The following is a 144,179-nucleotide window of genomic DNA, read 5'->3' on the forward strand; positions in this document are numbered from 1 at the left end:
GCCATAGCACAGAATAAGGGAAGGTTTTAGGACTTGGGGGCACTCTCTAAGGATATAGGCCTTAACCTGCAAGGACCCCAAGGAATGAAGCAAACCCATTGCTAAGGCAGCTCCTGGAAGCTTGGAAAAGAGGGATGGCCCACACAGAGTGATGCTGAAATGCCTATATTACTGTGGCAGCTGGGAGAAGGGATTAAAGGCTCAGGGAAGTGAACATGCTGGATCAGATACATTATGTGAGTCTGGAAGATCCACTAAATGGTCATGTTCCATGGGAAGTCCCAGAGGACGGACACAGCCTCCACCAAAGCCAGCAGGAGTCTGCTGGTGAGGGAAGCACCGGCATCACTAAGAGACTTGGTGGTGGCTTCCCTCTGCAGGCCAGCTAGTAGGAGAGGGGACCATAGAACTTGGCTAGCTGATACCAGAGGAGAAGATGAGCCCCTGAAACGATAGAGACCAAGTGGCAGCACTCTACTGCCTGAAGCCAAGAGGGCCATAATCTTCATAATGACCAGCAGATCAGAGTGTCAGCCAAAGGGGCCTGATCCATAGAGAGTTAAGGAAATGATTCATAGAGCATGACATTACAGGGCAAAGTAGATGAGCAGCTGACAGGGGAAACTGCTTACTATGTATAATTTAAAAAGAGCAAACATTGGTTGATGAAGAGCCTGAAGGCAGTTGCCCCCTGCCCCAGCCAAATTCTTGATCACTTGGCTCAGTTTGTGGCTCAGAGTCAGTGTCCTAATTTGGATCCTGTAGACTAAAAAGGTAACCAGGTCCCCAAAGCGAAGGACCCTGCGACACCATGACAAGTATGTATGGTAATGATTCTCCCACTCTTTTCCCCAAAGACCTGTGGCCATTTACTCCAGGGGAAAAAGAGAGAAGGAGAATGCCTACACACTTTGAGGACTGTTGGACAGGGTTTTGAGTTAACACTGATACCCAAAGACCTTGATAGAGTGGGAACACATAGGGCCCAGGTAATGAAAGGGGTTCTGGCCAATTCATGTTGATAGTGGATCCACAGGGGCTACAGACCCACCTAGAAGTCATTTTCCAAATCCCAATATATAATTGGGATTGATATACTTGGTCCATTGGGTCATTTGTCTTCTCTGTAAGAGCTATCACAGCAAGGAAAGAAATGGATTTTCCTCACTCCATCTAAGGTAGGAAATATAAGAGTACTACGTCTGGGGTCAGATGAGGATGGGAAAGAGCAAGGGCAGTGAACCCTATCATACCTCCATTTAGCTGGCCAGATGGATCCTGAAGAATGTTGAGTATCACAAGCTCTACCAAGAAACAGCCTCAATTTACGGCTGGTAACATAGTATTTTTCTGGAGCGGATTAACATGGCTTCAGGTACATGGTATATGGCCATTCATTTGGCAAATACATTTTTCCCCCTGTCTGGATGAGGAACAAGGATCAGAAATAGTTCACATTCAAATGGAACAGATAGCAACATACATTTATGGTATTGCCCCAGGGCTGAGATATGGACCATTTGGATCCTACAGAACATCACCTTCATTTGTTACCTGGATAACGTCAAGCTGACTGGGCATGATAAGCAAAAGGTGGCTAGCAGCTTCCAGGCCTTAGGAAGACACATGTACTCCAAAAGATGGTAAACAAATCCTTCAAAGATTCAGGGCTAATACCTCAGTAAAATTTTTAGAAGCCAGGTAGTCAGGGGCAGGCTGGGACTTCCCCTCCAATGTAAAAGACCAATTACTGCATTTTGCAACCTCTCTACAAATAAATTCTTCCTTCTTTGTTGTTTTCTTTGGGTTCTGGAGGCCACACCTTCTATACCTAGGAAAACAGCTCCCCTATTCTTAGTGTTATGGAATTCAGCCACCTTTGACTTGGGCTGAGAACAAAAGAACTTTATCATAGCTTTAGGATGAAAGGGAGGGACCAGTGGTTCCTTCTCACAGGAGTAGACCTCTACTGTGGGTATCAGTAGCCTTTCCTGCCCACAGGGCCTCAGCCAGTACTATTAATAAGAGGCTTACAGACACGTACATTGACATGTGGGTCATAATTCAGTTGACCCTTTGTTGGAAGTGTCAGTGGTCTAAAATGTGGGGTTTACTACAAACCCTAGTGGGAGAATCACAACACAGGTACCAGGAGTTTTAGGTCAAGGTCATGCCATCTGCAGCAGAGAATAACCACACCTCCAGAAAACCAGCTCCTGGTGGCCCTATGATGGAACAGTTGGCCAAGATACAAGTGACCATGTGTCCAGAGCTCCAGAGCTCCCATCATGACCTGGGTCCTATTGGACCCATCAAGTTATGGACCCAGAAGCAACCTATCATAAGTTGGAAATGGCATATCTGGGACTGGCAATGGCAAGCTGCCTGCCCAGGTAGTTCAGACTCCATGTCACATTGCCATGGTTTCACCAGCACCCCCTGAACCCAAATTGCACATATGGCTACATGTGGGGTGGGGGGTGCGTACAATAAGCTGGAAGAAGAGGAAAAAGCTAAGCTTGACGTGTGAATGACTCAGCTTGGTGTGTGTATATAAGCCTAAAGCAGATATTGGCTAATACAGCCTCACTCAGGGGTAGCTTCGAAATACAATGATAAGGGGACATCTTTCCAACATGTGAAACTTTAGGCAATATATTTTGTCATGTACCTCGTGTCAAAGGAGAAGTGTCCTGAGGTTAGAACATGTACAAACTTGCAGGCAGTAATGAATCACATAGCCAGCTGGACAATGACCTGGAAGAAAAAAAAGCTTGGAAAATCAGCAACAAGGAGGCCTGGAGTAGAGACGCATGGAGAGACAGATGGGAATGTACACCACATTTGAAGATCTTCGTATCATATGTTAACATCCACACAAAAAAGGATCCACTATGGAAGAGGGACTAAACAACCAAGTAGACAAAAAGACTTTGCCAATTGTTGCCAGTGTTGGGACAATGAGTACATCTATGAAGGGGCCACAATAGCAGGGATGGAAGTTATGAATAGGCCCAGTAGCATGAACTCCCATTTAGCAAGCCTGACCTAGCTTCCATTGCCTGTGTACATTCAATCTGCTACCAACAAGAGACTAAATCTAAGCCCCCAGTGTGTCACTGCTCCTTGGAGAGACCAACCAGCTGCTTGGAGGCAAAATGGCTACATTGGAGGGACCAGTGGTTCCTTCTCACAGGAGTAGACCTATACTGTGGGTATTGGTAGCCTTTCCTGCCCACAGGGCCTCAGCAAGTACCATTAATAAGAGGCATACAAAATGCCTGACCCATAGGCCTGGAATCTCATGCAAAATAACATCTGACTAGGGAAGCTACCTTACAAAAAGGAGATGTGGGAGTGGGCCATGACTATAGGATCCACTGGCCGGAGCACAAATACCATGACACCAAAGATGCCAGCCTGACCAAGCACTGAAATGAATGGCTGAAGGATCCAGGTAAGCACCACCTTGGAGATAACCTGAGAGGATGGGATAAGGGTGCTACCCTCCAGGATACTGCATATGCATTGGGTCAAGACCTGTGTAAGATGCAATGGCCCCAGTAGGAAGAATACATGGATCTAGGAACCAGTGTGTGGAAGCAGAGGTGGCCGCAGTTGCCATTACTCCCAATGATCACTGAGAGACTTTGTGCTGCCCAACCCCTCATCTCTGGGTTGTGCAGCTTGACATCCTTGTCCCCAAGAGGGCATGCTCTCACCAGGGAACACAGGGAGAGTCCCACTGAACCATAAACTATGGCTGTGACATTGCCTGGGCACTTGGGCTCTGTGTTCAGGGAGTAGCAGGAAAGAAGATGAGCTATCATCCTGTTAGGAGTCATGGACTCGGATGATCGGAGGAGGTGGGGCTGCGATTACATGACGGATTCAAGGGATAATGTGTGGGGAAGTCAGGGGACCCATTTTGGTGGCTCTTGGTACTCCCTTGCCCAACTGTGACTTCGATGGGCAAGGGTAGCACCCCAAGTCTGAGCAGCATATGGTTATGAGGGTCTAATGGTTTAGGAATCAGGGCTTGGGAGAAACCAGTAGGTAAATGCTGAGACCAGCACTTGTGATCGCTAAGATGCTAAGATGGACAGTGGACATGGGAGACAGTGCATACCAGTTGTGACCTGGAAATCAACTGCCATGACAAGAGCTACAGTTCATTCCCTAACCTCCCTCTTCCCAGGTTCCCCTCAGGAAGAGGGGGCCACTGGAGCCTGAGAGGAGCTGTTCTCCTTGTAGAGAACTGGATCTACAAATTGCACAGGGTGGTCCATGGTAGATTCGAAGGTGAGCTGCCCAGATCCACCTTCACAGAAGGAATACTTTCCTGCTACAAGGAGTGTGGTTAGCTGACATGTTCCAGCTGCTGGCTCCTCCAGTATGTATATCAGTGTTCAACCTGAGGTTATGTTCTTATTGTGTTCCCCACTGGTTGGCTGAGAAAAGCGTGGGTCAAAGGCCCCAAGCAGAACTCCTCTTTGTTCCAGGGAAATTTACTGGACTGGCAGGCTATCAGGTCTACAGCCTGCTCTGCGGCCCCTCCCACCCAATCCTCCTTCCCTCCACTTTGTTTTCACAGGGGTTATTCCCAGTAAGCCTTTTGAACATCTGCTCTGAGTGTCTGCTTCCCAGATAACTGAATCTGGGACACTGATGTCTTGAATGACTTTACAAGCCCTCTACAACTTTGTTCTGCTTTGTTGTGTAATCTGCCTCAGAGGTTCCGGATGTATCTACCACTTGTTTCTACCACTTTGCCACTGATTCAGTGATGTTCGACCTCCTAGATCTAGTTCAATAAGGTGATGGCATTAAGGCTGTACTTATATTCTCCCTGAAAAATGGTAGTTATCCATAGCAGAATCCTTGAAATGGATGATGTAGAGGAAGCAGTTATGCTCCTGAAGATTTCTCCTAACAGTAAAGACATTCAGAATGAAGTGATTCTGAAGAGCATCACATCTGTATGTTTCCTTCTCTCACTGCCTCCACAATCCTCATTCTTGGACAGCTAGATTAACTTTTTTAAAAAAAATTCTTTTTGCCTTTATTTTATTTTGAGAGACAGAACAGAGAGTGAGCAGGGGAGGGGCAGAGAGAGAGGGAGACACAGAATCTGAAGCAGGCTCTAGACTCTGAGCTGTCAGCACAGAGCCCGATGTAGGGCTTGACAACCACGGACATTGAGATCATGACCTGAGCTGAAGTTGAACACTTAACTGACTGAGCCACCCAGGTGCCCCTAGATTAACTTGTATAAGATGGGATATTCATGTAGTCTGTTGGGTTTTCATTTTTTTATTAAAAATTTTTTAGAATTGAAATAGGGTTAACATACAATATTAATTTCAGGTATGCAACACTGTGAGTCATCTCATATATATTACAAAATTCTCACCATGATAAGCATATTACAATATTCTTGATAATAGTCCCTATGCTGTATTTTTAATCCCTGTGACTTATTTATAATTGAAAGTGTGGGGGCACCTGGGTGGCTCAGTTGGTTGAGTGTCTTACTCCTGATCTTGGCTCAGGTCATGAGCTCACAGTTTGTGAGATCAAGCCCCATACCGGGCTCTGCTCTGTCAGCATGTATGTCTGCTTGGGATTCTCTCTCCTCTCTCTCTGCCCCGCCCCCTGCTCATGCACGCTTTCTGCTCTCAAAATAAACAAACACTTAAAAAAAAACGAAAGTCTGCACCTCTTAATCACCTTCACCCATTTCATCCACTCCCTCCCCTTTGGCAAACATCAGTTTGTTCTCTGTATTTATGAGTCTTTTGGTTGTTGTTTAGATTGCACTTAATATAAGTGAAGTCATATCATATTTGTCTTTCTCTGCCTTATTCCACTTAGCTTAATACCCTCTAAGTCAGGACACGTTGTCACAAATGGCAAGTGTCCCCTTTTTATGGTTCAGTAATAGTCCACTTATGTACACATGCCTTTATTCATTCATCTATCAATGGGCATGGAGGTTGCTGCCCTATATTGGCTATGCTGCAGTAAACATAGGGGTACATATACCTTTTCGAATTAATGTTTTAGTTTTCTTTGGGTAAATACCCAGAAGTGGAATTACTGGATCCTATGGTACTTCTATATTTAGTTTTCTGAGGGACTTCCATAACATTTTCCGTAGTAGCTGCATCGCGTTACAGTCCCACCAACAGTGCCCAGGAGGGTTCCCTTTTTTTCACATACTCATCCCTGTTTGTTATTTCTTGTATTTTTGATACAAGCCATTCGGCAGTTTTATTCCTTAAAAGCAAAAATTTTAAAAACCTGATGTAAAACTTACTTCTAAATTTTTTATAGGTATTAGTATCATGGCAAACTGAAAGCATCAGTTCAAATTGTAGCAAATGATAGCAAATGTAGCAAAATCAGTTCAAAATTCCACAAATGATGTGGAACCTGTTTTTTTTTTTAAAGAATTAATATCAGTTGTCTTTTAAGTTACATTTCTTTTTATGCTGGTCTTACTCATTCTAGACACTAAGCTTGAACTAAGCTGAGAAATATGGCTGAATTATGAGAAAAATGGCATTGGCTCTTTGAAAACCATATTGAGCGATACTTATTAATGTTTACTAACTAATCAGGAAGACTACCTAGACCTAAGATCTAGTCAGAGATGTTCATCTTTGAAATTTAAATAAGGACTCAAAGATATTTTCTGAAAGCCACTTTAGTACTGTATCTAGCCAAGGAGTTTGGAATAGCTAATTCTAAGGAGACCAGTAGCACCCCAAAAAGCTCACAATTGGCCTTAATCTAACATCCTTGCCAGCGCATTAGCAATAAAGCTGGAAAAAGGGTAGGGGGCGGACACACTATATTCCTTATTCACCAAGTAGTACCGAGTAGTTCCTTTAGAAAAATTTGGTAAGCAGCAGCTCTGATCAAAGCTTCCTATAGACAACAAGCAAAGGGTTTTAGGACTATTAATCCATCACTTTTCAAGAGCACTTAGCTGAAACAAATGCTCATGCATTGTTAAGGATAAATAATCCATATACCGTCTCCTGCAGAGGTGGAATCTCACCAGTGATTAAACATTAGATTCCAGAGGAAAGATGACTCATAAGATAGCCGACGTGCATGGCAAATGCAAGCCTGTAATGTGTCGAACTCAAGTGCCTAGCTCTGCAGACCTGATGGGGAAGAACCCCATCTTAGTTGCACAAATCAGTAATCATGTATCAAGAACAAGATCAGTAAAGTCTTTGACTTTGCAGGAATGTGACACACGATAAAAACAGGAGGGGAAGTTATTTTTATGTATCTCTAATGGAGAGCAATTTGGCAATATCTACCCAAATTACAAACACTTTGACCTTTTGATCCAGCAATCCTTCTTCTAAAAATGTGTTCTACAGATTTATTTCAAATATGTGAAAGAACATATGCTGTTTACTGCAGCAGACTGAAAACAGTAAATACAAGAGAGGGGAAGGGAGGAAAAATGTTTATCAATAAGGTATGAGTCAAACAATGATAAATTATGTCTGTATAAATATTATATATCAAACTGAAAACAAAGGACAAGGTGATTTCCTGGACTGCTATAGAGATCTGAGATCTCCAAGACACATTTAAAGTGAAAAAAGGCAAGGTGCATGATAGTGTGTAATATGCTAACTTGCTGTATAAAAGAACAAAAAGTATATTCTTATTTGCTATTATTTGTGTAAATTCTGGAAAGACAGTAGAAACTGATAAACGATGAAGTACAGGGGGTTATACAGCGGGATTTTCCACTGTATACCATCTTGACATCGTTTGGTTTTTGAACCATGTGAATGTTTTCTATTCAGGAAATAAACTTAAATGGTTTTTGAAAAGACTTTTGTAAACAAATTGAAATCTGAACCAAAGAAGAGTTTCACACAGCCAAAGAGACTCATAATGTCCTATTTATATTCTCCACTAGTGGAGGTAGGCTTACATCTGCCCTCAAATATATCAGGTCTCTCAGAAAACATGTTTTTCTCTTTAGTATGTATTTTTTAATGTCTGCCTCATCATATTCTCCCTTAACACCTTAATTGTGTTACTTACAGTGACTAGGAATTATTCAAGCATGGAGAATCTGTGTTAAGACTTGACAAACTGAAATTGCAGTGTAATTTCTTTGGTAGATCTAGATCTTGCAGGCCGTGATAGACAGACCTGCTCCTCAATTTTGCAAGCAATGTTTATATTCTTCACAAGGCTCTCACCTAAAATTTTAAAGAGGAACAATAGCAGTGACAGCGTCATCCTTTCCTGCAGTGAAACCTTTGAAATGGGCTGCATTCAACTATAAAACTTCTCTTCCTCTACAAATACCCATTTTGGGTTCACTTAAACACTGATAACTCTTTGATGAAAGTCTGAGATTGAACTCAGTGACCTCTTCTCACCTTTGTTTACTGAAAACAAAGTTCTGAGGCTCTAGAATGTTCTCCGGTTGAAAGCCAAATTATCTGGTTTCTTGCATCATTATTATTGGTTCATTTGTTCTTGTCAACAGCACCCATCACAAGTGTCCAAGTGGCATTTCAGAGGAGCAGGGAAGACAATAGATACACATCCACTGCAGTCCCACAATTCTGGAAATGGCATGAGGACAAATTCCAATTTGGATTTAGAGTTGTCAGCCACAGCAGTGATTTTGTTATAGAGCAAATCAATTTAGCAAATGGATATTGAGAAGCATATTGTTTTAATGAAACATAAAGACTAACAGTAAAGAGGTGTGTGTGTGTGTGTGTGTGTGTTGGGGTGGGAGGAGGGTTACAGAGAACTTCAGCAGCAAGTACTAATAGTTGTCAAATGCATGGATTCCACAGCCAAATTCCCCAGGGCTTGAATCTGAGCTCTGCTGCCATTTGCCAACGGTGTGACTTGGCAAGTTACTTAACTTATCTGTGCACCAATCACTTCGCTAGTTAAGACGATGGAGATGGCAACAGGGCTGAACTCGTAGGGATGCCATCAAGGCCAGATGTGTTTAACACGGGTGGTGCATCTAGAATGGACTCCGGTTGGCATAAATGCTCATTAATGGTGTTTAGAAGAAACATGAGATACAAACACTTTAAGCCTGGACCCCTGGCGATGATTCATACAACCAGCAACTCTATCCAGGTGTGGCTCTGCTTCCTTCTGGGTTAGAAGTTTGTTACTCACCCTTAATATCCAGGCCTTCCAACAGAGTGCAAGCAAATGATGCAGGTGCCTAAACCCCATTGAAGAAAAGCATAAAACAAAACATTCAACAGCTATCAACAGCTACTAGCAAGTCTTGTTTTACCTATTTAAAGAACAGTTTCCTTTTTTTAATTGGCTCTGTTAGGATCAATTATTGTTTAGGTCACTGTTTCAGCGACCTAATAAAGAAATAAAAAGTCGATGCCACTGAGGGGGCTAGCACCAGGTGGGGGGTTAGCACAGGAGCCCCCTATGTGTATTATATTCACATATATATGTAGGCAAATGCATGTATTTGAGCATTTTAAGAGATCCAAAATTGCTAAAGATTTCCAGTGTTATTCTCCAACTTTTGAAGGAATCAGAAATTCATCATATTTTAAGGAGATACAATATGGTATGTTCATGGATTAGCTCAGTTCCTAAATCTTGGTTACATTAAAAGGTTAAAAATCGATGAAATGACCTACATAGATTTTCAAAGTTATCTGGCCAAATTTGAGCTCTGAACTTCTAACTTGGAGACCACAGGTAACTAACTTCCTTTCCAGAGGAGAACTGGAACGAGAAACATGACTTCAAAGGTTAACCTTCTTGTTTTACATGCATCTAACTGGTAACTGGTAGGAGTCACACTATCTTTCAGTCCAATGGGTACTGGATGCCTTGAAATGTCTCCTTGGCCAGTATACTCAGAGATGCTCACAACAAAAACTGCCTAAATAGCATTTAGCATAGAAGGTAAAATTATATTCTTTGAAATTTGAGTAAGAGGTAGAAATATTTAAACCAATCATGATACTCACACGCTTCTGGAGCACTGAAAGAGGAGTTAATGGGATTCTGTCTTCTCAATACAGAAATACAGTACAGTTCTTGGACCTTCTTTTTTGACATAGGTTAACTCATTACAGCTTACCCAGAAATTAGTGATAAGTGAGTAGGGTTCAAGTGTCCAAACCTCTCATTCTTACAGAAAATTATTTTCTAAAGGGAAAGAGTGTCACTTGAAAAAAAAAATGTCATACACTTTTAGTGCATCAAAATGAGGTTTTCATTCTTAGAGGATGCCAAATATCTCCAAGGGAGGTCTTTATCATTTACGGATAAAGAGGGAATATCAAGAACACGTAAGAAGTATAAACATTTGCTAACACAAAAGCAGTAACATGCTTCCTATGAATCTCTGTTTTGCAGTTTCCATTTACAACTGGCAAAATTCCAATGAAATCTGTCAAAAGGGTCCAATTCTTCCCAGGTTCGGCCAGTTCCCCAGAGGACTCAACAGCAGCCGTGATGTCAATGTTTAGCTAGATAAAAATAAACCCGTATCTTGACCCCAGAACTCCAGAAAAAATCAGAACACAAAGAGAAAGTAGACTTGGAAATTTTAATTTTTTTTAAAGATTCTCTCTCTATATATATATGTATTAATAAAAAGTGCAAAGAATAGACCTTCATGTTTAAATTATATTCTAAAATAAAATATATATTTCCATCAGCTGCAGGAGACAACTGGCGAGTGAGGAGGCAGAAGGAGCCCAGTCCCCCTCCATCACTATGATGGACATGTTATATTATGGAAGCACCTATGAAAAAGAGAATGTTCACAACATATCTGGTAACACAGATAGCTTCTGGGGGTACTCGAAAGCGGTTTGTTTGTGTCTCCAATCTAACATGAAATGAAGGAAAAAAATCAAATTCATAAACAGCAATGACAGAGCTTAGAACGGTCTATTATCTGGTATTCCTGTTTTCTGCGCCCTCGAGCCTAGCACTTCGCATGGAGCCAAGTCACACTCACACGTGCACTGGAAAAAGCTATCACCAGGCGAGCCTCGAATGGGGATCAGTTCCTTGTGCAACAGACGGAAACATCTGGTGACGTTTCACTTTGTTAAGTGAAGCAAATTTTGAAATGGGGCATGGTGACACTCGGCTCTGTTACACACAGCTCATGTTTTGGGCTTACTTTCACCAGGAGGTCTAAAGAAACAAGGCGTTGTAGGGTTTCTGTTGCTTTCTTATGTATTTATGGGTGTGGTGGCCATGGGTTGCAGAAACAATAGAAATTTTAATAATAAAAAAAAGACAGAGGACTCTGAACTTTTTTTCTCCTTTAAAGCAATCTGGGATAGTTCAACAATTCAATTAAAAAAAACCCCTGATTTCTGTTGTGGCTTCAGCAGCTACATGTGGGCATGGAGGATCCCTTGGTTTTGATCTGGCTTTCTTCTCTCCCTCCTTTCCCTCTTCAAAGCTGAAAAGGAGCTCCAGTTTAGAACAGATATGTCCTACACTCTGGGCCTGCAGCAACATATCTGTAATACTGGCTCTGACGGCATTTTTGCCTCATAAATGCCAGTAACATGCTCTCACTGCATGTGGATGAAGTCAATATTAAAATACATAAGCTGCAGCAGTCAATTATGCATAACTTTTAGACTCAAAGGTCCATGGTCTCTTGTCTCCTTCTTTCTGGCCTGTTATAAAAATAATTTTGGTTATAAGGGTCTACGCAGCACCAATTGTATTTCAAAAGCAGCATCTTTACTCAGCCACCCAAATAAATCTATAAGTACACATGCTCAAATAGCTTTTCTCTTTTACTTCTGTTCTGTGGCTCGAAAAGACCTAGTAATTGCATTAGAATTCGTCTCAATCAAAAATTATTCAGCAATTATTAAAACCATCAATTACAATGCCCTAAAAATACCCACATCCACTGCATTAGATGAGAAGTTCCCCTGACATGCAACTGTATAATTGGGGAATTATGCCTGCAGTTGACGGACGCTGTGTTCTGTCATAGCAGAAGGAACAGGTTTCTAATAGTAAAAAAGCATTTCATAAAACTTTGTCATATATAAAATATCTTATTATTGTGACCATTCCACTTATGATTAAAGCATAACGTGTTTGCTCTGCCTCCTGCTGTGGGACAGTCAGGGGTCATACAACCTCAAAAAATAAGAGTCCTCTGTCTCCCAGGCTGATGAGAGCAATGGGCTCCATTACACCATTTCTCTTTCAAAGTCGCCAGCACGCATGCGCACATACACAAAGCACCCACAGCTTTTATCTTCGTGACACTGTTGCCACACTTTTTTCCCACTTCCAAAAATCTGTCAGGGAAAATGTGATTGCAAAATAATTATTCCTGTCTATACCCAGGCCGGATCTCCATTGCTCATTCTTCTGACGTTGAAAGATAGAGTCTCCAGCAGGAGAATGGGCTTCATTCATCTTTCTCAAACCCTTTGGCTTCCACCTTTAGCGTTACAGTGAACATAGACTTGACTCAGTAGGCCTGGGTCAAAGGCTTTACAGATACTGAACCTGAAGTGCATTAAGAGAATAAACACTTGCTGTTATGGCATAGGAAAAAATGTAAAAGTAGCAATAATAATCACAACTCTGCAGATGTGAAGGATTTTATAAAAGCCATCTAAATATTTTCTTAAGAAATTAAATAATTTGTAGGAGTGGTGGAATCCTACAACAAAGGTCAAAAGTCAAATGCAATCAGATAATGATTACATTCTTTGACAAAGAATGTACCTTCTCTCGATCATGTGCATCTCCTGCCCTTAGTTCTGCTGACTCTTCTTCAAGTCTCCCATGTGTAAACATGGGGGACCGAGAAAGACCCACACTAAAGAAAGGGAGTGCACTGATTAACAAAGGACTACAGGAACACACACCAAGATTTCAGAGCAGATGTGGAGCCAGCTTTTAGAGAAAAGTGCTTTAAATAGCTTCTGCAAAAAATATGACTTGGAGGCAATTCTGGAGTTTTGACACGTAGACTTTACTCAGAGATTAGGCAGAGTTGTTCTTCGGTAGGGGCGACTAAATTGAAATGTAAGACAAAAAGACTTGTTTGATTATGACATCACAAAATCCCAGGGAAGAACTGGGACTCAAAACTCCCTTTGATTAAAATTTCTCACTTCTAGCGCAAAGTGCAAGAGCAAGGGCTTCAAATGACGGTACAGGGAGGAAAGTCACAACGCTCTTTCTCCTGTACCACTTGACTTTTCTCCTACGATACTCCGGACCGTCTGTGAGCAGATTCTCAACTCTCCTGGCACGTATATCCATTACTTTTCTGGATCCTTCCTAAAGTCAGGCCTCTGGTCCCAATAGTTTAAGGTAATGAAAAAGATAGCTAGATATGAGGAAATACATTCGATAAGCAGAAATAAAAGAACACGGGAATGTGACACATTCATACTACGGACGTGAGGGTTGATATAATGTGTGCGAAAACGGACGTGGGCACTGTTACTACAGAGGCCAGGCTGCCCTGCCCGTGCGGCCAAACAGCAGGTTGTCCTGGAGTTTCCACTCTCTGCCTGCTCCTCCTCCCGATCCAAACAGTTATAGGTGCTGAGTACCTGAGATCAGAATCAGGTTGAAAGATGCTTAAAACATGAAATTATTTCAGACGGGAGAAATGAAGAAAAAACCCGCCCCCACTGAGAAATGAGAAGTTACAGATGGACAGAATGAAGCTGCTGGGTAAACACAGGCCAACACTAGTCAGAACGAAGAACTGAACCACAACAGGAAAGGAGGGAGAACGGGGGGTGAGGGGGAGGGGAAGAAGGGCTGGCCCTTCCTGGAAAGATCTCTGCTCCTGATCTAAATACTCAAGTCACCCTCCTGTGTCCTGTGGGGGACACACCGCTCACGCGCTCTTCACAAGCATCCCGAGACGGTCAGGGCGACCAAGCGCAGACACGTCCCAGGGAGCCCAGTACGGAGGCGAGGCTTCCCCAAGGTCATCTTTCACGAGGGAGGGCGCGTGGACTGGAGGTGTGGCCAATTCTGCTGGCTGAGCTGAAGAAATCTGCGGTTAGAAAATACCAAAAACGGCCCCCTACCCATCCTAGGGGGAACAAAATATACAAAACCCCCCTGAAACAGAAACAGAACAAAACGGAAACGACCTTCTCCCTCCTAAAGAAAACCACATCAGAAACAAATGCCCTGCAAGAAGTCCTTATGTATGTGTTTTGACAAGGCTGGTAGAGGTTACTTTGTTTTGGATTCCACAAAAATTTTATCTCCATCCCTAATGCCAAAAGAATGCAGTGCGCGAGAGCTGTACTTCATTTCCTCTGGGCCGAAGGGTGCTTCGTGGTCAAAGTAGTAGAGAAGCATGTTGCTCGTGGGTAACTGCACTAGAGTCTTCAATTGTTTCTTTAGTTCTGCCACTGTTTGGTCCAAACGAATGCTCATTTCTTCCACCTGATCATTAAAGTGGACTTCGACTTTTGCGCTGCTCTGGGGTCTTAAGTCCACTTCTGCCAAAGGCTCCAACTTCCCATACTTTGTAATCAGTTCATGATACCTAGAAGGATTAAAAAGAAAAAAAGCATCAGCTTATGCCACCAGCATATCGACTACAGAGTTTTTCAGAACTACAAGCAAACGACACTGCTACCACCCTATTCTAATCTTCTCTCCATCTCGCTACCTGGCAAATTATTTGTGTAACCAGTGATCAGATAGCTGCCCTTTTGAGGCCACAGTAAAACCACATCCCTGTGGATAAAAGCACTTGTCCTAAAGATGGTCACCATGCCTGCTGTTAATCACTATATAAGAGTAGGCTTAGAGAGGAAAGGAGAACCGAGAAAAGTCGACACTACCAGAATTTCAGAGAGATGTCTAATCACTCTGTAGAAGTTGCTTTCTTGGATGTCATCATCTAAGCACACGCTCCTTGGTGACGGGAAGAGGGAAGCACATGAGCTTCTCACCGCAGGGAAGGCAACTTATAAGCAACAACAACAACAAAAACCTAGTTGTATGTGAACTATTAATCCAGCTTTTTCAGTGATGCCTTGTTTGAATGTTCCAGCCTGGTCTCATTGGCTGCAATACAAGGAATTCATGGAAGACTCCAGAATACATTCTTGTGAAAAAAGTGGCAAATGAGGAATATAGGTTCCTTGATCAAGGCAGGCATAAAGAGCAAAAGACACTATGAGGAAGGTGAGTTACACAGGTGAGAGTAGGGCCGACACAAAGTCAAGTTTCTCATGGGGTAGATCCTGTCTCTACTGCCAGCCTTGGGGGATCTGGGTCTGATTTTACTGAGGAAGGCTGAGCAGTTCCTACAAACCAGAGAAGGAGAAAACTGTGGAAAAAACTTGATCTCAGCTTTATTATAATGAAGACACATTGATGTTAACTCAGGATCCGGGTACAATGGTCATGTAAAATCATTCCCCCACATCCCCATTCCTACTTCTGGCTTTAACTCAATTACATCAGTGTTATAAGGTTGATAGGAATATTAAAGACACAGACGTCTGTGGTTAGGGATGGAGGTACTCATTTTCATCAAAGGGAAAAACAGGTTATGGTAAAATACTACTGGCTTTGGAGTCAGAGTCCTGACTCCATCTCATAATTAGTTACGTGACTTGTCAACTCAACCCCTTTGGATCTCAGTTTCTGCATTAAAATCCCATGTTCTGAGATTAAAAAGTCTGCTCTTCCTATCTTGTAAAAGTCAAGGGAATTAAATAAAATAATAGATGAGTAAGTACTTTGTAAAACTAAGTTTATATACCAACAGAAAATGTCAACATTACCTTCCTATTCTGGAATTTACAGTATTAAAGAACACATACCCTTTAGAAAATAAATCATTGAGATCTATTTAGAACTTCTTAGAAAAGATAGTAGTATGATGATATAGATTATAGAATCTTCTTCTCCCAGAACTTGTGTCAAAAACGGTATCTTTTAAAAAGCGTTAAGAATACCACCAGCAACAACTAGCACAAGAAGGAGTAACCTTATCATGATAGCCTTTTAGAAAGGAACCATGTGGTTCTGCTAGCGAAGATTCCACCCCAACCCCCCGGAGTTTTTATGGAGAAAGAAGATAAAGACCAAACCCCGAGGGCACTAACACTTCCCAATTTACAGAGAATTGGGCTGGTGGAATAAGGAGCTGGCAGGAGAAAGTCTGAAGAAGCGCCATGGGGCGAGAAGCCACTACAGCCCACTGCCCAGAGGCCAAGACCTCAGCAAAGGAAAACAGACCAAAACAAAACAAGTGCAAACAAACAAAAGGCAAAACTACCAGGGCCTGAAATTCTCTAAGGCTCCAAACTGGAAAAGTGCAATGATTCAAACTCTACCCCCATCTCCTCATCTATGTCTTCAAACAAGAGAAACTGGGCTATGATAATTTAACAAAATCTCAGAAAAGACAGCAGAACCCAAGAGGCCAGATAAAAGCTAACCCAGCTCGAGATGCTTTCCCTTCAGACCACGGAAGAGTAGGATCGTTATGCCTCAGCTCTCACTCTCAAACTCTGCCCAGGAGGGACAGAGGAAACAGTGGTGAAGGGTCAAGGAGAGTTTACTTATACAGTGTCTCAGTAGAGACACAGTCTGGAGAGAGGCGCCCACTTTCAAGCCAAAGCGAGAAGACACAAAATGGCAACGAAGCACATCCCACAGCAAAAGGAAGAAAAGAAAGAAACACAAAGTAAGGAAAAGGCAGAGGCAGAACTCAATCTGAAAGAAAACATAATCGAAGGAAAGTGGCCTGGGACTTAATACATCCATGAATAGGATAAAACAAGAGCTCAAAGACAAATGCCAACAGAATGAGATGAAAAAAAAAAAAAACCCTGCAGAGCCAATGACACAAATGGAGGAGCAAAACACCAACGCTCACCAAATAAATCAATCAATCAGAAAGCAGGACCAGGAATATTACACCTGGCCAAGTTTTGCGCAGAAATACATTTAAAAGGCAATTATTCTGGGTGCCTGGGTGGCTCAGTGGGTTAAGCATCCAACTCTTAATTTCGGCTCAGGTCATGATCTCACGGTTGGTGAGTTCAAGTCTCATGTTGGGCTCTGTTCTGACAGCAAGGAGTCTGCTTGGGATTCTTTCTCTGTCCCTCCCCTGCTCGCTCACGCGTGCTCTCTCTCTCTCTCTCTCTCTCTCTCTCTCTCTCTCTCTCTCTCTCCTTCAAAAATAAATAACATTAAAAAAAAAAGAGTCAATTATTCCGTAACAAGAAGAACTTAGGGAATAGGGCACCCATGAGTCCTTCTGAAAAAGAAAAACACGGCTCAACAATGAGATTGAAGAGCTACTGGTAACCTCTAAATCTACTTAAATATTAAAACTAAAACTTAAAAATGATAATTATATAATCTTAGCCTTATTTATACTCGACACTATGGCCAACTGAATTAATCTCAACCATAAACATATTTGTACACAAAACTATGACCCACAGCCAGAAACTAGCCTACTTGCTACAACTGGCCAAGACTATCTACAAATGACCTATAAATGACCTATAATTAGGACACTCTAAGGCCCTACAATTGCCTCAAAATCAACATATCCAGAAATAATTCATTGCCACCCTCCATCCATCTTTCTTTTGGTCTTTCTTATGTCAGCAAATGGCACCAGAAACTATCTACCCACCCAGCCAGTAACCGGACAGCCACCCTGATTCCTTTCTATCCCTCCTCCCACCTCTCCCATTCCATCAGTTGCCACAATCTACCAATTCTATTCCTAAACGTTTCATGAAACTATCTGCATCTCTCTTGCCCACTTGCCTTGCAGATTCGAGCCACTATCCTTAATAACCTGGGTTGCTAGAGTTTTTCGTGGATGAGCTTCCTCAGTATCTGCATCAACCTCCTCTGGAATGCCTTCCTCCTGGCCTGCCAAGACTGGAAAGCTGCAAACTACATTTCCCACACTTCTTTGCAGATGCACTTCAGTTTCTACCAGTTACATTCAACAGTCCTGGGGAGAGACATAATAGATCTAGCAGACAGTGTGGGAACAGTTTGGGCACAGGCTCCCTAATTACCAACACCGCATTTCCGGGGTCGACGTCAGCAGTTTGCTGACCCCAGACCAGCTAAGGTGCCGTGATCCACCACCAAGGACAGCAGCTTCTTGAGCTCCATATCGGACTCTGCCAGAGGCTGCAGTGCCACTGGGGGGCCAGTCTGCGGCACCTTCTAAAGGTAATCCTAGGGACACAGCCATTTCAAAAATGTTTGTAAGCCCCTTTTCCCCTGCATTAAGTCCCTTTCTTCTGAACATAGCTAGCATGATTTCTTTTATCTGCAGAACCGAAATCCCAACTGACACTCCTTCAAATGGTTTCCCATAACGGACTCTTGTCTACATTACAGCCACAGTGATTGCTACAAAACACAAATGTGACCACATCACTCCTCAGCTGAAAATCACATAAAGCCCTTAAGAAAAAAGCCTGAACTCTTTATGACTGTGGAAGGCACAATTTTGGTCCCCACGATCTTCGTCCCCTGATGCTTCTCTCAAGATTATATTATGTCACGTGGCACTGTTGACCTTCAGACAGATTCACTCACTGAGCCTAATCTAATCATATGGGCTGTTAAAAACAGCGGAGTTTCTCAAGGCAGCAGGAAAGGAGGAAATCAAGAGATTCCAAGCATGAGAGAGCCAGATAGATCACTGCTGGCTTGAAGATGAAGGTGGCCATGGGGGAGGCAGGAGAAGGAGCAGAATTCTGCCACCGTCCTGAATGAGCCAGAAAGGGGATTCTTCTCCAGAGCTTCTGGTAATAAACACAGCCCTGCCAACCCCTTGGTTTTGGCCTTGCAAGACCCTAAGGAGAGAACCCGGTCAGGCCACACTGTGCCCACACCTCTGACGCACAGAAACTGTGATGTAACACACAGATATTGTTTTAAGGTACTAAGTTTACGGTAAATTGTTACAGCAGCAGTGGAAAACTGAGTGACTATAAAAAGCCCTTCATTAATTGGTTGCTACATAACTTTCCAAACTTATTTTGTACCATCAACATTACCACTTCTGCACCTGCCTTCCCACTGGTTTAAACCTTAAAATTAATGTTTATTTATTAATTTGCAGGTAAAGTCAACAGGCTTTTGCATGTGGATGGAAGTTTTGATATGGGCCCTAACAAATATTCACTCTTTATTCTATAAAAATGATAGAAAGTATCAGAGTTGTGAATCAGTACACACCCTAAATATGCTCCTAAAAAGGTTAACACAGATAAAAGGTATGATTTTAAGAGAGTATGTTTAATCCCCATTTTCTTATTTTGGATTATCTTTAAGCAGGACAAATCAGTAAATAAAAAAAAAAAATCATGATTTTACAAAATGCCCAGATCCCAGTTTCTTCCCGGTCTTCCAGTTCAGGTATTTATTTACTATTCAACAGTCCATCCAAACTGAGCAATAGCTGTGGACTCGGTATTATCTGAACTTTTCTCAGCACTGGTCCCAAAGCTACAGTCTTAAGAGGTAAATGGTTTCTGATGACTAAGTGGTCTTCAAAACAAATAATCTCAATATTTACTAATATTTCCAGTCAATCAGTACTTTATAAGTCTCGCTTCTGAAGTGGGCAAAATGCCACAAACCCACCTTGAGAAATACTAACAAGGGTGTATTGGAATAATCAAATGCTAAAATGGAATATATACCATATTTCTTTTCAGAAGTTCTTTTTAAAAAATGTTTATTTATTTTGCGAAAGAGAGGAAGAGAGATGGCAGGGGAGGGGCAGAGAGAGAGGGAGAGAGAGCGAATCCCACGCAGGCCCCAGGCAGTCCGTGGAGAGCCCAACGCAGGGCTTCATCCTAAAACATGTGAGATCACGACCTGAGCCGAAACCAAGTGTCAAGACGCTTAACCGACGGAGCCGCCCAGGAGCCCCTGGAATCTTTACTTTAAATAAGGCTATCTTACTCTAAAATAAATCCCTAATACATACATCTCTTTAAGGAAATGTGACAAATAAAACATGAAAAATCTCTATGGTTTGCTTGGTTGAACCAAATCACTTAGTAACTAGAAGAAAAACATTAATTTTGTTTACTTTGTTTCCCAAGGCATTACAAAGGACTCAAAATAAATTCCAAACATGTGACTGCTGGCATTTAATCTCTCTTGCTATCCTATGCTTTCTCTCATTTTGATATGGTATCATAATCATGGCATATGAAAGAAATCTCAATTCTACAACTGGGCTTTCACACATCACTAAAACAGTTTTCTCAAGGTCACTGATACTCTATTTATTAAACACACAACCATCACACATTAGATACAGAAAGGACCTTAGAGATCATCTATTATGTATATTACAGATACAGTAATTGGGGCCAGTTTGTTATCTCAAAGCCTAATAGCTCTGATGGAAAGGTAGAAGGTACACTCAGGTCTTGTTCTCAGACCATCATTCTGTCTTAATTCTCATCATTTTTATCGTTTGCTAGAGTAATGAATACTATTCTGGAAATTCTCTTCTTTCCATATTTCAAATGCCCCCTTTCAATCTCTTTTTAGAGGTTCTCATTGCTCTTCTGGCCATTTACACTTGGGCAGTTCTCAAGATTCCTTCCTGGAATCTCTTTATGATCTTCCATCACAGATCTCATTCTCTTACTTAGCATGAGCCATGGGTGTTTTCTCACTAGTCTTCTTTAAGCTTCTGTATTTTACCTACCTCTAGGAATATTTTTTCTCACCTTTCACACATAGCAGAGTACTTGAACTGAACTTAGTATTTTCAGACCGTTTTTCATCAAGGCTTAAGTCAGAGAATTTGTTTCAAGTCATTATTTCTTAAACTCAAGTGCTGTAAAATTACCTGGTGAATGGATAAGCAGAGTGTGGCCTATCCATACAATTGAATACGATACAGCAGTTAAAAGAATCATTATGATCTACATTTATCAACATAATTAGGACTTTGATCAAAATGACTCCATAAAGTCACATTTTAATATACTTCTGCTCCAAACACAGAGATTTAAAATGGATAAAATATGAAAGGTTGAATTCCAAGAAGGCATCCTGGCGTCAGAAATAATAGACATTTCTATGGACCAGACACAGAAAAGAAATACAAAGCACACAAGTAAACCACAGGACAACTGGACTCCAAACCCAAAGCAAGTGGTGGAGGTCAGGAGCTAAAGTGCTGTTAGTGAAAGAAGATGAAAAGTACTCTATGGGAGAGAGAGAGGAACTCAAGCCAGGTTTATTGCAGAAGCAGGGGCAGAGTTGGAGGGATGCAAGCCTGGACAGAGAAGAATGCAAAAAACTGCTGCAGATCCAATGCTCTTTAGAGCAAAGGGTCTAGATAAAAGAATAAAAACGACAGCTCTAGTGCCAGAAGTTGAATCAAATCACCTGCTGCCTAAGTGACTAGACATGTACTAACTATGATTACTGTGAGACAAGAGTCTGGGAAGCTAGTTAGAAAGAACTGCAAAACGATTAGCTAGGGAGAGGTGAACTTGAACAGGAAGACATAACAATCCTCTGTGTGTATGTACCTAATGATACAACTTCAAGATAATGAAGCAAAAACAGATATAAGTGAAGGTACAAGTAAACAAATCCACAATTACAGCTGGAGACTACAACACTCCTTTCTCAATAATTGATAGAATAAACAGAATATTAAAAACATAAAAGATACAAATATTACTAAAAACTTGATCTGACATTTATAAAGCATACTTCCCCAACAACATTAGAATACACATTTTTTTCTAGTACATATGTAGTACTGACCAAAACAGACCATATATATTTTAGGCCGAAAATATCTCTCAATTGGTTTAAAAGAATCAGAATAAAGTATATTATCTTACTGCAATGAAATTAAACTAGAAATCATAAACAGAAAGACAGTTGAAAAATCCCCACGTATTTGCGTATTTGGAAAATACATAACACATATGTAAATAACCTATTGGGTTAAAAAGAAGTCACAAGAGATTTTAGAAAATATGACTTAAATGAAAATAAAAATACAACATATAAAAAATGTATAGAATGGAGCTAACAGTGCTTAGAAGAAAATTTATATAGTTAAATGTTTATAAGAGGAAGAAGGAAGGTCTCAAATCAATGACATAAACTTTTACCTTAAGAAGCTAAAAAAGATGATCAAATTAAACCCAAAGCTAGAAGAAAGGAACTATTATAAAGATATTAGCAGAAATCAGTAAAGTAGAATGCAGAAAAACAAAATAATAAAACCAATAAAACCCAAATCTGGATCTTAAGGTGAGCAAATTTGATAAACCAGTAGCCAAACGGATCAGGAAGAGAAGATACCAGTATCAGGATTGAACACAGGGACATCACTACAGACCCTACAGACATTAAAGGTTTATAATAAGTGAATATTATAAACAGATTTATGCCCATAAATTCAATAACTAAAATGAAATGGATTAATTTCTTCAAAGATACAAATTACCAAAGCTCATTCAAGAAGGAATAACCTGAATCAAGTTATATCTCTTAAATAAATTTAATCAGTTTAAACTTCCAGTAAAGAACACCAGGCACAGATAACTTCACTGAAAAAAATCTACAAAATATTTAAGAAAGAAATAATATTAATGGTACACAAACTGTTTTAGAAAAGAAGAGAGGAAACTCACAAATTCATTTTATTAGGCAAGTGCTATCCCAATATTAAATGAGACAAAGAGATTACAAGAAAAGACAATTACAAATCAATATCCCTCATGAACAGATGAAAAAAATCATCAACAAAATATTAGCAAATGAAATCCACCAACATATAAAGGAGATACTACATTATAACCAAGTGAGATTTATCCTGAAAATTTAAAGCTGGTTAAACATTTAAAAAAACTAGACGATATAAGTCATTATATTGATATGCTGAGAAAAACTATAAATTTTTCAACAGATGCAGAAAAAGAAAAAGAAAAGAAAAATTGAAAAAGAAAAGCTTTTTTAAATTATATAGATTGGGAAAGCAAACATACACGGTCCTTCACAGACAACATGATTGTCTATAATAAATCTATAATAAGTCTATAATAAAAGAACTACTAGAATTAATAGATTTAGCAGGGTTGTAGAATACAAAGTCAATATACAAAAATCACATGTATTTCTACATCTACCAATGAATAACTGAAAACTGAACATAGAAATGTACTATTTTTAACAGGACTAAAACATGAAATCCTTATGTACAAATAGAACAAAATATGAGCAGGATCAAATGTGGAAAAATATAAAACACCAGTTTCTGAAAGGAATCAAATAAGACATAAATACAAGGAGAAATATACTGGTTCATGAACAGGAAGACTCAGTATTATTGAGATGTTCATCCTACTCAAATTGTCCTACAAGATTCCACATAACCACAATCAAAATCCCAGAAGAATTTTTTTCTAGAATTCAACAAGCTTATCCTAATATTTATATAAAAAAGCACAGGAACTAACATAGCCAAAATAACTTTAAAAAGAAGATCAAAGTTGGAGGACCAACACAACCTGAATTTCAAGACTTAATATAAAGTGACAGGAATTAAGACAATGTGATACTAGCAAAAAAAGTAGACACATAGATTAATGGAGAAGAACAGAGAATCCAGAAGTCTACCTATATGGTTAACTGATTTTCAACAAAACTATAAAATCAATTCAATAGAGAAGGGATAGTTGTCTAGAAAACATACATGAAAATCTCTGTGATCCTCAGTTAGTCAAAGATTTCTTAGCTATCACACCAAAAGCATGATCGATAAAGGGAAAAAAGAACAGTGAGTTGAAGGTCTTTAAATTTTTATTTATTGCTTTTGAAACAAAGTGTTAGAAGAATGCAACGACGGGCACCTGGGTGGCTCAGTCAGTTAAGCATCTGCCTTCAGCTCAGTTCATGATCTCGCGGTTTGTGAGTTCAAGCCCCACATTGGGCTCTGTGCTAGAGCCTGCTTTGGATTCTGTGTCTCCCTCTCTTTCTGCTCCTCCCTGATTCATGCTCGCTCGCTCTCTCTCTCTCTCTCTCTCTCTCTCTCTCTCTCTTTCAAAAATAAATAACCATTAAAAATTTTTTTAAAAAATGCAATGACAAGCCAGACTGAGAGAAAAAAATGTACCAAACACACATGTGGTATGGGATATATATCTGGTATATATAAAGAACTCTCAAAACCAGTAACAAGAAAACAAATAACCTACTACAAAAATGGGCAAAAGATTTTAACAGACACTTTACCAAAGAAGGTACTGGGATGGCAAAGAAGCTCCTGAGAATATGCTCAACATTATTGGTCATTAGGTAAATGAAAATTAAAACTGTAATGAGTTATCACTATACATCTATTAAAATGGCTAAAATTAAAGAAACAAAAGAAAACAAAAAGAGAACAAAAACAAAACAAAACTAAGAAACTGAAAATACGGAGTGGTGATGAGGATGTGGAGCGACAGGAACTCTCACATGTTGATAGTGGGAAAGCAGAATGGCGCACCACTTTAGAAAACAGCTTAGCAAGTGAAACATACACTTTCCATGTGACTCAGCAATTCTATTTCTGGGTATTTATGCAAGACAAATGAGAAGTGCATTCACACAGAAACCTGTAGCTATTTATCAGGTTTCTTAAAAAACTGCCCAAAAAAAAAAGGAAACAAACGCTCCAAATGTACTTCAGCTGACGAATGGCTAACTAAACTGTGTTACATCTATATAAAAGAACACTACTGAGCAGTAAAAAGGATCTCACTAGTGATATACACAGGATAGATGAATATCAAATGCATCGTGCTAAGCAAAAGAAAGGAGACTCAAACGGCTGCCTGCATCTCTTTTCAGAAAAGGATAGAACTACTAGACAGAAAATGAGCAAGAATAGGGATTTGCACAAAACAATCAGCAGTATCCAACTGACATATACAAAATTCTACACCCAACAATAGTAGAATACACATTTTTGAAGTACATGAAATAATCACCAAGATAGGCCATAAAATTAACTTTAACAAATTTAAAAGGATTGATATTACCTAGTGTATGTTCTCGGACCATAAGAGAACCAAAGTAGCAATCAGTAACAGAAAGGTAACAATTTAGGAAAAGTCCTAAGTACTTGGAAATTAAACTTCTAAATAATCTATAGGTCAAAGAGGAAGTCTCAAATAATTTTCTAAAAACAAAGAGCTGGATGAAAATTAAAATTTATGTGGGATGCCAGTAGTGCTGAGAGTGAAATTTCGAGGACTAAATGTCTATTAGGAAAGATCTCAATAATAACCTACATTCCTTCCTAAGCAAAAGGAGGGAAATAATAAAGACAGCAGAAATCAAAATATAATTTTTTAAAAAAGGAAAACACTGAAAACTATAAAACACTGCTGAAATAAAGACAAGTGAAAAAATATTCCATGTTGACAGATTAAAATATTTAATATTATTAAGAAGTTATACTAATCAAAGTAATATACAGATTCAATGCAATCTCTATTAAAATTCTGGTAGAATTTCTGAAGAAAAAGAAAAAAACTCATCCTCAAATTCATATGGAATATCAAAGGACCCTGAAAAGCCAAAATAATTTTGAAAAGGAAGAATGAACTTGGAGTTCTCACACTGCCTTACTTCAAAACATTACAAAGCTACAGTAATCAAAACAGTTTGCTACTGGCATAAAGACAGACATATAGACCAATGCAAGAGAATAAACAGGCCAGAAATAAAACAACATGTCTGTGGCCAAATGATCTTCAATAAAGGTGTCATGACTACTCAACGCAGAAAGAACAGTGCTGGGAAAATTGAATATCCACATGCAAAAAAGTGAAAGTGGACCCTCATCTTAACTGTATATACAAATTAAGTCAAAATGCATTAAAGAGCTAAATGTACAACCCAAAACTATAAAACTGCTAAAAGAAAACAGAGGGGAAAAGCTTTATTGACATTGGTTTTGGCAACAATTTCTTGAATATTATACCAAAAGCATAGGCAACAAAAGCAAAAATAGACAAATGGGATTACATCAAAATTAAAAACTTTTGTGATTCAAAGGATACAATGAGCAAAGACTAATTTGCATAATTGGAGAAATTATTTGCAAATCATATATCTGATAAGGGGTTAATATCCAAAATATGTAAAGAATTCCTTCAGCTCAATAACGCAAAAGTTTTAAAAACTGATTTAAAAATAGGAAAGGACCTGAACAGAGATTTTTCCAAAGATGGCATACAAATGGCCAACAAGCATATGAAAAGATATTCAACATCACTAGTAATTAAAGACACACAAATCAAAACAACAGTGAAATACCACCTCACACTCATCAGGATGGCTACTTCAAAAAAAAAAAAAAAACCCAAACTACACACATATACACAAAATAATAAGTGCTGGTTGGTGGAGAAGTTGGAACCGTTGTGCACTGTTGGTGTGACTGTAAAATGATAAAATGATACCATCACTATGGAAATAATCATTATGGTGGTTCTTCAAAAATTAAAAAGAGATTTACCACAGGATCTAGCTATCCCACTTCTGGGATTCAAAGAGTTAAAAAGCTGGGTCTTGAAGAGAAATCGGCACATCCATGTTCACAGCAGCATTATTCATACTACCCTGAGGTGGAAGCAACCCAAATGTCTACTGATGGATGAATGGTTAAATAAAATATGTATATACATAAATAATACTATACAGCCTTAAAAAAAAAAAAGGAAATCCTGCCACATGCTACAGTGCAGATGAACCTTGAGGACATTATGCTAAGTGAAATCAGTCACAAAAAACATACTATATGATTTCATTTATAGAAGGTATCTAGAATAGTCAAATTCATAGAGACAGAAAGTAGAATAATAATTGAAGGTGACTGCAAGGGGTTAGGAGTGGGTAATGAGAAGGTGATGTTTAATGAGTATGAAGTTTCAGTTATATAAGATGAAAAATGTTCATGTGCTGTGCAACAATAGAAGTTTATTTAACACAACCAAACTGTGCACTTTAAAGTGGTTAAGGTAGTAAATTTTATGTTATGTACATTTTACCATAATTTAAAAACAGTTAAGATGGGAAATTTTGTTATATTTTACTACAATGAAAATTTAAATAAAAATTTAAATGACAAAAAAACGTAACACCGATTGTTCACAACTTTTCCAGAAAACAGAAGAGAAGGGGACACTTACCAACTCATTTTATGAAGCCAGTGTTACCCTCATACCAGAAGCACATAAAATAGATTTTTTAAAAAAGAATACTACATACTGATATCTCTCATGACCTTAAACACAAAAATCCTCAACAAAATATTAGCAAACCAGATGCAACACTGTACAAAAAGAAACATACACTATGATAAAGAGGAATTTATTCTAGGTATCTAATGCCAATTCAACATTTGAAAATCAATCAAGATAGCTCCCATATCAATAAGCTGACCAAGAGAAATCAGATTAATTGACACAGAAAAAGCATTTGAAAAGAACTGATATCCATTTATGCCAAAAACTTTCAGCATGTTAGAAATAGAGGGGAACGACTTCAACTTGGTAAAGAGCATCTGTGAGAAGCCCACAGCTAACATTACACGCAGTGGTGAAGACTGAGTGCTTCTCCCTAAGACGGGATCACAGCAAGGATGCCTACTCTTACCACTCGTATGCAACCCAGTACTGGGAGTTCTAGCCACTGCAATAAGGCAAGAAAAAGAAAAAGGTCACACAGACTGGAAAGGCATAAATAAAATTTTTATATTTGCAAATGACATGAAATACTCAGGTGTAAATCTAACAAAAGATCCATGAAGCCTGTATGTGGAAAATTATAAAATGCTGATGGAAGAAATTATAAAGGCCTCAATAAATGAAGAGACATACTGTGTTCATGCATTGGAAGATCCAATATAGTAAACATGTCAATCTTTCCCAAACTGATCTACAGGTTTCATAAAATTCCTATCAAAATCTCAGCAAGATTTTTTGTAGACAGAGAAGCTTAGTCTAAAATTTATATAGAAAGGCAAAGGTCCTACAATAACTAAAATATTCTTGAAGAATAAAGTGGGAAGAATCATTCTACATGATATGAAAGCTTATTATATAGCTACAAGACAGTGTAGTCCTTGTGAAATAATAGACACATAAATCAGTGGAACAGAACAGAAAACCCAGATATATATCCACACAAATATACTCTCCTGAGTTTAAAAAAATTAATATTTTTAATGTTTATTTATTTTTGAAGAAGAGAGAGACAGAGCTTGAGCAGGGGAGGGTCAGAGAGAGAGGGAGACCCAGAATCTGAAGCAGGCTCCAGGCTCCAAACTGTCAGCAAAGAGCCCAGTGTGGGGCTCATACTCACAAGCTGTGAGATCATGACTTGAGCTGAAGTTGGATGCCCAACCGACTGAGACACCCAGGTGCCCCCCGGATTTTTTTTTTAAAGTTGCAAAACAATGCCATGGGGCAAGCAGCCTTTTCAACAAATGGTGCTGGAAAACTGGATGACAACAACAACAACAACAACAAATGAGCCTCAGCTTACACTTCCCACCTTGCACAAGAATTAACTCAAAATGGATTATAGATTCAAATGTACAAAGTCAAACTATAAAACTTTTAGGAAAAAACAAGAAAATCTTCAATATCTATGCCTAGGCAGAGTACAATCATAAAAGGAAAAATTGGCAAATTGGATCTCATCAAAATTAAAAATTTTTGTGCTATAAAAGCTCACAGGAAAAAAAATAGAAAGACAAGCTACATACTAATAGAAAAATACTGCAAACCACATACCCAATGAAGAAGTAGTATCTCGAGTAATAAAGAGCTCTCAAACTCAACAGTAAGGAAAGAAACAATCCAATCAGACAGTGGGCAAAGCCCACAGAGATACGTCACTGGAGGCTTTAAGATGGCAAATAAGCACTGAGATCCATAGTGATCAACGGATTCCAGGAATTAAGCCATCAGCCATCACGAGACATTATGTACCTACGAAAATGGCTAAAAAAAAAAAAAAAGTGACAACATCAAATGCTAGCAAGAAAATGCTGCAGAGAAACTTGATCACCCGTTTATTGCTGGTGGGAATGTAAAATGACACAGTCATTCTAGAAAACAGTATAGTAGTTTCTTATAAAAATAAATATGCAATTAGCCTACTGCTCAGCAACTGCACTCCTGGGCATTTATCCCAGAGGAACGAAAAGTTACATTCATAAAAACACCTATACAAGGGGCGCCTGGGTGGCTCAGTCGGTTAAGTGTCTGACTTCGGCTCAGGTCATGATTTCGCGGTTCATGAGTTCGAAGCCCCGTGGCAAGCTCTGTGCTGAGCTGTGAGCCTGGGGCCTGCTTCGGATTCTGGGTCTCCCTCCCTCACTCTCTCTCTCTCTCTCTCTCTCTCTCTCTCTCTCTGCCCCTCCCATGCTCACACTCTGTCTCTCTCTCTCTTCCAAAAATAAAATAAACATTAAAAAAAACACCTATACAAGAATATTCATATATTATGTTATTTGTAATAACCTTGAACTGGAATCAATCTAGAAGTTCTTCAACAAATGAAGGGTTAAATAAACTTTGGTACATATATAGCATACACAGAAGGGGCTCCTGGGTGGCACAGTTGGTTAAGTGTCTGACTCTCGGTTTTGGCTCAGGTCATAATCTCACGATTTGCAAGACTGAGCTCTGAGACGGTCTGCACTGACAGCGCAGAGCCTGCTGGGATTCTCTATCTCCCCCTTTCTCTGTTCCTCCCCAACTCGCACACACACTCTCTCTCTCAAAATAAGTACCCTTAAAAAAAAGAGATTAGTAAAAATAGATGGATAGGTGATGCTTTGATTGAGTAGGTGTTAATTTAAAAGGGAAAAAAGAGTACTACATAGCAATAAAAAGGGCACAGACTACTGACACATGGAATAATTTAGATGAATTTCCAGGGAATTAAGCTAAGTGGGAAAAAAAACCAATCCCAAAGATTATATACTGTGTGGTTCTATTTATGTAACATTTTTGAGAGGGCAAAATTTTATAAATGAAGATAAGATTAGTGGTTGCTAAGGGACAGAGATGGGAGTGGGAGCTGGCAGGGGGCAGAGTGTGGTTATAAAAAGGCAATGTGAGAGGTCATTGGTGATGGAACTCTTCATCTTGACAATGACAATGGACACATAAACTTACATATGCAATAAAATACAGAGAAGTAAAATACACACACACACACACACACACACACACACACACGTAGAAGTAAAACTGGAGAAATCTGAACGAGATCAGTGAAGTGTATCAGTGCGAACACCCTGGCTGTGACACTACTACAGTTCTACACTTTACTGTTGGGAGTAAATAGGTAAAGGTATGTGGGATGTAGCTGTACTTTTTTTTTTTCCCTGAAGGTTTATTCATTTTTGAGAGAGAGAAATAGAACATAAGCTGGGGAAGGGCAGAGAGAGAGGGAGATGCAAAATCTGAAACAGGCTAAATGCTCTGAGCTGGCAGCACAAAGCCTGCCATGGGGCCTGAAATCAGGGGCTGTGAGATCATGACTTGAGTGGGAGTTGGACGCTTACCTGGCTGAGCCACCCAGGTGTCCCTACCCTATTTTTTACAAGTGCATGGAAATCTACAATTATCTCAATAAAAATTTCAATTGAAAGAAAAGGCTACATACTATATGATTTCATTTATGAGACATTTGGGAAAAGTGAAAAATATACAGTCAGAAAACACATCAGTGGATGCCAGAGGTTGGAGTCAGGGAAAGAGTTTTATGGGTGACAGAACTATATATTCTGATTGTGTTGGTAGTTACATAATTGTAGTTTTGCTAAAACTCAGAAATGTATACTTAAAAACAGTAAAACTCACTGTCAATTATACCTCAGTAAACTGGACTTTAAACAAAGGATACTGCTAAAAAAAATAATCATTTAGCAGGACCAATTAAAAAAAAGAGAGAGAGAAAAGCAGAAATAAATAGTATTCAGAATGAAAAGGGAGATGACTATTGACATGGCATTTTTCTTTGATTACAAAAGATCAACTTATATAAAGGGGGTGCATAATATATATTTTTTTATTTACGGACAAATATATAACAAGGGCATTGGAGAATGTTATTGAAGATCTGCTGTTAAGTAAAAAAAAGCAAGACTATGTACAGAAACTACACACTAAATAGCAATGGTAACTGTAACAAGAAAACAGTGTTGGTAGTCGCGTCGGGACCACATACCTGAATAGCTGCTAAGGATAAAAGTGGGAGAGGGGCACCTGGGGGCTCAGCTGGTTAAGTGCCTGACTCTTGATTTTGGCTCAGGTCATGATCTCACGCTTCGTGAAGGTTAATCCCATTTTGGGCTCTGGGCCAACAGTGTGGAGCCTGCTTGGGATTCTCTCTCTCCCTCTCTTCGCTCCCCTGGCACCTCCCCAACCCCTCCTCCCCACCCCCGTTCATGCACTCTCTCTCAAAATAAATAAATAAACTTTTTTTTTAAAAAGTAGGAAGAAGACTTGGTTTATGGTCTATACCATTTCAGAAATTTTTGGTTGCCTTCCATGTGGAAGTATTCCCTAGTCCAAATGAGAATTACATAGGATAAAATCATTTAAAAACACAAACACCTACTCCCAAATCATAAGAATATTATGAATGACTATAAAAAGTTAAAACTAAGTGAAAAAGTTACTTTAATAGAAAAATATAAAATGACCAAGCCAATTCACTTTATGAAGCTAATAATATAACCTTAAATAACAAAACCAGAAAAGAATAGTAGAAAAGAAAATTATAAACCAATATGAAATATTTTAATTATGACAATAGATGGAAACATCCCAAATAACATCATAAAATTTAATTCTGCAGTGTTGTAAAGGAACACTTAATATTTTACAACCTGGCTGAATATTCCAGGAATGCAAAGATGGTTCACCATCTGAAAAATGTATCACTAAAATTCGGATTACCATATCAAAACAACATGTTCACCTCAATACAGGAAGAACACTCTGTTAAGATATCAATACTTGTTCACATTAAAAGAAACTCTTAGAAAAACAGAGGCAGTAACTACCTCGACCTGATATGAAAAACAACTATGAAAAACCGACAGCAAAAGTCATATTCCATATCAAAATACTTCACACTGCAACTCTGGAAGTAGTCCCTTTAAAGTGAGAAAATAAAGATGCCCTCTTTTACTGAAAATACCATACTGGAGGACTGTCTGCACAGAAACCCAAAAGGCAGTAAAGATTAACAATGTTATACAGCAGCAAGGCTGAAGACAGGCCCGGCACGCACGAATACACAGCTTTCTTCAACACCAACAATAAGCAATTAGAAAGCGGTGAGAGAACAAAAGTGATTTCATTTAAAATAGCAACAAAATGCATAAGATGCCTAGAAACAAAACTGAACTATGCACGAGGCCTTTGAGAGAGAATTAGAAATGCTGCTGAAGGCTGTAGAAGATGCTCTGAATTAAACGGGAAGATCTCCTATGTTCACAGATAAGAAGACAAAATAGCATCAAGCTGTCAATTCTCCCAAATTAGTCAGTGAACTCCCAGCAAACGGAATCCAAACTACAGCAGGATTTTTGTGGTTCGTGACAAGTCAACCCTAAAATTCATTAGCGACATGGGACTATAATCTGAAAGGTAATCTGAAAAACAATCAGGTGTAGAGACTTGCCCTGCCTGGAGACTCAGACTTAGCAATGTGGTTTCGTGATTTTGTAAGTACAGGAAGGGACACACACCCCTGGGGAACAGACCAGGCCGGAGGCAGGGCCCCACGTGCATATAAAAACCAAGATCTATGACAGAGGTGGCATGAAAGATCAGTGGTGAAGACCAACTTTCCACATGGGGGAAAACCCAAACCCTCAGATCTCTACTTGGTACCATCCACCAAAATAGATTCCAGGTGGATCAAAGACACACATGTGAAAACACAGTGAGAAAAAAAGCCAGGAGATTATCTTAGGTGATCTTTGGGAAAGAAAAGAGTTTGTTAAGGAAGATGGAGTAAGAATAAACCACAGAGTGAAAGACAGACATGTTCAATAGTAAGCTTTTGAAATTTCTTTCCAACAAAGTACAAAGTGAAACGATCAGACTGAAAAGCAATAGACTGAGAGGAGAAACTGAGGGCATATTAACAAAGAGTTATAAAATCCCACTTTATACATTAATGGATGTATACAATATAGTAAGTAGATACCAGGGATACACATCAAATTCTTGCCAGGGGTTACTGCTTGGCATAACAGGACTGAGAACGGGCAGAAAAGTACTCTAGTTTCATCTGTGATACTATTACTTTTAATTAAAAAAGTAAACTTGTAGCAAATAATAAAATATTAGTAATCACCAGTGCTGAATAATGTGAACATGAGTATTTATTTTATTGCTCTCAGTATTTTTTTAATCCTAAAAAGCAAACAGAAACAAAAAAAGATAAAACTGGCCCCTGTCCTGGCCAAAACAAAAGTTGAGAAACCAAAGACCATTTCCCTCAAGACCATGATGGGGACGGGCTGATTCTTAATCGCTCTTTCCTTTGCAGGTGTATGCAAATTCTCATATAGAACTCCAATCAAGATTAGGAAGGCAGCCTATCTTCTCCCAGGCTGGGAAAGTGGCAAGAAGTCAAAATAAAGTCCAAGGTAATCGGAATGACAAAGGCTGTAAGCAACAGGGAAAGCTAACATTTCAAGGGCTCTCCGAAGTGCCTGGAGGAGAAAGCCCCTTTTGTTTCTCGTCAGACTGGCCGCTGAAAGTGAGGAGTGCTGTGTCACAGCCCTTGTCAGAGGATGATGGAGCCTGGCAAGATGGAGAACCCCAGGAGACTCCTGTCCAGTGTAGGAATGTTCCTTCACAACAGCAGGTGCTCTGTCTGGAAGGGATATGAGGTAACAGACGCAGAACACTAGGATTTCTCCAGCATCCCCCACAAAGTCAGCCTTCATTGCGGTGCCGTCTGAATACAAGCTGCCCCACTGCTCTCACAATAATGTGAAGATACAATCAGCTGCACTTAGAAAAGCCATTAGAGTCCTAAGGAGGAAAAAAACATACTCTCCTTCTTTCAAAAGGCATACCGCTAATGACAAGCCAATAAGCATTTGAGGAATGCCTAATATAATCCTTGACATCATAAATAAGGATTTCCCAGGGCACAGTTTAGGGACTCCTTAGGACAAACAGAAAGTGATGTATCGAAGGAGAGAAAAGTAAAGCAAAGCCTTTAAAGAAAACCTATTTCTGACTTTGCCGCTGTCTCTGACAACGGTGTTTCTTCCTGGCAAACAATCGTTCACTGGAGCTATGCCTCTTCTAACTCTTTATGAAAAACAAAACTTAAATTCTGGAAAAAAAAAAAAAGACACCCCAAATCAGTGAATTTACTTCCTCCCCACTATCATCAGAAACAAAAAAGAAATATCTTCAACACATAGTGTTGAGAAGACTGGACAGCATGCAAAAGAATGAAAGCAGACCACTTTCTTACAGCATACACAAAAATAAATTCAAAATGGATGAAAGACCTACATGTGAGACCTGAAACCATAAAAATCCTTGAAGAGAGCACAGGCAGTTATGTCTCTAACATCAGCTACGGATAGGTCCCCTGAGGCAAGGGAAACAAAAGCAAAAATAAACTACCGGGACTACATTAAAACAAAAAGCTTCTGTACAGTGAAGGAAACAGTCAACAAATCTAAAATGCAACCTATTGAGTAGTAGAAGATATTTGCAAAGGACATATCCGACAAAAGGTTAGTTCCAAAATATATAAAGAACTCATAAAATGCATCATGCCAAAAGCAAATAACATAGTAAAAATGGGCAGAAGGCATGAACAGATATTTCTCCAAAGAAGACACCCAGATGCTCAACAGACACATGAAAAGATGCTCGTCACTTGTTATCAGGGAAATACAAATCAAAACTACTAGGAGGTAACACTTCACACCTGTCAGAATGGCTAACTCAAAACCAGAAGAAAAAACAACAGGTTTTGGCAAGGATCTGGAGGGAAAAGGTACCCTTTTGCACCGCTGGTGGGAATGCAAACTGGTGCAGCTACTCTGGAAAACATATGGAGGGTCCTCAAAAAGTTAAAAATAGAACTGCCCTATGATGCAGCAACCACACTACTGGTATTTACCCAAAGAATACAAAAATACTGATCAAAAATACTGATCAAAGGGAAACATACATCCTAAGTTTACAGCAGCATTATTTACAATAGTTAAGATAGGGAAGCAGCCTAAATGTCCACTGACTAATGAATGGATAAAAAAAGATGTGGTGTATATATGCAAGGGAATATTATTCCGCCATAAAAAAGAATGAAATCTTGCTAATTGCAACAACATAGATGGAGCTAAAGAGTATAATGCTAAGGGAAATAAGTCCATCAGAGAAAGACAAATACCATATGATTTCATTCAAATTGTGGAATTTACGAAACAAAACAAAGGAGCAAAGGGAAAAAAGAGAGGTACAAACCAATAAACAGAATCTCACCTATAGAGAACAAACTGATGGTCACCAGAGGGAAGGGGTGGGGAGGGGTGACACAGGTGACAGGGATTAAGGAGGGCACTTGTGTGATGAGCACCAGGTGATTAAAAATAAACCCCTCCCCAAAGAAACAGATGAACCGTAAAAGACACATGATATATTGGCTTCTTTTCTTTTTATTTTTTAAATTTACATCCAAGTTTGTTAGAATATTGTGCAATAATGGTTTCAGGAGTAGATTCCTGTGATTCATCCCCTATGTATAACACCCAGTGCTCATCCCAACAAGTGTCCTCCCTAATGCCCCCACCCATTAAGCCCATCCCCCCACCCACAAGTCCTCCAGCACCCCTCAGTGTGTTCTCGGTATTTAAGAGTTTCTTACCTTTCGTTCCCCTCCTTGTTTTTATGTTATTTTTGCTTCCCTTCCCTTATGTTCACATGATATGTTGGTTTCTAAAAGAAAAGTTACCTGAGTTTTCTTTTTGCCTCTCTTTAAAACTTAACAGAGGAAGACTGGTATTAGTTCAGTACTAAATAAGCAATTTAAATTCACTCGGAGGAAATTGAGATAAAGCAAACAACCTAAAGGAAAAACTGATAAATAGAGGCAATGTGGACAGACATTTGATAAATGGCGAGGCAAAAATGATAGTACACTTTAACTTGTACAGATTCATAAACGTGGAGGTTTCTTTCTCTCTAAAAATGATATTCTTATACCCCTAGATAAATCAGGGCTCTACATGTCAGAAAACAAGTAGAACTTCGCCATGTGTTTTCACAAGACTGTGTCAAAGTCTACGATGAAGTTCAGTCCTAACGTGTCCCTGCATAAGGACGTAAGCCACCCCCAATGCACATCTGCTTTACCAAAGTATCAGTTATCAATTAGTTCTCGCTCAGCTTCTCCCTCTAAATACAGACCAACATCTGCCCCAGGAACTTCCTCCACGTGAAAGGCCTCCATGATTTCCCACTGCACACAAGAAGTCCCAGTGTCCTAGCACACCACACCGAGGTCTTCTAGGGCCTGCCCTGCCTCCTACCTTCCTGCCAGGCACTGTCTGCCACTACTTCCCACTAAGTCATTTCAACCTACTGTCCCTTCGGTCTGGAACATTCTCCCCTCCCCTCCCCAGGTTGACTCACTGTCTCGGAAGCACCGCCTCTTCCGGCAGAGCACAGCAGCCCTCTTCCTGAGCACGTGCGGGGACTGGGTGGCTTTACTCAGCAGCTGCGCTTTTGTCAGGCACCGCCCTAGGCTTTGAGGGCAGGGCCAAGTACAAAGCCCAAGCCCTGCCTTTGCGGAGCTTACGGTACGGTGTGGGGAGGGCAGGGGTGTATAAGAAATGCAAGTTAGGTGGTGCGAAGTAAGAAAAGTAAAAGTAGGTTAAGAGAATTGTAGGACACAGAGTTGCACTATTTGAGATCGGCAGGTCAGGGAGGAGGCCCTGATAAGGCAATCCCGAAGAGAGAGCGAGCCATGAGCCATGCGGTTAACCTGGCACATTGCAAAGAGGAAAACAAAGTACAAAAGCCTGAGGTGGCAGTGTGCTTGACCTGTTTCAGGAACGGCAGAGGTTTGTTTGTTTTTTAAACTTGAGTCTGATAAACTGGCTCCCATGTGGAGAGTAAGGGCAAGGACAGATTGAGGGGGACCATACTGGAGGTACTATAATAATACAGGTAAGACACGATGGAAGCCTGAACTAAAATGAATGGTGAGAAATAGCCAGATTGTCTACTTATTTTTGGAAGTGGTACTGAAAGAAAAAACCCAATGGACTAGATGTGGCGTATGGGAGAAGGAAATAAGGATGACTCTGAGGTTTCGACCCTAGCAACTGGAAAAATGAGCAATGGAAAACTTGCACAGGAGCCGATGTGGCGGTAGAGGAGGGGCCGGGGAAAGGCAAGGGCGGGTATCAGAAGTTTGGTTTGGGACACAGTTGGTTTAAACATCCAGGTGGAGATGTCAAGTAAGCATTTGAGAATACTAGGCTGGAACTCAGGGGCAGATCAGAGCTGGAGGTGCAAATTTGGGAGTTACTAGAACAGAGAAGGCATGTAAAGCTGCAGGACAGGATAAAAGTACCTAAGGATGAGTACAAAAGAGAAGAGGTCCAAGGACCAAATCCTACAGCATCTTTATTTTTAGAGGTTGGGAACATGAAGCGGAGCCAGAAAAGGAGACACGTCTCTAGCTTAGCCCAGATGGCAAGCTTCTTGAGAGCAGACACTACTTTTTTTTGTCTCTGCCTCCTGCTTCTGGCCCGGTGCCTCTTGGTGCACAGTACATTCAGTAAATAAATTAAACTAACTGTGCTTTGAAACCCAGCTAGAATCCAGGGTTACTTCCTCGAAGTTCCTCTGGTAAAATCTGAGAGCCCAATAAATGAAACATAACCAGCCCAGTGAGGACATTTTTTCAAGCACCTGCAATGTACGCTGCACTGATTTTGCAATAGCACACCACGGCTACACAAGGTGCGAGGAGACAAGGCACAGATGAAGGCTTTAAAAGAAAGAGTCCATTGATTGGAAAAGCAAACACTATGATGTTTAGGCCAAGAATCAGGAACAGAGATTTTCTGCCTTCTATTATTTCACAAAGTAAATTAACATGCAACATATAAGCGATTGATCGTTTTTTTGTTAGTCCACTGCGACCATGAACATCGACAGTAGAGGCTAGCCTTCCAGCTCCACCTATCAGAAGAAAACCATAAAAAGGGTAATTGAGCACCTGTAAGAAATTATACAACTCTTAATTAAGTGTATCTCCCTTTTGTCCTCTAAACATTTTATTCTGTTCATCATAAAAAATTGAAATCGTTCAGATAACTGAAGCTTGTGTTTTAGTCTGAGGTAGAAATACAGAATATGTAAATTTCTGGATCATCTTTAAAGTCTTCTGTTGCTAAAACGACTAATCTGGAAACAGATGTGTGTGAGTAATACAACTGACTCACAAAATAACTTTGCAACCATAAAGAACATTCAACTGATCATAATGGCTTTTTATTCATGCCCTCGAAAGACATACTGCCTAACTTTTCTTATGTCTAAGTTGAGTAGAATATTACATGTTTAATGGAAAGAGAAGGAAAAGCTTGGGGAACCTGACAACTGGAAAAGGATGTTGGGTAAATGGATACCTCCATCCTGCCTGGAAACTAAAGTTCCAATGTGATTCTGTATGAAATAGTAAATTATCCAGAGTCAAATTTTCACCTTTTACTACCATACACATTGTGCTATTCACTGTTCATTGGTATTTTAGAGAGAGATTACGCATATAATATGGAAGACAATTAAAAAGATGATGTGTATAGTAAACACTTTGTTTATAGATCAGTATTCTTAATTCATAGTAAATTTTAATAGATTCCTCTATGCTTATCCACCATTCCATCTTGGTATCAGGACGGTGCTCACTTCGGCACCACATATACTAAAATTGATAACAGGATGAATGATACTATAGTTCTTTTTTAATTGTCTAACCCAGTTCCTAGCACATTACAATGGCTCAAAAAATATTTGCTGAGTAAACAGGTCATTCTATCAGAGGATTTATTAACAAACAAACAAAAACTATTAGGGAATAGGTACTATAGTGGATATATGTCAACTTTGGCTGTCCAGCATCTAAATGCCCTTCTGATTTGAGGAAGACCCAAGATAGATCAGAAGAAAGAACTACTTTCCACTACAGGAGTTAAAGAGGAGTAAATACTCTCTTCTTCCCTGAAAGCCAAAACACAGAAAGGTAACGAACTTACAAGGTCTAACAGAGATTATTCACAGCAGTTACAGAAGAATCAAGAATTCAAGGGCATGACTGTCAACAGGGGGGGGGGGTTGGAAATGAAGTCTTTCGGCATGTGGATGACTAACCAGTGACCAGAGTCTGTAGAGAGAGATACAGAAATCTTGGCTGTGCCTGGCTTTCCATCAATCCTGCCTAAGCCTGATTTTCTAATCCTCTTGTCAATTCTGTGAGCTACACAGTATTCACTATTCTTTTACTAAATTCATACCCTACTGAAGTTGGGCCACAGTTGATTTCTGTTGTGTGCACTCAGAAACTGGCACCAGGGAGATTACCAGCAAGAGCCCCGCAGGTAATTATAGGCAATTTGAAACTGGTTTGTGGCCTAGCAGGGCCCAGTGAACGTCATCTTAGCATTCATGGAAGGGATTCGGCAAAGGTCTTGACATGGTGTAGTGAAGTAATGGATGACCACTTGTGGCCCCATGGAAAGCTCTAGGTGATTCAGAGAATGCTGCCAAGAATAAAACAGTGTGCAGGGAAGGACGAACTCAAGACTGTGAGGTAGAGCGTCTGCTATTCTAACCTGAATCAAGAGAATATTAAGGTTGGATCCCTATGAACTAGGCTCAAAGCAGACTGAAACCCAGGTACTTTTAAGAAAAGTGTCTTTTCTCTCTTACAACAATAAAGCTGAGGCAGCTATTAAAAACAAAATCACAGAATTTGATGCTCCAGGTTGCTGACTCACAGGCCAGTTAAATTCGTATCCATCTTGGGATTGTTCTATGAAAGCTGAAGCATGGACTGGAAAAAGAGTGGGGTTGGGGAGGAGAATGAACTGGGGCGGAGGGATACAGGAAGAGGCTTGGGAACACCCTGAATCCCTAAGCCTCACGCAGGCCCCCTGGCGAGCAGGTCTATTGAGGCTGTTCCTCTCCTGCTTGAGAAGGCACGAAAATCCCCCCTGCCTACGGGTACTGCCTTACAAGAGTGAACAAATTCCTGTTTGCCTCCTCCTTCCACACATTACACTCCGCTCCGCAACCACCCTGTGCTCTGTGGGGCTAATTACAAAGACATCAAAGGAATTACAAGAATTTGGTCATTTACGTGGACAAAATATAGGAAATAAGTACAGGAATAGATTCTGAGTGTGCTGACCCAGGAGGGAGAAGCAATTTTAGATCTAGCTGATTTTGTTGAGTACAGTCTAGCTCATTTTCTAAGTATAGTACCAGAGGTCCTGAGTTCAAAAAAATGAGCGTTAGTGGCCAGAAGTGGTTCTAAATTTTTGTCTAGAGGGCTGGTTAGAAATTGAACTCATGGGGATCTATGCTAAAGAAAGCTGAGATGCCACAAATTTGGGGGATAATGTGGAAGAAGACAATAAAACACTTCAGGACACAGGAGTGCTGGAAACGCCCATGTTACCCCTTCACCCATTCTCCATCTTTGAACCAAAGGACCTAGAAGACACTTCCTTTTCCAAGGCCTTGAAAAAGACCTTAGTGAGTAGAACACTCACACCTGTGAAAGATATTTTATAGTCCAGGAAGACACTGAAATCAGTTTGCCCATTTAGATTTCAAGAAGAATGCAAGAGACTAAGCAGTGACATTTAGCCACTAATGAGTGGGAAAGCTGGCATAATTACATAAACAGAGAGCAAGGCCAGAGTGGTGACTACAATAGCTTGAATCTTTTACGGTAGCTAATTGGTTACAGTCTTCAGGATTAGAATAAACAGGCTATCAGATCTCAGGGAGAAAGAAATGTGTTTTCATTTGCACAAGCACTACATTAGGACAGGTAAGAATTTTTTTATATGCAGAAGATATCCGCATTGATGCTGCATAGTCAAAATGGCACACTATAATAGATGTTCTTTTTGCTGAATTGTTCCTGTTTGGGGAAAAGTCCCAAGATCAGGCAAAGCAGGATTCTATCTCTTGCTGCAGAAGCCAAAGTGGAACAGATAATCCCTCTTCCTATCTCTCTGAAAACAAAATGTGAGCACATACCCTAAACACAGCCAATCAATTGGTCAGACACACAGGCAAAGGTCAGTGAGAGAGTATTTCCAGCAGTCTGTGCACAGCTGCAAGTGTCCGGTGGCCAAGTCCGGCACTGTGGTGGCTAGAGAGGACGGTGCCAGCAGAGGCACGTGAGGCCAACCAGGTGACATCTTGTCTGCTCTTGCCGCCCCTAGCCTCCTGTCTACCCCTGGTTCCTCTGCTCACCTAACAATTCTCACAGTTCCTCAATACCCTTCTGATACATTCCTCTCACAATTGAAGATGATTTCCACAACCCAAATTCAAGAACACGGACTAGTGCAGAGGCATAAGTGCACTTTAGGAAAATGATACCATCAGGACAGAAAACAACATACTCCCTGCATGTGTACTACTTCCTGTAGCAGGCTGGAAATTCAATAAGCCATAATGATAGGCATACACTCAAAGCCCAAATGTTTGCTTCTCTTGTTAATAAGCTAAAGCAAATCGAGTGAAACTATAGACAGTAGGTCATGTTTTACCAAAATAAATTCATGCTGCTTAACCTACTGTTTCTAGGTTGTATTAAAAGGCATGGTAATATTTATTCTCCCTATTTGGCTGTCCTTAGCTAATTGTAAAAGGCAATCTTCAAAATTCTTAATTTGTCTAATATTTTTTAAATGTTTATGCTCTAAAGTACTACTAACAAACCCACAAAACCTTTTTATACAGTACCAGGTAAGTTTCATAGACTGTCAGCCCCTGGGGAAAATTAGATATATTTAGTAAGGATGAATTAGAATCACAGAAATTTGTAACCAGAAGGATCAACTGACTTGACTCCCATTCAGTCCTAAGTTGCATCCTGCTTGTCTAATGTGACTTCGTGTTATTTGTTAAAGTCACTAAGGAATGGATCTGACATTTTTGGTTAGTGGTTCTAGTTGCCAACACCTAGAAACCAGTTTGGGAGGTGGTATTTTTTTTTTTTTTTGTATATTTACCTGTGTCATACCTGCTACAATTCCCTTTACATTGACAGAGCATTAAACGCAGCTCCCTCCCACCCCTCATGCACTGTGGTGGGAATGTAAATTGGTGTAGCCATTGTGGGAAACAGATTTAAGACTCGAACTACCATCTGATCCAGTTTTCCACGTTTGGGTATTTGTCCAGGAATACAAAAAACATTAATTACAAAAGATATGTGCACCTCTATGTTTATTACAGCATTATTTACAACAGCCAAAATATGGAAGCAACTTAAGTGTCCATCGATAGATGAGTGGATACAGATGTGGTGTGCATGTGCACATGCGCGCACATATGCACACAGAGAGAAATATTACTCAGCCATGAAAAAGGATGAGATTTTTGCCATTTGTGACAATGTGGATGTACCTAGAGGATATTAAACTAAATGAAATAAATAAGATAGAGGAAAACAAATGCCATACGACTTCACTTACAAGTGGAATCTAAAAGCCAAAATAATCAATCAAAGCAAAAAGCAGAATCAGACCTATAAATACAGAGAACAAACTGATGGTTGCCAGAAGGAGGGGGTGGGGAATGGGCAAAATGGGTGAAGGGGCGTGGGGGACACAGGCTCCCCGCGATGGCATGCATGAGAGGCACAGCACACAGATGACGGGTGGGACTGTAATGCTGCTGGACGGTGGCAGATGGCGGACACGCTTCAGTAAGTGCAGCACAATGTACGAACCTGTTGGATCTCTTTGCTGCGCACTTGAGACTAATGTGTGCCAACCATACTCAAATTTTTATTTTTTAATTTTTGTTTAATAAGCAAACCTAAAAAAAGGTAGTTCCTCCCCAAATGATGTATATTAACTCTTCATATACTTAAAGGTAATTACTAATTCAGCCCTCAGCATTAATCTTAACACTCAGCAATCCTAATTCCTTCCATCTTTCCTTAAGAGTCTGTTTCCTAGTCCTTTTCTCATATTCTCTAAACCTAATGCATATTTGCCAAATCTTCCAAACTGCAGAACCTAGTATATCCTGAAAGCAGACCAATGTGAAAGAAGAGGCAAGTTTTTGGGTGGGTGAAGATGTGCCCCTGGAGAAGAGGATCAAACAGGAATCAATGACATGGAGTATGGGGTGGACGCAGTCAATACTTACCCAACCAGTCTTAATACAAGTGCAAGGCTAGAAGAAACACACTGTGGAAAACGAGATAAAATGGGTTTGCTTTGTGTTTCTTCCTTTTTTTTTTTAACCTACCACCAAAATCCTCTAAGAGGGTTGAGTAACAAATTATTAGATTTGCTCTAAAACAGTTCTTAAATTGCCTACTACTTGCTAAAATGTGGCTAAACTGATGAATGGCTCTTACCTGAATGGCACTTCTTCCTGTGGAACATCCACATAGTAACGGATAAAAAATCTCTCGGAATCTTCTCGCTCACCATCAGTAACAACACTGCCATTAAGTTTGGAGACGGACGGCAATCTGTGAGTAAAAGCCAAAATAAAGACATTTTAAGATACTAAGAATATTTAGCTTTAGAAATAAAATCATGGGTTTGAGGCTCAGTCTTACTCTTTCAAAAGGACACGTCTGATTATGTACAACTACCTACATGAACTAGAGTGATATGGAATAAAAGGACCCAAAGTGTCTAAAGTCTCATGAAAAAAATTTCTTTTATTTACTTATTTTGAGAGAGAGAGAAGGAACACAAGTGGGGGAGAGTCAGAGTGTGAGAGAGAGAGAGAGAGAGAGAATCCCAAGCAGGCTCTGTGTTCTCAGCACAGAACCTGACATGGGGCTTGATCCCATGAACTGTGAGAGCATGACCTGAGCTGAAATCAAAAGTTGAACACTTAACTGATTGAGCCACTGGGCACTCCTTTAGTAGCCATATTTAAAAAAAAATTACAACAGGTGAAATTAATTATAATAATATATTCTATTTAACCCAGTAGATCCAGGATTTAATAATTTCAACCTATATCTACAACCTAAAAAATAACTAATAGGACACTTACTGTTCTCTTTTTCATATAAAGTGTTCAAAGTCCAGTGTATATTTTTACATTTACAGCACACTGCAATTCAGACCAAGTGTTCAATAGTCACACATGTGGGCGTCAGGCTTCGGCTCAGGTCATGATCTCACGGCTTGTGGATTTGAGCCCCGCATCAGGCTCTGTACTGACAGCTCAGAGCCTGGAGCCTGCTTCCGATTCTGTGTCTCCCTCTCTCTCTCTCTCTCTCTCCCTCCCTTGCTCATATTCTCTCTCTCTCTCTCTCTCTCTCAAGAACAAATAAAAAATTTAAAAAACAAAAACAAAAAAGTCACATATGGCTAACGGTAACCATACTGGGCAGCATAGGTCTATAGAGTAGTCAGCATAAAGGGTTACATCATTCCGGAAATAATTTACTATATTTACAACAGAATTATGTGGAGAAAATAGAGAAGGCCTACTACAAGAATTCTTCGTTGGAGAAGAGAAGTACGCTGAAGCGTGTTTCTTCAGTGAGATACTCATGTGTACATTAAAAAGCAGTAAGGATCTGCTGGGTGTTCGCTGGGTAGAAAGAGCAATGCCCTGTTTAAAGAATACTTTTTTTTTCTTTTTCAAGTTTTTATTTAAATTCCAGTTAGTTAACATGAGTGTAGTATCAGTTTCAGGAGCATAATCTGGGGAGTCCTCACTACATACAATACCTGGTGCTCCTCACAAGTGCCCTCCTTAATCCCCATCACCTACTTTCCCCAACACCCAGCCCGCTTCCCCTCCAGCAACCCCAGGGCGTTCTCTGCAATGAAGACTGTTTTCTGGTTTGCCCTGCTTTTTTCTCGTTTCCCCCCACGCTCATCTGTTCTGAAGGACCGCTCTTCTTTAGGGAACTTCAAGCCCCTTTCAAAACCACTATGTAGAGTGCACAAAGAGACAAATGAAAGCTTCACGGCCCTTCACCGCTCAGCCAAAATCTTGCTGCTGCTTTAGGCTTATACAAAAATAAACACTCATTTCAACAGTCTGGGAGAGGCAGAGACTGAGACACGAGGGGCACGGGAACCAGGGGGAGAACATAAGCATGTGGTCGTCATGTTTAAGTCAATCTATATTCAAGGAGAAAACACAGATGCTGCTCTCTTAAGTTTCATAGTAATGAAACAGTCCCATTTTTAGGTATTTACGCTTTAAATGACCTGTGTTAGCAGAGAAGAGAAAGACAACTAAAACAGAACTCATTCCCTATTCTACCTACTTTTTCTTCAGATCCAAAACAGGGCTTCAAATATTGTATGTATTAAAAAGTGCAAAAATAGAAGAGGTTACTGAGAGAATGTTCCAGGGCTCTTGGCATGCCAATTACCTTTCACATTTTTCTCATCGTATCGTGTTCCTTTTCTCCTGGAATTTGGAGCTCCAGACGCAGCTCCTTCCAGCACTGTCTGTTCAGGAGATGGGTAAACTTACAGGGCACTCCCCCACCCCCCACCCCCCACCAAATAGTTCATTATCCCTTTAATGGAACAAGGCCCCTAGAGAAGCAAGCAGAGTCATACGAACCACAGACCTGGCTATTACCAATTTCCTCCGCTCCTCGGTGGTATATGGCTGCAGGAGAGGAATTCCTAATAATCTCACTTCTTCAAGTTTGGGGAATGAATTCAGTTTGTCAATGTCTTCCCAGGACTGCAAACCTAATTTGAGAAATATATTGTTTAAGTAAATCCAGAAAAGCACACAAATGAGAACATGAACATGGAAAATATTACTTCAATTTGTTTCTGAAATGTTAAAGTGATCATAAACTAGTTAGGGATCCTGAAAATCTTATATCCAGGGATAGAATTGAATACAAACACCATAAAAACTTCCCTAGAGCCTCTCCTATCCCTAGGATCCCAGTGGTCAAGGGGAAGAGACCTTCATTCTCCAACACCCTGCTAATGTACTGATTCTCCACCCAAATGGCTTGTAAAGAGGGTCACTGATGGTTTCCCTGAGCACAGTGTATGCCATGATTGCATCAAAAGGGGTGTGGTCAACTCTTTCATCAAATACAGACTCACAGAACATAACTACTGATCAGAGTGGATACTGTCAGCCTCAAGTTTTTACCTAACAAATTCCAAAAATGGGGCAAGGTCAATAGAGCCAGGAACTAAATATTACCTTTCTTACCTACTGTCTGCATTCTGGGGACAGGGAAAACAGATATTGAAAGTAAAACAAACAAAAGCAAAAACAGACAACCTGAACCCTTGGGTAATGAGAATATGTAATAAATTAAGATTCTTTAGTGGTAAAATAAAAGTCTTCCTATGGCAAATATATCATCCAAGTTAATCCTTGGCACTGCTAGGAAAAATATGCCTGTAATAATGGAAGTGGTCAATTTTAAAACACATTCAGTCTATTTCACAACATAGTCCCTTGCTATTGCTATCCACCCACGGCAAGGGAAAGCAGAGGAGTGACAGGAGGGCTCTGGCGCAAACCATCCCAAGTCACAACAGTTCTTGTCCCTTCAGAGGGGCGTTCCCACGGGGGAGGAGAACAGTTAGCTCAAGGGGTGTCGAGGTGGGTAAGAAGCAGCTTCCTTAGGCAAAATACTGGTTTTTAAAACCTAACTCCTACCATGTGACTTCTACGGCAAATTGCACTGTTCTGTTTTTTCTGCTGTGGACCAGAATTGCTTTTAGTTGTGTAGGTTTTAAGTAACAGGCTGGGAGACAAGGTCAAGATGATGAGAAGAGAAGCCACAGACTGGAAGAAGAGATTTGTTACAGACACATCTGACAAAGGACTGTTATCCAAGATATACACAGAACTCTTAAAACTCAACAAAAAGAAAATAAACAATCTGAACTTAAAAATGAGCAAAAGACCCAGACACCGCACCAAGATGGCAAATAAGCATCTGAAAAGACGCTCGACATCATGGGTCCTTACAGAACTGCAAATTAAAATAAGACTCCACTACACACCTAGAATGGCCCAAATCCAAAACACTCATAGCACGTGGAGCAACAGAACTCTCGTTCATGGCTGGTAGGAATGCCAAATGGTGCAGCCACTTTGGAAGACAGTGGGCAGTATCTTATAAAACTAGACATATTCCTACCATATGATCTAGCAATCGCACGCCCTGACATTTATCCAAATGAACACTTAGTGTCCACACAAAACCCTGCACACAGAGATTTACAGCAGCTTGATTAATAAGTGCCAAAACTTCGAGGCAACCAAGATGTCCTTCTGTTTGTGAATGGGTACGTAAACGGTGGTGGATCCAGACAACAGAACATTGCTCAGCGCTAAAAGAAGCGAGCTATCAAGCCATGAGAAGACATAAGGAAAGTTAAATGCGTATTACTAAAATAATAATGTAGTAATGTAATGAAAAGGCTACATTCTATATAATTCCAACCATATGACATTCTGGAAAAGGCAAAACTAGAGACAGTAGAAAGATCAGTGTTTGCCAGGGATTGGGTGTATGGAGAGACGAACAGGCAGACCCCAGTGGATTGTTGGGGCAATGAAACTACTGTGTATGATGCTAGAGTGGTGGACACGTCGTCACACATTTGTCCAAAGCCACAGAATGCACAGCACCACGAGTGAGCCCTCATGTGAAATATGGACTTTGGGTGATGACCTGAGAATATGGGCTTGATGAACAAATATATCACTTTGCTGCTGGAATGTTCATAGTGGGGAGGTTGTGCACATGCAGGGGTGCAGAGTATGTGGGAACTCGTTACTTCCTGCTCAATTCTGCCATGAACTTAAAACTGCTCTAAAACATAAAGTTTACTAATCAAAAAAATAGGCTAAAAATATTTATTCCTGTGAGACACAGAATCAAGCAGCAGCAAGCTGGTTATCAATCATATATACTATATGCTAATACTACATGCTAATATACATACACTATATAATGCTATAAGATACTATATAATAAGAGAAAAGAAAAGTAAGCACTTCAGGGTATAGTAGGTTGAAATTCCTTAACCTGAATCCAGACAAAATGGGCTAGTTTGTAATTCCTTGTACTCTTCTTGCTCTGCCTTTTGCCGTCCAATTCATCAATTCTGTCTCACCCCTTTCATAGCATGACCTCTTTAACATATAAAACATAAATAGCTAATAAGATGCTATCGCAATTGATATTTATCAGAGAGTTTATGAAAATGGATGCCCTAAATTTAGCTAATCAATTGGCATCTGCGTGTCACTCTTGAAAATGCACCCTTTAAGGAGGCAGAGCCATGACTGAAAGAGAAATACACTTGCATTTATTTCATGCACAAGCTCAGATCAATTTGCATGTACGGCGAGAACAGGCCGGTACCTCACCTGACTTGTGGAGGCTGATGGATCGTAGATTAGGAAACAACCTGGCCAATGAATCATCAGGCTCCTCAATGGCATTCAAATGATTGTTAGCCAGGACGAGGGTATCCAGAGAAGGAAACATAACTCCTAACTTTCGTATTTCAGTCCAGTCTTGGAGGTTATTGTCTGTTATATGTAGTAGCTTAAGAGAATGACAGCAAATAGAAGGACAAGACACTGTTTCATAGTCATTAAGGCACAGGAAGAGCTCCTCCAAACTGCAGAGAGAAAAGGAGACATTTCATCGTTTAAAGCAGTTGTGTTTCTACTTCGCACCTACATTCATTTATTCGATAAATAAGTAAGTGCCCACTACATGTGAGGCCCTGGTAGGTATTGCGGAGAAAACATAATAAAGATGTCTTTCTGAAGCTTAAAATATAGCTGGGGAAACAGAGCCTAAAACACATAAAACAGCAGAGAACGATACAACCCAGGATTATTATATCCCACTAAATTAATTTTGTGCTTAAACGACTAAATGCTAAAGAAGGCAGTACTCACTCTAAGACAGCAGTTCACATAGGAGTGGAATTGAAATTGCAGTGAGAATAATCAGGGAAGACTGCATGGCCTTGAAGGAAGGCTAGACTTGCCAAAGTTGAGAGGAGATAGAGGAAAATCCCAGAAACAACGTGAACACGATGTTTGGAAACAGAAATGTTAATTATCATTTACTAAAGTCTTACCCTGAGTCAGGCAGACTGTACTGCTATTTCTGCCTGGTAACAACTGTGCCCATTTTATAGGCAAGAAAACAGAGTTCTTTCGCTCCTCAAAGGTCATATGGTCGGTAGGTGGGAGTGGGTTGTCAGAGCTCGTTCTCTGCCGTGCTAGGTGCTGCATGCAGTGACTATAAACCAGTCTCATTAGAGGGACGGTGAGAAACTCAGGAGGAATAAATGGGGTGAGCCCAGACTCAAAAGGCTTTGATAATTTCCATATTTAGACAAAGAAACTATAGTTTCACATATTTCTTTAAGCTACTTCCTTTGGATTCTCATGTGCTTATTCAAAGCTACATACAGACAGATACAAGAAAGCATTTCTAAACTGACCAACCAAAGTATAATTTCTTGTTTAAATTATTGAAAAGGGTTCCATTTTCCCATCAGGCCACCTCTGCACTTAATCATCGGAGTGTTAATATATTTTATAGATCGTATGATTTTTTTTCTTCCCAAAGAAAAGCGCTGGGGCAAAATTCTGAAATCAGGTAATCAGAAGATTAAAACGGAGAAAGGGTGGGTTGATCTAGAAATGATAAGTGCTTCTCAGGGATATTTTCTCGCCAAAGGATGGCATATCCTATGTCTTGGTGCTACTCAACACTAAACAAGTATTCCAATGAAAATGCTACTAAATTACCCTCATTCTAAGTACTTCATTTTTCTAACATCATTCTCCACCCAATCTGCTGTTCCAGCGTTTCTGAGAACAGGAGGTCCGCGGTAACGCCGTGTCCTAACAGAGATGGCCACACAGCCTGTCCCCACCGTGCTCTCTGGGCTTACTCTGGTAGCTCCTGCAGTATCGTGTGGACCGTCTCCCAGGAGGCTTTGCTGTTGTTGAGGACAAGTTTGCGAACCCCAGAGAAGGACCCAGCACATGTTCTTTCTAAAACTGACAAATTCAGAGGGTTGGAACTCAGGTTTAGAAACTCCAACTGGGGAACATTTGACACAATTTTACTGACCTGGGAAGAAAAAAAAGAAATGCATATCAGGCAGTCATCAGAGTTTTAAAACAGCAATCATGCTCATAAAGCATAGGTGAGTCAGGCGCCAGGCAAAGGGCCGCTGGCATAGGGAGTCCTGTGTCAGTGATGGTACCACAGAGGGGCGTAAGGAATTGCAACAAATCTTGGCAAATAACTTAATCGTTCTATGAACTAGTGACACAAGTGAAAATTAATGGTACAAAAGAAAGATTTTATATGTTGCCTTTGGCAAGGTTTTTGATTCTGTTCTATATGATATTCTCTTAGATAAATGGAGACGAGATCGTTTTGATGACATTTTAGGCTGCAAGTTTCTAAAGGGCTGAGAGTGGGTCATGTAATTCACTTTGAATTTCTCCTTCCTTTTGTCCTCAGTACAATATTAAGGCCAATTAAAGGTTTACTGAAGAACACGCGGCAACAGCTCAAAACTGTTCAAAACTGACATAACCACATCACTTAGCAGTTTCAACTTGTGGCGCCTGGGCGGCTCAGTCGGTTAAGCGTCGGACTTGGGCTCAGGTCATGATCTCACGGTTCATGAGTTTTAGCCCTGTGTCAAGCCTAACAGCTCAGAGCCTGGAGCCTACTTCAGATTCTGTGTCTCCCTCTCTCTCTGCCCCTCCCCGATCACATTCTGTCTCTCTCTCTAAAATAAATAATAAACATTAAAAAAATTTTAAAACAAAAGTTTCAACTTGGTTCAAAGATGACCAGATTTGGGGCGCCTAAGTGGCTCAGTCAGTTGTGTGTGTCTGACTTCAGCTCAGGTCATGATCCTGTGTTTCATGATCTATGGTTTGTGAGTTCAAGCCCTACATCGGGCCATCTGCTGTCAGCAGCCTACTTCAGATCCTCTGCCCCCTCTCTCTGTCCCTCCCCCACCCGCACTCTCTCTCAAACAAAAATTAAATAAAAAAAGACGACCAGACTTTATATACACTCAAAGCCAAGAAGCATCCATAATAGAAGAGAAAACATGATCATCAATTTAACAATTTAGCTACAACTTGGTAGGAAAGAAGATTTAAAAAAAAAAAAAAGGAAATTAGCATTATTGACCTTAACTATTTGCTCTACATAGCACTAGTCTCTTTGATTAAGCTATGTCACTCAAATCTCAAAACAACTTGCAAGATAACTATTTTCATTTTTTAAATGTTTATTTATAATTGAGACAGAGAGAAACAGAGAATGAGTGGGCGAGGGGCAGAGAGAGAGGGACACACAGAATCTGAAGCAGGCTCCAGGCTCTGAGCTGTCAGCACAGAGCCCAAGGCAGGGCTTGAACCCATGAACCGGAAGATCATGACCTGAGCCAAAGTTGGACTCTTAACCAACTGAGCCATCGAGGTGCTTCAACGATTTTCATTTTAACAAATGAAGGAAGTCAGGCTCAGAAATGTTAAATAATTTGACTAAGGTCTCAGCATCACAAAAATCCATTCTAGTATTGAAAAATCAAAGCCATGGTTCTTCCAACATACCACAACTAGTAGATTATAAATACAACCAGAAAGAAAAAAAAGGAATGAGCTTAAACAAGTATGAAGTAAATGTTCAAAGCATCAAATAGCCAGGAAATGTGGTGATTAAATGTTATGAGAAATAGGACTGTTTTCAGAGTCAAAAAAGCTGGTTTCAAACTAGGTTCCAAAACAGACTTCCTAGCTGTGTGGTCTAGTAAGTTACTTTACCCCCACCCGCAACTCTATCTCCTCATTTGTAACATAGAGACAATAGGACCCACCTGTTTCACAGGACTGTTGATGGTATTAAGTGAGATACATGTGTAAGGCACTGAACACAGTGTAGAAACTTTCCCTACCTACTCCCCAAGAGGATGTAAATTCCATGAAAGCAGGGATAGTTCACTACTGCACAGCAGGTACTTAATGTTTGCTGAATCAATTAATGGCACAAAATTATTCAATAAATGTAAATATTCCTAACACAGTAGGTATAGGATCAACCAATAATGTCAACCCTGGCTGTATATCATATGGAATATCCTAAAAAAAAAAAAAACAAAAAATTGGACTATAGTCTAATAATTCAAACAGGAAAAATGTTACAAATAAAAATATTCTTTAAAAAGTTAAAGCTAAAAAGGATCTTTGGGTAACCTTACACTAATAATAAGATTTTAGAAAATATATTAATTACATAGGCAAATGTACTTATAAAAATGTCCTAGGAGCACAGGCTGAAAAACAAACATTCGGTGAGTTTCTAGGGCAGTACACTGACTTACCTTTTTTAAATTCTAAGAAAAAAAGAAAAAGATGCCTCTAGCTAGAGTCATACAGCTGAGCCTTGAACAATGCAGAGGTTAGGGGCACCAACATCCCACAAAGTTGAAAATCTGTCTGTAAGTTTTGACTCCCCCGAAACTTTACTAATAGCCTACTGTTGACAGGAAGCCTTACCGATAATGTAGAAGGTCAATTAACTTATTTGTATGTTGTATGTATCAGAGACTGTATTCTTACAATAAAGTGAACTAGAGAAAATATTTTTTTGTTTTGCTTTTGTTTTAGTAATATGTGTTTTGCTTTCATATATAGAAAAAAAAAACTAAACTAAAAAAAGGTCCCAAATTCAACAGCCCGGTAATCCTTATTGAAGTCAAAACAGAACAGTAACAAAAATTCGCAGTTATGAAATTCGAACTGAACAAATTCTTGTGATTCTTCCCAGAAAAAAAATGCGTGCATATTCCAACATATACACTTACATCTGTAGATATTTTAAGAATTTTAACAAAAGAGATGCTCTTTTACACCTGACCATTTTTTTTTCTTTCTTTTTTTCTCTACGTTTCAAGTTTTTATTTTAATTCAAGTTCACATACAGTGTAATATCAGTTTCGGGAGAAGAATTTAGTGCTTCATCACTTACATACAACAGCCAGGGCTCATCACAAGTGCTCCCCATGATACTCATCACCCATTTAGCCCACCCTCCACCCACCGAGAAAAAGTATTAAGAAAACAATAAGAAAGAGAAAATATATTTACAGTACTGTCCTGTAAGAAGTCCGCATGTAAATGGACCGGTGCAGTTCAAACCTGTGTTGTTCATGTGCTGAAACATGGAGATGAACTTACACGACCTTCTAGGTCTCCACAATTCTATGATTTAATGGCTTCTAAAAGTGAAGAAACTAACGTTTTAAGAAAAATGGAGAAAGGGTTGTAAGATAACAATCCGTAACTTATACCCAAGCTATTCTCTGCCTCACCTGAGGGGCTAATGCCTCCCTCCTCTCAACTGCTTGGGTTAATTTCTTCTATAAAATGGTTTTGATAAGAAAGAGAGGAAAAAGGAGATGCCTTGGGAAATTCAAGTCAAAAGCTAAAAAATGCATCTTTTTTCCCACACAGATGGCCCATTTTCGAAGGATAGAGACAAATCTCTGCCTCTGCTCACAGTGTTCTACTTCTCACTCGTATTTATCTCTGTCTCTGGATGTACAGTAGCCAGTAGTTTAAGGTACAAAAGAAATTACTTATAACATCAGTGAGCATTCAAAACACTAAAAGAATAAACTATATTATTTTTTCCCACATTGCTATATCAAAAACTGGCCAAAATAAACTTACTTAATGGCCAGGGATGAATTATCTTTTTGGTGATCAGATACACAGGTTGTAATGAGGTCGAAATGTAATGTCTTAAAACTGTGACCTATGAGGCATTTGGAGCCTGGCAGAGTTTAATCAATCCTAAAAATCAATATTCCTCTGCTGTCAGTATTTGTCCCATCTCTCTGTGCTCTGATAGATATTCTAGAAGATTGGCATCAACTACAGTTAAAGCAAAGGACACAATATAAAGAAATGCTGAAAACAAAAATAAATTGGAAAAATGAAAGCCCAAACAGGAGCAGCAACAAAGATTTCTTTGAGACCTGCCCGGATGCAGACTTAGAGAGGACACGTAAGAATATACAAACAGAGCACAAATGAACCTATGACCCTCTGGCCATACATACTAATGTAGTCTGGAAAATATTTGGTGTAGACCTTTCTCTAAGCAGAGAAAAGGCTGAATTGCCTGGGGTAAACTCTGTGTTCTGATCCACAGTGACCTAGATTGTTCTTCTGAGGCACCAGCTCTATCACCGTTAAACTGTTCCCACCACTTGGTGAAAGCTTAGCTTATGTACGTGGTCAAAGCATAAAGCACAAAACCTTTGTGAAATTCTATGCTCCCAAAGAAACACGGTTAAGGGAATCAGCCTGCGAACATAGGAGGTGGGAGGATTCAGAGGAAACTGTGGTGTGGCTTGTCACCCAGGCAGGGTACAGACTCTCCCCGGAGGTTCAGCGGACCGTGGTGGGAATCGGGAGAAGGAGGGTGAACCATGCAGTTCTCGCTGCCTCTGTGCAGTGTGGACAGAGCCCGCATGTTGACTAGGCATCTCAGAGAATCAAGAAGGCACAGACTGTAATTGGTTGAACAACTATAGGAGTTGTTTAGATAAATGAATTAATAAATAAATACAGGGACAAACAGATTATTTCTTGGAACATAACTCTGCATAGATACTAACAAGTCACTTAAAAATCAAAGGACATGCATCTCAAAGAACTTGGTAAACATCTTAATAAAAATAGGAAATATAACCAGAAGCACTGTTATCAGAGTAAGAGAGACTATGAAACAGATATATAAGAAGAAAAGCTGAAGAAAACGAGGAGCAAAGGGAAGCACCAAAGGACTGAGCGGGTTTCTTAAGATCGCAGGAAAAGGTGGAGCAAGTGGTCTTGATCAATCCTTAAGATACGATCATCTTTCATCACTGCATTCAACAAACATCTAAACACCTAGTATGACACTCTGGGTGCTAGTGATAATAGAGACAAAACTCTCTACGTTGAATAAGCTCACGGTCTAGTAGGAAAACTGTCAAGTATGCAAGTAACCGCTCTACACTGTGATAAATGATCACTTTTATCAGAGCAGCAGGACACAGGCGCTGGGATAATGGGCCTCTGCCTGACTGAGAGCCAGGGAAAGTTACATAGAGGAATGATGACTTGGGCCAAGTCTTAAAAGATACATAGGAAGAGGCCAGGAAGGCAAGGAAAAAGAGCAGCAGACTGAGAATGAACAGAAGCAAGGAAGTTTTTCATGTCAAGAGTTTATCATGAGCTGCAAGAAAAAGCATGCAGCTAAAGATGGAGATAAAGCTCTGAAAGTAGCCAAGGGCCATATGGCGGAAGGCTACATTTAGAGAATTCAGACCTTAGCAACTAAAGAACTTTAAGCCGGAGAGTGTCATCATCTTATTCCATTTATGAAAAGGAGTCTAGTTGCACTATAGAAGACAGCTTATAGGAAGCAGGATAAAACCAGAAGGAGGAAAATTCATCAGGAAATGTTCTCCATAGTCTGAGCAAGAAAGAAGTTCCTAAATTAAGGCAGCAGAATGAATCAAGTAGGAAGAACTATTTTTCCCTAATTCTTTTTAATTTTTTTACTTGAGAGAGAGCAAGAGCAATAGCAAGCGAGCGTGTGAGCGAGAGCGAGAGCGAGAGCGAGAGCGAGAGCGAGAGAGAGAGAGAGAGAGAGAGAACCTTAAGCAGGCTCCCCTACTCAGCACTGAGACCCACATGGGACTCAATCCCACGACCCTGGGATCACAACCTGAGCCAAAATCAAGAGTCAGATGCTCCACTGAGCCACCCAGGCACCCCTTCTTCCCCGATTCTGACGAGTAGCTTCCACAAGGTAATGTTATCATCAGGTTGGCAATGTTATGTTGTTAATGCTTTTATTTGTGCAGTTAGTTGGACTTACTCTGAGGTCAAAGGACATCAGTTCTGTCAAACCACCTATAAGACTTAGTAAAACAAGACAAGCTCTAAAATATTTGGAGTAAATTTCAGTAATAAAAGTAAATATTTTTACAATCTTGGTTTCGAGCTCAAGCAGTTTTTATGTGAATTTATAGTAAGAAATGGTGAAGGAGTGGTATGGAATGAACACAGGATGTGGAAACGAGTGAAACAGTAGAAACTCCAGTGCACTGTTGGCAGTCTACACCTCTGTAGTCTCATTAACCTCTAGATGCCTGGAATACAGTTCTTTGGTGCTCTTCACATTAATGGAAAACAAATTATCAGTAACAATGTTAGTTGAAAAAAACCATAGAACAGCTGAAGTAGTCACTTATTTACCTTAAGACACAGAGACCAGAATCTCAGGTGACAACCAGAATTCAGCAGAATTCACCACAATGCTGCAATATAAAAACTTTACCTCGTGCCAGTCTTCCAGTTTGTTGTCAGAAAGATCTAGTTCCGACACATGAGCACAGAAGGCAGCAATTTCTTTTTCATCTCCTGCACATGTTATTCCACAGCTGTTCAACACCAGTACACTTGGGAGGTTGAGGCGATCTGAATGGGGGGCGGGGAGGTACAACATGTTCTCAATCAGCCTGATTCTTGTCTAACATACATTCAGCCCCCAGGAATCAAACAACTTAAAATTACCTGAGGACCTGGAAAATACAGAATATGACGGGATCAAAGGGTACTGAATTCAAGGGGGAACGGTCAAATATGGCCCAGGAGGAGGACAAAAGTACTGGCCTACTGCCACCTGAAAAGTCTTGTAAGCTTCCCCCCAGGGCAGGACTGCCGGTCTCTGGTACAAACCACACAGCTGTCATCCTTGCTAGGATCTCATCCTCTGAACCCTGGAAACTGTGATTCATCTGGACTCTGTCACTCTCTTCTAATTGGCCTCAATTCTTTCTGTTTTTAAATTTAGTTCAAAAGTATCATTCTGGATGGCTCTTCTCTCTCTGTCTGATGTGTATTTCCACCAGTTGCTGCCCTTGAAAATTATCTCAAACCATTAGTTAGTCTACTGTGAAATCACTCCTATTCTTCAGATTCCTATCATTGAAGAAATTCTCTTCACCTAAGTGGATTCATTAAAAATCTATGTCTCTTTTTCTCATACTTCTCTATCAATCATTTCTGTTTCATACCCATGTAGAATGTGTCCTTTATGAAAATTAGACTTTTAAATACACAAAATTATAATGGGAGAAAGTATCTCAGGGCCTTAAACTATTTAATGAATTTGGTCAAACTGAGGTAGTCAAACCTTTGCCTTGTTCAAAAATATATGTGTCAATAAAACCATCCTTCTTGTCCTAGTAAAAAGGACAGACATGAGAATTCAGCCACTCTTTCCCTATTTGGTATAAAATAAGGACTCACAAAGGAAATATTTGATTCATGGAGGCCTCAAATCATGTAATTGTCAGCTTTCAGACTGGAAATGGAGGCTGGAAAAAAATGACTAAGTAAGAAATCCACCTCTTTCTGCCATTCCAATTTATATGGAGTGATAAGACAGTTGTATGGAGGAACACAGGAACTAAAACACTGTCAATATTGATCTCCCACACTCACCAAGAACTACATCCAAGAACTATTAAATACGCATGAGGCTAAGATGTAAGCGAGAGACACATCTTGCACATTTCTAAATGCTGTAGATCTCTGCTCACACCATAACCTCTCTCCTAGATCTAGGTCTTTATCTCCTCTCTAACCAAATTCTACACTCTTAAAGAGTCAGTTCAAGTCTCATGACTTTGAACCCTTTCCTGAGTATATTAATTAACTTTCTCTCCTAAATTTGTTTCCCAATCATTGTGCCAATCATTTGGCTCAGCATGAACTGCACATAACCGTGGTATATGCTTGTAAATGGGAATATCTTGTAATCCAATTACAAGGTTGTAAGGTCTTTGAGGGCATGGGCCAGTCTTGGACGATCTTACATCCTCTAAAGTTCCTTGTCAGAACACATATTTGAAACATCACCACTCAGATACTGTTCGTACCTTATGAGTGCAACTAAGATGGCTTCTAGCCAATCTGGAGGAAAAGAGATCCCTTTAGGGTTTTTAAAAAAACTGAAGTCTGAACAAGGGAGAAAGACTATGCAATTCTAATTCCAAAATAAAAGAAATCATTTGCAAACAAGGTGATATTCTGGTTTGCTATCCTAAGAGCTAAGCTCCTGTAAATAAATGTTTTAGGCCATGTCTTTCTTACCTTTCATAGGAGAGCCCTGAGGCGTGGCTGGGACATGGACCCCCATCCCAGGACCACGACGGTAAGGGAAGTTTTCCGGACTATATTTTTCACATAGTACTTGCATAAAACTCCTTCCACTAGGTTGATCCATCTTCCTTTCCTAAAATTCTACAAGAAACCAAGAAATTATCCAAGTTACTCATTTATCATGTAAGAAACATGTATAGCAAACCAACTATTTAGAATGCACTAGCCCAGGCAGTACAGACATATAAGACACGGTCAATGTTCCTGGGAATTTACACTGTGGTGAGACCTTATGATGTAGGGAGCCTATATATGTAGACAAATGACAGCAATGCAGTCCAGTATATGATTACTGCAGTCCAGATTAACAATGCCAGAAGATGTAGATGAGGAGATAGTCATTTCCAGCCAAGAGTAATAGGAAGACTTTGGGGTTTATGTGTAAGTTAGAGGAAAAAGGACTAAAAAGAAAGATGTAAACCCAACATCAGACTAAAGAGTTTGGATGAATCTGTTGATATTTATCCATCAAAATCCATTCTCCTCTTCTTCCACCCTAAAATAATTGTATACACAGAACTCAGGGATGAGTATATGACTAGGTTCTAGCTGACGGGATAGAAGTGGTCTACGGCAGACAGCCAGAGTAAGCCCTTTGCCTCTTTCCAGGTCTCTGGCTCAGTTCTGTTGCCTAGAAAAAAAAATACCACCTTGCACTATGGGCCCAAAAAGCATACCCCAAGAAAGGAAAACAAAGAGCTGAAAGGAAGCTAACTCCCTGAGGAGTTCATGGAACTGGTCTGCCATACTGGACTGTATATCTCTGGAAATTTCTGTGAAAGATATATAATCTGTTTTATTTAAGCCAGTGTTCAATTTTTCAATTACTTAGAAATGGACCTAATCCTAACTAAAACAATGTCATTTCTTTTGGTTTTGAGTTTGGGTAGAGTCTTCAGTGTCTTACCTCAGGTTAGGGTCCAAACATACAGTAACTCTAGCATCCTCTCAGTATTCATGCAGAGGTTAAAGCAGGGAATATTAAAAATATGCTAGAGGTGCCCAGATGGCTTAGTCGGTTGAGTGTCTGACTCTTGATTTTGGCCTTGGTCATGAACCCAGGGTCATGGCATGAGCCCTGGCTCTGTGCTGAGCATGGAGCCTGTTTGAGATTCTCTTTCTCTCTTCCTCTGCCCCCTCCCCTTCTCGTGCACTCTAAAATAAATATGTAAATAAACAAAACAAAGTAAATGCTAACTTCTGACAGCCTACTAACCCATTATCTTGAGGGGCTGGCCTAGGAGCTGTATTAAATATATATCAAAATGTAGGCAACGAATTGACCTCTGTAGTTCCAACCATCAGAAACCAAGCTTTTCCTAAAATAATGAGAAAAAGGAAGATGACCAAAGAGTCCTCTAAGATGAAGGGATAACCTGTAAAAAGGTACAGCAATAAGAATGTACATTGGTCTAAAAGAAAACAGCATAAGGAGTAACTAAATAGGCACCTCAGAAGAGATCGTATGTGCTACCTTAAGAAGCTGAACTTTATTCTGTAGAAAATAAGAAGAAAATAATAGGGTATAATGAAGGGAATACAACACTTAAAACTTTTGGAAAGTTCTTCTTGCCTCTTTTTGGCTGATTCATCAAGTAGCAGACGCACAAGAGGGAGCACATACTGAAGGGAGGCAGGGAGAGGAGCTGGAGGACACCATGGAGACATAGGAGAGGCCTCAGGCGTGGACAATAAAAGCAAAAAGAAATTATTGGGACCTCATCAAAATAAAAAGCTTTTGCACAGCAAAGAAAGCCATCAACAAAAGACAACCTACTAAATAGGAAGATATTCATAAATGATATATCTCATAAGGGATTAATATTCAAAACATATAAAGAACTTCTATAACTCAACACTAAAAAAATAAAATATGGGCAGAGGACCTGAATAGACACTTTTCCAAAGAAGATGTATGGATTGCCAATAGCCCCAGGAAAAGCTAATCCTCAGGAAAATGCAAATCAAAACCACAATGAGATAACACCTCACATCACTCAGAATGGCTAGTATCAAAAAGACAAGAAATGAGGTTTGGAGAGGATGTAGAGTAAAGAGAACCCTCATGCACTACTGGTGGGAAAGTAAACTGGTGCAACCACTATGGAAAACAGTATTGAGGATCCCCTAAAAGTTAAACATAGAGATCCCATATAATCCAGTTCTTCCACGATTGAGTATTTACCCAAAGAAAATGGGAACACTAATGTGAAAAGGTATATGCACCCATATATTCACTGCAGCGTTACTTACAATAGCCAAGATATGGAAGCAATCCAAGTGCACACAGACAAATGAATGGATAAAAATGTGGTATGTATGTATACATATATACGATGGAATATTAGTCATAAAAAGAATGAGATCTTGCCATCTGGGACAACATGGATGAAGCTAAAGGGCATTATGCTCAATGAAATGAGTCAGAGAGAGAAAAACAAATAGCATATGATTTCACTTATCTATGGAATTAAAAACACAAAACAAACCAAAAAAACAGCCCTTTAAATGCAAAGAAAAACTGATGGTTGACAGAGGGGAGCTAGGTTGGGAGATGGCAAAATAAGTAAAAAGGGGGAGGGCACCTAGGTGGCTCAGTTGGTTAACTTTCAACTTCAGCTCAGCTCGTGATCTCAAGGCTTGTTTGTCTGAGCCCTGCGTCGGACTCTGTGCTGACAGCTGGGAGCCTGGAACCTGCTTCGGATTCTGTGTCTCCCTATCTCTCTGCCCCTTGCCCTGCTCACACTCTGTCTCTCTCTCAAAAATAAACAAACATTAAAAAAAATAGATAAAAAGGATTAAGAAATACAGACTTTCAGTTATAAAAACAAAAGTCATGGAGATAAGAAGTACAGCACAGGGAATATAGTCAATACTATTGTAATAATGTATGGTGACAATGCCGACTACATTGGTTGTGAGAATTGAGTGAGGGGCAGGATTGCTGTATAATATGTTGCACATGTGAAACTAATATAATATTGTATGTTAGTTACACTTCAATTAAAAATAAAGTGCAATGTTCTTATAATCTTAAAAAAAAAAACACACCAAAAACAAAAACAGGAGAGAGATGACAAGGGCCTGACATAATAAAGTGGTAGTATAAAGAGAAAGCAGGGGTAGATTCAAGGTCAATTTAGAAAGCAAGCTTTTCAGTCCAGTTTCCAAGTTAAAATATATATATACACATATATATATGTATATATATGTATATATATATACACACACATACATATATATACATATATATACACACACATACACATATATATGAATATGTGTGGGGTGTGATTGTGGGTGTATTAAAAAGCAAGTAAGCTTTTCAGGAATTATAGGGACTGAGGAAAAGATAGAGTCAAGACAGGTCCCTAGGTGACTGATGATACCATTAAGTAAAAAGAAAATATGAAGAGATTTTGTTCTGCAGAAGAAAGTGATGAATTCCACTTTAAACATGTCTAGTCTGAGGCATCTGTGGACTATCCGAAAAAGCAGTCTGCAGCTGGGCAAGAAATGTTAGCAAGCGGTGAAGATTTCTACATCATCAGGATACAGGCAACACTAATAAGAACAGCAGGACAACAGAACTGTCACGGACACTGCTGTTGAAGGGACAGGCAGAGGGAAAAGAGTCATGAAGAAAAGGAATAACCAGAGAGTAGAGTGTACAGTCAACATTTTGAGGAGCTTTATTTAGAAGGGCAGTTGACAAGAAGGGGAGGATGAAATGGACTGATAAATTAGGCAGGGACAGGAAAGAGTAGAGAATCGGGGGCACCTGTCAAGATTTTTCCTCTTAAAACAGAAGCGGGATGAACATGATTATAGATTACAGAGAAGCAGCATGTAGAGGTGAAGAGTCTAACAATGACTACTGGTATATGGTCCTAAAAGAAACCAGCAGGTATGAGCATTAAAAAACTTCTCTGAAGGCTGGGTGATGCGAGCCAGATAATATTCCAAACTATTTGCCATTGAAGTCATGTATTCCCTTCACTGTGCTACACTGGTGTACATTGCTTATACAGTCTAATTATGCTGAGTGTTAGGTATTTTCTCATGTGACTGTACGAGCTCCACCATTACATTATAAAGGGGAACACAGTGATGTTATTTTATTTCTCCAGTATTAATTCACAGCATCTGGCACAGCACACTACACAGAGCTCAATAAATGTTGGGGAGTCCTAAAATCACTAGCCTCCAGTGTCTGAGCAAGAAGATCAGAGACTTCAGGGTGGGGAGTAGGTACGTAAGCCCTACTCAATTCTACCACTTAATAGTGGTGTGTCATCAGGCAAGACGCTATTTCTCTAGGACTCAAATGTCTTTGTAAGATACGATATGAATATCTAGACTGCTGGGATTTCAGAGCTGTCGTAAAGCTCTGAAATATATGGATGCGGTTAATTACATATTATAGAAGTTGTACTACGGTAGAGAGCACATGAACATGGAAAACTCAGGCTCTATCATCTACTAGCCGGGTAGAACATAAGCTGGCTGTGTAACCTCTCTCTACTTTAATTTTCTCACCTATAGATGGGCTAAAATGTTCCTCTGAGGCTTGTAGTAAGAATTTGAAAAAAGTATCAATATAAAAGTGATCTTTAAACTTAGCCCGTTCCCTAAGTTGCTACCAGGGCCATGTCAACTGCACTTTGTAAAGTCAATTCACAAATGCCTAGGACACAGAGTAGATACTGACTAAGCACATGGCCATCTACTGAACAAAAGGTTCATTTACCAAGGTTTAGACTATGAAGTACATTTCATAACAAGGTTATCACAAGTCATCTTGAAAATTCAGGACTGCCCTCTGTCAGGATCCTCATTCATGAGCTTAAAGACAGAACCTGTTTTAGTACAAGGCAGTTCTTTCCATCCACACGGTGATAAATGCTACGGTCCTCTATATCCAACACTGATTGTTGTCACAAAACGTATGTGTGTGTTCATCTAAGACTTCAGGAACCTTCAGGTAGAAGGTTCTTTTACAATATAAACTTATCACTAACAGCAGACAACAAAACAGTAGGTACTATGCCACTAGGGACAGACCCCACAGTTCTTATCAAAGACCTGTCTTAAGCAGAATGCCAACAGAATTTTTGGAAATGTTTAACAAAAGTCAAAGAAGTTACACTTATTTTCTATTTACTTAGCAGCTCAACGGGGCATCAGGGTGATTCGCTTGGGTAGGCACCCGACTCTTAATTTCAGCTCAGGTCATGATCTCATCTCACGGTGAGTTCTTAGTGAATTTGAGCCCCGTGTCAGGCTTTGCACTGACAGCACAGAGCCTGCTTAAGAGTCTATCTCCCTCTCTCTCTTTCTGCACCTCCCCTGCTCATGCTCTCTCTCTCTCTCTCTCTCTCTCTAAAATAAATAAACATTAAAAAAAAAAAGAGGGGCGCCTGGGTGGCTCAGTCGGTTAAGCCTCCGACTTCGGCTCAGGTCAGATTTCACGTTCGTGGGTTCGAGCCCTGCGTCAGGCTCTGTGCTGACACCTAGCTCAGAGCCTGGAGCCTGCTTCTGGTTCTTTGTCTCCTTCTCTCTCTGCCCCTCCCCCTCTCATGCTCTGTCTTTCTATCAAAAATAAAACATTAAAAAAAAATTTTTTTAAAGAATAAAAAGTGTGTGAGGAGGGTGCTAAACTGTCACTGTCTCAATATAATATTCACCAAGTTTAAAGAGCATCTTTAAACTGGAAGCTTTAGAACTACTTAAACCAATTCAACGGCAATGATGTAATACACAATTTAAATATAGGCAAACTGAGGGATGGCAACATTAGAGACATACTCAAAAGAAGTGCTAGAAAGTTAGCAATCAAGGGAACTTAACAAGTTATTCCTCATGGCCCCATGCTTTAACAACTCTTCCAAATAGTTTGATGCTTGTTTTATATTCTTTTCTTCCTAAAGACTGAAAAGTAATGCCAGGCGCCTTCATTGGTCATTTTTCAGGATACTCTATTGGAATAGCTTTCCAGGAATGTAGATAGTGTGCACATGAATATACGGGCTTTGAATTAGAACATTAAGATTGCAAAATGGGTCAGTAACATAAATCTACTCAAAATCTGTTGGGGTAGTTTTAGGAGGAACAGTAGGTGGGAAAGAAAAACTGAAAACCAAACAGGCTGAAAAATGAGGAAATACAGGATGGAAAAAGATCTTTAACTGGAGCCTTTTAAAAAGTTTTTTGGGGGGTAGTGGGGGTAATCTATGATTTTCTGGAGAGAACAGATGTGAAGTTACGTCTGACTACCTCTCCAGTTGGCAGAGTTCTAATGCACTTGTAAAAGAATTCTGAATTGGTTCTGAAAGCCAGGGAGCCAGGAATCTTGGGTGACGCTGACTGGTTCTGTTACCAAGTCTTGGAGTGTGCCTGTGAAAATCTCGGCTGCTTTGTACCCAAATCCCAACTATAATGTGCTCTTGTAAGAGTGCTGGGAGAAAGTCAGGATAAAGTGCAAATTGGAGGATCAAGTGCTCAGTACATTTTTGCCAAAGAGATTATAATATAAGAACAGAATGTCCAGTTACCTAAAACTCCCCATAGCTGTCAAACTATTTGTACTTTGTGTTCCTGGCAAAGGGTCAGGTCGAGCCAATACGAAAGTCAACACAACTGGAAACTGGAAACACTTCTGACCACTAGCACTGGAAGGTACACAAGACATACCTTTATGCTGGTATGCAAGATCAATATGTGCGTCACAAAAATACTTTATGGTGGAGTACCGTACTGCATAAAGTGTGAATACCAATACCACTAGCTTCACTCACCAAAAAAAAAAAAAAAGGATGGAAAGGAGATTTACTCTTCATTGCACCCATTTGAACCACCTAAACGCACTGTATGCACATATCATCTTTTCCTTTCATATATTATATTATCTTTTCCAAATATAAACATTTTTAAGTGACCTATCTGGGAATGATCTACCTAACGGCTTTTTAATTCCTCATTGTTATCAACTGTCTGTGAAAAAAATTCTGAATTGGAATCTGGGATTCCATGTGAAATATATGGTATTAATAATAATTTTTAAAGGACTTAGGGAATGAGGAAAAAAAGAGAAATAGAATGGTGGCCAAAAGGAAATACATACTTTTGTAAAACAGCAACTGGGAAAGAAAAAGAGTGAAACCCACCTGAGCCGCAGAATGGGACTAAAGGAGAGGAAGGAGTAGCACACAGGCTCCCCCTGGAGCCTTTGGCCTAACGAAAGGCGAAGCAGAAACACACTGACGTGGACAGAGGGGCTGGGAGGATGTCCTCAGGCCTGCAGGGTCACTTCCTCTGCTAGCCAGGTTAAATGTGTTAATAAAAGTTAACTAAATATTTCATACAAATTACCCAAATCGTATCAAAACTACTGTGGCTTTGGAACCACAAGGACTCCAGGAGGCAGAGGTTACCAGGCCTTAAGTCCAGGGATGCTTCGGCAGCTCTGGGCCTCCCAGGCCCCCTGTCACCGTGGAGAAACTACCAGAAAGAGTGCTTCCCGCAGCAGGAAGTGGATCGTGCAGGATGCACACTCTGCAATGGTAAATAGTTGGGAACACTTTCACAATTCTTTTTTTTTTAATGTTTATTTATTTTTGAGAGAGAGAGAGACAGAGTGTTAGCGAGGTAAGAGCAGAGAAAGGGGGATAGAATCTGAAGCAGGCTCCAGGCTCTGAGCTGTCCGCACAGAGCCCAACACAGGGCTCAAACTCACGAACTGTGAGATCATGACCTGAGCAGAAGTTGGACGCTTAACCGACTGAGCTACCCAGGCGCCCCCAGATTCACAGTTATAAAAAATGAATCATAATAATTCAAAATACGCATTAATTTAGGATGAGCCTAAATATCAAGGAAGAGTTTTCATAGCATTAAAATAAGGGAGGTGAGGGAAACACTCGTAGGGAGTTTAAAATTTCAGCCACCTGACATCTTACCTATTCACCGGAGAGAAGGGCAGAAAACCAACACTGTAAAAGCTCCCTGCTGGTAGTCTGCTACCAAATACTTGAAAACAAAATGTAACTAAACATTTTGGCAGATTCACTTTTAGTTTCCTGTGGCCAGATGACACTTCGTTCCTGTCATTGTTCTGCACTTAGGTGCCTATTTCCTTTACAAGGCAATCTGAGATAACCTCTTGATCACTTGTTTAATAAAATTGGGGACAACAAACATGTTAGTTTTCTCTGCTATCTTTTTTTTTTGCATTTTATTCAGTGATTCCCATTAGGCTTATTTGTCCATCCATTTGTTCATAAAATGTGTGCCCTCACAAAGCTTAGAGTCTCAGTTTCATTAAACAAAGATTAACCAAGAAACAGAATAAAACAAAAAACAAAAACCCCAAAACAAAAAGATGAACCAGACACCAGATCTATGCCAAATGCTGCACTAAACATGAAAGAAATTGGGAGTGAGTAAAATCCAAACTCTGTCCTCAGAGCATCCACAATCTAGAAGAAAATTCATGGAGACGACACATACTTGAAATAAGCCACATAGAAACAGTGAATTCAAACAGAAGTGATTCACTTTTGCAAGCATGATCAAGGAGGCTGAAGGTAAATCGTGAGCCATTTTGAAAGACGATGAAGACGAGGTTAACAGGGTGGAGAGGAGCATTCCAGGCACGGGAAACAGAATGAGAACAGGCACAAGAGACATGAAACATGGGCATGCTGAAACAGAAAAGACGTGTGGGGAGAGCAGGTGAGGCAGGAGGCTTGTCTGTAGGGGGAGACAATGGTTAGCTCATGACTGACCTTGCTCAGGTTAGCCTCCCCTTATATGGATAAAAGAAAACTATATCATTGTGAATACAAGAGGTCAAAAATAATGAGAATTTTTAAATCCTTAAAGGACTGGGCAATTAGGAGTTTGTTTACCTTCAGGGGAAGCACTTTCAGGACCGAGAGGGGATAGAAACCATAACACAGGGAATTAAGGAAATAAGTGAAGACTGAGACTAGACCATGTCTTTGAGAAGCTCAGATGAAAGCAGAAAAGATAGGACAGGTGACGAAGGAACACCAAATGCTCAGAAAGAGAGTTTTAGATCTTGGTCTTTTTTTTTTAATAAGGACCAAAGAGAAATGGATAGGCTGAATTTGAGGGTGAGGTAGGTGGAGGAGGTTAACAATATACCAACAAGTATAGGAAAGCTCCTGAATAGCTTCAAAGAATCCCTTAGGATTACTAGCTTTCTCAATTTTTGCAGGCTTATTTATTTTTTATTCTTTTTTTTTTTTTGAGAAAGAGAATGCAAGGAAAGGGCAGAGGGAGAGCGAGGAGGAGAGAGAGCAAGAGAATCTCAAGCAGGCTCCATGCCCAGCTCAGAGATCCAGGCAGGGCTCGATCTTATGACCATGAGATTATGATCTGAGCCAAAATCAAGAGTCAGACACTTAACTGAGTCACCCAGATGCCACTGTTTATTTGTTTTTTAAAGCCCATTTAACTTCTGCTTTGTGGACTTCTAACATCACCAGAAAGCTTCCTTCTTAGGAAAATCCCCACTCTACCCAAATCTTGCCAGACTCTCAGACACTTCAGATAGCTGGGACTTTAGTTTGTGTTGTTTTCTAAATCTGATCTTCAGCATAAGTGTACCCCAATAAAACAGAATTACTCTTGGAAAGCTAATAGATGTGTTATATATTTGCCCCTCTAGGAATGATTAAATAAATGAATCAATGAAGGTTTATTAATAAGCTTCTTTCTAAAGAATTGTTATTTAAAAATACAAGTGATAGGCATTCTGAATTTTTAAAAATTTCTAGTTGAAAATTAGCAAGAAACCTGTAATCCCATGTAGTTTCCATGTAGATGCAGTTTCCGGTTTTATTAGGTAAGCTAGCATGCTAACAGGTGTTACCATCTCAATCTTCCATCTCAGAAGCACATCGTATCATATTAGAGCCACAGCAGGAAGCTGTGGCCACCAGATTTAGCAAGTAGGTTAAGCCTGAGGATGCACCTAACGGTGTAGATCTTTTCTGGGCCATTTTCCTATGCTATGTCGATACACAGCTTTTTAACAAAATTAAATTACTTTTAGGTAGTTGTATAACCTGCCTTGTTGCTAAATACCTCATGAAAAACTTTCTGTACCAATAAATTCACATCTACATAATAATCATTTTTAAGGTCTGTAAAGTACTCCATTGCACAAGCTTTTGCCGCTGAAGTCACGAATGACAGGTATCTCGCCCATAAAAACACGTCAGGGACACTGTCTCATCTGCCCTGCGCCAGGGCCCCCTCCCCGATTCCCAGGAGGAAGTACCTGCCTTTATTCAGCAGGGGTTTTAACACGTCACCATTAGTGGGTCTGGCCCTGCAGAGGGCCCCACAGTTTCGGATGATACTGCTATCATCAAGCAAGACCGTCTCATCCTGTATGGCGTATCTAATTTCCTTTCTCATAAAGTATGCATACCTGCAATTCTATCTCACTTCACCTCCCCTGACCATTATGTAATATACTTTAGCGGATGCCTTCTTGGGAGACGGAATAAGGGAAATAAACTAATAAAGTTTCAGAATGAGTCTGTAGAATTATAGTTTGCCAATTCATCAATTTACTCTAAGTAAAGTGCAAGTGCAAAACTTGACTGCAGCTGATAAGTCCATTATCACAACACAACATGCCACAGGTTCACAGCCTACTACAAACCACCCTATTTCTCAGTCTCTCGACTGCACACTAAACTACACCCAAGTGGGGAGTCTGGGCGGCTCAGTCAGTTAAGTGTCCGACTTCGGCTCAGCTCACCATCTTGTGTTTTGTGGGTTTGAGACCCCCATTGGGCTCTGTGCTGATAGCTCAGAGCCTAGAGTCTGCTTCGGATTCTGTGTCTCCCTCTCTGTGCCCCTCCCCTGCTCATGCTCTGTCTTTCTCTCTGTCTCAAAAACAAATAAACATTAAAAAAAAAAAAAACTTTTAAACTACACCCAAGTATAATAATGTGGCGTACCAACTCTTTTTGGTAGAAGATTAAAAAGAAAATCCAACACTGCCAAGTGAAATGTGAATTCAGACTCCTGGTCGGTCTTTGGATCATGCTTTCAGTGGGGCACTGTTTCGCCCTTCACTTGCCACAGCACTTTGCTTCACCTAAAGAGTGTGACAGACATTAAAATATCTAACCCAAATTCTTTACTTCACTTTAGTAGTGACACGAAAGATGTCTAAAAACTGGGACTCCATGTTACCAGTGAATACGGCTTCAGAGCTGTCTATGTTGTCTCCTAAAGAACTATATTACATACGAGGCACATTTAGTGTGGGACAGAGTCCATTTTCTCATCCACAGCCGCACAGTAGCAAGTATGACCGCCCCGCCTGCGCATGGCCTCCTGGATGTAAACACAGCACTAGAGAGTTCGGATCTAAACGCTCTAGCCCAAGAATTTTAGGATTTTGATGAAAAGGTATTTAATGAAAAAATTAAGAACATACTGCTGTTTAAAAAAAAGTAAAATGCAAACATACATACATATATACATACACAAAAAGAAGTCACTGCTATTTAGTCTTAAGTACCTCTTTATGTGAAAATATTTCTAAGCACGTCTTCCTTGGTTTGCACAGCTTCTTACTGTCCAGAAATGTTGGTTTAAGCCAGTTGTCTATATCCTATGAAATCAGGCATTCTGAAATATATATTTAAAAAAAAAGTACTTTCCAGACACTTTCAGCAATCACAAGAACAATGAAAAAAGCTCAACATTCACTATACCCTCTGCTTCAACAGCTTCCAAAGAGACTGCCACTTTTACTCCCCTCTCGACTCCTTCACAAATTCGCATCCATCCCTACCTTTCCAACGTGGCCAGATTCCATTTGGGAAAATCTCGAGGCTTCAATGTTGCACTCACTCAAAATTCAGGAGGTAGATACATCTGCTCTTGAGGTGATGTTCCCCCAAAGCAAGTCTCCCCACACTGAGATTAACAATCTCTTAAAGCCCAGTAATTTCCATAACCACCCTCTGAAACAGATGAACTGACACTTATCTCTGTTTACAGGACATGAAACTGAGGTGACTTGCGTGACTTCCCATGGCCCAACTAGCATGCTAAGTCATACTTTCGGTACCCCCAATCTGTTGAGTCATGCTATCTTTACTGAAAAAAAAGGTATATTTCATGTCAACAGTATATGACATCATGCACAAATCATAGAAATACAACTTACTAAAATAATCGAAAATGATTGCAGCCAAAACATGCCTATAACTGCATCAGGGTAATTGAACCACAAAACTAAGCAGCAGGACTGGTCTAGTCACCAAAGGAGCAAAAATTATTTTTAACTTCTCCTTCTCACCAAAAAAGCAATGGATATTGGTCTCTAGTTTTCATCAGAAGAAAATCATATATGCATGCTCACTTTCAGCTGTGAATACACAAGTTTCAGGTCATTACTCAGCTGTGTACAGAACAGATTACTCCCTTCTCTCTCCTCCTGAATCCTACCAAAGCTACCAAGTTAAAGCAAGGCCTCACTAGGAATAGACTACTAGTTCATCACTCTGCAAGCAGCCTTATAGCAGAATTTACAAACCATTCCAGCTCATAACCAGGGATTGCCAGAATGTTAAACAACAGCTACTCAGAAAAGTTGCAAAGTTTCCAGATCACTAACAAGCCTCTTCTACATTTAGCGCTATGGTGGTATCACCTTGAGGTAACATCTGCCCTTTCTAAAACCAAACTGCCTGGAGGTAAATCAGAACTAATACTACTACTCTGCATGACTGTGGGCAAGTTACTCTGGCTCTCTGAGTCTCCACTGCCTCATCCATAAAAGGAGAGCCCCCAACTCCCAGCTTTTAGGGCTGCTAAAGAATGGAGACAATATGTGTAATAAGTGTTTAGCATAGTGCCTGGCACCTAGAAAGCACTTATTTTTTTTTTAAATAAAACTTGTTTTTATGTTTTATTTATTAATGAGACAGAGAGAAACAGAGCATGAGTGGGGGAGGGGCAGAGAGAGAGGGAGACAGAATCCGTGGCAGGCTCTAGGCTCCAAGCTGTCAGCACAAAGCCGGATGCGGGGCTCAAACCCACGAACTGCGAGATCATGACCTGAGCCGAAGTCAGGTGCCCAACCAACTCAGCCACCCAGGCGCCCCTAGGAAGCACTCATTAAATATCCAGTTACTATCGCTTCTATTGCCACCATTGTTACTACCATCATCACACCCAGGGAGCACAGTAGCATTAATGTACAGCAGGGGGTGCTTACTTGTAACTTGGTTAAACATATTTGATCTGATTGTTTTTGGTCCCAGGACTATGCCAATTAATGCCAACTAATGATTCAGGCAGTAAAAATGTCTGACACTCCTAACGTCATTCCTCCTTAACTGGAAGGTCCTTCCCTCTCTTCTCCACCTGTGTAAATTTTATGCATTCTTCAATATCTGGCTCAGAATATACTTCACAGATACCTCCTGCCATAATGGTCCGTTTCCTTTGAGCTGACCTCACGGTATCCATTACCTAAAATTTCCAGCGGGCGATTAATCAGTCACATGTTAGCATGGTTATCATTTTTGTCCTACATGCCATTATCATTTAACTTTGGCCCAGTAATGTGATTTTCATATGTTTATGTCTCATGGCCTTAGACTGTATAGCTCTTGAGGGTTAAGTACCATATCATAGTGTTTCTTTGTATCTATCAAGGACTGGACCTTGGCATATAATCGGTACTCTATAAATGTGCTAATCAATGAGTTTTCTAATCACTTTTGATTGTGTATATCAAATATATTTTACAAAATAAAAAAAGCAGTTTTATTAGTAAACTCTGCGATCAGAGTTCTTGTGAACAAAAATGCTTCATAGCTACCACTGAAAAGCATAATTATGTCTACCTCTCCATGGAGATTCCAAGAATACGAGCTGAAATGACAGAGCAATGTATCAGGAGCAGTCAGAAGTGTCTGCTACCTAGTGCAAATTACATTCTTCTGCAAAAACTACAGCCACAACAAATATAATACTGAGTATTTTAGTATCCATATTAATACTTCACATTTTATATGCAAAAGCTAATAATTTATGCCATACTTCAGAACAACAGACGGTTTAGTAATGAAAGATGAATATATGTGCCTTTCTGGTGAGAATGTAAAATGACGCACCTGCTGTGGGAAACAGTACGGCAATTCCTCAAAACATTAAATTTATCATTTACCATCTGATCCAGCAATCCTACCTGTGGATATATTAAAAAAAAAAAAAAAGAACTGGAAGCTTGGACTTGGAAAGGTATTTGTAGGCCAGTGTTCATAACAGCATAACAGTTCATTATTCACAATATCCAAAAGATGCAAATAACCCCAGCATCCGTGGCGGGATGAATAGATAAGCAAGATGTGTATATACAGATAATGAAGTACTACTCAGCTTTGCAAAGGAAGGAAATTCTGACATGCGCTACAACATGGGTGAACTTTGAAGACATAATGTTAAGGGAAGGAAATCAGATACAAAAGGACACATACCACATGATTACACTCACACGAGGTCTCTAGAGTAGCCAAAATCACAGAGAAAGAAAGTGGAATGACGGGGTATAGTGAAGCACGAGGCCTCCTGATTCATGGGGACAGTTTGTTTGGGGACATGAAAAAGACCTGGACGTGGATGGTGTTGATGGTTGTACAATAATGTGGATGTACTTAATGCCACTGAACTATATACTTTAAAATGGTTAAAACTGCATTTTATGTTATATTTTACAATATAAAGTATTTCAAAAAATTACAGAATAATATATATGCCATACAATGCTGAACATATGATGAATGCAGGAGGAGTCCCAAATTTCTGGTTACTCCCTCAGCACATGTACCAAATGAGTGCCAACAATTCACTTAAGATGGGAAACAGTGAGTAAAGGATAAACTAGCCAAGTCTCAATAAATCCATTTTGTGAGAGGTTTGATTTATGAAGTATACGATCTTCACTTATCTCTTTCTTGGACTTCTTTACTAATAATGTTCATATGGAGAAACAACACTAACAGATAAGGGACTAACAGAGTTGGCATTTTAAAAACCTCCAAAGTGCACCTGCCTTTTATTACTTATGCCTTAAAACTTTATGCCTTAAATTACTAATAGTGCCTATGAGAAAATGTGGTCGTCACACAAGAGCCACAAGAAATAAGGATTTAGTAATTTACATTTGTTTTCAACATTCTAAGAGTTTCAATTCTTTCCTAAAATTCTTTGCCCGTTTAACGACGAACTAAATAACAATACTGTGATAATAAGTACAAACCTTCTCAAATAAGAAGTGTTTTCACTGAGATGGTGGCATCTGACAACCAGAACTTAGTATCTGAGAGATCCTTTGTATTAAGTTCTTCTCTTAAAATGCTGTGAAGACTTGGGCAGGCATGGGAGAGAAGAAAAAGTGCTAAAGGTATGGGTTTCCTGAAAAACTGCCTCTCTCACAAGAGATCATAGCATAGTCGAGTGTCATTATTATAGAATTCATTATTTGCAAATTCCCCTACTCAATAGTTTGTTGCCCCCAAATCCATACTTGCGCCTCTCTCACAGTCACGTGCAGATACCAGTTTGAGTCGCCCCCCGCACATGTTCCCAGCTGAGATGGAACAGGGAGGGCTCTACCATCCTGTTTCAGCTCTCACACCGTAAACAGGTGCCCGTCGTGGGATTTAGTGCCATGTTTTTTCATATTCTTCTGTTTTCACTATCAAGATGGCTCTGAAGGGTCCTGCGGAAGTCCTGTCTGGTGCTCTTACACAAGAAGCCTGTGATGTACGTATTAGACCAGATTTATTCAAGAATGAACTGTACCGTATCCACTCTGAACTCAAAGTTAAAAGATCAACAATATATGTTGAATAAAGTGTCTTTAAACAGACACACATATAAAACAAGGTTATGTACTAATCAGTTGACAAAAATGTGACCAGAACTGGCAGGAACGTAACCCCGTACCTCCTATAGGAGCAATGCTTCCACATTCACGCATTGTTCATGGCGACTCTATATAAGTACATAAATAACAAGAATCAAGTGTACTCTGTTAAAGAAAACACCTTGGGGATGGGGGCGCAGGGGGAGGAGGGTGGAAATAATAAAGATGGTCCAGAAACAGGCCCATGTAAATATGGCAGGAAATGGCAACAAGATTAGTAGGAAAATGTGAAACTTGAGTAACTGGTCCTGGGACAAGTGATTATCAATATGAGAAAAAGAAAGTGAATCCTAACCTCACAACATAGAAAAACTCAACTCAAGCTTTATCCTTATGATAAGAAAACAGTTATTTTTTCTAATAGAAGAACTTAAAAATCCTGATTTAGGGAAGTATTTCATAAATATAAGGAACCCAAGGAAAAGTTGGCCAGTAAAATAAAAAACTTTTGATCATTGGAAGACATTAAACACGAAAAAACACAAGCTGGAAACTGGAAAAAAATGCTTCCAACACATGTAATTAGTATGGAGAACTCCTAAAAAGAAAAAGAAAAACAATCCAATAGACAAATGACAGAAGACAGAACACGTTATTTAATGGAAGATAAAATTCCAATGACTAATACATATATGTAAAAGACGTTCAAGCTTAATAATGTTCAGAAACAAAAATTAAAATCTCAATGGAATACCATTTTATATAAATTAGCAAAACTTAAAAACGTTGACACTACCCAAGTATTGGAGAAAATGTGGAAGAATAGAAACTCTTCCACTGATAATGGGAGTATAAATTTAAGAACTGGCACAAATACCTGGGAAAACACTTTTTCACTGTCTAGTTGAGTTGAAGATGCACAGACCCTGTGATACAGCAATTCTACTACTCAGTGTAAATGCCACAGGAACTGGTACCAGTGTACCAGAAGACAAGCGTCAGCATGTTCACAATACTGTGTGAAATTATGAAAATCCTGACCAGATAAAGGCCTTTACATCCAAAAAGAGGCTTGGATAAATCAGGCCATATTCATAAAATGCAATGTTACACAGCAATGGAAACTAACTAATTGATAGTTCTCTATGGTTTTCTCATCAAAATAAATTGACTTTTAAAATCAAGAGATTGAAGACAAATAAATGGAAATATATTCCATGCTCATGAATTAAAAGAATATTGTTAAACTATTCACACTACCCAAAGTAATACAGATTCGATGCACTACCTACCAAAATTCCAATGGCATACTTCACAAAACTAGAATAATTCTGAAATTTGTATGGCGCTACAAAAGACCTGGAATAGCCAAAGCAACCTTGAGAAAGAAGAAGAAAGCTGGAAATATCATGCTGCCTGATTGCAAACTAGACTACAAAGCTACAGCAACCAAAACAGTATGGTATAAACAAAGGGGATTAAGAGTACACTTATCCTAATGAGCACTGAAAAATGTATAGACTTGTATAATCATTATATCGTACATCTGCAACTATCGTAACACTGTATGTTAATTATACTTCAATTTTTAAAAAATTGATTTGAATTTGGTACAAAAACAGATACACAGACAATGGGACAGAACTGAGAGCCCAGAAATAAACCCGCACATATAACAACAATTAATCCACGACAAAGAAGGGTATAACGGAGGACAGCCTTCGATAAATCGTGCTGGGAAAACTGGACAGCTACGTGCGAGAGCATGAAACCACATCACTATCTTACAACTCAAGATGGATTAAAGGCTAAATGTAAGACCTGAAACCACTAAACTCCTAGAAGAAAATATGGATAGTAAGCTCCTCGATTCAGTACTAGCAATGTCTTTGTGGGTGGATCTGACTCCAAAGGCAAGGGAAACAAAAGCAAAAATAAACACATGGGACTATGTCAAACTAAAAAGCTTAAGCACAGTCAAGGAAATCATCATTAAAACAAAAAGGCAACCTACTAAGGTATCTGCAAACACACATATGACGAGGGGTTAATACCCAAAATATATAAAGAACTCACACAACAACAAAAAATCCATACAACCTGATCAAAAAATGGCCAGATTAAATAAACATTTCTCCAAAGAAGACATACCATATGGCCAAGAGGCACATGAATGCTCATCATTACTATCAGAGACATGTAAACAAATCAAAACCACAGTGAGATATCATTTAACACCTAATAGAATGACTATTATTAAAATGAAAAGAAACAGCAAGTGTTGGAGAGGATGTGGAGAAAAAGGAACCCGCATCACTGTTGGTGGTATTGTAAATTAGTGCAGCCACATGGAAAATAGTATGGAGACTCCTCAAAATATTAAGAAAACCACCACCATATGATCCAGTGATCCCACTTTTGGGTATTTATCCAAAGAATACAAATACACGAATTCAAAAATACATGCACCCTTATGCTCACCGCAGCATTATTTACTATAGCCAATATATGGGAACAACCTAAGTATCCATCAACAGATAAGTGGATAAAGATGTGGTATATGTATACAACGGAATACTATTTAGCATGAAAAAGAATGAAATCTTGCCATTTGCGACAACATGGATAGACTTAAGGGTATTACGCTAAGTGAAATAAAGCAAACTCTCTATGATTTCACTCAAATGTGGAATCTAAAAAGGAAAACAAATGCACAAACAAAACAAAAGTAAATTTATAGATACAGAGGACTGTGTTTACCAGAGGGGGGTGTGGGGGATGGGTGACGGATGGTAACTAGACTTGTGGTAGTGACACCACTCTGTAGTGGATGCAGATGGGGAACTACAAAGCTTCTTACTGGAAACTTATATTAAAAAAAAGAAAAACCACTGTTAAAGGATAAAATAATTATAAAAATATTTACAGTAAATTCCACTGCTACAAAATTCAAAAACCTAGAATTAATCGTATTGTTTAGGGTCACATATGTATGCAATAAAAACTGTAAAGAAATAAAAAAAAGCAAGCACAAAACTCAGTGTTGGGGCATCCTTGGCGGGGGGTGGTGGTGGTAAATGTATCATAGGCGAGGGGCATGCAGAGGGCAAAAACTGAACTCTCCGTTCTCTCCAAGCCTGTTCTTCCTCCACCAGCCCCCACCTCTGGAGCTCTCTCTCTTCCTCTCACACTCCCGTGGAATTAATCAGCAAGGTCTCTCAACAGTCCACACACCCCGATTCTGCTCAGTTCTTTCTGTCCCTGTTACTTTACTCTGGCTTGAGCCCCCATCAACCGCTCACGGGGACTGCTGCACCAGCTCCTTCCTGATCTCCCAGGAGTATACAATCCCCTCTACAAGAAAGCCAAGCCCTCTTTTCAAAATTGAAGTCAAATCATGTCCCTTAAACTCTCCAAAGGCAAATCCAATCTCCTTATCATGGTCTTGGGGCTTCCTTTAATCTGTTCTCTGCTCACCTTGCTCACCTCCTCCCACCCACTAGGTTTCTGCCAGCCTGGTTTTCTGCTTCTCAGAACTGCCAAGCTGATTCCCTCTTAAGGCATTCACAGGAATGCCTTTTACCTGGTTCTTGGTTTTGCTGGCTTCACCTTGGCATCCAAGCCTCAAACAAATTTAAACACGAACATTACCTTCTCCAAGAGCTGTCTCTGACCATGACCAACCCATCAAAAATAGCCCCATTGCTACCATTAATCACTTACTACTTCAGCCTCTTTCGTCCTTTACAGGGCTTACTACCACATGTTAATTTAGTGCTCGAGTCCCTCTCCTAAGTCCCACAAAAGCAGAGATTTGTCAGTCCAGCTCAGTGTCATGCAGAGGAGTATCTGGCACAGGGCAACAAATACTTGCTGAATGAATGAAGAAGTGAATTTTACTTTGATTAAACATGATGTAATATCTTCTAGCAATGAAATGAAAGTCAAGTATATCAGGGATGAGTATGACAGAATCAAGAGAAATTTTGAAAATCACTAGAAAAGCATTAACCACAGACAAAGTTTAGTTTAAGTAATCCTTTTCTTGTGGCTCAGGTAATGATCTCATGGTTTATGGGTTTGAGCCCCACGTTGGGCTCTGTGCTGACAGCTCAGAGCCTGGAGCCTGCTTCGGATTCTGTGTCTCCCTCTCTCCCTGCACTTCCCCTGCTTGTGCTCTGTCTCTTTCTCAAAAATAAGCATTAAAAAATTTTTTTTGTAATTAAATAATCCTTTTCTTAACAGTGCTTGTAACAGATCATATTCCTAAAGCCCATTAATGAATTATTAGTAAAAGTTCCACACAGCCAGCTTTGGAAGTGTGTCATCCTGTTTACATCTGTGTCTAGAAGAGCACTGTGATTAAGATCATGGGGCTTCAGTTCGGCCAGTTCAATCATGAATCCGCACTGGAATTTGAGCAAGTCACTTACCTCTTCTTGCCTGCTTCCTCATTTGTAAAATGGAACTATTAGTAGCTATTTCATAGTCATTAGAGTCACTGTGAAGATTAAATGGAAGTTTTAAAAGCATTTGGTTGTGTCTGGCATGTAGTAAGTGGTCAGCAGATCATTGTCATTATTGTGAATGCCAAGAATAGGAAAGTCCAGACAAATGGGACAGCTTAGAAGAGTCAAATACCCCCGTACATCCTCCGCCTCTGGCAGAGGGGACTAACTACATACGACATCCCTGGAATACAGGCCAGGACTCCATCCATTCCCCTCCAAGAAGTCAAATGTACACAAAGGTAGTACGTAAGGAAGGGGGGAAGCACTCTGAGAACACCATAAGAGTGACTCTCTTCCCCGAGCTTGGCCACACAGGAAACCAAGTCTTAAGAAAGTCACAGGAATCCCCTAGATGAAAAACAAGGGGAAAGCACGTGCAAAGGCCCAAGTATGTCAAAGTGAGAAACTGCTGGTGTGGCGTATGTAGCAGGGCTGGAAGATGGTGCTGGACGGGTAGGACCGGACAGAATGGGGGCTAAGGCCCTCCGTTTAAAAGTTTGCATTTTTCAGGGCACCTGGGTGGCTCAGTTGGGTAAGTGTCCGACTTTGGTTCAGGTCACGATCTCACAGTTCGTGAGTTTAAGTCCCATGTCAGGCTCTGTGCTGACAACTCAGAACCCGGAGCCTGCTTTGGATTCTGTGTCTCCCTCTCTCTCTCTGCCCCTCCCCTGTTTACACTCTGTCTCTCTGTCTCCAAAATAAATAAACCTCGAGGTGCCTGGGTGGCTCAGTGGGATAAGCATCCAACTTCGGCTCAGGTCATGATCTCATGGTTCTTGAGTTAGAGCCCTGTGCTGGGCTCTGTGCTGACAGCTCAGAGCCTGGAGCCTGCTTCCGCTTCTGTACCTGCCCCTCCCCTGTTCACGCTGCCTCTCTCTCTCTCTCTCTCTCTCTCTCTCTCTCTCTCAAAAAAATAAATAAAAAAACATTAATAAAAATAAAAAATAAACCTTAAAAATTTTTTAAGTACAATGAGATAAAAGATTACATTTTTCTTTAGGCAAAACGGAGGTTAAAGGGGGAAAACTTAACATGCTAATTAGATACCAATCCTTCCAAAAAAGGCAAAACACCTTTATGACTTTAAACATCATATAGGTCCAGTGTTAGTCTAAAATGGAAAATAAATGTTAAGCCTGAATCCTTGCAACTCTTAGCAAGTTGCTTTTTAACAATGACTGACGTGAAATCTATTCTAACTTTTCATTACTTCCATAACCACTGACGTCATGCTGATCACCATGACATCAGATAGAATCTATTGAGTTTACTATGTGCCTTGCACTATGTTGTTTTACACTTATTACCTCGTTCAGTTCTTACTTTCTCTTACAAGATACTACAATTACTGCCATATTATAGATCAGAAAACCAAAGTTATGATCAGATGGCTAGTGAGTGAAGGCAACAGAATTCAAATCTAGGCTGCCTGACTGATAAGCCTTAAAATTAAACCAATCTGCTGAACTAGGTATTACTCAGTTCATTTACATCATTTGCTCAAAAACTATGTGTGTACCTACTGTAATTTAAAGCTTCATGCTAGGTAAGTGATTCTCAAATTTTACTGTACAGAAGACTCATCTAGGCAAATTCTAAGATTCTGATTCAGTAAGTCTAGGGTGGAATTTTCAGAGACCTGCAATTTTAACCATAAATTCAGTCAATTCTGATTCACTTAGCCCATGAACTCTGATAAACCCTGTGCGATGTGTCCTAGAGATTCAAGGATATTTGAACCTCCTGTCCTCTGATTTATCATCTAAAAGGATTAAAAAAAAAACACCACAAATAAAGCAATGTAGGAAAAGTCGTATAGACAATACAGGCAAGAAAGACTTCAAGGAAGAAGGGTTGTCTGTAATAAAATGATGAATAGGAATTTATGAGGAACACATTTCCCAGACTTTTAGGAATAATGTTAAGAAAGAAAGTACAATGAGTAGACAGCTTGGCAGGAACAGAGGATCTGCATTTAGGAATGGAAAAACAGTGTCAGGATAAAAGTTGAAGCTCTAGAATACCGTCAATGTCAGCTTAAACAGTATAGGCATGATTCAGTGCTGGCACTAGGAAGTTCATGGTTTCTGAGGAGAGCAATGATAATTAGGGCATTGTTCTTTGGAAGAGTACTCTGAAGAAGCTATACGAGATCAAGTACAATGAGAATAACAGACAATGGGGAAGAGTGAGGCTCTTTGCATTCTAATCACAAAGAAATCAAAGTCAGGCGAGGGGAATGAAAGAGATTAAAAAGGGAGGCATGGCAACCCTTAATGACTCATTGCATGTAGGGCAGGGACAACAATCACAGCTGATTTCTTCACTCCTGAGGTCCTTAAGTATCTTTGACAGTTCCAGGTTTCTTTTTAGAACTTCTTATATAGCTAACTGGACTGAATCTCTAAAGAGTTCACTTACTGAAAACACAGGCCACAATTAAGAGGTCAATAAGTAGGCCTCTGACTAGCCAAAATACATGTCACATAGTTCATATGCTAAAAAAAATTATTAGTATACATGTAATATACATACATATATAACTGAAAGAACATTTTTCAGAGCTGCACAATCCTATTTTATGCAAAGTTCTAACAAATGTAAGCATCTAATTTCCAAACCCAGAAAGGAGCCTACTATGGGTGGACATGCCAAAGAGTTGAGGTTCAAGAGGAAAAATGAAAACTATAAAAAAGCACACACAAATCACTCAGGGTAAATTCTCCACAACTGTTTATTGACAGGTACACATGATTCCCAGGAAAACGAAATTAATGAGACTTTTTTTTTCATGTTCCAAGCAACTACCAAAACAGAAAGCTTTTAAACATTCTTTAAAGCCAAAGATTTCAAAAACAAATATTTACCTGATGGAAAGATCCCCTGTAAAGGAGAGCTGATTCGTGCCAACACACACCCTCTCACCAGTACCCAAGATATAATCAACCAATCAAGATGTAATTTACAACACAAAGTTTGAAGATGATTAGAATGCTTTCAGAAGGCTTCTCATCAAGAATATGGCCCCAAGGATGAAGTTTAATTTGGGCAATTCTTTTCTGATGGCTATGACTTGGAATTCCAAGCTCCAAATAATATGAAGGCATCCTCAACAAAAATTAACACCAATAAACCGGTCTTAAATACAAACCCTGTAAATTTACCTATTGAAAGCAGGCAACATTATTTGACACTCAACATCATGTAACAGGCTGGGTGACAACCTTGAAGGAGACTTTTAAACAGAGCAACACAGGAAGGTGTCTCTGTTCACCAATACTCATCAATGTTCACTATAATACTGTTCATATGAAGCCCTCATCTATTTTAGAAACAGATGAAAACATTTTCATGGGGGAATTAAGATGTTAACTCTTCCAAAGTTATACTCAGATTTACGATTTAAGTTTAAGGTACATACTAAAGCCATGTACCTATACCATATATTATTGGAGTAAGAAGAGTTCAGGTTTCAGCTTGAGATTTTTTAACCATGCCAGAAAAGCAAACCAGCGTATATTTCCAGCACTGTAACATTAAGTATGTTGTAGGGATAAATCAGTTCAATGGAATTAGGACTCTCATTTTCTTTGACACACCAAAAGATAGAGAAAACAAAAGCATACACTTAACTTCCAAAACTTCATGAAATGATCAGGCCACAGTAAGCTATCAAAGACTAAGATTGTGGTACAAAATACCAAATACACTACATGTTATAAACATGTAAACAAATGAAACGGTCAGTTGCACCTGGATGGTTTGACCCTGCCCCCTCCGCACCCCCCCCTCATCCATCTCTTTATAATCATCCTAGCTCTCCAGTACCATACAACATGAGGACACTAACGGAAGCCAAAGAACTGTGCCCTGGGAGGGCCTTTTGCAAGTAGCAGCTTGTGACCCATAAATCAATTGGGTGGATTTCAGTCAGCATGTTTTAATAAAAGTGAGTGGAACCTAACAGGAATAGGAATGATCAGTAACACATGTAATAAGGGTAAACAGTGCTCTGTGAATCCTTTCATTCATATATATGGATGTACCAGATCCTAATATAAAAAGTATTTAATAGTGGGCATGATGGTAAAAAAAAAAAAAAAAAGGTTTGAAAGTTCTTACCCTAGAGATCTAGCTTTAATGCCTCAGGACCCACAGGCTGAGTGTTTCTAATGGAAACATAGAATCACTACATAGAATCACTTTCCTCAAAATGGACTCCTGGAAACCAATTTAAGAGCTCCAGGGCAGCATAAACAGAATGGGGACAGCCCCAGCTAAGCCAGTATCTGGACCTGAAACTACCTTCCCCACACAACAACCCTAAGCGTGCCAACAAGCTCCCTGTAACTTAGCAACCCTCAGCCCAGCTCCTCCTTCCTCAACTGGCTGTCAAGCGTTCAACTTCTTCCAACCAACTTTCCTCAACTACAACTTCCAGAACCACTGTGCCAAGGGAAGCCCCTTCTCGCCTCACCAGTTCCCAGAATGTCTTCTCAGGCGAGGATCTAAAACCCTGTACTCCCCATTCTCAACAAAGAACGAAGCCCCACTGGCCCCCTCCCAGATCCCAGGATCGGGTACCCTCCTCCCAGGCCCCATCTGACTCCAATTCCCTCACTCTCAAAGTCTCCCAATGAGGGCAAAACGATCCCCCTCGCCAAAGCCCTTATTAAACTACCGCGTCCTTTCATCAGCCCCTGGAAGGAGCAGGCCTAGAGTCCCAGGGGGCTGGAAACGTCCGCCCTCTCTGTTCCCCACCAAACCTCCCAGGGGACACGTCCTCTACTCCCCCCCCCCCCCCCCCCCCCCCCCCCCCCCCCCCCCCCCCCCCCCCCCCCCGGGATACAGTGGTTCGGAGACAAAGTTTCCCTATTTCCCCAGCAGCCCCAGACTCGTCTCCATCTCCTACCAGCCAGGGGGCATCGTTCCATCCCCCACGCCCCTGGGGCACGGTAAAGAAGCCGGGAGCCTCCCAGGAACTCAGGCTCCCCTCACCTCCACCCCAGCCCTCCGCCTCCTCCCAGCCCAGGGCCCTCCCCGCGCCTCCCCAGCCAGGCCTGGCCCCATCCTCCCCCCAGCCGCGGGCAGGTGGCCCAGCCCTCCCCTCCACTCCCAGGCAGGCCCCTTCACGCTCCCAGTTCTTCCCGGCGTCTCCCCACACTGCGCCCCAGCACGAACGGCCCCTCCGCGCCTCGGCCCCGGAGGGGAGCGCCTGGGGGCCTCGAGAAGCCGGCACTGCCGGCGGGCCCGGGCTCCACTCACCCCTCAGCCCGGGAGGCGGGGGAGCTGCTGCGGCGGCTCCTCGGGCTGCGCCTCTCCTCCCCCCTCCCGGCCACCGCCGTCGCCGCCGCTCGGCCTCCGGCCTGGTCCCGGCCGGCCCCGGCCCGGCTCCGCTTCACCTCGTCCCCCACTCTGGCCGCCGGAGCCCAGTGTCCTGCATTGACCCGGAAGCAGCTTTCACGGCCCAACAACAACACGTGACCCTGCCGCACGTGTCACGTCCGCTGCGTGGATGGGAGGGGGCGCCGGCGGAGTGGGTCCTCGGCAATCGAGCTCGGGTTGCCATGGCGACGGGGAGGTCTGTAAGGGCCTGGTAGTCGCTCCAAACACACCGCACCTGTTCTCTTGGCTCTCCTGAGGGGACACCTTAGATGCCAAGGAAGAGTAAATTGTACATCACAGTGAGGTAGGGGCGGGTCAGAGCAGAACCTGGGCAGCGGGAAGCTACGGCCTTGCAGAGAGGAGCATTGGGCTGAACCTTTCCAGACCTGGAATTTTGTCCTGGCTCTGTCACCAGTTTTATATGTGACCTTGATTAACTCACTTCCTGCCTCTGGCTTCAGGTTCCTCACGAGGCGAGTCCAAGGCTGTAATCTAATAAAATCCCAGGATGCTTCTGCTTATTAAGCATATGGTAGCACTCACTCCGGCCTTTATTCTGTGTCCCCTTTGCAAGGCCTGTGGCATCCTGACTTTTCAGTGCCCCCAGCACTAGATGGAAAGACCCCACTTTCCATTCATTGAGCACCTTCTAGGCACTGTACATGGGCTAGTTCTAATTTTCACAACTTGCAAAAGTAGGCATTTTGTAGAATTGGGAACGGAAATTCACAGACATTAAGTGATCTGCCCAAGACCACTCAGGTAGGAAAAGTGGTTGGATTCCAGGTCAGTCTGGCGCCAGAGTAAAAGTCGATGCACTTCCCATTATGACACGCTATTGCTTCAGCTTATCTGTGGCTGTTGGCCTGTGATTGCTCATGTACTTCTTTGTCCGTTTCTTTTGCAGGGGCATATATGGTATAGGGATGGTGTTGGCTGATCTTGAAGAGAATTCAGCCTTGTATGGATGTGTCAGCTGACATGCTAGGAGTCGCAAAGGTCTGTGTGCTACACACATAAGATGTGTGTGCTTTTATGTGGTGTGGGTCAGGGAGCTGGTGAGCAGTTGTGACATATATGTGTGTATAGGTTTCTAGAGTGGGGGTGAGGACCCAAAGGCGGCTTATCACCATCAGCTCCTAGGTACTTAATTCTCTCATTTTGTTTTGTCTTACCCCATAGGTAGAACTTAGAGAAGTTGGGGTTCGGGGAGAGGGGAAGGCCCAAAAGAGCTGGTTAAAGAAAATGCTTTGAGGATCAAGGGGGAGGGTGAGCCAAGCAGTGTGGCTTAGGCTGCTGAGATGGGGACATTCCTCCTCCTTCTGCAGAGAATAGAGCAGTGCCCCCAAAAGTACCTCAAAGTAGCCTCAGTGGCAAGGACCAGAGAAGGACAAAGTGATAAATGCACAGAGAGGGAAGAACCAAGTGGATGGTGCATGGATATTTTGTTAATAGACTTCCTTGTGAGCTCAGGTACCACTGGAGACACAGAAGAAACACTAGGGGGGCTAGATATCCTGTGAGCAACCAGGAAAAGGCAAGAAATGTGGATCATTCATGGACAATGTATACAAATATATATATGAATGATGTCTTTGACTGGGTGTGATTAGTTATCTCCATAAGACAGCCAATATTTTGTTTCTAAAACTCCTATCTCATCATGTTATACCCTGGAATGTAAAATCCTACTGAAGTTAAAATCACAGTTATTAACATGCTCCTCAAGGCTTTTTATGGTCTGGAACCCTGCTGACTTCTCCAGGCTCATCTTTTTGCCTTTTTATCCTCTTGCTTGATACTCTCTGTTCAACCTGGTAGCCACTAGCCACGTGTGGCTATTTAAATTTAAATTAATTGAAACTAACTTAAATTAAAATTGCCTTTCCTGAGTGACAGGACACTAGCCACATTTCAAGTGCTCAGTAGCCATTGGTGACTAGTGGCTATCATATGGGACAGTGCAATACAGAGTATTTTTATCAGCACAGAAAATTCTTTGGGGCGTGCTGCTCTGTACATTCAATACCTCAGCTAAGCCCTTTACTGGAAACATTATTCTTCCAGCTCCTTGAATCTGAAAATTAGACACTATTGTATATTTTGTTGACTCCTTAATAAACATGTAAGCCTTGGTGAAGGCAGGAGCTAGGTCTATCTTGTTCCCCATTGATTCTCCATTGTCTCTAGTGAGAGGCAAGGCTAGAAAGGCAAATTGCTGGTCTTTTTTTTAATACATTATTGATCATTTGTTTTGACCTAGAAATGGCAATTTCATATGGCTCAACCTAATAGGAAAGAAGAACTTTGGAAGAATTGGAGCTGCTTCAGTTGGTTCTGAGTTCCATGTCACTGGGATACATTAAGCAAAAGCAGAATCTGATAATCTGTGAATAATTCCTAGATTGGGTAGACTGGTTGACCAGTATAATTCTAAGAATTGAAATCTTTGTTTCTCCAACTGAGTCTTTAATTCAATGTCCTAACAACAATCATAGCTAACTGAAATCTATGTACCAGATACTGCTCAAGAGATTGCACACAGATTATTTCCTTAATCCTCACAAGAGTCATATAAAGTCCGTTTGATGCCATCAGATTTACCAAGTGAGACTTAGGTCAGTCTCATACCAGAATCTAAGCTCATAATAACATGGTAATTGTAGGCTATCATTCTATCATGAAGTTTCAGTTATATATTTGCATGTCCTTTGAATGCAACAAATTTTGGTTTTATAATGGATATATTCCTTGCACTTAGCTAGGTGGTTTAGGGAAAACAAAGACAAACAAGGCACACTTCCTACAGCGCGGTCGGGAAGACAATGCGTATCCTCAAATACAGTGATACAGAACAATTTATAGTATATTATTTTAAAAGGGGGAATCATCTTCTCAAGTAAGTCCTCTCTCAAGTAAGCAAAAGGGTAAGGACAGAATTATAGGAGAATTCAATCATAAAGGAGAATTATATGAGAATAATAACATATACATACACAGTATTGTGTGTTTATATATGTATATACATATATATGTATGTGTATACATATGTATACATTTTATATGTATAATCCATATACGGGTACACAGGAGAAGGAAAACTACTTGGAAGAATAATGACAGGCTTGGAAATGAAGAGTCTCCAATATTGGTCCTGGTTTTTCCACTAACCAGCCATGTCACTTGATCTCTTTCTGCTTTAGAGCTTTATCTGCCAAATAGCCTGGATTGGACAAACTACCACAGTGAGCCGACTGAAATTATGTGTAAAACATGATATATATGTACACATACCTGTATTGTACACAAAGGCATTTTGAAGAAGAAGTGCCCTTGAGTCCATTGAATTCACAAAGAAGTCACAACTCCCAAAAAAATGGCTAGGCCTCAATGTCCCTTTAAATTCTGCAATTCTGAGATTCTTCATTTTATTTTTGTCAACATTATTGACATATCTGTCAGGAAATGGACTATCATGCCAAGCTTACTGACCAAGCAAAGGGCAGAGATATTTTTATTTTAAACTGGAGCGTCAGACCTAGAACTATTTAGAAAGTGGCCAGATTTCCTTACTGGGCAGAATCTGGTTTTAAAAAAACAACTCTTAATTTGCTTTCCTGCAATTTACGTAAATGGATTAGTCAACGAGGAGCTTAATTTTCAGAGGACTTGCATTTATTAAAAGCTTTTGCAACAAATTGATAAAAGCCTCTCCAGCCCCTTAGTTTCTTCTATTATGAAGAATAACAACATACAGATTACCGCACATATGAATGTACATAAACGTACAGACCAATGAGTTATCACAAAGCAAGACCCCCACGTAACACCACCCAGCCAAGTCACAGAACATTACCAGTTTCCCAAAACCTCCTCCCAGTTACTACAGCTACTATTCTCCCCAAACTAGTATCCTGACTTATACTGTAACTTAATTTCACATTTTTAAACTTTATCTATGGAATCAAATGAGAAGATTTAATATTTAACACTGGGAGAGGCATCCAGGTTGTTGCATTCAGCCATAGTTTACTGGTTTTTGTTGCTAAATAGTATTTCATATTGTAATCACACCACATTTACTTATCCATTCTACTGTTGAAGGGCATTTGGGTTATTTCCAGTTTTAGTTATTGTGCATAATGCTGCTATAAACATTCTTGTGCTTAACTTTTACTGCAGGTACATACACATCTCTGTTGGGAATATAAAAAAATGAATGAATCTTAGCTTTAGATCAGCACTGTCCTAGAAATATAGCACAAGTCAAGTCATAGATGTAATTTTAAATTTTCTAGTAGCCACATTAAAAAGGTTTTTACAAAGTCATATTAATATTTAGTGTCCATTTTATTAATAAAGCCCATCCAAAATATTTCAACATGTTCATCAATATGAAAATCATTAATCAGATATTTTTATGTTGTGTTTTGCATATGAGGTCTTCAACATCCAATGTGTGTTTTACATTCATAGCAATTTGGCCTAGCCGCAGTGCAAGCGTCCAGTAGCCAGTGTGGCTGTGAACTAGCAGTCTGGACTGTGCGGCTTTGGTGAACACGACCAGACAGTATTCCGAAGCGGTTGCACCAGGTTCACCTTCCTGACAGCAGTGTTATGAGAGGTACAATTGTGCAACATCTTCATCAAGACACTGTACTGGGAGTCTTTTTAATGTAGCCATTCTGATGATTCTATAGTAGTATCTTGTTTTGGATTAATTTGCGGTTCCTTAATGACAAAGAGGTTGAGTCTCTTTTCCTCTGTTTATTGGCAAATTGATATTCTCTTTCATGAAGAGTCTGGGTCCTTTTTTTCTATTGAATTGGTCTTTTTTCTTATTGGACTCATAAGATTCATTGAAAGGTGTTCTCTTTTTTATTCTCTGCACAATCTTGTGTAATATTATCATTATTAAGTCCTTAGCTGATTGTTAGAGTTCTCCAACAAAGCTGTTTGACCTAGTGTTTTCTGTATGGAAAGTGTTAAGTTATAGATTCAATTTCTTTCTCTTTTTTTCCAATTTATTTGTTAATTATAGCACTAGTCAAATTTTCCTATTTCGTCTTATGTCAGTTTCAGTGATTTGTATTTTTCTAGGAATTTGTCCACTCCATATAAATTTTCAAATGTATTAGTATAGAGATGTTTATAATATATCCTATTATGTTTATCAGAGCTGCAGTGACATCTCATTTTTACTTTAGATACTGGTTAATTACATGTGTTTTTTCCTGTATTAATCTCCAAATTTTGTTGGTCTTCTGAAAGAATCAATGATCAGTTCTGTTAAATCTGTCTTATGTTTTTGTTTCATTATTTTCTATTTCTTGCTTCCTTCCTTCTGCTCTTATTGGATATAATTTACAATCCTTTTTCTAACTTTTGTCTTTTCTTTTTTTTAAATTTCTTTTTTAATGTTTATTTACTCTTGAGAGAGAAAAAGAGAGAGACAGAGACAGAGCATGAGTGGGGGAGGGGCAGAGCGAAAAAGGGACACAGAATCCCAAGCAGGCTCCAGGCTCTGAGCTGTCAGCACAGAGTCCAATGCAGAGCTCAAACCCACAATCCGTGAGATCATGACCCGAGCCGAAGTTGGACACTTAACCAACTGAGCCACTCAGGTACCCCAAAACTTTCTTCTTTTCTAAAATATACATTTAGAACTACATTTCTGCCTCTAAGAGCTTTAGTTGTGTCTCCTAGTTCTGATATATAGCATGTTTGTTATCATTCAGTTTTAAGTATTTTCTCATTTCTTTGGCCTGTGGGTAGGGTGCATTACTTTAATTGATTTTTTAATATGGAGCCATACTTGGAATAAACCCCTAGTGGTCATGGTGTAGAATTATTCTTTTACATTGTTGGATTCAATTTGTTGTGATTTTTTTTGAGGATTTTTGCATCTATGTTCATGAGAAATATTGGTCTATAGTTTGCTTGTCTTGTAATCTCATTGTTCAGTTTTGGTATTAGGGTAATCATGGCCTCATAGACTTAGGAAGTACTCCTGATTGTTTCTTCTGGAAATGATTGTAGAGGATTTATATAATTTCTTCCTTAAATGTTTGGTAGAATTAACTAGTGAACTCTGGGTCTGGTGGTTTATGTTTTGAAAGTTTATTCACTCTTGAGTCAGTCTCTTTTTTAGACATATTGCTATTCAGACTCTTTCTTCCTATAGGAGTTTTGACAAATTGTGTCTCACTGAATTCAGTCCACTTCATCTGGGTCATCATGTTTCTGGGTGTAGGGTTGTCCATTGCATTATCTTATTATCCTTTTCATGACATGGGGTCCATAGTGATGTCCTCTCTTTCATTTTTGATCGCTGTAACTTGTTTTGCCTTTCTTTTCTATTTAGATAGACTGGCTAGGGGCCTGTCAGTTTTATTGATCTTTTAAAAGAAATAACTTTTCGTTTTATTGACTTTCTCTAATGATTGCCTATTTTCAATGGCATTGATTTGTTTTTTCTTTTGCTTAGCATGGATTTGATTTGTACTTCTTTTTTCTAATTTCCTAAGGTGGAAGCTTAGATTACTGATTTTACATCTTCTTTGTCTAATACGGGCATTCAATGCTATAAATTTCCAACTAACACTACTTTTACTGCATCCCACAAAATGTGATAAGTTGTATTTTTTCCCCCACTTAGTTCACATTTCACGTGTGGTCTTAGTCACTTCAAGCTGCTATAACAAAAATACCATGGACTGAGTGGCCTAAACAACATTTATTTCTTGCAGCTCTAGAGGCGAAGAAATCAGAGATCGAGGCTCTAGTAGACTGGTGTCTGGTGAGGACGGCTTCCTTCCCCCACAGCCTCATGAGAGAGAGCAAGCCAGTCTCTCCATCTTCCTGTAAGTATACTCATCCTGTCATGTGCTCTGCATCCTCAAGACCTCATTTAAACTTTCCCTCCCAACCCTCGCAAAGGCCCACCTAATACCATTCTTCTGGGGTTAGGATTTCAACATAGGAATTTTAGTGGCACACATATAGACAGACAGTCCATAACCCTTGTGATTTCTTCTTTGACCTATGTGTTATTTAGAAGTATATTTCTTAACTTCTAAATGTATGGAATTTTTAAGGGATATTTAAATCAATTTCTAGTCAAGCTGTCGTCAGACAACACATGCCATAGGATTTCCATCTTTTGGAAATTATCAAGCTTTGCTTTGTGGCCAAGCATGTGGTAAACTTGAGAGAAATTTTTTTGAGGGCTTGAAAATAATGTATACAACAGTTGCTGAGTTCAATGTTCTATATAAGCAATTAGAACAAGCTTGTTAATTGTGTTGTTCAAACTTCCTGTATTCTTATTGACTTTTTGTTAGAAATTGATTTTGTAACAATTGTTACAAGCAGATTCATTGCTTGTTTTATTAGATGCTGACAGAGGTATGTTAAATTTCTGACTGTGACTATAGATGGATTTGTTTTTCCTTGTAGTTCTGAATATTTTTGATCTGTGTCTTTTGATAGCATGTTATAAGATAAACACCAGCTCAAATTGTATTCTCTTACTGGTAGGTTGAACTTCCTCATTGTGAAATATCCCACTTGTTTCCATTAATGCTCATTACCTTAAAAACTATTTTGTCTGCACTTTTCTTTGTTGTAAGGTTTTTGATTACTGATTCTAATCCCTTACTAGTTAGAAGTCTATACAGATTTTATATTCCTTCAATGAAGGTTTAGTTTTGGTAGGCTGTTGTTTCTATGAGTTTGTCCATTCCATCCAGGCTATCCATTGTGTTGTCTTACCATAGTTTCTCATACTCTTTTATAACCCTTCAAATTTCAGTAAAATCAGTATAAATATCCCCACTTTCATTTGTGAGTTTGGTTATTTGAGTCTTCACTCATTTTTTCTTCATCAAAATAGCTAAAGGTTTGTCAAATTTGTCTCTTGATTTCACTTGATTTTCTCTATTATTTTTCTATTCTCTCTTTTATATATCTTTGCTCTAATATTTATCATTTTCTTCCATCTAATAGATTTGGATTTAGTTTCTTCTTCTTTCTCTAGTTCTCTAAGGTATAAAGTTAGGTTGGTGATTTGGAATCTTTTCTAATGGAAGCATCCAGAGCTATATGTTTCCTTTCTGGTACTGCTTTGACTCAGGTTTTGGTATGTTGTATTTTCATTTTCATTTATCCCAACATATTTTCTGATTTCACTTGTCACTTCTTCCTTGACCCATTTGATTGTGTGAGTGTGTTGTTTAATTTCTACGTATTTGTAAATTTTGCTTCTGCCATTGGTTTCATTTCATTCCATTATGATAAGGAAAGATACTTTGTATAATTTCAGTCTTCTAAAATGTATTAAAAATTTTTTGTGACCTGACATATGATCTATCCTGGAGAATGTTATATGTGTGCTTGAGAAAGATGTGTATTCTGATATTGTTGGGTGGAATATTCTTTATATGTCTGTTAGGTCTAGTTGGTCCACAGTGTTAAGTCCTTTGTTTCTGCAATAGAATATTTATGTCCCCCTCAAATTCATATGTTGAAGTCCTAATCCCAATTTGATGGCATTAGGAGGTGGGGCCTTAAGGAAGTGATTAGGTCATGAGGTTGGAGTCCTCACAAATGGGATTAGTACTCTTATAAAAGAGACCCCAGAGAGCGCCCTTTCTTTCTGCCTTGGACATGGTAAGAAGATATCCTTCTATCAATCAATAAGCATACTCCCCAGACACTAATCTGTCAGTACCTTGAGCTTGGACGTTCAGCCTTTAGAACCGAGAAATAAATTTCTATTGTTTTTAAGCCATCAGGTTGATGGTGCTCTGTTATAGCAGCCCAAATGGACCTAGACAGTTTCCTTACTGCTTTTTTGTTTGTTCAGTCTTGACACTGGTGTATTAAGTCTCCTAGTATTATTGTAGAGAGAGCTGTCTGCTTCTCCCTTCGATGCCGTCATATTTGCTTCATGTGTTTTGGAGCTCTGTTGTCTTGTACTTATAGATTTATAATTGTTGTATCTTCTTAGTGAATGACCCTTTTCTCAATATATAATTGCATTGTCCCTTGTAATAGTTTTTGATGTAAAGTCTGATATTAGTCTAGCCAACCCAGCTCTCTTTTTGACTATTTGCTCAGAATACCATTTTCCATCATTTCAGTTTCAACCTAAGTATGTCTTTATATATAAAGGGAGTCTCTCTAGAGACTGCCCTTGAATTCTGCTTTGTTTTTTTTATCCGTTCTGCCAATCAATGTTTTTTCTTGGGGAGTTTAATCCACTTATATTTAAAGTACTTAATAATAAAGAAGGACTTAAGTTTGCCATCATGTTATTTGTTTTCTATATGCCTTTAGAATTTTTGTTCCTCATTTCCCCCATTACTATCTTCTTTTCTGTTTAGTCCATTTTTTTTTGTATGGACATGTTTTGATTCCCTTACCATTTCTTTTTGTGTACATTCTATCGATATTTTCTTTGTGGTTAATGTGGGCTTACATATAACATGTTAAAGTTATAAAGATCTATTTTAAACTGTACTCACTCAACTTTATGTGCATACAAAGGCTATATTCCTTTATAGCTCTTCCCCTGCACTTGATGTTATCAATGTCACAAATGACATCTCTGTATACTATATACTAATTAACAGAGATTTATAATTATTTTATGCATTTGTCTTTCAAATCCTGTACAAAATGAAAATTGAAGTTACAAACTAAGATGACAGTAATACTAACTTTTATATCCGCCCATGAATGTATGTATTCATATGACAGGCATCAAGTTATAATATTTCATTTCATACTGAAGAACTCCCCTTAACATTTCTTTTAGGCCAGATTTGGTGACAGTGAACTCTCTCAGCTTTTGTTTACCTGGGAATATGTTATTTCCTCCCTCATTTTTTTAAATGTTTATTTCTTTTTTGAGAGAGTGAGTATGAGTGGGGGCGAGGAGAAGAGAAAGAGGGGGAATGGAGGATCTGAAGCGGGCTCTGTCCTGACAGCAGCTAGCCTGACGTGGGGTTCAAACTCAGGAACCATGAGATAGATCATGACCTGAGCCTAAGTCAGATGCTCAATCAACCTACTTCCTCCCTCATTTCTGAAGGACTGTTTTGAAGATATTGAATTCTTGGTTGACAGGTGGGTTTTTTTCCCCTTTCAGCATATACTTTGTATATATTCCTACACCTTCTGGCCTTCAAGGTTTCTGATGAAACATTGGTTGATAATCTTATTGAGGATTCCTTATATGTGATGTTTTGCTTCTCTGTTTTCAAGATTCTTTCTTTCATCTTTGACCTCCAAAGTTTGATTATAATGTGTTTCAGGGAAGGCATCTTTGTGTTTCTCTTACGTGGAGTTTGTGGAGATTGTTGAATTTGTAAGTTCATATCTTTTATCATATGAGGGGAGTTTAGTCCCAAGGTTTTTCTTCAATCTTTCTGCTCCTCCTTTTCTTCTCTTTCTGGGACTCTCATCATGCATATGTTGCTCCACCTGATGCTGTCTCACAAGCCACTTAAGCCCTGTTCCTTTTTCTTCATTCTTTTTTCCTTCTGCTTGTCATAATGAAGAATTTCAATTGTTCTAAATTCAAGTTTACTGTTTTCTTCTGTTGACTCATATCAGCTGTTGAACCCCTGTGGTGAATTTTTTTTTTTCACTTCAGTTATTGTACTTTTCAGCTCTGGAATTTATGCTTGGTTCCTTTTTATAGTTGCCAAAAGTCTCATTTTGTTCATATACCGTTTTCCTGATTTCCTTTAGTTCTTTGTCCATTTTCTCCCCTAGGCCTTTGAGCATATTTAAGACAATTGTTTTAAAGTCTTTATTTAGGAAGCCTAATGTCTGGGCTTCTGTGGGGATGGTTTCTGTCAATTTATTTTATTCCTTTGAAGGAGTCATATTTTTCTCTTTCTTTGTGTGCCTCATGAATTTTTATCATTGTTGAAAATTGGATATTTGATTATTATAATCTGGCAACTCTGGAAATGAAGTTCCAGAGTCCCTTCCCCAGTATTCACTGTTCACTTTCCCTGGATTCACATTCTGTTTTGGTGTTTTTCAATTGTTGAAGGCTATAATAGCTTGTTTGTTTTGAGATTTTTACAGACTATTTTTGAAAGGACTCTTCCTTGTCATATGAGCTCATGTAAGTCTCTTTTTAAAATTCATGTTCGGCTAATGTTTTGATGGAGTTTCCTTGAAAGCCAGGAACAAACAAACAACACATACTTATACACACAAATACACACACACTCAGCGAAAGAAGAGGCGAAGAGACAGGAGAGAGACAGGGAGAGAGAGACAGAGAGAGAGAGAGACAGAGAGAGAGAGAGAGAGAGAGAGAGAGAGAGAGAGAGATGAGGAGACAACCACCACGTTTCCCAGTCTTTGAAGATGGGATCTGTGCTGAGGCAGCCTTTTACTGATGATCTATTACTTGCTCTGAGCTTAGGGAAGTAGCCAACAGTGAAAATTTAAAGTCTTCTCAAGACTTTTCTGAGAATGGACTTTTTTTCTGGGCATGCATGCAACTTCTAAATTCCTCCAGATATATGGTTGCTTTTGAATGTCCTCATTTTCCAGGGTCTCACCTCAATTTGCTCTCAGGGCCTTCAATGCTGTATTGTACATCTCCACCTAGAATCTCTTACCTGGGGGGAGGGGGGAACGTGTCTGTGGGCTTATAGTTGCCTTATAACTTTTACTAACAGTGCTCACCAGTTTCCCCAACCACAGTCCAAAGTATATAAGCCAGAAAGGAGTGAGTCAGTCATGTCAGAACTGAATACATAATAATTTTCAGGCAAGGTCCTGTTCTGCTCCCTTTGGTCCAAGATGGAGAAATACGTTTCTGGTGCTAAAAACCAAGACTGTCATCACTGCCTTAGGGAGGCGGTGGGACAAGGATGAACAAAAGTGCCACAGTGTTTCCTATGGTTTTAAACATGTTTTTTTCTTGATCAGGCTTGCTTGGTTGCTCTAAACCTTTAATTGTTTTCAAGGCTCCTACAAAGCTTATTCAAATAGCTTTGGGTGGTTTTTTTTTTATGGTTTGTGGGGAAACAAAATCGTGGAGCTTCTTAGTCTTCTGTTTTCCTCACATAATTCCAATTTTATTGCTTTTTATTCCCCCTGTTATCTACAACCATCTTTCTGGAATCATTTTGTGTGTGTGTGTGTGTGTGTGTGTGTGTGTGTGTGACAAATGCCTTTTAGTATTTCTTAATGCAATGGACCAGAGGTTATTAATTCTCTCACTTTTGTTTTTTTTTAATTTTTTAAGTGTTTTTATTTTTGAGAGAGAGAGAAAGAGAGAGATGGAGTGTGAGTAGAGGAGGAGCAGAGAGAGAGGGAGACACTGAATCTGAATCAGGCTCCAGGCTCTGAGCTGTCAGCACAGAGCCCCACATAGGGCTCAAACTCACAAACTGCAAGATCATGACCTGAGCCAAAGTCGGATGCTTAACCGACTGAGCCACCCAGGTGCCCCTCTTACTTTTTTTTTTTGTCTTAAGTAAAGGTCTTCCTTTAACCTTAATATTCCAAAAAGATATTAAGATATTAAGATAGCTTAGACTTAAAGATTGGCAGATCTTTTCAACCAGCATTTGAAAATACCATTCCATTTTCTTCTAGCTTCCATTGTTTCCTCTGAAAGGGTGTCAGTTTTGGAAAAACTTTACCAACCGTATTTCTGGATATTCCATCTGACACATTTGTTCTTTCCATCTGAGACTCTGGTTACATATATGTTAGACTTTCTTGACCAATCTTCTATGTATTTTATGCCCCCTTAGGAATTTTCCATTTATCTCTCTCTCTACAATCTAGTATGGATATTTTCTTCTAACCGATCTTCTAGTTCATTAACTCTCTCTTCAGTTTTCTGCAATCAGATATATAATCTGTCTACTGAGTTCCTAATTTTTTAGTTTTATAATTTATAAGTTCTCTGCCCAAATTCTCAATCTTCTATCTTTTTTGAATATTTCATAGTTATTTTAAAGTCTGTGTCTCACAGCTTATTATTTGAAACCCTTGTGGGTGTGATTCAATTGCACATTGGTTTTCTTTCATTTTTTTTGGTCTCTTCACATGCCTGATTAATTTGGATTACATGATCTACATTGTAGGTTAAACAGTATAGCAATAATTTAGGGCCTCAGAAAATCACTGTATTTTTCTAGAAAGAATTTAGATTAGCTTTGGGCAGGAAACTAGGGCCCTGGTTATATCTGAACACTCTAATCCTATTTCAGACATTATTTGAATTTAGGCTTAAAAATATTTGTGAGATACTCTACTTCCACTTCATCCTTTCTTCTAAGAAGCAGTCCTTTGGAGACCTAACCAAAAAATGGTGGATTATCAAGGCTTTCCTGATCAGGTCTTGGAAAAATTGTTGTCTTCAGTTTTGTATTCCTGGTTTTGTGAGGCTGTCAAAAACGCTGCTCAGCTCCTAAACCTGTCAGTTGAATCAGCAGGCACTACCAGGGGAAAACAGCCTCCGTGCCTCTCTGGTTTGTGTCTTCCCTTGAATCTTGACCTCTTTCCTTGCCTTACTAGTTTATTTCATTCCTCCAAATAAGTGAAAATATTTTTTTTGGTCTAGTTTTTCTAGTTGTCTTCAAAGGGGGACTTACTTTCAAAGGGAGACTAGTTTCTAGTTCATCCTAGAAGTGGAAGTTGCCAATTCATTTCTACCACAACATTTTTTTTTCCTGCAATTTTTGCTAGCTTCTGACCTCATTCAAGAAGTATATATAGTGAGACTGGATATGGGACCTAGAGAGAATTTTAATGAGCATTAAGGCTTAATAATAATAGCCGTTAAACATGCATTGAGCTCTTGCTAGAGCCAGATATTATTCTTGGCTTTTCATGCACTTATGCATTTAACTTCTAGAGAGAAAATTTATGCAAAGCCGAGGTATTTTCTCCAGTAAAAAGCAATCATTGAAGTGGGAATCTCTCTAAAAATAACATAGTTCCTGATCGATAACTTGTTGATAGCATTCAGTGACTAGCTCCAGGCTTGGTCATGGTAGTTAGGCCCCAACATTTGTGGAATAAATGAATTAATAAAGAATGATGGGATGTAATTGAACTATTGAACTACTATTGAGTTACACTTGAAAGAAGCATTTGTAGGCACAATTGAAGATTTGTAGAAGCATCTCATCAGGTGTGTTCTTAGGCATGATTTAAATGCTGGCGCACGAGAATGCAGCTGTTTGTTCTCGACTCTCCCTAACCATTTAGCTCAGCAAAGCTGTGTCACAGTAAGCATTGCTTCTAAGCCAGGAACTTGTCATACGTAAACCTGGCTTGCAATTAAGATTAAATATTGCTCGTAAGTATCCATCTGTCTTGGAAGGTTTAGCTATTCACCTACCTCAGGAGGTTTCAGTGAGCAATGTGAATTTATCATTTTAAAAATTATACCAATTTTGAAATAACACTGAGTGCAATTAAAAATATTATACACAATTTTAGTCCAAAAGGTTCAGCCAACTCCTGAGGTATTGGGAAAATAATCCTCTTCAACATAAAGTTCGCCTGTTATATATTGTTCCATTATTTATTTGTTAGAATTTTATAGCTACTTTTCTCTAAAAATCTTCAAGGTATTCCCATATGACTCTTTTAAATGTGTCTCTTCTCATGTAAAGTTATAAATGAGGGAAGTACGGTAGACTACAGAAAGGGGAAAGGAAATGAGAAAAAGAATGGTTCAGGGGGGATATCGGAAGAACAGCTAGCACTCTTCCATACATAATACACAAAGAAGTTATATAGCAATGGAGGTCCCCGTAGTGGTAGTAGACTAGTGTTTCATAAAATTAAAGATCTCTATTTAATGACCTCATTTACTGACTCTATGGTGATTTTAAATATGTCACAAATTCCTGGACACTCCTTCCACTGAGTTTGAGGTGCAGTCTGTGTCCTCTCTCATTGAACCTGGGCAGGCCTTTGGACTGCCTCCATCAGTGGAACAAGACGCCATGTCTATTGCTCTTCTTCTCTTGGGGCAGCCATGCTTAGAACTCAGCCACCATGTTGTGAGGAAGCCAATGTAGCCACACAGAAGGGTCATGGAAGGTGTTCCAACAACCCCAGTCAACAACCTTGGCTGAGCTCTCAGCCGACAGCTAGCGTCAGTAACCAGACCTGTGAGTCAGTGAGCCTTCATAGATTTCCAGCCCTCAGCACTGAGCTTTCCTAGCAGAGGCCCCAGATGTTATGGAGCAGAGACAAGCCATCCCACTGTGTTCTCTCTGGATTCCCAACCCACCAAATCTGTGACTGTATTAAAATGATTGTTTTATGCCACTAAGTTTGGGGAAGTTGGGTGTACAGCAATAGATAACTAGAACTCACTCATAGTTGAGGACTAGAATCTGGGTATAACCTACTTTTCCTGGCTCATCTTCCATTGTTCTTGCTCTCCCCACCTGTGCCATACTCCTTTATTCTCTCCTCCCCTCCCCCCCACCCCGCCCGGTCTGTTCTCCTTTACACACCATCTCATGCACTTTCACCTTCCCCAAGGATTTGCTAATGCTATTTCCCCTTCCTGGGCTTCAGCATTCCTAAGACCTGGTTCAAGTCCCATTTGAGCTTCTCAATAGCAGAGTTATCAGTTCCTCTAATATCAGAAAAATAGGAATAAAAATAGAACCTATTTATAGATTAAATGGCTAAAGTATATAAAGTGCTTCGTGCCAGACACATAGTCAACACTCAATAAGTGTTAGCTCTTATTATACATCCTTCCTATTCTTATGAGTTTCTATTGAACAGTTAAGGCTTAAATGAAACTTTTGCCTTTTAAGTCTGAGCTCATATGTCAATTCTTCTGTGAAGACACCCCCATTTACCAGAAAAAAATTAAATTGCTCCTTCCATTATGCTTCCCAGTACTTTTCACATTCTTCTATTTTAACTTTGACAAGTAACTTATTATATATGTGACACTCCCCCCCCCTTAGACTCCACATTCCTCAAGGGAAATGTTTAAGGCAAAGACCTCAAAAAAACAAAGAATGTCCTTATCTTTTGTGTGAATGTATGTGTATATGTGTGTGTGTGTATTTGATATATATGTATATCAAATACCATAATGAGGAAATGAAAAGTGAAGAATTAAATACATGATTGTAGGACAAGACTAAAACATTTCTAGAATCTGGGTCCCTGCCAGAGAACTCTCTCCACCCATGAGACTTAAATTTTCCCACTTTGTTGAGGCTATATAAACGACTTGTGAAAGCCATGTAAAGGGAAACGTACATTCTTCATTAGTTCATAATTGTCCACTGTGTACCCACCACTGTAGTGAGTGGTCTACTGCTTAGACTCTACGGTCCATCAAAATACCCTACTGCCTCACACATACTCCCAACTGCAGCGCCCAAGGATGAACCTAAGTGTCCCCGGGCTAGAGGAGCTGAGTGCTGCTAGAGAACATCACTCAACTGAGCTGACTGGATGCACCTTAACTTCATCTCTAACTATAAGTGGGCATTCAGTACTGCTCACCATCTTACTTTTTTTAGCTTCACACTCCTTAAGATGACTTTCTCTTTCTTCAGACCTCCTATATCCCTGGCCTGCCTTCCTGCTAAGCAGATGACCTTACTTCAGACTTCATTAGTAAACATAAATACCAGCAGTGGGAATGTATTTGTCTTTCTATACCTCCCCCGAAAGACCCGCACTTGCCCCTCTTTCTTCTGCTAACATGGAAGATGTATCCCTCCACTTATCACACAAAGGCCAGTTCTTCCCTTTGGGTTCTGGATTTCTTTTATTCTCATCCACCCATTGTCTTCTACCTTCTGGTTTCCCCCTTCTTTTGATGCTTCACCAACTTCTTCCTTTCCACTGGATCATTCTCATGCAACATAACCATGCTCTAGTACTTCCCATCTTCTTGACTTCACATTCTGTTCCCTTTCTCCTACTGCTTTATTTCCCTGCTCCCTTCTCAGGAAAGTTTCCTCAGTAATTGCTCCACTTGTTGTCTCTGTTTCTTCTCTCACCACTCCCTCTTGGGTTGACTCCAATCTGGATTCTCTTTGCAGTACGCTTCACTGACCATTCTTGTGAGGGTGACCAATGGATACTTCTGTTTTAAAATTCACAGCAGCATTTGGTTTCCCCCAAATCTTCCTTCTTTTTGGCTTTTGGGACATTGCTTGCTTCTGGTTTTCCTCTGTCACACTGGCTGCTCCTTTTAAGTGTTCTTGACTAGCCTAGCTTCCTCTGTCCTGACTCCAAGTATTAGAGTTTCCTAATGTTCCATAGGCCTCTTCTTTCCTTGTCCTTTCTCATTTCTCCCTAGGTCATGTCATTTATTGCCCTGGGTTTAAAGAACATCCTCAAACTTATGAATTCTAAATCACCAGCCCAGACATCTCTGAACCCTAGACTTACATCTCCTAACTGCCTTTCTAGTATTTCCATGTAGATATTCCTTAGACATCTCAAGTTTAACATGCGCCAAAGGAATCTCAGCCCTCTCCCTGTAACCCCGCCCAATCTCATCTTCCCCATCTTAGTAAACACTACCACTTTCTACACCAGCTGCCAAAGCCGGTAACGTGGAATTCATTCTTGACTCTACCAAATGCTGTCTACTTCCAAAATATACTTATGTCTATCTCCACAGATGCCTGACTCAGATAGGCACTCTATAAATATTTGTTTAATGAACAAATGACTAGGAAAAAGGTTTATGTTTGCTCACCAGAGAAACACAGAACAGGTTTCTGGGAGGGTTATGGGATGAGAAGTCAGTGTTCCTCTTGTCAACAGGGTAAGAAGACGCTGGAGTTAAAGCACACTGAAAAGTGGGAAAAATATTTTCCCAGCTTCTGGGATAGAAAGGAAACTTGCCTGGGAGTAGATATGAGGCCAGGTGGCTAGATCATTGTGAGTCCCTATGCTGTGGGGTGCAGGAAGGAACACTCACACAGAATAGGCAAGAAACTCTTGGAGGGCACTCCATGGGAACTCTTCCGAGCTTTGGAAGAGGTTGTAAACTCAGAGAGGGAAGCAACCCTTTGGGAGGACTATTTAAAGGGCTATAGCATCTTAAGAAGAGGAGTGCTCTGAAGTAGGTAGTGTGGAAGTCAACAGCAGTGTTAGTGGTGGCAGCAACAAAGCAGGGGAAACTTAGAACCTACTGTGCATTCCTGCCAGCAAAAAAAGGTCCAGTGAAGGGGAGTTTCCAAGCCTTCATGTTCTCAAGTTGCTGTAGGTGCGTGCGCGCGCACGCACACACACACACACACACACACACACACACACAGCTTTTATCAAAAATGGGGAAAGCAGCATCTTCTTTCACCCTTCTGGAGAGTCACTACACATATTTGTGTTATAAATACTCCAAGACGTCCTACAGTAGAGAAGATGGTGTAACTTCATTTCATGCAGCATGTTCCAAACATGTCTGGTCTCAGAGCCCTTTGTCACCGAATACCTTATATCACATCACTGTCCCCTACTGTTCCACAAACAGGACTGATTGCAGGGAGGCCATGTTTCCTTAGCTGTGGACTCAGACTCCAGGGAATCCCAGAGAGTTATCTCCAAGGGGTCTGCAAATCCTGTGTGCACCACACCCTGAATAAATAAGAGGACCTAAATACACATGGCTACTTAAAAAAATTATGTCAATATCTGTAATTTTAAAAATATGAATTCCTAATCACTCAATACTAAATCTATAACTGTGATCCTAAATGTGGGAGCATGAAGAACATTTTCTCATTAAAAAGGGGTCATTAGGGGCGCCTGGGTGGCTCAGTCAGTTAAGTGTCGGACTTCCGTTCAGGTCACGATCTCACAGTTTGTGAGTTCGAGTCCTGCGTGCAGCTCTGTGCTGAGAGCTCAGAGCCTGGAACCTGTTTCAGATTCTGTCTCCCTCTATCTCTGCCCCTCGCCAGCTTGCATTCTGTCTCTCTGTCTCTCTCTCTCTCTCTCTCTCTCTCTCAAAATAAATAAACATTAAAAAAAATTTTTTTAAGGTATCCTTATAAGTAAAAATTTGTGGATCAACCACAAATTACTGTAATCCTGAAAATAGTAATGGCTAACATATTTTGATGCTTAATATGCTCAGAGCTATACTAAGGGCTTTCGCGAGATCATCTCATTTCATCCTTACAGCAGTCCTATGAAGCAGGCACTATTATTACCATCCTCATGCAGAAAAGGGAGGGTTAGTGACATTAAGTGCCTGTTGAAGCCTGTTGAAGACCACACCATATAGTGGTAGAGTTGGGATTTGAACCCAGGTGCCTGACTCCGAGCCTACAGCTTAACTGTTAGGCTGTGTGGCCCTCATCAGGACATGTCCTGAAGGGAATGGAGCGCAAGTCAGGTGTCTGAGCCTTTTCAGGAAAAAATGGAGATGTCTGCGTCCTGTTTTAATGGCGGCCCATTCTGTTACATATTCTGGTGGAAATCCTCTGGGGCCCTCTCCTCCCCAAGACCACGCCCTCCCCTTTTCTCCATTAATCCCACAATAAAAAAGAAAGCATGCAATCAGCATTTTGAGGAAAATGAAGATGTGAAAGAAGGGACCTTCCCTGACACATTTCTCCCATGACATCCCATCCATCTCCCCAGCGCCTCACCAGGATTTGGCTCGAAACGAATTGGGGAAACAAGGAATGACAGTTATGAGGCAACATAGTCTGGCAGGAGGGAAGTGTCACTGTGGCTCTCCTAAGAGAGGGGGGTCTGCATGGTTCAGACCTGAGGCCCATCACCGCCCCCTGTTGACCGTCATGCTGAATTATGTGCCCTCTTCTCATGTGCTTTGAATGCATTAAGATCTACCTCTGAACCGATGGCAAATGTTAATCTATATAAAAATTTTTTTAAAGCAGAAACACCAGAGAGCAAAAGTCAGAAAGAGTAATGGCGGTCCTTCATGCATAACAATGACGATGACTGCGGAAGTACTTGAGTCCTTGACTCTCTGCCCCATAAACTATCTGCTGAGTGCTGCTTCGGAATGTCTCACAGTGGCACGGCTCTGCCCGCTCTTTCGGCATATGGAAGAGACTGTTGCTCGCACATAAACAATGGCAACCCATCCCCGAAAGTATCCCACCTGGAAAATGGAGCATAAAATTGCCTTCCTGAACTGTTTTCCTTTTAGCAACTTATTTTCCAGAGTTTTCCCATCCCCTGAGGTGCAATTCTATATTATAAATGATACACTGGGAAAACACTTACTCAGGGTCTAGTTGGGAGTTAACAATTTAACTGCTGTTTTAAGAGCTGCATTTTGACACACATTTCTTTGGGAGAAACAAAACTTCAGACTAGTCTACTTTATACTAATCTAGCCTTAGACCAGAGGGACAACCCTGCATAATTTCTTTTACAGATTAGCAGGGAGCACTATGTTGTGTACATGTATATATCTACGTGCATTTTCCCAGCTCAAAGCAGGGTGGAACAAGAAGGAAAAAACAAGCACAGGAACAAAGATGACTCCAAGTTGAGGCTTAAAACAAGTGCACAGTGACAGCAGCTTGCAGACCTCCCATTGAGGTCTTTCAGATACGGATTCAAAGAAGGGAAAGAACCTCACCTGTTTACAGTATCCTCAGGATAAAACCAATCACTTAAGGGATCTTTAGCTATTTTTTGGCACCAAAATCAGGTAGGGGGTTTTTCCCAGAGGCCTGGTAAAATGTGATACCATATGGTGCTGTGAATATCATACCCAAACACATTCTTTACAATAGAGTCAGTAAGGTTCACTGGGCTGTTCCTCATACAGATGGTCCAGCTCAGCCAGAAGCATCTCACCAAAGGGTAATTCCGTGAGAATAAGTCTACAGGGGCCCAGTCTATGCCATATAATCAGCCCTCTGCTGATCAATAACGTGCAGACAATAAAGCGAAGTGAAACCAGAAAATACTCTCTTAATAAAGGAGACTGGCTGGTTATCATCTGAGAACAAAAAAGTTACATTTTGCTACTAAATGCTTTACTGACTTCAATTTTGATCAGTTTGTACATTTCCTATGCCTTTCCCATCAGCATCAAAACTATCAGAAGGAGGGTAGAGTTGGTGGCCCTGAGTGGTCACAGACTGAAGAAGGATCCTCATCATCATTACAAACGCTACCATTTCCTGGGTCCTTCTTACTTACTGAGCCCTGTACATACGTGCTTTACAGGCATTACCTCTGTAATCCTCCCAGTAATGCTGCAAGAGGTTCTATTTTTACAAAATAAGACATTAGAGGTTACAGATAGACCTCATTTTACTGAGCTTTGCTTTCTCGTGCTTTGCAGAGATTGCATTTTTCTTTTTTCAAACTGACGGTTTGTGGTAACCCTGCATTGAGCAAGACTGTCATGGCATTTTCCACAGCCTCTGCTCACTTCGTGTCTCAGGGTCACTTTTTGGTAATTCTTGCAATATTTCAAACTGTTTATGATATTTTTTTATGATGACCTGTGATCAACGATCTTTGATGTTACTACTGTAATTACTTTAGGGCGCTCACATAAGATGGCAAATTTAACTAATAAATATTGTGTGCGTTCTGACTAACCCACCAATCAGCCATTCCTCCATCTCTCTCCCTGTCCTCAGGACTCCCTAGTCCCTGAGACACAACGTTGAAGTTAGACCAATTAGTGACCCCACACTAATTGTAAGTACTCAACTGAAAGGAAGAGTCACACATCCCTCACTTCAGATCAAAAACTAGAAATGATTAAGCTTAGTGAGGAAGGCACATTGAAAGCCAAGAAAGGCAGAAAACTAGGCCTCTTGAGCCACAGGTTAGGCAAGTTGTGAATGCAAAGGGAAAGCTCTTAAAGGAAATTAAAAGCACCACTCCAGTGAACACATGAATGTTAAGAAAGCGAAACAGCCATACTGCTCATGTGGAGAGTTTGAGTGGTCTGGATAGACCAAACCAACCCCAACATCCCCTTAAGTTAAAGCCTAATCCAGGTCTAGACCCTGACTGTCTTCAAATCTGTGAAGGCTGAAAGAGGTGGGGAAGCTGCAGAAGAAAGGTTGGAAGCTAGCAGAGGTTGGTTCCTGAGGCTTAAGGAAAGATGCTGTCTCCATAACATATGAGTGCAAGTTGAAGCAGCAAGTGCTGGTGTAGAAGCTGCAGCGAGTTACCCAGAAGATGGAGCTAAGGTAGTCAATGAAGGTGGCTACACTACACACAACAGATTTTCAATGTAGACTAAACAGCCCATTATTGGAAGAAGATGCCATCTAGGACTTTGATAGCTAGAGAGAAGTCAATGTCTGCTTTCAAAGCTTCAAAGTTCAGGCTGACTCTCTTGTGAGAAGCTAATGCAGCTGGTGACTTTAAGTTGAAGCTAATACTCATTTCCCACTCCAAAAATCCTAGGGTCCTTAAGAATTATACTAAATCAACTCTGCCTGAGCTGAATAAATGGAGCAACAAAGCCTGGATGACAGCACAGCTGTTTATAACACGGTTTACTGAATATTTTAAATCTACTGTTGAGACCTACTGTTAAGAAAAAATTTTTCTTTCAAACTATTACTGCTCATGCAGTGCACCTGGTCAACCAAGGGCTCTGCTAGAAATGTATGAGGTTAATGTGTTTTCAGGCCTGCTAACACAGCATCCTCTCTGCAGCCCATGGACCAAGGAGTTATTTTGACTTTCCAGTCTTATTATTCAAGAAATACATTTCATAAGGCTATAGCTGCCGTAGGTAGTGATTCTTCTATGGATCTGGGCCAAGTTCACTGAAAACTTCTGGAGAGGATTCACCATTCTAGAAGCCATTAAGAACATTCATGATTCATGGGAAGATGTCAGAATGTCAATATTAACAGGAGTCTGGAAGAAGTTGATTGCAACCCCTTATGAGGGGTTCAAGACCTCAGGGGAGGAAGTGCCTGCAGGTGCGGTGGGAATAACAAGAGAACTAGAATCAGAAGCAGAGCCTGGAGATGGGACAGCGTGGCCGCCATCTTGGATAAAACGTGAATGGACGAGGAGTTGCTTCTCACGGAGGAGCAAAGAAAGTGGCTTCCTGAGATGGAATCTACTCCTGGGAAAGACGCTGTGAAGATTGTTGAAATGATAGCAAATGATTTGGAATATGGCATTGACATAGCTGATAGAACTATAGCAGCATTTGCAAGGATGGACTCCAAGTTTGAAAGAAGTTCTACTGTAGGTAAGGTGCTATCAAACAGCATCCATCGCCTGCTACAGAGAAATCATTTGTGAGAGGAGGAATCCATTGAGGCAGCAGACTTCATTGTCGTCTTATTTTAAGAAATTGCCACAGCCACCCTACCCTTCAGCAGCCACCACCATCAAATCCAGGCAAGACCCTCCCCCAGGAGAAAGAGTATGACCCACTGAAAGCTTAGATGGTGGTTGGCATTTTTTTTTAGCAATAAAGTATTCTTACATTAAGGTATATACAGTTTTTTTAAGGTATAATACTATTCTGCAATTGATAGACTGCTATATTGTTACACTTTAGTATAAACATAACTTTGACATGCACTGAGAAACCAAAGCATTTGTTTGAGATGCTTTATTGGGGTGGTCTGGAACTGAACCCATAATATCTGCAACGTATGCCTGTCTAGCCATGAAATTAATTGCCCAGAGGGTCACCAGCTCAGAAGCTGTGGAGCAGATTGTGACCCCAGTTCTAACCACCCATCACACCATGCCACCTCCATATTTCTGCCACTTAATTAGGAGGTTCTCCCCTCCCCTGGTTTCTTACAATCCCTTTCTATTTTGTATGGTTTTCTCCCAGATGGTACATCAGACTAAACATCATCATTTGAAAGAAGAAGTCACTCTGTTGATCTCTTGAATAGAGTTAATACCCTGGTAGAGAGAGGGAAAGCACTTCTTTATTCTTTCACTCCATTGGTAGCAACCTTGCAACATGAGTTCTTGAATAGTCTAGTCCAGATTCCTGTTGACTAACACATTCTTATTAAAAGCCACTTATCTGCATTCCTTTACCGAGGTTGCTGCCCCTTTTGTGCATCTGCGGTAGGGAGTTGCTTTGGGGGTTTATGTGCTTGCATCTGTTTTGCTTGACAGCACACATCAAGTCCTCTCCAGCCTGCACAATGACCCTTCATGTATTACAGAGATACGCCAACCTTGAGCAGTGTCCTTAAGGAAAACCTTCCTTGTTGGCATAAGATCAATAGTTCCAATCTCCCCAAACACCTATCTGTGGCCACGTCCATATAATTAAGAATACTGGTTTGAAAGAAGAGTTGAGCAAGCATTTTTCCTGGTCAATGATGAAACTTGAGAGATTGCCTCGTTCACTTGGGATGCAGGGTTTCTCCGCTCAATATTATACTGTAAAGGCTTATCCATATGGAAATATGTAGAACTGGTTCATTCACTTTCACAACTGTGAATTGTTGCAGTGTATCGATTAAATCACAATTTAAAAAAAAATCTATCCTTTGGTATACAATTAAAATTTTCCCAGTCTCTTAAAAAAACAAATCTGTATGTTTTGATGTGACAAAGCACCGCAGTGAATTTTCTTGCTCATGTCGACTTGTGCACATTTGCAAGGACTTTTCTAGAGTGCCTGCTAAGATATGGAATTGATGATTCACTGGGCATTCCTCATCTTTACCTTTATTAGCTCTTGCCAAATTATTCTCCAGTTTACATTCCTATCAGCAGTAGATGTACGAGTCTTTCTTTGACCACACGTCTTCATCAGCCTTTGGTTTTATGAGACTTTTATTTCTTTTTGCCTACCTGATGAGTGTGAAATGTTTCCTTGTTGTTTTGAAGGTCTTCGGGTATTTGAAAAACAGCCGAGTTGGTAGCTCTGTGAAAATACAGCTTGTTCTAAATGAAATCGATAATGCATGAGAAGGATTTATTCAATGAGGTCCAGTGACTGTGGCCAAAGAAACTAGTCACCACCAGGGCTTTGAGCGTTTGTATTAAAAAATAAAAATCTCACTGGTATCTGTATTTTACCAAACTGGAAAAAATCCTTCCCCTTTTCCTATGCTACTTACCTTTTTCCTGTTCAGGTTGGGTTATGAATTTGGTGCCAGCAATAAATAAACAAGTCAAGACTCACATCCATCTGCCTGGGGAAAGTAGCTGTTTGGACATGTGAAGTCTGGCTTTACAAGTGTGCAGGGCTCCTTGGACATGCTTGAAGATGTTCTAGGATGCTTAGGGTGCGGCAGGGTGGGGTGGAGGAGTTGGTCTCAGCCCTGCAGAGTGGCAAGTGCCTGTAAGGGTCCCCTGTAAGTCTGGGCCATGCTCTGGAGAGCATGATTAGTTACCTAGTAATCCACGTCTATTTTCCTTTTGTTATCTCGAGCCTTTAATTAAGTCTTATTTCATCATTTTAGTCTTATTGCAGACCTGCTAGTGGGAATGAAGTAAAGAGTCTTAAGTCCACTTGAGTCCAACTTGTAAAAGAGCAGAAGTGGCCCTGGAGACAAAGGCGGCAGCAACAGTGATGGGTGACAAGCCTCCAAGGCAAAGGTGAATCTTGAGAGGACCGAAATCTGGTTATTAATCTAGGAGATTCTACCTCCATTCCAATCTCGGTTTCCCTCGCAGGCTGCCAGGCAGGAGAATCCTGGAGGACTCATTTGTGAAATCGGCCCCCCTGCTTCTGAATTTCCAGGGAGTCGGCAGGATGTGGCAGAAAGAGCATGCCCTTTGAAGCTGGCGAACTTGAGTTCACCTCCATGCTGGGGAAGGTTTGTGAACTGGGGCAAATGACAACTCCCTGGACTCCCATTTGTGAGGGTAAGAGTGACTGCCTTAGAGGGACTGTGAGGATGAAACATAATTGATGTGGGAAACAAAGGCAGAAGGAAATGGCAGATAAGATTAAATTTCCTTATAACCTGTAGCCCATTGACAAATACTTAGGCCGGCAGAGTAAAATGTTTTTCCAGAAATTCCCTACTGCCTTAATGCTGATGTTTTGCTAGAGGGAAAAACAACCTTAGCCTGACAATAGCATCCTGGGAGTCTTCTTTAGCATATGGAAATCTCATTGGAAACTTCCCCTGGACTTTATCTCCCCCTGACACACAGTATATAACCAGTCTCTCCTCATGGTCCCCTGGACACCTTTTCCTGCCCACAGGTCCTGTCCCCGTGCTTCAATAAGATCACCTTTTTGCACCAAACGTGTCTTCAAGGATTCTTTCTTGGTAGTTAGCTCTGGACCCCATGAACCCCACTATCACGCAATGCTCACTTAGGTAAAACACCTAGTACAACGTCTGGAACACAACAGACATAAAAGACACATGAATTCCCTTCCTTCCCCACCCCCATAACTCTGCTTTCGGGACCAGCTCTCCCACACATCCATTGCCCCCTTGGCCCCCACAACTCCCAACCCCCAGGATCTTTGGAGGCAGGTCTGCAGGCCCAGGACCTTGCATGAGCCTCCACACCTTCATAGAAGCTGACCTCTCCCAGCCCTTGTCTCTGCTAACAATAGACTTATAATGATTAGCTGTGTGTCATACACTGTTGACAATTTCAGTTACCACATTTTTATGAGGGAGATGTAGTATCTGGGGACAGCAGGAATCTGGCCGTAATTAACACTAACCTCCGGATCAGACCACTTACCTTCAGGCCCAGTCTTAGCTGCTCAGTTTTGAAGTAAATGGATTTTTCTCTGAAAGCCCCAAGGGAACAATTATTGTCCTCACTGCCCTTAGGGTAACCGCCTCTCCTCACTGCTGGAAGAGATTAGGACCAACAGATGAGATTAGGATTGTCCATGACACCCTTTGGTCTTAAATTAAAATGCTTTCAGTGGTTGGTAGCTGGCATCCTGGCTGCCTCTGGAACCTTCCCTCTCCCAGTTAGCATTTCAGATTTGCCCCTGCAGTTGCATTCTCCTCTGGGAAGAAGGCAGCCTCTGATAAGGAATCCAAATGGGGCCCCAGCCCTGCACTTTCGCAGGGACACTCAGCTGGCTGGAAACATCCTTCCCTCCGGCACGGGCAGCCCCTTTACTGACACTCTCAGTGGAGAAACTGAAGATCAAACAAGTTTAATCTCTGACCCCCACACTGGCCACCTCACAGGATTCTGTCTTCAGGGCAAGGGTGATCTGAAATCATTCATGTTGCCTTCATCACAGTGTTCTTTCTCCGCAGGAGGCTGTCGGCTGCTCAGGACAATCAATCTGACATACTTCTCTACTTCTACACGGAGACTAAAACACCATTTAAGTCTTATTCCAACATTTCTTGAATCATGTGGGTATTACCAAGCATGAAATCATCATCTAAAAACTCAATTTTAAAGAGCTGGTACTTTGGGGAAAATAAGAAGGAACATTTTCCCCTGTTTACTCTGAGATTTGCTTTTTTTCCCCCTGTTCTTCCAATAGTGTAGTTATTGTGCTTTTCTTAATCTTTGGAGATTAGGCTTCAATTTTTCACCTAGACTCCGATTTGCCCATAAATCTCTTCATTTTGCTTAATTTAAATGTTTTGGCCGACTTCATGGTTTAATAATGAGAAATAAAATTGGAGCCTTAATGACTGCTAAGGAGGGAATTTTCATTTCATCTGGAATTAAAAGAGCTGTTAAAGAGGCGGGTGCCCTGTCAGACAGGCTGCCACCACCTTCAGTGGAGTGTGCCAAATGTGGCTTGATAGTCGACAGTTCTTTATACCCAGGGCAATCCTCCAGTACCATTACTTGAAAGTCCTTCAGCTCCAAGCTCACTTACATCCATCCACCTGATTGCTATGCCCCTATTGATTAAGCTGCGAACTAGTCATTGAATTCAGGCCCCCTCCCCCATCCCTAGGGTGTCCCTCACATGCTACCCATAAGAGCTAAGGCAGGTTACCCAGATCCAGCCTGCTTGGGCACAAGTGGTGTCACGGGGGCCCTGAGACCACAATGATCTGACAGCCAGGCAGGGGAGAATACGGTTTCAACACTTCCACCCGAGCTGACAAACTTAAAAGAGAACAAGAACTAGAAAAAGTTCCAAAACCCCCTTTCTCGTAGATTTACCAGTGGAGAAAGGTTTCCACCGCAGGGCTGTGTAGCCTAGAATTCCCTCCTTGGCCCGGGGCCGAGAGGGAGCACTAGCTGGGTGATTCCCCTTGTGCAGGGGGAGAATACAGCGAGTCCTCTGGGGCCCTGGGTGGAGGGGCTGCCTGGCCCTGGGTGGGAGAGAATGGGAAAGCTGGAGACACAACCCGTCTCTGGGGGGGGGCGGTTATTGGAAAAAAGTAACCTCATCTTAGTGACCCCCTGCAGGTGCGTCCCACTTTCCTCACCTGTATCTGCTCTAAGAAGCCTCCTACGAGAATCCCATCCCTCATTTAACACTGAATCATATCCTGTTTTCAAGTAAAGTGCTTTGTGTACTCGCCTTTTCATGCAGATTGTAAATGCCTCCATGGCGAAAACCTTGTTTTATAGTTTTTAGTCATTCATTGACTGATGAACAAATGAGTGATTAAGCCACTCCTTAGTCCAGCACCCACGGCAGCTGAGAGCACTGAGCAAGGCTGATTTTTTCCTAGCCCAGAGACCCCCGAGATGTCTGCCTCCAGGGCTCACAGTCTTGTTGGATCAACTCACTGTGTATGGAAGGGCACTAATGCAGTCACATCCAGTAAGATCACAATGGTTCAAAAACATAAACATTGCAAGAAGACAAAACTTTAATACTGAGTTTCTTTGGGTACTGCCATTCGGGTTCTTTTTTTCCCCCTCTACTTTTTGGATTTTCCGAATTTTCCATAATGCATAGGCATTACTTTCATAATCATAAAAACGAAACCGTAAAGAACATGTTAAAGAAAAGAGCATTTTTTCCCCCAAACTCATCAAAACTGGCCAGACTTGTCAGTATGGGGATCAGTCTACCTGCTAGAGTTGTATGTAATTTGTTGACCTTCAAACTGTAAATGATGTTTTCACACTTTAAAAGCAAACCAGGGAGAAATATTTTGGTGTTCCTGGCAAGTCTGAGGAAAGTAAAGTTGATTTCCATGATTTTGATAAAGAAGATCAGGCCCATTTGTTCTGAGAAAATACCACCTAGATGGACTTACACTGAAATGGATAGTCCATGAACCAAGTTTTGGTAATTTTAGTGTGAGTGGAAATCACTTTCTGAAGATAATGAGGAGAGAAGGGAGATGGCTGATTGATTTTTTTTCCAAAGCTGGTGTGGGAGTTCGGAGGCTGAAACCTATAGAGAAAGCATGTAGACGCTGGAAGAAAACATTCCCTTGGACCTACTAACTGGACCAACTCTCCAGCAGCCTATGAATGTTATCAAACTGCTTTCCCCACTGGGTTCATGCCCAGTAAAATAAATGAAGTCATATTTTTGCCTGGCATAAATTATTAAGTTGATGTGTGCACGATTGCTTTAAATCAAGGGTGCCTTAGCATATCCCTGCCACTCAGTGTCCGACCTGCAGCATTTTTATGTACATTTGGTCTCAGGTGCATTTGCCTCATTCATTCATGGGAACTCAGTATGTGCAAGGAATCCTACACACTGTGAAAGAATAAAAGATGAAAAAGGCATTGGCTCTGCTCCTTATGTGCCTCACTCTGGCAGGTGGGGCAAGAACAACAATGTGTCAGGTCCATATACTTCAATGATGCAAGTGTCAAGGGCATGAAAAGTCTGAGGACGTTCGGGAGAGGGAGAGGTTATCTCCTCCCTCCTTGGGGGACGGGGATCATTGAGTTTACATGGGAGATGATAGGTAAGCCAGTTCTGCAATAGGTAGGCTTTGGCAATACCTGGAGAAGGCATTCCAGGAGTGGTCAAAGCAAAGACATAGAAGAAAAGCCTGGAATAAACAGGATAAATACAGGATGGGAAGTGGTATGATTTGATTGCAGGGTACATGGAAGGCAGGTGACAAAAGCATCAGAAGTTTGAAAGATTAGCCTGGGCGGATCAGGGAGGCCCTTAAATCCTCTGGAAATAATAGCAGCCTCAGCAAATCTGCTGCTTTTTTGAAACAAAAGATGTGCTAGCTAAATAAAGGTATTGCTTCTGAACTCTGTACTTTACTGGCTAACCTACCCACTCAAACTTTAACAATTTCACCATCTGACCTTTCTGAACATTGTTTTCTTCCTAAAACGGACAAGGCATTTGATAAGTATGGAGTGTAACATCGAAGTCGACTTGCATTGCACTACTTCTTACTGGTTGTTTGAAAAACAACGGGGGTGGTGGGAGGTGCCTGGGTGGCTCAGTCAGTTGAGCAAAGGACTAGGCTCTAGTCATGATCTCCTGGTTTGTGGGTTTGAGCCCCGCATCTGGTTCTGTGCTGACAGCTCAGAGCCTGGAGCCTGCTTCGGATTCTGTGTCTCCCTCTCTCTCTGCCACTCCCCTGCTCATGCTCGTGCTCGCTCGCTCTCTCTCTCTCTCTCTCTCTCTCTCTCTTTCACAAAAAACAAATAAAACATTAAAAAAAATTTAAAAACCACAAACTAGTAGGGGCTTTGCAATTTGTCTGGTCTTCTGACTTCTTAAAGCTAGTAGAACTTTGCTTCGGAGCTGACAGGGGTGGAGGGGAAGAGGTTTTAACAAGTCAGCTCAGGTATCTTCACACTCAACTGGGAATGGGGGAAAAACACCTTTTGCTTCATGCATCTACATATATGGTTGGCTTAGAAATAAATTACATCAAAGAGCACTCAGCGAGAACTAAGCCAGAGGATGAAACGCAGCAATATTACCCACCAGCACGAGGAAGCCTTCAGTGATCAGGTAGAGCATCTTTTCTCTGTTGAAATGGGCACAAGGAGCACCGAGAGAAGCAGGGCGGGGCTAAACCGCTACATGCGCATGTGTGCGCTCGCGCACACGCACGCTCGCGCACACGGTTTAGCCTTACAGAAAGGGGAGCGGGAAGCAGCAAAGAAAAAAATAAATGAAATCTCTCGGTAATGAACGATCTTTCATCTGATTGTCTTAAAACTAGGTCTTCAAGTCCTGTCACTGCCTCTGAGGGCGCCAGCAGGCACTGCCTCCTGGTAAGGCCGCTGGGGGCTCTTTACCTACTTGTGACTTCTCTCCTTGACCTTCACATTTGACCAAGCTTTGGTGATTTGAAACCCTTGCCTATGCTCACTTAGTGCGACAGGATTACAGATGACGTTGAAATGGAAGTTACATTCTGTTATTCTTAATGGAAAAGCTACCAAGAATGCAACCATAACAATCCAAGTAGAATAACTTTCCAGGCGGCTCCGTGGACTATGGATAACAGGAGGGTTTAATGGATTGCAAAGAAAAATTGTTCTAAAATGTTCCTGTACATCACAAATTGGGGGGTTTGGTTCTCTATTAATTTTTCACATTGGTTCCACACCTTCGGTTCTGAGTTCACACTCCCTGGCGCCCCCACAGTTTAAAAATATTTGGGGGACACACACATTTAAAGAGCTCATCATACATTTCAGACTATTTCATTGCTTATTTCAGTTACTCTTTCTGGGTTCTATAGGGCTAGACTGTTTGTTCGTCTCTGCAGCTAATCCCATTAATATAATTTAAAGAAGCCCTGGGATGAGTTAGAGGTAAAAGATCTCTAAACAGTGTTGACAGCAAACATGAAGAAACATAATAGGACAGCCGGAATCCCACGAAAAGGAACAGCGTGGGTGACAAGCAAAACAATAGCAACCACAAACTATCGCTTATCAGAAGAGCGCAACAATTCATGAATTAACCATAGTGCACTCCAAGCGAGGTGAAGCGGAGGTGAAGCGAAGGCTCGCGTAGCCAGCCATCAGAAATGTTTTCAACACCCCAAGTCACAAACACTCCTGCTTCCTCCACTAAGCCCATCTCAAGTACCCAGAGGCCTTTGCCCTTCTGAATTTCTACCTGGTTTATATTCCAAATCACTTCAAGATTTCATGCTTTACTTCATAGTGGGTTTTGCCTGTCCAGCTAGAGGACAGATAATTTCTTCCACTCCTTCACTACTTGGCACAGAATCTAATGGGGTGCTGTGTGTTATAGAAATACCCTCTCTGGGAGCCTGGGTGGGCCAGTGAGTTAAGCGACCGACTTAGGCTCAGGTCATGATCTCATGGTTTGTGGGTTTGAGCCCCGCATCTGGCTCTGTGCTGACAGCTCAGAGCCCGGAGCCTGCTTTGGATTCTGTGTCTCCCTCTCTCTCTCTGTCCCTCCCCTACTCATGCTCTGTTTCTGTCTCAATAATAAATAAACATAAAAAAAAAAAAAGAAAGAAAACCCTCTGAAGACCACTCCCCAATCTGAAAAAAGGCCAGTAGGATGAGAGGTCCTTTCATCCCTCTGACTTCTCTGGCATAGTCTACAGAGAACATTAGATTAGGCACAGAAATATGAAAGCGGGCAGGATCTTTCAGCTCACTGTCTAGCAGAAAGATCGCTGCACTTATGTGTTTGATCTCCATCCTCCATAATATGAACTCTACACAGTCTTAACTCGCTACTGGGGTCAGATCTCCAGACACAACCGGAGTCACAATGCATGGATTCCCTGACACACTTCAGTACATTCCAGCCAGGGAAATACTTCTATGCATGGTCTTAGCTAGTATCGAGACAGATTATATGCTCACTTTCTTCATGCCCCTGCCCTCTTAGGGCCTCAAGTCCCCTGCCATTTCCAGTCAGAGAGGTTGTTTTCTACTTTATTGCCTTTGTAGGCTTCTTTCTTTCTCAATACCAATTAGTATTTTTCCATTCATTAAGAAAATTGTTTTAATGTTTATTTTTGAGAAAGAGAGAGACAGAGCATGAGTGGGGGAAGGCCAGAGAGAGGAAGACATAGATTCTAAGCCAGGCTCTAGGCTCTGAGCTGTCAGCACAGTGCCCGACATGGGGCTTGAACTTGCAAACTGTGAGATCATGACCTGAGCCAAAGTTGAATTCTTAACCTACTGAGCCACACAGGTACCCTTCATTCATTTTTGATTTAGGAGGATGACATTAATAACATTTGTACAGTTATGTTCTATCAAGAGTGACAGAACTTCTCTTTCCTGGTTGTTCTTAAATTATAATGGGCTTGTTAGGTGCCTGGGATTCTGTGTCTCCCTCTCTCTCTGATCCTCCTCTGCTCACACTGTCTCTCTCTCTCAAAAATAAATAAAACATTAAAAAAATATAGAACAGGCTTGTTGACCCTTTCAGTTCTAACACTTGGAGACTTTTTTCCTCTGGAAGCCACACCAAGTTGTGAAATATACCTGTGTCTATATATCTTTTTATATAGAGATAACATATAAATTTATATTCATATTTATATAAAAAGATATATTTTTAAACATTTTTAATGTTTATGTATTTATTTTAATGTTTTATTTCTTTTTGAGACAGAGAGAGACAGAGCATGAGAGGGGGAGGGGCAGAGAGAGAAGGAAACAGAACCAGAAGCAGGCTCCAGGTTCTGAGCTAGCTGTCAGCACAGAGCCCGACGCGGGGCCCGAACCCACGAATGTGAGATCTGTCCTGAGCCGAAGCCGGAGGCTTAACCGACTGAGCCACCCAGGCGCCCCTAAAAAGATATTTTAATAAAATAAAATATTTATTTTTTCTCTGAGAAGAGCTTTTTGAAGGTGTGATATCACCAATCTTTGAGGCATACTGTTGAGGGCCAGATTGACAGGCCCTGGGGGTACTCTTTGGGTAATGGTGGGGACTTGCCTGCGGGGAGAAAGTCCCCTTTCACGAAAGCCTGGGAAGAACTCATAGCTCAAGGCAACTAAAGGTTTCATTTCTGTCTTGAGAAGGCCCCATAGGAAGCACCTGCTTTAAGCAATATCTTTATGAAAGGATTCCTTCTCTGATTTTTCCAAACAGGCCTCTTTGTTGCTACCCCCAAGAGAGCTTACAACCAGTGAGGGAATTAAATCTCCCTTATCGTTTCCAGACTATTTTACCTTGCTGTGCACACCCCATTGGCGGGAAAGGCACAAATGGTTTTCTCAAGCTTCACTCCAACCACCAATCTGCGGTGTCTGAACTGCCCTAGCCCTTTCTGGCCTCATGCATTTGACTCCTACACCATGGGGCAGTCCCCCTTGGATTCCAAAAGAAAATTCAACTCCTTGGAATCCAAAACTAATAAACTTTCATAGAGTGGCCCCAGGGGGGTTGGTTATCATGATATGTCAGTCTCACCTAACCAATAAGACGGCCGGCTGGCAAGTTCCCAGGATGAATATTCTCATATGAGCATTGGATTAGAGGAAGCCAACAGATTTTCGGCCATCTACATGCTCAATTTACACCCCACCTGGGTTCTGGGGTAGAGATCTTGTGACGGTTGGGGCCCTGCAAGGCAATTAAAAGAAATAAAGCAAAGTATTATATTTTAATTGATGTAATCTTCAAGCTCCCAGTGGAATCTGGGGTGATATCTGACTAGAGTTACCCTAGGTATCAATAGATGGCTATTCTGTGAAAGTGCATTTAAGAAGACAAAACCCTACGAATCCTGAACTTCATTAACATGTGTATCCGTTTGTGGGGGGTGGGAGGGTTGGCTCAGACTCCAGGACTACAAATTGAAAGAAGCCACCTAGACTTTTCTGGGATCTGAACAAAGAGCTGAAGGGGGTGAGGGAGTGGAGAGAGGGGAGGGGAAGGGGGGGAGGGGGAGGGGGGAGAGAGAGAGAGAGAGAGAGAGAGAGAGAGAGAGGAAGGCAGGTGGAGGGGAAGATACCAAATGGGTTTATATTTTTATTTGCGTTTAGGGTACTGGATGTCAGGCACATGGAACCATTCTTCCCAGACCCAAACAGCTTTCATCCATCACTAACACTTCTGGGTTTGTTTCTGTTTTATTGTAAATATTCCAGCTGAAGAAAGATAAACAGACAAGAAAAAACTGCTTTATACAGTATACAGAGTCAGATAGAAAATACAGAATGGAAAAGAAAGCCAATAAGGAACAGATAAAAAGTGGAGACAAACCAAGGAAGAGAACCAGTTGGCTGCAGGCTCACTCAGCCGCTGGAGCGAGGCGCAGCGATTGTCCGGCAGCTAATAGAAACTGTCTAGTGCTGTCAGTCTTATCTTTATTCCACGCGGCGAGAGAAACAGACTTTATAAATGATTCATAGGGACATTTATTTCCCTAATCCATTAAAAAAAGTTTGCTATTGATCAAGATATCCTGCTCATAAAAATGAGTTTTTTTTAAAACAATCCTTGCCGCCCCAAATGTGATCTGACAGTAGGGACCACATTGTCAGAAGCAGAGATGGAGCTGTGGGTTGGAGCAGTGTTGGCACCATTGGGGTTTGTGGTCAGGCAGCCTGCAGTGTGTGTCCTCTCCACCAAATCCGTGGGACCTGAAGCAAGGTGGAAAAAAATACTCGTGTCCTCTGGTAGCTCACCCTCACTTGATGGTCAAAGAGGAAAAGGAAAAAGATTCAAATTCATGACACAGAAGGTCAGCCTAGGACAACACTGGAATCCCTTGTAGGAATAACCAGGAGACCATTTGGTCCCCTCCCCAGGACGGCACTCACTGGCCTGCCACACAGCAGATGTCAACCTACCCAAATGGTAAAAAAAAAAAAAAAAAAGCATGGAATTAAGCTCATCATCTTCCAAAGGTGTCTTTATTTTAGTACATTAGAACAGGAATGTGATCACAGTTTGATTCAAGGTGGTGGTGGGGTGGGGGCGGTGGCGGTAGTGGCTGATTATTTCTCTCTCCTTCTGATTTTTTAAGTTTACAATCAGAAATTGCATAGAATTTGTTTTCCATCAGAAAGGGAAAACTCTCTGCGTGAAACTCCCAACTGGTGAAGCCAAGCAACGGTCAAGGTCAAGCAGCTGCTTAGAAGCCTCACCCGGCTCATCAGATGAGTGCTCCGGACCCTGTGAACATCTCACAAGGACAGTGGTTACTAGCAGTCACCGCTAGCCTGGAAAGCATCAGTCACTCCAATGTTGTGGATGGAAGAGAAGTTAAATGGTTTACCTAAAGTCACCCAAGGGGGCTTCCACTCAAGCTGAGGTTAGGACTCAAAACTTCCCAGGCCTGTGGATGAGAGGGGAGACCCCGTCTGTCTCCTAGGAACCTGGCAAATTCTTGATTTGAGGTCTTTCCATTTAATAAACACACACAGCACGCACGCACACATAGCACACACGAACACACTCGCACACACACACTCGCACCCAGGTCTCACATCTAAGAAATCACCTGATCCGTGACAGCCTAGGGGATCTGGCTTCACAGGCAGCTACTGAGTTTGGTTAAAAGGAGATGCCATTGACAGAGTGCACTATACCGACAGGGCGGCCCCTCCCTTCCTTCCCTGTGAACGGCCTGGCATGTTCCATCGAGGCCAAAGCCAGAGTACAGGAAAAGTGTTTCACTGCCCCTGATCCTCAAGCCCGGCCACCTTGTGCGTTCTGCTCTCCTTCCCTGCCTTCCTTCTTTAGAGATTGCGTTGACAAAAGACCAAATCAAACCCTGTGACAGTGAAAGTCAGAAAGAGAAAGAAAAGACGTAATAACCCCTGAAATCCCAAGCATTTCAAGGTCTCTCTGAGTAAACTACGAGTGGATTGGATTTCAGCATCTAAAAAAATCACTGTAATGGACTTTTGAGGCTCTCCACCTTCTTCCCAAGCACTTCTCCTACACGCCACGGTCTCCCCAATCCCCACTCAGAAGACAGAGGTCAGCACCTGAAATCGGACGCACGTGGCCGCTCCGTTTCCTAAAATTTAGGAAAAAGAAACAGGGATTATTTAGCTTTCCATTCCCTAACCCAGCCTCCCCTTCCAAAAACAAAAACAAAAACAAACCAAAAAAATCCCAAACGAATAGAATGGAGAAGACAACAAAGAAGGAACGGTGGGGGCAGGAAGGGGGAGAGAAAAGGAAAACAAGAGAGCATTAACGAAAATATACAAATCCAGAAAAGAAAAACTTCCCTGTTTAGTTTAATTTGTTTGTTTTCCTGTAAGAACTAGACCCAGGGTACAATGGCCCCTTTCTAGGGGGAAGTTCCACTGACGGTTCCCACCAATTCACTGGATGGGTCTGGGCAAGGCCCCCCCACCCCCACCCCAGACTCCATAATCCTGGCGGGAGGGAATGGCCCACTGGGAGAAGGTGGGTCCTTGCGGTCAGGAGGGCGGGCGTCCGGTCGCCACTCAGGGTCCCACATCTCTGGGTGGACCCAGCTCCCAGACCAGGGCGTCGGCTCCGGCCGGGGCGACAGGCTCTCCGATCTGTGTGTCCAGTTCCCAGATCCAGGCTCCGGAGAGAAGCGTGGCCGCTGACCAAGTCCGCCCCCGGCCCTCCCGCCGCCCCACCTGGCCTCCACGTGTCCGGCGCCCCCCGAGGCTACTCGGGCTCGCTGCTGTTGGTGGCCTTCTCCCACTCCAGGCTCTCCTCGCTGCGGGCCGGCGACGGACGCGCCCGCAGGCCCTGGAACCTGCGGCACTCGGGGCAGACGCGGATGTGTGTGCAGCCGCGGGCCACCAGGGCGGCCTCCTGGGCCAGTCTCTGCGCCAGCTGGTCGGGCTCCCCGGCCCCACACAGCTTGCCGTTGCTGAGCGTCGCGGTGCCCCGCGGCCGGCGCTCCTCGGGGATGGGGGGCCGGGGCGGAGGCGCCCCAGCGCGCCGCCGGCGGGGATGGACACTGTCCTGACACAGGATGATGCTGCGCAGCTCGGTCACCATCTCCTGGCACACGGACACCTGGAAGGAAGAAGGAGGTCACAGCCTAACCTCTCAGGAGCCCCCGTGGGTCTCTCGAGCGCCCCCTTGTGTGTCTCTGCTGGTGGGAGGTACTGGGGCACCGTGGTTCAGAATCACATAATCGTAGGTATGAAGATAATATGAAGGCCTTTCAATCCATCCCCTCCTTCCACCTGCCACTGACGCCCTCCAACGCCCAGTGTTCAACACCTCTGCCAGCCGGTTGTCCTGTCTTTGGACACCTTCAAAGATAAAGTCCTCACCATGGTGGGAGACAGCCCATGAAAGGGTGCTTCCTTCTACTGAGCTCACAATCCCCTTCCCTGAAATTGTCATCCATCCATCGATCCCAACTGCATTTGTAACTTGAAGCCTAATAAATAAATATCCCCTCTTCTGCAGGTCAGTGTGTCAAGTATTTGAAAAAGCCCTGTCTCCAGGAGCACTCTGTTCTCCGGCTGAAGTCTCTCATTCTTTTGATCAACTGGTTAGAGCTGGAGGTGATCATCACTACAACACAAAATCGACAACAATCACCACCTTCACAGGTCCCTAGTCTCCTGATTGACACCCTCGGTCCAGCTATGTTCCAGAATGTTTTCGATTTTAGGGGCGCCTGAGTGGCTCCGTGGGTTAAGCGTCTGACTCTTGATTTCCGCTCAGGTTAGGATCTGACCGTCTGGGGGATTGAGCCCCACACTGTGCTCTGCTTGGGATTCCCTCTCTCCTCTCTCTCTGCCTCCCCCCTCAAAACAAATAAATAAACATTAAAAAAAAGAATCTTTTAGATTTTAGAGAGATAATACAACACACATACAATACGGTGTGTGTCACACCCAGTAGGGGCTGGGCCAGACCCTGTATATTGAAGCACATTGAAAGTTCTTTTTTTTCTTAATATTTTTTTTAATGTTACTATTTATTTTTGAGACAGAGAGAGACAGAGCGGGGAGGGGCAGAGAGAGAGGGAGACACAGAATCTGAAGCAGGCTCCAGACTCTGACCTGTCAGCACAGAGCCCAATGCGGGGCTCGAACCCACGAATATGAGATCATGACCTGAGCCGAAGTCGGAGGCTTAACCAACTGAGCCACGCAGGTGCCCTGAAAGTTCTTAAGAGAGTAAATCTCGAGAGTTCTCATCGTAAGGAGAAAACTGGTTTTCATTTTTTCCTTCATTTCTTTTTATTGTATTTGTATGTGATAATATTGTGATAATTTATGTGATTACCACTGTGGTAATCATGTCACAATTTGTGGAAGTCATGTCATTATCCTGTAGGCCTGAAACTTACACAGTGATGAATGTTAGTTATTTAGCAATAAAACTAGAAAAAAAGCACATTAGTATTTATGCAGCAAAGCGTGTACACCTTTCCACAAAGTGAGATAAAGACCATAAGCATTAACATTAGCCTCATACCTATTCAAGTTTTGTTGCCAAATGCATTTTGCATCAAATTTGTAAAAAACTTGGACTTTTCTAAGCCTTTTAGGTTTCAGAATCGTTGGGTGAAGAATCACAAGCCTGTGTTACTCCTGCTACCGCTTCTACTTCTGCTACTGCTGCTGCTATTTCTATTATACCCATTTCACAGATGTGGAAACAGAGGCTCAGAGAAGTTATATACCTTGTGAAAAATTACTTGACTTATCAATAGCTGACCCAGAATTTGAACCTAAATCTACCTACTCCAAAGGCCATGTATGCCCTGTTTTTAGTTCTCTACCCTGTGCCGGAAGGAACACTTTCCTGGACTCTGATGGAAGAAGAAATCTGCTCTTTCGTGGTCTTTCTTCCAATCATCCAGTTCTATCAAGAGGACACTGTTCTGCCATAGCAAACTAGCTAATGGAGACTTGACTCTTCATTTTAGTTCTTGAAAGTCCTCACCGAATTTTTTAAGGTACATCCAGACCATGGGTGAACTCCTGGGAGAAAAGTATCGACAGAGAAGGAGTGTCACCTAAAGGGAAATGGCCGGCATCAGGAATGAAGACCCAGGCTCTGGGCGCCCTACTACTAAATATCAGAGATTCTGGGCAAGCCCCTTAACATCTCTGTGCTTCTAATAATAACTGTAACAGCCAAAACACCACCACCTGCCTAATCAATTATATGTGACGTGACGGGAGGTTCATTCATTGGCTGTCAGTTACACAGCAAGCACTGTGCTTTGGGGGGAAATACAGAGTCAGAGGACACAGCACTTTCTTTCAGGCAGCGCAATGTTTAGCAAGGAGGCCGACAGGAAAATAACTGCAACACGGTATATAAGTGCTCAGCACCCCAGTTACAGGGGTGATAGAAAGGAGGAGAAATTATCAAACTCCTCTTGTCCAGGGAAGGAGGCAGGAGAAAAAATTTCATAGGGGAAGGAACACTTAGTTCAAACTAAGTCTTACCGAGTAAAGTAGCGCCACCCTTTTAGGAGTGGACAGAGGGAGAAAGCCAGTAAAGCTGGAGGGAGAAGGAGGAAGGGAAGCAACAAAGCTTGGTGCCAAGAAAGGCAAGGGAGGAGAGAGCTTCTGGAAGGAACTGTCTGTCCACTTCATCAAGGAGCACACTGAGGTCCAATAAGGCCCAATGGGTTCTCTTTGGTTTTGTCTATTGGGAGGGGTGAGCCCTCTTAGCGATGACCTTTCAGTGCAGGGGTGGGGAGGAGCCAGACTGCCCTGCACTGAGGACTGGATGGGTGGTCAGGAAATGGAGACTGAGATCGTCGGATTGTCTTGGTTTGGAAAAGGGGAAAGAACGCAAGAGCAGTAGTGATACTGTTATTATTTTAAAATAGAGGATAAACTTAAGCATAATTTTAGACTTTGGGGAGAGAGCAGGCAGCAAAACTAAAGGGGAGAAAGAGGAGAACCCTAGAATCGCCAAGGAAAGATGGGATCAAGTCAGAGACAGACAGATGCCTGGGGGCATCTGCGATGGTTGCAGGGGGGGTTTTAGCTGTGGGTCAAGTTTTAGGTGGGGGTGTTAACTTGGGGCCGCCCACTTCTGATTTCCTGGGGAGATGGGAGATAAAATTAACCTCTATGCATGGAAGGGCCAAGAGATGTGAGGAGTGGGTGACAGTTTCGAAGTCCTAGAGGGTATGGGAAAGAGGCTGAGCACAGAAAAGTAAAAGGACCGGCAGGCAGTGCAGTACTGAGTGTACTAAGTGCTCTGCCTGAGGCTGGACTCCAGTGATGGACGGGCACACGGACACTCATGTCCTGCTAGGAGTCGTTTCTCCAGCATCGGTGAAGGCAGGAGGCTCAGGAAAGTCCAGCGTTGAGAAACTGAGAGAGAAGCTACTGTACTTTAAAAGGTGAATGATGCAATCAGCACATAAGGATTTGTGCCTCTTCTCTGAGGTGGAATGGGACAAAGTCTTTTTCCTTCTATTCAGACTTTTCAGTCTGTGTGACATTTACATTAACCCAGTTTCTAAGCCATGGGTTCAGGAATTAAACTTACTCAAAATCCCTGAGAAGGAAGACATAATTCTTGGGCTCACAGAAATTGGGGTAACTCTAAACACCTCTACCAGTAAGTTAAAAACATCTGAAAGATGCAAAAACCGAAAGATGACCAAAGTCATCGTTTTTCATTGGCAGCCTGGTACTTCGGCCTGTTTTTCTTTGCCGTACCACATCTTACTTTATAGTTGTAGAAGATTTCGTTGTTCATAAAACATTCATTGCGTGTGTATTTGCTGGGCTGTTTCAGAAGAGAATCTGAAGCTCAGAGGTTAAGGGCACTTTCTGCGGCTACGTCATTGTAAGGAATGAAGCATTAACCCAGATCTCTTGCCCTCGGGACTGAGATTCTTTCCATTGCACTGTCCCATGGGTGCTCCACCCTCTTATGGGATTTCATGGGTTTTGTCTGAAATGCCTTTTGTAGGTGCCTGAGCCTGTCTGCCAAAACTATAGGTCCTACCCCTTTCTAAGGTTTACCTCAGTAGCTTCCGAGTGTCGTAGAGTCCATAAAAACTCCAACATAGCCATAAAAATGGCCACGATTAAGCCACAAATAAGAACCACAAAGATTCCACCAATATTCTCCATTCCCAGTCCTGTAAGAAAGTAAGAACAAACAAAAGAGAGTGTAAGAGGGCTAGAAGACATAATCGTTTTGCCAAAGATGCGGAAAGTCATTTAAACAGCCAGAACTTGAGTCTTGTAGATGCTTCACACCCATATTCCTTGAAAGAGATCTAATTATACTTTTGGAAAAAAGTGCAGTGGTGTCAGAGTAAAACAGGGGGGAGAAGGCATCTAGGTGCAAAAAGAGGAGACTAGTGAGAAGCCTCCAAAAGGCCTTCTGGGGGTGGGAGGGGAAGGACATTTTAAGACAAGGGTCAGTGAGGGGCACCTGGGTGGCTCAGTAGGTTAAGTGACTGACGTCAGCTCAGGTCATGATCTCATGGTTCATGATTTTGAGGCCTGCATCTGGCTGGCAGTGTAGAGCCCGCTTCAGATCCTCTGTCCGCTTCTCTCTCTGCCCCTCCCCTGCTCCTGCCCTCTCTCTCTCTTTCTCTCTTAAAAGCAAATAAACATTAGGGGTGCCTGGGTGGCTCAGTCAGTTGAGCATCAGACTTCAGGTCATCTCATGGTCTGTGAGTTCAAGCCCCGTGTCGGGCTCTGTGCTGACCGCTCAGAGCCTGGAGCCCGTTTCGGATTCTGTGTCTCCCTCTCTCTCTGCCCCTCCTCCACTCACACTCTGTCTCTATCTTACAAAAATTAACATTAAAAAAATAAAAAATAAATAAGTAAACATTAAACATTTTTAAAATAAAAAAACAAAAACAAAAGGGTTAGTGAAATTTTGATTTAGCCTACAGAGACATGATACCAAAATGCCTATAAATTCTAGATGTTTCATAAAATATTTAGTCAATCTCTATAATACTGGGCTTATTGGATATAAAGCAGTTGTTTTAACTGAACTGTGAGTAGAAAAAATTCTATTTACATTATCTGTATCAACATGTTGCTACTTTCTTAGACAGTAAAACTTTTTATCCCTCCAGACCAGTGTTTGCCAAACTGGGCTGCCCACCAGAACTGCCTGGGAAGCTCGTTCAAATATAGACTCCTAGTTCTTACACCAGACCTATGGAATCCATATCTCTGAAGATGGGGCCCAGGAATCTGCATTTTAAATGAATTTTTAAAATGTTTTTATTTATATGAGAGAGAGTGAGAGAGACAGAGCATGAGTGGAAGAGGGGCAGAGAGAGAGGGAGACACAGAATCTAAAGCAGGTTCCAGGCTCCCATCTGTTAGCACAGACCCTGGCGTGGGGCTTGAACCCACGAGTCACAAGATCATGACTTGAGCAGAAGTCAGACACTCAACCTACTGAGCCACCCAGGCACCCTGGAATCTGCATTTTAAATTATACTTCATCAGTGTTTCTTTTCCAACCAGGCCTAAAATTAGTTAGCAGATTGGTATTTTTAGACGTACATGACTAAATTCCTTGAAGTCAGGCATAGTTTTCAGTTGTCTCCTCACTGCCCAGCATGATATATCATGTACTCAGTAAATATTTGTAGGTTGCTTCATTTCCACAGTGTCGAACACTGACGTTAGCTACGCAACTGACTGCTTTATTTGGTGTCAAAAAACCCAAACTTCAGGGGGAGTATCATAAGCATGAGACCCTGATTCCCCAGAGGCCACAATCATAAATCAAAAAGCACGTTTTATCCAGGAAAATGTCAGGAGGGTAGCTTACACCCTGGGCCGTTCTAGAATGCTTGCATATCTGAGCGCTGGTTTAACCAGCAGTGGCACATGGAGCTGTGTCAGTGTCGGGGAAAGCCAGCCTCACCACGCTAAGGGATGACGAGCCTCACTCAGAAGCAGAAATCCGACACGACTTTCAGCACCTTAGAAAGCTGGAAAAATAGCCCCACTGAGTCATTTCAAGATGCTGTGTGTTTCCTTTCACAAGGCCTCAAGTGGATGTCTGTTGATTTTTTACAACAGCCGGCCTCGGTGTAGTGCCTGGCTACACGGATAATCTGCTACCGCGGCTTACACCATGAATGCATCAGAAGGACTCTAGACTCTGGTCTGCAGGTCCACACAGTCGACTTTTGGGAACCAGTGCAAATATGAATCCTCTATTTTGAATTACCAAGAACAGGCGGATAGTTAAAAATGCAACTGTAAGGGAAGGGGTATAGGGTTTGGAGTAGATTTCTACCTTCCAGAAGGAAGGTGCTTGGGGTTCATGTGAGCACCTGGCCCAGGTTACTGGGACCATCTGGGCAGAGAGTTTTTGACCCTGGGAATGAGAGGATCCAGGTGACCAGGGCAGACACAAGGGGACACTGGAGAAAGAGGGCCCAGAGGGCCTGGCCGGGCGTTCTGGCACGTGCTCCAGCGGCAGGTTAGCGGTGGTGAGAGCTGGGTATTCAGAGGTGCACCTGAGCGTCGTGGATGAGCCAATCCTCCAGCTGGGCCTGGTGGAGATGGCTGGATGGGGGCCACAGTGAAGGGGAAGGTGACAGTGGTGATTTCAAGGATGTCGGCCCGTTCAGGTAAATGGAGTCCCCAAGGGACCACTGAGGCACTGCAAGACTCCCTGATTACTTTGCAGTAGCTCTGCCTGATACAGAAAAAAAAGAGAGCCTAGGATCCCCTTAAAGTCCTCGGCCCCCCTCACGCTCTGTGCCCTCTGTGGGTCCGGTTCTGCCATCCAGGCTCTAGCTGCTTCTCCTCTCTCAGCACCCACACCCTTTCCTCACCCTTCGCCTCCCTGTGACCCTCCCCCAGGACGCACACACGCTCACAAACCTCCCTTCCCAAAGGGAAATAAGAAGCCTTTTTTTCCCCTTCCCACTCCGTTTAGCGAACACCTCTTCTCTCTCCTTCCTTCCCCGGCCAAGCTTTCTGAAACAGTTGTCTATATCAGAACTATTTTAAGACACTTTAAAGCCCTTAAAAACACGTACATTTGGAGCCCCTGTCTCGCCTAAAAGCAAGAAGAAAATGCACCCACATCTCCTGTTAAATGCATTTTTAAAATTTTGCTCATGGTATTACGGAGCAGCAAGCAACAGTTAATTTATAATTGGCTGTGATTTCTCAGCAGTCACTGTGCATACAAGGCAATGTTTGCAAAACGAGAAAAAAAATCTAACCAAAAAAACCTGTTTCTAAATGTAATGAAGTTTTTATGAATATTAAATTTAAAAATTAATGAAGTTGAAACAATGTTTCATTTTGGAGATATTTAATTAAACATGTCTTAATTTAATTTTGCCATTTCTTTTTGCATGTTGAAGCTAATACAGTTTTTCAGACCTCAAACATAATTTCGGATTCTTGAAAAGCTTTGAGGCCCTAGGTATCTGAAGAAGAAAATGGTTCTGAATTATTTTGTTTTTCTGTTTTTTTTTTAATGTTTATTTATTTTTGAGACAGAGAGAGACAGAGTGCTAGTGAGGGAGGGGCAGAGAGGGGCAGAGTCACAGGATCTGAAGGAGGCTCCTGGCTCTGAGCGGTCAGCACAGAGCCCGACGCGGGACTCGAACCCACAAACCATGAGATCACGACCTGAGCCGAAGTCGGACGCTTAACCCACTGAGCCGCCCAGGCGCCTCCATTCACTTTTGTTTTTCCTGTTCACTCATCATCCCACACGATTTTGTCTTGCATCACCAAAACCACACACACCAAGGTCACCAACGAACATTATGTTTCTGACCTCTTGAAGGTTATCCAGTCCTGATCTTAAGTGACCTCTTGTAGCCCTTGGCATTGCCAACCACTCCCCCTTTTGGCTTTTTCTTTTTTTTTTTAATTTAATTTAATTTAATATTTAAAATTTATTTTGAGAGACAGAGAGAGACAGCGCAGGGGAGGGTCAGAAAGAGAGGGAGACACAGAATCTGATGCAGGTGCTGACAGCTCAGAGCCTGACTTGGGGCTTGAACCCATGAACTGTGAGATCATTACCTGAGCTGAAGTCGGGTACTCAACCAACTGAGCCACCCAGGTGCCGCTCTTCCGGGCTTTTTCTAAAGACAGTGCTCTCTTGCAACCTCCTCGATGCCTTTACTTGCTCTGAGGTGCATTCTCTCATTTTCCGGAATTTGGTTTCTTGTCTCTCCTTGCTGCACTGGCTAGTTCCAAGTCCTGGTGATTTTACCTCCTTCATGCTTTTCAATTTCTTACCTTTCTATCCCTGCTACCTCTCCCCTAATTTAGACTCTTGTTCTGGCTTGGACTATTGCAGTAGACCTCCAACATGATTCCTTTCTTGTAGTCATAGAACTCAACTCCACACTCCACTAGGAGGAGTTTGCCTGAGCGATCTTTCCAAAATGCAAAATCCACCTGCAACACATCTCTAGTAACTGTTCGTAGTTCCCAGCACACAGCATTACTGCCCCTACCTTCTGTCCCTTTCCTCTCATTGGAAGCTCTGCCTGGAGCCTACGCCAGCCCCCAGACACGCACTGGGCTAACCTTAACCTTTCCTTCAAGACTTAGCTCAGCTGTCACTTCCTCCAGGCTGCCTTCTCTGATCTCACCTGACTCTGTTAGTTACACTGCTTTGGTATTTCACTGATAATGCACCGTGAATCATTCTAACATTGCGTAAAATAATACCCTAGTTTAAATGGATAAATCTGGATTTCCCACTAGACTGTGAGTTCCGTACGGGGATGATCAAGGTCTGGATCAACTCTATAATTCCACCGTCATGGTACCTGTCCCATAATAAGAATCCAATAAATGCGGAAAGAATGAACGAAAAGCAAGAGGATAAAGACATCTCACGTGTGGAAGCCTGAATTACCACGAGCTTTGGATCCATACTGTGAAATGTATTCATTCCTAATTTATTTTAGTTTGAAAGAATAGTAAAGTGCAACAGCCCTTGTCACGTGCTCACAGCCTGATCAGAGAGGCAGAAGGCCCAGACTGCACAGAGTGGTTGGCCAAGGTGGGACTCAATACTGACATGGTGGACCTACAGCATGGACCAATGGTGCCGGGGCCCTGGGCAGGTGCAAGGGCACTGGGGAGAGTTAAAACCAGACAGGTGATCCATGCCAGGATAAGTCTAATCAGATCAGGGAAAGCTTCTTGGAGGAGCTGAGGTTTTAACAGGATGAGGGTAGAAAGCATGAGTCACCCCAACACCCCAACTGTCTTTCTTTCCCAGCTTCTCGTGATTCAGGGTTGGTGTATTAATCATGGCTGCTGGCTTCAGAGTGCTAATTCCTGGTTGAGTGGCCACCCCACCCAGGAGCGAGGCTTGTATACTACCGGTGCCTTTAGGAACTTACTGGAAAGTGGAAGCAAGAATAGATTGTTGGCAGAGTCGGTGCTGAGAAACAGATGGAGCGGGAGCAGGCAGCCAGTGCTAGGAGAACACAGCGGTTCCACTTAACACTGTCATCAGTCACTCTGCTGAAGTCAAACGCCTTCCGCAGCACCCAGCCTTGACGCAGGTATGGGCACCCTCCAGTCTGACCACAGGCCCTTTCTGTGCTCCAAGCTGCCTCAGCCCCTGCAAGGGACAGCCGGCTAATCACCCCTCCCTTCCCTTCTTCAGATGGACCACACAGAAGCCACCCAGACAGACGGCTTTCAGCCTGAAAGTCTCACTTGACACTTGAGTCTCAGAGCCCCAGCTATCCCCCAGCAATGAGACTGCATTCACTGAAATGGAATCAAACTCCCCCTGCAAACTCTTGGTTGATTCAATATTAACACTGGTGTCACTCACAGCTTGTCTGCAAATACAAATTACAGCTGACAAATGCCAACAAACAACTTCCCGTGTCTCTAGAACTAACAGAGGAAAATGGCAGCCTGGAAGGGAGTACTTTGAATAGATTTAAATCTCCAGCCAACTGTTCTACCTTCAGTTCTGACCTAGAAATCATCACCATTTGGAATCAGGTGCACATAGGTCTCAGGCCTTAGCACCGTGTCGTATCTCCAGGTGGCACTGTGGAAATTTGCAACTGGGATGCAGAGAGGTTCCTTTTGAACAAGGAAGGGGTAGGTCTAGCCTAGGAGGCCAGAAGGCAGAGGCCACAAGAGCCACAGAGGTAGGTACAGAGAGAAGAGAGATTAGCATCATGATCCCAGCAAGACAGTGTATTTATTCTCGAACGATGGTCAATAAATCTTTCTTGAGAAGCTTCCCTGAACTGAGTCCTACGCCGCGTGCTGAAAAGCTGTGCAAAGTTCCACACAGAAAACACTTGACAAGATCATGAATTCTTTGACCAATAGGACTTTCGAGCACTTTCTATTTCAGAAGCACCTTCATCTACATCCATGTAAATAGCTTTGATAGTCTCATCTCCACAGACTTATATATTGTAAATAGCAACTTCTCGAGTCCATGGGGGAGCTGACCTGGATGATGTTCCCTGAAAATATAAAGTGATTCGTTGGGTTGGCACGGCTGGGGACAGTGAGGCAAGAGGCATGTCTTACTGTGACATTCATTGACTAGAACTCGCAGAGTCTGGAGACAGTGATGAAAGAAGAGTGGCAAATGGACATGCGACAGAAGAGGGATGGAAGACGCATCTGATAAATGTTGCAATTTATCAAACATAAGCCTGGGGGAGGCACATTACAATTTATCAAAATATGAGCGCAAGCGCCTCATTTTTAAAAACATGTGCTATCTCGTTCAATTATCATTAAAAACACTGTACAGAAGGGCCACGGTCCACATTTTCAGTTAAAGAAACAGGAATTCAGGGGCCTTAAGCTAAGTTGCCACATTTTCACAGCAACGGGATGAAATCTGCATAAATCTGGTTGCCCAGCTAATAGTCTTTATAAAAAATAAGGCCGACCTTTATGACTGTTTACTATGAGCAAGCTTACCAGGCTAAGCATTTTAATTTAATCCTAACAGTTGCCCTCTGAAACTGGCACTACGTTTGCATCCATTTTTCTGACAAGGAAAGTAAAGTACTGGAGTATGGTAACTTGTCTGTGATCCCACTGCCAGCAGGAAGTGTCAGATCCAAACTGAAGGCAGAGCCCGAGTCCTTTCCTCCATCCTCTCCCTGGAACCAGGGTCCCTCATGGTACAAGGACGGGAATACAGAACCCAACCTGACACTCTGATTACTGAATTCATTCCTGACACTGCCCCTCTGCCGACCCAGAGTGACCAGGAAAGGGGGTCCTATTAATTCCACTTATAAAATTCCCTTCTCTCCTTGACAACTTTACATCGAATGTTTGAATTGATGTTTTATCCTTGGCTCAGTATCCAAAGTTGGGTTGCAGACTTTATAGTGGCTCATTTCCTCTGGTGCAGACATACTGGGCCACCGTCTACCTCTGGTCCAGATCGTGCTTTCTGGCCCCCCCCCCCCTTCCTGGGAGTTTCTCCGTCTCTCAGCAATCAATCTGATTGGATGAGGGAGAGGCTTCCTCTGCAAGCATCTCTGTGAGACACTATCTAAACTCCCATATTCAGATTTCCAGCCTTGGCTCTCTCCGGAGAAACCGGAGAGCCAGGATAATCGGGCTGGGCCCCCTGAGAAGCCAGAGAGAGGATAACAGCCCTGGGATCCATCCCCCACCCATCCTTTGTCCCCCCTCTTGCTAAGATGTCTCACACTTTCATTCCCACTACGCCAGACAGCAAACTTCCTGCTCTCTAAGGATTTTGTGAGTCAATACCCCTGGCCTCTTTTCCATCCTTGAAAGGGGACCCTGATTTTCACAGCCTGGTGGTGTATTTATGTTCCTTTGAAGCCCAATTGTGAGCCTGTGTTTTTCATGATAAAGGTATTTAATTTCCTTGGAATTTACCGACTACCTTTTTGTCTAACAATTGTTCTGCAAAGCCTTCAGTAACCCAATCCCCTTGAATCGGTGCCGGCATTTTGTGAGTGGCTAACGAGATTTCTTTTTATAGGGGCGGAGTGAGAGAATAAACAAGGGTTGTTGAAAAGAAAAGGCAGAAGAAAATGAAAGAGCTTGGAATGGAGCCTGCTTCTTTTTGTAAATTTCCATGGCGGCTTCCATGTGCTTCCCCATTTCATTTTTCAGCTGCAGATGAAGGTAGATGATCACGGAGCCACAGGCAGGGAAGGAAATGGGGAGACGAAGCAAAGGGGTAATGCTGTAGTTCTCACCAGAGCCAAGTGAGGCCTGGCAAAAAGACGCAGGAGCAGGGGCACCACCCCACTGTGAGGGTTCTTCTCTGAAATATGGCAGTGATGTTTGAACTGTATAATTGGATTAGAAATAGGGTAGCACCAGATCCTTTTCTTTGAAATTGCTCACATTTTAATAGGATAACGAAGTAGAGATGGATTACATTAGCTACTGCACACTGTCGGCTACATTCTGCAGATCTTCCTCAACTTACGATGATGTCATGTCCCCAGTAAACCAATGTAAGTTGAAAGTATCGTTAAGTGGAAACTGCATTTAATACACTGAACCCACCCAACAGGATGGCTTAGCCTAGCCTGCCTGAGACACGCTCAGGACGTCGGCCTGTGTTTGGGCAAAATCATCTCACACAAAGCCTATTTTGTAATAACGTGTCGAACATCTCACGTCATTGAACACTGTACCAAAAGCAAAAACTAGAATGATGGAATGGGCACGGGAGGGTTGTCAGTGTATCGGCCGCAGATCGGGGTGATCTCGGGGTGACGGGGAGCTGCGGTCCAGCATCACAGAGAGGAATCCTGCACATCACTAGCCTGGGAAAAGACCCATATTCAAAATTCCAAGCACGCTATTTACTAAACGTGCGTTGCTTCCGCACCATCATGAAATCGAAAAATTGCCAAACCATCATAAGCCAAAGACCATCTGTACTTGAAAGCAAAGTGCCTACAGCCACTGTCAGCTTCAGAAGTCTCTGAAAAAAGGACCTTCCTCACAGTTCACTTAATTGCCCTCCCTCTCTGCCTGCTCCATATTCTCCCCTTTCCTTTAGGCACACGTGAGGGCCCACTGACTCACATCGCAGAAAAAAAGATCACCTAGGAGCTACTCTGGAAAGCAAACTAAAGTGACTGCCCTTTGTTCAGTCTGTGACACAAGGAAAAAAAAAATGTTCCTGGGGCTCCACTCCTGGCGACTACTTAAAGACTTAAACGAAGAGACCTTTCAGGTCACTCTGGTCCTGTTCTTCTGCCACAGGAGGGGCTCCCCTGAGCAGTAACTTCTATTCCGTAAGTCTGACGGCTAATTTGCCAGAGGCCAAGCCATGGTGCCTTCCGTTCCAGGCTGGTGCTTCTTGCTTGGCTTGGAGGAGGTCACACGGACTTTCACTTGGCTTAGGAAACGTTTCGCCTCTCTGAGTAATGTTTGTTTGGGCTCTGGCCATGGCAGAAATGGGGCCACTGCGTGAAGCAGCACGAGCTGCCGCAGCTGGGATGGGAGCCGAAGCCCGGGCTCTTAGGATTGGTATAGCATCTCCCGGACGGTGCCCTTTGGACATGACCGAGTATCAACATAGTTCATCCTTTTCTTCCAAAGGACAGCTGCACAGACGCAAGTTCACACGGGCTAATTGGTAGGACCCTAGCACCTTCTGGAGCATGTGGGACCTGGGCAGGAGGACGTCCGCTGTTTATTTTTCCTTTGCATCTGTTCCGTTCTCTTCTCTGTGCCAGAGAACATTTGGTCCCCAAGTGCCACGTGGAGCCTCCTGTCACATCCCATCTTCCCTGGGAGCCCAATCTCCCTGTCTGCCTTCCCTCTCCATCCCTCCTGATGTCTGCTGTCAGATCAGCCCTCCTTAGCCTCTGTGGACTGTGGAAGCATTTCCGAAGCTTCCCCAGCAAATTTTCTTGGCAAAAATTCTAATGGTACATTTTTGAGAAATTACCTAATGTCTACCTCAAGCCCCCATTTCTACCCTATTTCCACAAGTGTAGATTTCTCAGTCATTTCAGGTCTGAATTTAGCTAAAGGTGGTGTTTTCTCTGTTCCCGCTTCACCCCTGGATATATTTCAGGTCTGAGGATGAGGAGATGATGTGCCACGGGGGTAGGTTAGGTATCTGGTCTTAATGAAGATTCCACTTAGATGTCTAATATATTTGGAGCCTAGGAAAATCCAAGCTTGACACAGGACCCTCCCTGACCTGGGTCCACGTGTCCCGTCTCTCATGTTCTCTCCTCACTGTGGCATGACACATCTTTCCAGGGCTTTCCAAACTTCAAACACAAGCAAAAATCTCTTTACCTCTTAGAATCCCCAACTAGTTCTATCTGCTACTGTTTTGTGTCCCAGCAGGGTGCAAGGCTCCTTCTCAGGGACCGCCCCCCGCCCCCCTCTAAAATATCCTTTTCCTGCTCAGAAGCTCCGTGTCCCACCCAGGGCATTTTCTATCTGGTTTGCAGACTGGGTGGCCTGGGTCTTCTATTATTTTTCCACTCTCTAACTTCTAGTGCTAGCTTCATGTCAAGCTTTCTCTCATTATTAACCTTCCATATTGCAAAATACTCTTTGGGGAAATCAAAAACCTTGACTTCTAAGAACACTGTCGCTGCTGAGTTGTAAGAACTGTTGGAACTTAAAGTCAATAATTTGATTCTTTCTTCCTCCCGAGGCAATGACCATCCCCTGAGACCATGTATGCCACCAAGAGCTCAGAATTCTACACCACGGCACCTGCTTTCATCTGCCACAGCTTACCCCTGAACCTCTGAGATCTGTAACCAAGGCTCTCAAACCCAGTCCAGGTGCAACTGGAGTGCCAATGGATAGGCCAATGCTCGGGGTGTGTAAGGGGCATCTTCCTGGGACACTCATTTCACTCAGAATTGAGGTGGAAAAAGCATTTTTACATTAAATAAACATTGCCTATGTTTTGTTGTAAGTTGCAAAAACCTACTTGTTTTTTAGGATAAACATAGGATGAAGGATATTCCAAACATGGTGAGCTGTTTTAAACTATGTCCCCAGCCCCCCAGAGTGTATATTCAGTCTCTATTGCTAGTAATTCCTTCCATGGAGAAGGCTGGGATATGTTGGTTTGCGGTCCAAATGCCTTTATCTAGTTTTCAATGCTCTCTTAACCCCAACCCCATCTTACTTGTTCAAACCAATTTCTTACTGTGTTCTACAACATTCCTAAAGCAGACTCCTGATAGATGCTTCAAGGTTCAGGCCACATGTCCCTAATACCTTCCCTGACCATTGCTCAGAATTAATCACTTCCTCCCCTGGGCTTCATAACCTCCCCCCCCCTTTTTTTTTTATAGTTCTCATAAAGCATTCCTACAGTGCAACCATTAGAGTGATTATTTGTGCCCCTCTCTAGGTTTCAAACCTCTTGAGGATGGGGCCATGTCTCACTCCTTTTCATAAATAACCTCAGAGCCTAGCACAGTGCCTGATCTGCAGTGGTCTACAATGTGTGTTGGATACAATGGGGTCTATGAGGACACTTTCTATGCCAACACCTAGGGCATCAGGGTTCCTGGTTGGGAGGCAACAGACACAGGAAGCGGTAGCAGTCTGGAGGTCCTTGAGATGACTGCCCACCCATTCATTCATTCGTATTCATTGATTCATATTCTTTCATATTCATTCATTCATTCGTTGTTTATTCTTTCATCAAATACTAATGTCAGATGATCATGCTGGTCCCTGAGATACAAATATAAATAAGACACAGTCCCTGCCTTTGAGTTTTTTTATAGTCGATGGGGAAAAAAATGTCAACGGACACAAAATAGATGTCATAAGTGTTGATTTTAGAAGAGCGATCTTGCCTTGAGGAGCACGGGCATACTTGTGGCTGTGGGCACTGCTCAGACCTCTCACTGTGCCTTAATTGCTCCTTTAGGCCCAGATTTTGGGATAAAATTAGTTCTCATTTCCTTTGTGGCAGTCACTTTAGTGATAGGTTTAACAGGATTTATGTCATTCACTCTTCACAATAGCCCTGAGAGGTGACATTATTATTAATTATCATCTCTATTTTCTAGAGAAGGAAACTGAGGCTCAAAGATGTTTCATAGTGATTATAACAAGGCCTTTTACGGAGTGGAGTCCATTTGACCCCATGACCGTGATCTTGAATCTTTATGAAAACTGCCCGAGGGAAGAGACCTGCCTCATGGCAGACAGTAGAACCAACAGGTGAGGAGGAGAGTAAAAGTCTGATGTGCTCCCTTCTTGGAAGGTAGGAGGAGGGCTGGGGAAAGTCCACTGGACTTTGGGTGACACCTCAGAGAGAGAGATATGATCCAGACCGGGGACTGTGAGTGACAACTCTCAGGCACCCAGATCTCGTGTCATCACCCCCGTACTTGCCAATTTTGCTGCCCTCCAACTGGTCCTCTGTGGGATTAGCAGGATGCAGAAATAAACACAAGTAAAGAAATTTGTGCACAAAAGGGAGGGATCAGTGGCTGGGCTCAGGGGTCAGGGATGAAAGGGGAACTAGAAGCGTGGGGTCAGCTCAGCACTGAGCCTCAAGAGGACGTGTAGATCCATTGGGGATTGGGTTTACAAAGGCAGGGAGGCTGGGGAAGCCTGCAACGAGTGGGCAGCCAGGAGGAATGGTGTCTAGAGCTGGCAGAGTGGGTGCAGGCCTGTGGGGGGAAGGGGGCAATGCAGGATTCTAAGGGGAATGTCCCTGAATCGCTCTGAGCCCTTGCTCAGAACACGTCCCCTTGTGTTCCAGTTTCCCTTATCAAGAGGGGTCTCTGCGTTAACACCTAAGTTTGGTGGGCTGCTCAGAGGCAGGAACGACTGGACCTAGTGGAAAGCTCTGGCTGTGAAGGTGGCTCAGGAAAGTCACCGAGGTGCTGTTTCATTGGTCACTTTACTAACATGACCAAGGAGAACATGGTCACTGGTAGCTTTGGACAACTATCAGCTGGTAGCTTTAATCACACATCCTACAAATATGTACTGGGTACCTATTGTGTGCCAGGCTCTATAGGGAGGGCTGGGGGCACGGAAACAAATGAGACCGGGTCCACATCTAAAGTGCCACCTGCCAAGCAGAGGAGACCAAGAGCTGCAACGCAGTGTGTTGAGCGCTCCGTCCAAAGTCACCGAAGCACCCAACTCACTGTGGGAGTAGGGGGTAGAGGGGGACCAAGGGCTTCTAGGAAGAGACATACATGGACATTTCTCCTATTTCACTCATCAGGCAAGAGAAGAACTCAAGATCTTTCTGCTCTGGGTCCCAGATCTAACTCTCGCTTTCTACTTCACATTACTCCAGTTCAAAAGCCACTACAGTTTCCCTCCATCTGCTTGGTAAGATGGTGCCCTTTCCCGCCACTCTGGAGTTGGTTGTTATCACAGAACAACATTAGCATATGTTAACTTATCAATGAGCTCATTTTATTTGGACCATTCCAAGCCCAGACCCACTTTAGATTGTTTCCAACCCATGTGTCTTTTTTTTAAAAAATATTTATTCAGTTTTTAGAGACAGAGACAGAGTATAAGTGGGGAGGAGCAGAGAGAGAGGGAGACACAGAATCTGAAGCAGGCTCCAGGCTCTGAGCCATTAGCACAGAGCCTGATGCAGGGCTTGAACCCATGAATTGCTAGATCATGACCCGAGCTGAAGCTGGACACTTAACCAACTGAGCCATCCAGGCGCCCCCAACCCATGTATCCTTTTATGGGGAGGGGATGGGGCAGGAGCATTTCACTACCCACAACTTCCCTAAGGACAAACTCTCTGTCTACCTCAAAGCTACCCACAGGACTCTGGCTCTGCTCCCCCTGCAGCACATAGAGACCCCACCCCTAGCACAAATTCCGGCTGCGGCGTCCTTCCTCAGGGTGCTTACTGCCTGCAATACCCCCTCCGACCCTCCCTCCTTCGAGCATCTTCAACATCTACTTTATTCTGTCAATTCCACAAAAGTTTCCTGATACTTCTCTCTGTATCACCCTCATTTCTTTCTTTCCTTTTTCTCCTGAACAGTTAGTCTCTTCCACACTTGATCCTGGGGCGTGTACAGCCAAGACATGGGTGGTCTCAGTGGGGTCCTATGAAGGAAGGGGCAGAGTGTCCCCTAAGTTACAAAGGGCCTGCCTCCCTAGGTCCATATCCCTGAGACCTTTCCTTGCTGGATAGAGATCCACAGAGAGACACTTGGAAACACAAAGTCACTCATTCACTGTCTCATCCCGGATAATCACTCACGCTGAGCAGAGAGTGAAGCACGGGGTATTATTCATTATACTCCTGCGCTGCCTTCCTGGGGGACAGCGTGTATAGGTAAATTTGTTACATATTTTAGCAAGGCTGCAACGGATTGCTAGGGTGACCATATGATTTATTGGCCAAACCAGGACATTTTGAGATTTAAACAGGGTTCTAAAGATAACTAACAGGCATTAGCTGATCTATAACAGATGCAGCCTGGGACTATCCTTGGCAAAACCCCTACAAAAAAATCCCAGATGTTCAGGGACCCTCAAGACTCCTCAACCACATATCAGTCAGCGACTGCTTTCTATCCAGTGTGATTTAAACTACATTCAATCTTTCGTTCGTTCATTCATTCATTCATTCATTCAGTAAAATATCCACATGCCAGGCCCTGTGGGCAGCCCTATGAAGAAGACAGTCCTTGTCCTCAACGAAACTTACATTCTGGTAGAAGAGGGGGAAAGAAACAAAGAAATGAATAGAAAATGGAATATGAAGGCGTGGTGAGGTCTGAAAAGAAAACCGAAGCAGAGCTCCTGTGATGGGGGAGATGTCGGGGCAGGGAGGGAAGACCTCTCTGGGGGAGCGCAGGAGGCGGCCACAGAGGGCCTGTGTTTTATTCCCTGAGGGGAGGCCACTGGAAGGTTTGGGCAGGGGAAGGCTGGGATTTGCTCGCACCGTAAAATGACTCACTCTGATGACTGGTGGGGAAGATGCCGTCAAGGGGCAAGAATGGGAAAGGGAGGCCGGCAGTCATGAGGGGGGCACGGGCCAGGGTAGGAGCTGGGTGCACTCGGGAAGCATGGTAAAGATGGCGTCCTTGGGACTAGTGAGCAGGCGGGCACTGGATGCCTCTGGCCCTCAGCCCATCCCAGGCCATGCCTCTGTTCCTTGCAAGGCCTGTTGTCAGCATGTTCCAGCAATCATGACCTGGACTTTGGACACCAGAAACAAGAAACAAGTGCTCCACTGGAACAGGAAGGGGGAAGGCCCTGAACACACTCACCTTTGGCTCTGTGATCCTCTTCTTTGGGGCACTTGCCGCCTTCCCACCATTTGCGCTTCAGAATCTCTAGGCGGTTGTTCTCCTGCAGCTGGAGAATGGCCAGGTCGAACTCATCCCGGAAAACCGAACCTGCGGGGTCGCAGGAGAACCCAGAACACAGGGCGTGAGTGCCCTCTTAGGCATCACTCTGACCCTTTCCCCAGTACACCCCCTTGCCACTTTGCCTACCTAACATCAGGAGGAGAGGAACAGAGGTGGCAGGGGGCCCTGCCGGAACATGGCTCTTCCCCTCTGTTGGTCGGAGGACCCTCTGTGGGGAGGAGGGAGTTCTGCATGCAGGGCACTTGGGCCTTTCTACTTTTCTCCTCTACGCTAACAGGCACGTCAGCCCCTGGCTAAGAACCCAGTGTGGGTCAAAGTTGTAGCTTTTCAGGCAGCAGTGTGGCCCCACTTTCCCACCACTTTCTACTGGGGTTACCCAGCCTGCTCACTGACACTCAGGAAGCTGGTTTCAAGGCTTCCCATCTGCCTCCAAGAGGCAGAAATCTGGGCCACAAACCAACCTCTCACTTAGTCAGTTGTCTGTCTTCTACTTTATTTATTTTTTTAACATTTATTTACTGTTGAGAGACAGAGCACAAGCAGGGGAGGGGCAGAGACAGAGAGAGAGAGAGAGAAACACAAGAATCCGAAGCAGGCTCCAGACTCTGAGCTGTCGGCAGAGCCAGACACGGGGCTCAAACTCACGAACTACAAGATCATGGCTTGAGCCGAAGTCAGATGCTGAACCAACTGAGCCGCCCAGGTGCCCCTGTCTTCTACTTTACTTAAACTAATTTCTCAGGCACTTGCAACTCTTGCTATATTACACCTGACAACTGTTTGCCCAGAGCAGCCTCCAATGAGAGAAGCGTCAACCCAGAATGTGACGGAAGCCACCTCTCCTCATGTGTGTACAGAATCCAGTCACCAGCAGCCCCAACCGTCCCACCTGCCTGCTGAGTGGCCGACAACCCCCTGTCCCCATCCATCACCCTGTGCACACCGTTCCTCCCTTTGTCCTCAAACAGAAGGCTTCTGTTCAGTGCAATTCCTTTCTAATTTTTCTAGTGGAATATGGTCAAGGAGCTTTGGTTCTGGAATTTAGCTTTAATCACAAAAATAGGCTTAAATGAGACCGTGGAAAGCTCAATGCCCCAACATGAGCTGAGGCCAGAGAGCATAGAGAAAAGGCTGCCAAGAGGCTGGAAAGCAACCGAGTGGCTCAGTTTTCTTGCTCAAGCTCCGTGAAGGTCTGATGTGGACAGAAGCCTCGGCAGGGACAAGCTACAGTGAAGGATGCAGACAGAAGCTGGGAACAAGTAGATTTGTGTCCTCAAACCTTAATAGGCACAGGAATGACCTGGGGTTCTGACTGACCTGCCGACTCTCATTCTGTGGGCCTGGGGTGGGGCCTGGGATTGTGTATTTCTAACAAGCTCCAAGGGGATGCCCAGCTGCTGGGTCACAGACCGCACTTTGACAGGCAAGGAACTAGATCAGCTCCCAGATCTCTTTGGACTCCGACAACCCATGATACCACAGATGGAACTTTCCCTCCTGGAGAGACAACTAGGCTTGGGCAGGTAAACCCCAAGCCCGCAGCCCAGAATGTGTCTACGCAACCAGTGTGGGAAAGCATCAAAGTGCCCCACGTATAGTAGGCATTGATACACAGGTGCAGTGGACGGTTACTCGAACTAACAGATGGAGCTAGGTGGTGAGACTAATGAACATTCCAGGTTTACAGACAGCCGTCCAGCCCAGCAGGCATTTCAAGCATTTCCAACCCAACCTCAGCAGCACACCAGGGGCCTCGAGAAAGGATTATTCTGTTTACTCCACGTTTGGCTACTTTGCTCTTAAACCGCTTGACTAACTGTCCATCTCATTCCTTGTTCTGTTTCTCGTAATTTCCCTCCGTCCCACCACATTGCTTATTCTCTGGTTATGTCCTGACCCCGTGTGTAAGAATGACATACATGCTGTCCTTCCTGGACGTGACCTCAGCCAGATGTCAGTTCTGGCTCATCAGTGGGTGGTCCAGCCCATGCCTCTCTTTCCCACCTATCCTGTCTTGTCGAGCCGGTGGGAGCCCTCCGGCAACATGGTCGGGTAAGCAAAGCACTGGATTTGGAGACAGGCTCAAACCCAGCTCCTCTACTGACTGTGTGACTTTGGACAAGTAAGTTGCTGTCTCTGAATCACAGTTCTCTCCTCTAGGGTGGGAGGGACCACATCTACCTCGCAGGGGGATGACATGTGAAAATAGTATCATGTCAGATATGGAATAAATGCACTTCCTTCCCTTTTTTCCTCATCATTGATAAAAACTTCTGGAGTTGGTCTGCTTTAGGTTAACTCTCTATAGGCTTGTTCCATGAAAACTTTGGAAGCATTTGACATTTCAGTTAAGTTTCTTAAACTGTGGGAGTATTACCAAGGTGCATCTTACATTTGTTTTTTGGTTTACTCCACCATCTTGAAATAAAATGCAAGCCAATACATTTCTCAAAGGGGCCCATAGTTTGTATATTAAAGAACATCAATGAAATAGGATGGTAAGAAGAGAGTATGGGGTGTTTTAAGGGCCCCGAGTGAGGCCTCTGATTTACGGAACTGCGAGTATCAGAATTCGAGGATGAACCGTATCATTGCCTATGCTCACTGGCTT

General features: G+C 41.7%; 2 protein-coding genes and 1 long non-coding RNA gene across 7 annotated transcripts in view; 1 reads left to right on the forward strand and 2 right to left on the reverse strand.

The window, feature by feature from the left end:
* Window positions 1-10,592: 10,592 nt before the first annotated feature.
* TBCEL (tubulin folding cofactor E like) lies at window positions 10,593-84,590 on the reverse strand. 2 transcript variants are annotated; one of them, XM_029957734.1, is made up of 9 exons: window positions 84,402-84,590; window positions 70,261-70,370; window positions 58,623-58,772; window positions 56,803-56,942; window positions 50,327-50,508; window positions 48,774-49,030; window positions 45,982-46,108; window positions 43,780-43,896; window positions 10,593-14,578 (listed from the first exon to the last, which is right to left on the reverse strand). In XM_029957734.1, exons 3-9 carry the CDS (start codon window positions 58,753-58,755, stop codon window positions 14,260-14,262), a joined length of 1,275 nt encoding a protein of 424 aa, XP_029813594.1. In that variant the 5' UTR covers window positions 58,756-58,772; window positions 70,261-70,370; window positions 84,402-84,590; the 3' UTR covers window positions 10,593-14,259. The 2 variants fall into 2 exon arrangements, with proteins under 2 accessions (XP_029813594.1, XP_029813593.1); XM_029957733.1 differs by lacking the exon at window positions 70,261-70,370 and having other exon boundaries at window positions 84,402-84,589.
* A 152-nt stretch (window positions 84,591-84,742) lies between these two features.
* LOC115307077 lies at window positions 84,743-114,086 on the forward strand. 4 transcript variants are annotated; one of them, XR_003915546.1, is made up of 8 exons: window positions 84,743-84,825; window positions 85,429-85,520; window positions 88,998-89,145; window positions 91,271-91,384; window positions 109,940-110,075; window positions 110,154-110,296; window positions 111,725-111,826; window positions 113,764-114,086. It is a non-coding gene; the product is annotated as an uncharacterized LOC115307077 (long non-coding RNA). The 4 variants fall into 4 exon arrangements; XR_003915545.1 differs by lacking the exon at window positions 113,764-114,086 and having other exon boundaries at window positions 110,154-110,345; window positions 111,725-111,921; XR_003915544.1 differs by lacking the exon at window positions 113,764-114,086 and having other exon boundaries at window positions 111,725-111,921.
* Window positions 114,087-121,510: 7,424 nt separating this feature from the next.
* Window positions 121,511-144,179, reverse strand: part of GRIK4 (glutamate ionotropic receptor kainate type subunit 4) — a 297,108-nt gene continuing 274,439 nt past the window's right edge. The window contains exons 17-19 of the mRNA XM_029915677.1: window positions 141,467-141,595; window positions 126,246-126,364; window positions 121,511-122,298 (exon numbers count right to left, since the gene is read on the reverse strand). Coding sequence (XP_029771537.1) covers window positions 121,942-122,298; window positions 126,246-126,364; window positions 141,467-141,595 — 605 coding nt within the window. The 3' untranslated portion in view covers window positions 121,511-121,941. The remainder of the gene's footprint in view (window positions 122,299-126,245; window positions 126,365-141,466; window positions 141,596-144,179) is intronic.

Source organism: Suricata suricatta, chromosome 11, assembly GCF_006229205.1.
Source record: "Suricata suricatta isolate VVHF042 chromosome 11, meerkat_22Aug2017_6uvM2_HiC, whole genome shotgun sequence".
In the NCBI taxonomy this organism is placed as follows: Eukaryota; Metazoa; Chordata; class Mammalia; order Carnivora; family Herpestidae; genus Suricata; species Suricata suricatta.

Excerpts from the sequence above, each read along its gene's own strand:
- TBCEL (XM_029957734.1), bottom strand. The coding sequence starts at position 58,755 with ATGGATCAACCTAGTGGAAGGAGTTTTATGCAAGTACTATGTGAAAAA. Across the intron at positions 46,109-48,773 it reads CATCAGCCTCCACAAGTCAG|GTTTGCAGTCCTGGGAAGAC; the intron begins GTGAGGTACCGG and ends TTCTCAAATTAG. Across the intron at positions 43,897-45,981 it reads AGGAAATTGGTAATAGCCAG|ATTGCCGTCCGTCTCCAAAC; the intron begins GTCTGTGGTTCG and ends TTTTACTCACAG.